The sequence below is a fragment of the Pogona vitticeps genome, chromosome 2, assembly GCF_051106095.1.
Source record: "Pogona vitticeps strain Pit_001003342236 chromosome 2, PviZW2.1, whole genome shotgun sequence".
Taxonomy (NCBI): domain Eukaryota; kingdom Metazoa; phylum Chordata; class Lepidosauria; order Squamata; family Agamidae; genus Pogona; species Pogona vitticeps.
In genome coordinates, this window is record NC_135784.1 from 274,894,707 (window position 1) to 275,010,335 (window position 115,629).

At 39.8% G+C, this 115,629-nt stretch overlaps 5 protein-coding genes across 16 annotated transcripts; 2 read left to right on the forward strand and 3 right to left on the reverse strand.

Moving 5' to 3' along the window:
- Positions 1-371: 371 nt before the first annotated feature.
- Positions 372-33,717, reverse strand: ZFYVE16 (zinc finger FYVE-type containing 16). 4 transcript variants are annotated; one of them, XM_020790243.3, is made up of 18 exons: positions 33,531-33,717; positions 31,615-31,723; positions 29,091-31,297; positions 25,578-25,674; positions 24,233-24,334; positions 22,083-22,204; positions 20,389-20,767; positions 19,437-19,553; positions 18,160-18,315; positions 15,797-16,021; positions 14,345-14,427; positions 13,689-13,793; positions 12,562-12,712; positions 11,122-11,202; positions 10,286-10,448; positions 8,279-8,384; positions 6,657-6,818; positions 372-2,175 (listed from the first exon to the last, which is right to left on the reverse strand). In XM_020790243.3, the coding sequence occupies exons 2-18, from the start codon at positions 31,682-31,684 to the stop codon at positions 2,011-2,013; spliced, it is 4,491 nt and encodes a 1,496-aa protein (XP_020645902.3). In that variant the 5' UTR covers positions 31,685-31,723; positions 33,531-33,717; the 3' UTR covers positions 372-2,010. The 4 variants fall into 4 exon arrangements, with proteins under 4 accessions (XP_020645902.3, XP_020645903.3, XP_020645904.3 ...); XM_020790244.3 differs by having other exon boundaries at positions 33,393-33,556; XM_020790245.3 differs by lacking the exon at positions 24,233-24,334 and having other exon boundaries at positions 33,531-33,681.
- A 5,051-nt stretch (positions 33,718-38,768) lies between these two features.
- CCDC125 (coiled-coil domain containing 125) lies at positions 38,769-62,890 on the reverse strand. Of its 5 annotated transcripts, XM_020790276.3 has the most exons (13): positions 62,753-62,890; positions 53,821-53,879; positions 52,952-53,343; positions 51,441-51,499; positions 50,604-50,690; positions 48,260-48,337; positions 46,671-46,756; positions 46,493-46,575; positions 44,650-44,765; positions 42,674-42,781; positions 41,463-41,637; positions 40,261-40,394; positions 38,769-40,145 (listed from the first exon to the last, which is right to left on the reverse strand). In XM_020790276.3, exons 3-13 carry the CDS (start codon positions 53,277-53,279, stop codon positions 39,804-39,806), a joined length of 1,596 nt encoding a protein of 531 aa, XP_020645935.3. In that variant the 5' UTR covers positions 53,280-53,343; positions 53,821-53,879; positions 62,753-62,890; the 3' UTR covers positions 38,769-39,803. The 5 variants fall into 5 exon arrangements, with proteins under 5 accessions (XP_020645935.3, XP_072848716.2, XP_072848712.2 ...); XM_072992615.2 differs by lacking the exon at positions 53,821-53,879 and having other exon boundaries at positions 41,520-41,637; XM_072992611.2 differs by lacking the exon at positions 53,821-53,879.
- Positions 62,891-64,875: 1,985 nt separating this feature from the next.
- Positions 64,876-70,346, reverse strand: AK6 (adenylate kinase 6). The gene is made up of 5 exons (XM_072992618.2): positions 70,071-70,346; positions 69,072-69,164; positions 67,050-67,108; positions 66,804-66,949; positions 64,876-65,686 (listed from the first exon to the last, which is right to left on the reverse strand). The coding sequence occupies exons 1-5, from the start codon at positions 70,096-70,098 to the stop codon at positions 65,497-65,499; spliced, it is 516 nt and encodes a 171-aa protein (XP_072848719.1). The 5' UTR covers positions 70,099-70,346; the 3' UTR covers positions 64,876-65,496.
- RAD17 (RAD17 checkpoint clamp loader component) lies at positions 70,229-93,414 on the forward strand. Of its 2 annotated transcripts, none has more exons than XM_072992616.2 (17): positions 70,229-70,445; positions 72,133-72,238; positions 73,615-73,869; positions 75,379-75,462; positions 75,998-76,154; positions 77,447-77,583; positions 80,868-80,920; positions 81,416-81,541; positions 81,630-81,699; positions 84,189-84,300; positions 86,536-86,727; positions 87,226-87,311; positions 87,449-87,595; positions 88,047-88,193; positions 88,529-88,649; positions 91,038-91,095; positions 92,643-93,414. In XM_072992616.2, the coding sequence occupies exons 2-17, from the start codon at positions 72,176-72,178 to the stop codon at positions 92,908-92,910; spliced, it is 2,076 nt and encodes a 691-aa protein (XP_072848717.2). In that variant the 5' UTR covers positions 70,229-70,445; positions 72,133-72,175; the 3' UTR covers positions 92,911-93,414. The 2 variants fall into 2 exon arrangements, with proteins under 2 accessions (XP_072848717.2, XP_078242533.1); XM_078386407.1 differs by lacking the exon at positions 70,229-70,445 and adding an exon at positions 71,001-71,019.
- Positions 93,415-95,937: 2,523 nt separating this feature from the next.
- Positions 95,938-109,587, forward strand: MARVELD2 (MARVEL domain containing 2). Of its 4 annotated transcripts, none has more exons than XM_078386409.1 (7): positions 95,938-96,034; positions 97,318-98,480; positions 100,007-100,039; positions 102,506-102,645; positions 103,309-103,480; positions 105,188-105,238; positions 107,158-109,587. In XM_078386409.1, the coding sequence occupies exons 2-7, from the start codon at positions 97,332-97,334 to the stop codon at positions 107,284-107,286; spliced, it is 1,674 nt and encodes a 557-aa protein (XP_078242535.1). In that variant the 5' UTR covers positions 95,938-96,034; positions 97,318-97,331; the 3' UTR covers positions 107,287-109,587. The 4 variants fall into 4 exon arrangements, with proteins under 4 accessions (XP_078242535.1, XP_020645973.3, XP_020645975.3 ...); XM_020790314.3 differs by lacking the exon at positions 95,938-96,034 and adding an exon at positions 96,455-96,610; XM_020790316.3 differs by lacking the exon at positions 95,938-96,034 and adding an exon at positions 96,714-96,834.
- The last annotated feature ends 6,042 nt before the right edge of the window (positions 109,588-115,629 follow it).

Below are 115,629 nucleotides of genomic sequence, written 5' to 3' on the forward strand. Positions count from 1 at the left end.
CTGGATTTTTCTATTCAACCCATGAAGTAGCACAACATGCATCAAAAAGCAGCTTGCCATGTAGAATGAAAGGACTTATCTTTGCATAACACAAGCACGAAGGTCCTTTTAAAGCATACACTACTAACTGTGAAACTGCTCAGATCCCATTAACTTTGCTTTCCAGAAGACCAACAATTAAATTATGTGTAGGTGGTTTATAAGTTGTATACTAAATGCATCCTGTACAACACTGTAAGACCACCCACAGTTTGAGTTGCTAAAATGTACCACTGCTGTGAATTAGCTTGATATGTTCTCTTTAAAAGAGGAGAAAGCTTAATGATTACTTGATAAATAAATGTTATTGTCTTATTGTTTCAGCAAACAAATTTGATTTCCATAGTTTTTAATTTTATTTATAAGTGTATAAATATGGGAATATTTATAACATTGTTAAAAAATAAGAGTCTAATGCAGTTACAAACTGAAAGCAAAAATCAATTTCCAAGAGAAACATAAAGCTATAATTACAGAGTGGGTTATAGTTGCTTCTACACAATAGTTACGTATCATGGATCAATATTTGAAACATTCAGCATTCTGTGTCACGGTTCCCCCTTCACTCATATCTTCCAGATAGTGTTTTAGATGAATGTTACTTTGATCTTTAGCTGATTCACAGAACTGTATTTCTTCATAAAAATGGAGTGTGTTACTTCATCTGGCAGCAGTTTCTTGGAGTTAGCTGCAATCCTGTGCCATTACAATATAGATCAGCAGATGTTTTCATTATAAGCTGTAGTTTTTATAAACTGTAAATACACCCAGTGAAGTCAAAGACATCCAGGTACAATTAGGATGTAGAAAATTCGCAGAGTTATATTACAACATTTCAATCAAACATAAATATAAGAACAAACAAACATACACACAGTTTGTTTCTGTGCATAACAAGGAACATCAGGAACATCACACAGCAGGCATTATCATACCTGATTTAGTTTACTAAGATACTAATTTCATTCACCATTCTCACAGATAAATGTTTATTTACTGAAAATATCCCATTATAAAAATAAGTACTGTATAAAGAGTTCAAGTATGTTATAGCGAACTGTTCATGAAAATTCACACTTAATACACTGTTCTCCCTGAAAACAAACAGGGATACCAAGAAGTCTCAAAATCAGAGAAGGAAGCACAGACAGGCTTCATGCCTGATTTACTGCTACAGGATGACTACTTTAAGGGTCATCTGGCTTCTTACTCAATCTTGGAAAATCCAAGAGACAACTGAGCACAGAAGGAAAAAAAAGATTAGGTATTTAATATAAAGACCATTAAATTTTATGTTCAATAAATTCATTATAAATGTATAACAAAGTCAGCAATTCAAAACATGATTCAGTGGGAACTCTCAGGTTTTGGAAGCATCATTTTACACTTCAAACATACCAATTTTAAAAATCAGTGTCTTACAAAATGATCACACTTGGCAGAATCTTGCTGTTTTTGTCACATGGGTAATATCAGTTTGTGCAAACACATTTCAGATATTTTAAGTATGTCAGTACTCTAGTAAAGCTTGTACAGTACACTTGAACCTCAACTATTCAACTAGAAACTGTTTGGCTCTATTTAAATATGCTTAGCTTTTTAAAAAATTGTTAAGCTTGTATCAAATGCAAACAACATTTAAAATATTTATTTCCAAAACAAAGTTGGCTAACTTCAGGATTTAATCCATATATTATAGTTTTAGTCCTTCCTTGCCTTTTAGTGGCTGTATTAAGTGTAAAGTTTCAGAACATCAGGGAATCTAGATATTTAAATTGAGCATTCATATTGAGGTTGAGGAAGAACACAGTCATTTTTTTCAAAAGGCAGAATCCTCTTGAAAGATGTATTACTAAAACACTGGCTTTTAAAAAAAATGAACCTGAATATTTCATCCATACAGTAATGTAACAGCTTTGGTACTGATCACTGCTAGCAATTCAATCTTCTACAGTATAAAATACATGCTAATTACACTACAAGAGATTCAGTAATGAAAAATATTAATTCAATTTTCAAGGGGAGATCTGTAGCATTTGATGGGCCTCCATGAATAACAGGAATCAAAGCACTGTCCAAATCATTTAGGTAACGCTGAGGAAGAAGCTGGCCTTCAGACCCAGCCTGATACTCCACCTAAAATAAAAGAGAAAAGCCCAATGTGTTAAAACATACTATACCAACATTCAGCAAGACAGTATTTACTTGGAGGTATATTTCCAGTGGTTGGTTGTTTGTTGTTGTGGTTGCTCCTTGTGATGAAACAGTAGCTAGCTATTGGAATGATCATTTAGCACTTTTTTAAAAAGTTGACATATATCAAATTATTGAAAGAAATTCCACCGCAAAAAAACCCCCACCTTTGCGGGTAACGGGTCACTCACACAACAGGTGTAGCTGTGACTGAAGTTTGTGCTATGAATGGGTTGGGGGTGGGGTGGGAACAAGCTGCAAGAGATTCAAAACAACCAGTGGATGGAGCCAGGCTGTGTCTCTCCCCACTGATTCATTCCAAGAGCAGCTACTTTCTCTGGTAGGTGGGATTTTGTTGACATGGCTGTCCTTTGTGATGGAACAGTAGAGAGTTAGAAAGTGGATGCAAGCTCCAGTAATAAATACTGGATTAACAGGAAGTCATTTCATTTGACGATGATTTGTCTACTTTGCAGTATGTTTTAAGTGAAAAATAGTTTTATACTGCAAAAATCACTGGGCAGTGCAAGAGACAGAGACCAATATTCTCCTGGGATTTCACAAGTAATGTTCTGCAACTAGCTCCATAGCCAGGCACAACAAAAGACACTGTATCACATAGAGCAACTACAGTGGATATGAAAAGTTTACACACCCCTGTTAAAATGTGAAGTGTCTGTGATGTAAAAAATGAGACAAAGATAAATCATTTCAGAACTTTTTCCACCTTTATATGAACTGTACAACTCAGTTGAGCACCAAACTGAAATCTTTTAGGTGAAGGGAAGTAAAAATAAAAAACTGAAATAATATGGTTAAATCTGTGTGCACATCCTTAAACTAATACTTTGTCGAAGCCTTTTGATTTTATTACAGCACTCAGCCTTTTTGAGTATGAGTCTATCAGTATGACACATCTTGACTTGGCAATATTTGCCCACTCTTCTTCGCAAAAACACTCCAAATCAGTCAGATTGCAAGGGTGTCTCCTGTGCACAGCCCTCTTCAGATCACCCCACAGATAGTCAATAATATTCAGGTCTTGGCTCTGGCTGGGCCATTCCAAAAAGAGAGGTTACTTATCGTAACTCTGGTTCTTTGAGTAGTCATCTGTGAATTCACACTAATGAATTTTATCTGCACCTGTACAGAGGTTTCCGGAATCTTTTAGAGCTTAACACTGTTCGATAGGACCGCCCCCCTAGTACACGTGGTCTGCCCATCCTGCCAAGTGCCTCAGGTCCCACAAAGTCCGCCACTGTATAAAAATTCTGACGTCACACACAGAGAATGGGCGGGAAGTGTGAATTCACAGATGACCACTCGAAGAACCAGAGTTACGGTAAGTAACCTCTTCTTCGTGGTCTCTGTGAATGCACACTAATGGGTGATTAGCAAGCTTACCTGTCCAGGGAAGTGACATCACGAAGAACAGCTGACAAAACCGCTCGTCCAAACATCGCGTCTGACTTTGCCCATAGATCCAAACGGTAATGCGAGGCAAGGGTGGACGGTGTGGACCATGTGGCAGCTCTGCAGATATCAGGGACAGAAACACCCCTGAGGAAAGCTGTAGAAGTGGCTACTGCCCTTTTAGAATGAGCCTTATTTCCAGCAGGAAGAGTTTTGTTTGCCAATTGATACGCAAGGCGTATAGTTGCCACTATCCATTTAGAGATAATTTGGGCAGAAACAAGAGATCCTCTATGCGGTGTGTAGAAACAAACAGTTTGGGCAGAAACAAGAGATCCTCTATGCGGTGTGTAGAAACAAACAGTCTCTTGGATTTGCAGAAAGACACAGATCTTGAGATGTAAAAAGCCAGTGCTCTCCTAACATCCAGAAGGTGGAGAGAGCGTTCCAGATTAGAGGTAGGCGACGGAAAAAAAGGAGGCAAGATAATGGGTTGATGAAGGTGAAAATCAGAGACAACCTTAGGGAGGAAAGACACATCTGGGTAAAGGATGACTTTATCTGGGTGAAATTGAAGGAAGGGAGGATCAATGTGAAGAGCAGCGATCTCTGAAGCTCTGCTTCCTTGGCCACAAGGAAGAGGGTCTTAAGTATAAAAAGGCATTCAGAGGTTGTAGCCATAGGTTCAAATGGTGGTAGCGTAAGGCGTTGGAGGACGGCATTCAAGGACCACTCCAGAGGGAGGTGAGGTCTAGTGGGTTGCATGTTGGAGATCCCCTAAGAAATTGCTTTACAGTGCGGTGGCAAAAGAGCACAGCAGCATCCGAGTCTTGTGGTTGGTGGGCTACTATGGCAGATAAGTAGACCTTGAGAGTAGAAAGAGATGAGTCAGAAATTGTAGGATGGCAGGAAGAATCATAGGCGTAGTAGGAAGATGACACTGAGTCGCAAACTTAAGAAAGGCGGACTACTTATAGGAATATAATTGAGTGGTCGCAGGTTTTCTGGCACTTGCTAGGATAGAAGCTGTAAGTTGGAGAGTGTAAAGGTCGGGTGAAAGGTTCAACCTTGGTTCTGGGTGAGTAGATGAGGTATGAGAGGGAGATGGATTAAATCTGTTGAGATTGAGCAGAGCAGTGTGAACCATAGTTGTCTGGGCCACCATGGGGTGATGAGGATCGCATTAGCCTGTTCCTAATGTAACTTGACAATAGTCCTGAGGAGAAGGGGGATAGGAGGGAAGAGATAAATTAGGCCTGATGTCCACGATGTCATGAGAGCATCGCCTAGGGAGCTGTGACCGATTCCCATTCTGGAATAATACAGAGGGCATTTTGCATTTTCTGTCGATGCAAAGATGTCTATCTGAGGGTGACCCCAGAGATAGGAAAGTTGATGGAAGATGGTGTTGTCAAGGGACCACTTGTGCATCGGGGTGATTCCTCTGCTCAAGGCATCTGCCAGTTGGTTTTGGCTTGTAGAGATATAGATTGCTATTGGGAATATATGGAATTTGAGACACCATTCCCAGATTTGAACTGTGAGGTAGAGAATGAGTGCCACCCTGTTTGTTGAGAGAGAAAAGAGCTGTGGTATTGTCTGTTGTTATCTGAATGGCACTAGCAGTGACGAGTGGTTTGAAGGCACAAAGAGCCTTGAAAACGGCTAGAAGTTCTAGGTTGTTTATATGCAGGTGTTTTTCTGAGGAAGAACAGAGGGCGTGAATGTGGAGACCGTTGCAATGAGCTCTCCAACCGGATGGGCTTGTGTCTGTGGTTATTTACATGGTGAGTTGAAGTGGTGTGAAAGGTCTGCCTATGAATAGATTGTGTGGTGTGTTCCACCATTCTAGCTGGGCTGCCAGTCGGGTGTGACTCTCAGTAACATTGTGAGAGAGTCTGATATTCGGCCGAAGAGGGAGAAATACCACGCCTGCAAAGAGTGCATGAGGCGTGCATGTTGAATCACTGATGTTGTCGATGCCATGAGCCTGAGTAGTCATCGGGCATAGTGTGCGGTGACCAAAGCATGGGGATGGAATTGTTGAATCACCTTGTTCAGTTGCATAGCCGTTCTTGTGGAAGAAAGGCTCTTGCTGATCAAGAATCTAGAACTGCCCCAACGTAGTTCACCCGTTGTGAAGGAATGAGTGTAGATTTGGTTCGATTAACCTTTAGACCCAGATTCTCTAGGAGGGAAAGAGTAAAGCCAATTTTCTTCTAGTCTTTTCATAAATTTTGCAGGGACGTCCAGTTCTTGGTAATGTCACTGTAGTGCCACATTATCTCCACTTGATGATGCCTGTCTTCACTGTGTTCCATGGTATATCTAATGCCTTGGAAATTCTTTTGTACCCTTCTCCTGACTGATACCTTTTAACAATGAGATCCCTCTGATGCTTTGGAAGCTCTCTGCGGACCATGGCTTCTGCTATAGGAAGAAAATGTCAGGAAAGACCTACTAGCACAGCTGATCTTTATTTGGGATGCCTCAGAAGCACTTTAAATGATGGCAGGGGTGTACTGACTCCTACTTAACATGAGTTTGAATGTGATTGTTTACTGCTGAACACAGCTACATCCCCAGTTAGAAGAGGGTATGCACACAGATGCAGCCATATTATTTTTATTTTTACTTCCCTCCACCTAAAAGATTTCAGTTTGTTGTTCAACTGAGTTGTACAGTTCATAGGTCTCATTAAAGGTGGGAAAAGTTTTAAAATGATTTATCTTTGTCTCATTTTTTTACAACAGACACTTGACATTTTAACAGGGCTGTGTAAACTTTTTATATCCACTGTACTTCTGTGACATGAATGGTGTGCCTGGAAATCCCCAACAGGATACTGGCCAAAGCCTAACTCACCAAGAATTTGAGAGATTAACAAATTTTTATTACTTTTCCTGAGCTTGAAATAAATCACAAAAAAGTTGGGAAAAATGTTAAGGTTCCTAATTGCCTTATTTTTGCACAACTTAATGAATGCATTGCTCTATAATTTTTAAGCTTACCATGTCAGTATCCATGGAGACTCTAAGGCCTATCTTGTTCATTCCATTACTTTTGAGTGTTTTGAGATGTGGACGAAAGGCAGTACATGAAGCCAGTGCAATTTCCTTAGCAAATTGATGAGCATGACTCGACAGCTCACTTGTCTTTAACAGGTAGAAGACCTGAAATGCAATTAAAGAAAAACTACTGATAGACTGCCACCCTAAAATTAACAAGTCATAAATTGCAGTAAGAACTAGGAAACAATGCCCAGTATAGCTAAGCTAAATAAATCGTATTGTCTAAGAATTGCAAGGGGCAAAAAATATGTGAGAAATATATACATGTAAATATAAATGTCATAAAATACACAAACATCAGAGAAAGGGGGGGGGGGAATACATGAAGCCTAACAATTCTGTTGAGATAATGATCTCTCCCCAAATATCACGTAATAACAGAGTTAGAAGGGGCCTATAAAGCCATCAAGTCCAGCCCTCCATTCAATACAGGAATCCGAAGCAAAGCATATCTGACCGATAGTTGTCTAATTTTTTCTTGAATGCTTCCTGTGTTGGAACATTCACCTCCTCCCATGGTAATAAATTCTACTGCCATACTGCTTTAACATTTAGGACATTTTTCCTTATTGTCAACAAAAAAACTGGCTTTCTGTAAGTTTAGCCCATTATTACATGTCCTGCACACTCTGGAACAATTGAGAACAGATCCTGACCCTACTCTGTATGGCAATGTTTCAAGTACAGGAAGAATCTTATCTTCCTTGAGTCTTCTTTTCTCAAAGCTATACATGCCCAGTTCTTTCTGTTTTCTGCCCTAGGGCTTGGTTTTCAGTCTCCTGTTCATTCTTGTTGTCCTCCTCTGAACTTATTCCAGTTTATCAGCATCCTTCTTAGTCTGATGTCCAGAAATGGACACAGAACACAAGATGAGTTTCAACCAGTGCCAAACAGAGGAGAAGTAGTACTTAATGGGATTCGGAAACTATACTCCTGTTAATGCAGCCTAAAATACAGTTTCCCTGAAAATAAGACCTAACCTGAAAATAAGCCCTAGTATAACTTTTCAGGATGCTCATAATATAAGCCCTACCCCCAAAATAAGCCCCAATTAAGTGAAACCCCGCCCTCCACCAGTGTGCAGCAACCAAAAGAAGATGACGTGACTTTATTTAAACAAATGTAGATTGCTGTACATGAACAAGATAAAACATCCCCTGAAAATAAGCCCTAATGAGTTTTTTGGAGCAAAAATTAATATAAGACCCTGTCTTATTTTCAGGGAAACACAGCAGCATTTGACTGTTGGCTCATATTCAGCTTGTGGCCTACAAGAATTCCAAGATCCTTCTTGCTCATAGTATTACTGAGCCAGGTATCCCCCCCCCCCGACTTGTAACTATGCATTTGGTTTTTACTAGATGTAGAATTTTAACTATGCCTGTTAAATTTCATTCTATTGTTTTCAGCTCAGTGCTTGAGCCTATCAAAATCTTTCTGTTTCTGTCTTCCAGGGTATTTGCTATTCCACCCAATTTTGTGTCACTGTAAATTTTATAAGCATTCCCTGTACCCCTTTATCTAAGTCATTAATAAAAATGTTGAAGAACATATTTACTTACTTCTGTACACCTTATACATTTTTCATCCATTTCAAAATATTCTTCCTGAACAATTTTTTCACTCTGAACTCCTTCCATGGATTTTCCATCAACTGGGCTGGTAACACTATGAAGAAAGGTTAACATTACATCAATTGCACTAAAGAGACTTCACTGGTTTCCTTTACAAGCAACCTTGTTCACTCACTATATAAAGTGTGCAATCCTGGTTTACTAATACTGCAGTCCTGTCATTTTGCCTCCGACTTTGGATGTGTGAAGAAATAAGCCGGATTCGGACCAGAAGGCAGCTTTAAACCAGTTTAACATTGGAAGAAATCCAGGATTTGTAAGAGAAAGAGAGTTATAGTTCCTTGTTCAAATGCATAAATACATTTACATTGAAGTCCTGACTTGTTTTGCTACATGTACAGAGAGGAGCCAAGCAAGGTGGATAGAAATCAATTATTTTTTTAAAATTAAATTTATTCAAATGATCAAAAAGTCTGATTTTCAAAATTTTAAAGCAATTTGATTTAAATCAATCCACCCTGGAACCAAATGGGACCTTTTGGGGAGAAAGGCAGGCTAGAAATGTTTTAAACACACAAATAAACAATTTGACTGCATGGGCCTATTTCTCACATATCCTGGTTATTTGGTACCACAATACCTAGAATTTTAGCTATTGGCTAATTTCACTGTCAGAAGGGCAGTGGTGTACGCTGCAGCTTCTTAAAATGCATATACAGTATTAGAACATAAGGAGCTCTTATATAATTAAACTGCAGTTTTAGTCACGCAAGTTGTTCTTTGCTCTTTTCAGTTAATTTCCCCATTCTCCTACAAGACCACTAAACCACATTTCACACCATTGTGAAAAAATGTCTGACATTAGAAACAGCTATTCAGACTAAAAGATCCTATAGTCCCCTTGCACAAACAGAATTATGAACGTAGATCTTTGAATCCAAGTCATCAATCATGAATTAGCAGAAAAAATAGATTGTTAAAATTAACATACCATAGCTCTAATACACACCATATTCAAACTGAACTTGGGAATAATGTCTCATCTATGATCATGTATCCAGCTGTATTTCTGTGTCTGCGTGTGTGCAATCTAGAATGCCAGAGTGTATTGTGGCAGCACCCAGATTTCCTACACAATGATTTTGCTAAATATTCAGTCTTGTTATATTGGCTGAGGCCATTTCAGAGAGTTATCTCTAACTTTGTTGTTGTTTAGTCGTTAAGTCATGTCCGACTCTTTGTGACCCCATGAACCAGAGCACACCAGGCCCTCCTGTCTTCCACTGCCTCCCGGAGTTGGGTCAAAGTCATGTTGGTAGCTTCGATGACACTGTCCAACCATCTTGTTCTCCGTCGTCCCCTTCTCCTCTTGCCCTCACGCTTTCCCAACATCAGGGGCTTTTCCGGGGAGTCTTCTCTTCTCATGAGATGGCCAGAGTACTGGAGCCTCAGCTTCAGGATCTTTCCTTTTCTAACTTATGTATGATTATTTGTGCAAAAAGGACCAGAAATAATAACAAAAATAATTTTAAGAGGTACTGATTCTTTTAAATGCAGAATGGTTTAAAACATATCTACGACACAGCTCCTTGCAGAGTAGATCAGTCTACATGCATTCAGATTAATTACAAATACTGTACATCGCAGAAGCTGTTATGGGCAAACATAGTGCTTCCAACATATAGAAGTTTTAATAGGGGTTTCAAGATATGTGAGATACTTAAGGAGTGGTTTTACTATTGCCATCTCTCAGCAAGTTTCCATAGCCAAGCAGGGATTTTTCATTGTATGGGTATACTGTGTATATACTTACAATGAAAATAAATAAATAAATAAATAAATAAATAAATAAATAAATAAATAAATAAATAAATAAATAAATAAATAAATAAATAAATAAATAAAATTGAACCCAAGTCTCATGAGTCTATCACAGTATCCACTATATCATGTTGGCTCTCAAGGATGATTTAAAGGTATTAGTAAAAGTCATACCTCACATTTGTTTTTTCTTCAATGTCTACCCAACAAATGTCTACATATTCTCTCAGCTCTTCTGAATCCACTTTGCCACATGTAATTCTAAAATCCTTTTTTTCTCTTAAAGCTTGGCGTAAGCCATCCATCATTTCTGGAGTAATTTGTACCATTATTCCATCTATGAAGAAAAACACTCATTTTACTAATACCAAAAAAAAAGTTATGGATATTTTATTAAAACAGTAATGAGACACTCCTTAAGATCTGTATCTGCCAGCTAAGGGGGGCAGGAGAGGGATAGGGTTTGGCAGAAGGGGATTCTGACACTCAAGTTATGCCAGCAGAAGGTATGCCCATTATGGCCAAAACAGGGGTGTGTGTGTGAGGTAGACATTTCAACCATATTCTTTAAACTACTAAAAGGTGGGACACAGCTTCCAATCAAAGCACACCATCCCCACCACATAAGCCCCAAATGAGAAAATAAGACAACAGGGTATTCAGCATGGAGTTCCTTCTCTAGCACAATTATGGCTCCCAAAGGAATTCTGGTGAAGGGAACTATGGAGAAAGAACACATCCCACAAATTAAGCAGCTTGCCCTCACCACCCACATAGCAGAACATGAGCACATTTCTAGTGTCTCTCTGCTCAAGAGTCTGAACAAGAACTAGAGGCTTAAACACCAATTTAAACCATTCAAAACTTCTCACTCAGGTATAGTATGTAACTGCCTGAGTGATGTGAGGGCATAAATATAAGACATTGGAATAGCACATTCTAAGATAAGGAGGCCCTTAATATTACCAACATCTAAATCAATTGTCACTAAAAAGCACGCAGATCCATACCTTCTACAATACTGGATTTAGCCAGGAAACCAGAAGATGTTTTTAGAGATCCATTAAACACAACAAAACTTGCACCTGTAACTGGAAAAAACATCACATGCTTCAATTATACAGACTTAATATATTGATTAATCCTCCAGAGTTTTTATACTGGCATAATGCACTTAGTGCAGATCTCACTGGCAACTTCCACAAGTTAAGGTAGTGCAGGTATCTGTGAGGGCACCCAGTCCATCCATAAGTAAGTCTTTAAAACCATCTCTGATGTCTCTATCTTCTCGTGTCAGGGCAGTGTGACCTTTGTACTTGGGATCTCACTGGGTACTGCTGGCAAGATCTCCTGATGACCCACAGCAGCCTCCTATCCTTTGGGTATCACCCTTGCTGCAGTGGGGAATGTTGAGTTTAGATGGGAAAGGCTTTTCAGTTAGGGACAGCCTGACAAAGTAGGTGCAGATTGCTGGATTGTTTGTACCACTTGTTCACCCAGGGGTGTCAGCCCGTTCCTTTGCTCCATTCCCCTCTTCTTCTGCCACCAATGAACTCTGAACCTCTATTTGCACAGGAATTTTCCCACCCTTCATCCTTGTGTTTTCCTGTGCCATTTGACTAAACAACTAGGGCAAATGACACTCCTTTAATTGTGGGGAAAGAAGTTATTCATAGCCTTCTCTCAATCTCCAGCTAGGACCATGGAGTCTCAGGTAAGATGCCAAAAGTGACCCCAGCTATGGGCGAGCGCCACTCATTCACATTTTATCAAGCTGCATATCTCAGTGTGCAACAGCAAATACCTACACTGACATCTTGACTTGTGACAATTTGCCAAAGGAATGTATGCCCACTCGTGTGTCGTGCTAGCGGGCACACCCAATAGGATTTTGGTCATTATAAGCAAAACTCTAATTGGTATGTGCATTCTGTCCTTTATTAGAAGTGCTCACAGCCCCCACAGTTTTAGAAAGCATAGTAGGCTCAGAGCATCCCTAATATCATCTGCTCAACTTGCAATAATTAGCATGCAATACCATGCCTGGGATCTCTAAAGGTAGCCACAACTCAGTGGAGAGGAGATTCTTGGAATGCAGATGGTACCAAATTCAATCCTTAACATATCTCCTTTTTAAAAGGGATGCAGACAGAAGGGCCTATTAGTGTCAGCATATAAGAAGAGGCAGAATTAATTATTTCACATTTATCACAGTTTTAAGACACCCACAATAGTAAGAGATCAAAATTTTAAAGCAGAAAGATGTTGCTTATGGGCAGTTTCTTCCTTAAGTTGAACACATTCCAATGCAGAACAAGAAACGATATGTATTAAGGTGATGAATGTCATTACAGTTATTTCTTTTTTCTGAGAGGGGAAATGGTCCTACATCCCAGAAACATAATTATGAGAATGTAAGTCAATGAATCCAATGTTGTTACAAAACTTACTTTTCCTGGGCTCTCCAGTAGCACTGTTTGCTTGTGTCTGATAGACCCCATCATCATTCTGTACACACACTAAGTGAGAATCTGCCTCAGAACTAAAACTTGCCCCAATGCTGATAACATGTTCATTTGAAGTATTCATTATTTTCATTACCTGCAATTATAAAAATGTTGTTAAATGTTTTTGGCTTTAATGTTTTATTTCTCACTTCTAAGAAAAAAGTGTTCAAGGATGTGATCCCAAATGCACTTACCTGGAAGTAAATCCCAGCGAACACAATGGAACTTACTTCTGAATAAATATGTAGAAGAGTGAGCTAGGATTAAGGCTTCCTTCCCACAACTTTGCTACTAGCACACCATTCTATTTAACAAAGCTGCTGCTTTAGTATAAAGAACACCAACATTTTGCACTATCAGTCCTATCCCCATACTGTAAGTGTGGCTACAGCATCATTTTGTTTAGTCTCATAAAGTCCCAGAGTACAATTCATGTCAGTTTTCTCTCTAACAGAACAGGGCCTCAACTTATCTCAACTCTCCAAATAAAGTTTGAGGCAAGGTAAAGGTAAAGGTAAAGGTTCCCCTTGACAATATTTGTCCAGTCGTGTTTGACTCTAGGGGGCGGTGCTCATCCCCATTTCCAAGCCATAGAGCCAGCGTTTTTGTCCGAAGACAATCTTCCATGGTCACATGGCCAGTGCGACTTAGACATGGAACGCTGTTACCTTCCCACCGAGGTGGTCCCTATTTATCTACTTGCATTTGCATGCTTTCGAACCGCTAGGTTGGCGGGAGCTGGGACAAGCGATGGGAGCTCACTCCATCGCGTGGATTCGATCTTACGACTGCTTGGTCTTCTGACCCTGCAGCACAGGCTTCTGTGGTTTAGCCCGCAGTGCCACCACGTCCCTCAAAGTTTGAGGCAAGGTAAGTCCAAAATGTCAGTAGACAACACTTCAGTTGGGGCTAATGTCAGAGAAGTGGCTGAAGTTCCTCAATGCCATCTAGCATGTGTGGGAGTCAGGGCAGGGAAATCAGCTTACTATTCCAAAGGTTTCCCCACTCCAGCTTCCATGGTCCCTTAACTATGATCCAAGTTTACATCCAGAACCAAAAATTATACTTACCTCATTGTATCTCTTTAGAGGTATTTTAACACAGCTTCTACCCATTTCCATATGAATAACTAAATTATCTATTGTAAGCAATGTATATTGATAGTTCCTAAGATCCTGCAATGCAATAAACAGAACATTACTCAAATAATTTAATTTTAAGCAACATGATTACCATATCTGTCCACAGTGTAAAAAAGGAATTATCACCCTGAATTTATTATAGCTAACTGGTCACAGGAATCTTCAGGCATTATTTAAGGAAGTGAAGCCCTCACACATAATTGAAAAAGGAAATGGCTGGCTGAGTAATTCAGCGATTTAGGTGTCTGGCTGCGGAGCCTGAGGTTAGGAGTTCAATTCCCCATTGTGCCTCCTAGGAGAAAAACCAGCCTGAGCGGCCGTGCGCAAGCTGCTCAGACCTAGGGTATCCCCAGAAGAAGAAAATTGTGAACCACTTCTGAGTATTCTCTACCTAGAAATCCCTGGAAAGGGTTGCCATAAATTGGAATCAACTTGACGGCATGTAATTATTATCATCACCATCATGCATATTTCAGCAATAATCATGCATTTAATACAGGGATCGGCATTTCTTTCATTTCTGACATTACATGTTAATACTAAAAACAGGACAAAGGCAAAATATAGCAAAAACAGATACTCACAACAAGCAAGTTCATGAGTGTGTGTCCTATCTCCCAAAACAGTGGTTTCCTATGCCTGATACTAGTTAAAGGAGTTGGGTACACTAGCAGAAAGAAAAGAAAAATGCAAAGTAGGCATCAATTTCTAAGTAACACAGGGTTTTTAAAGGAAATCTTAAGATTTCTGGAACTGGCATTTATATATGAAGTAAAATACACTGGCCAGAATCTACAGCAGTGCAAAATAGATCTACAGTCTCAACAGAGCTTTTGATTTATGCTGTCTGAAATGCAATCTCAATACCATACAGCAAATCACTTTGAAATTAGAGATAATTTCAAAGGCACTTTTCAATATAATATGAACAACTGCTATCCAAAGGGTTGTAGTAATAGGTGCTGATGGACAGGCCCAAGCCCTTAGGAGTATAAAATGCTGGAATAATTTGGGAGTGTCCATGATACTGCTGAAAGTAGGTGAGTATATGATTTGTCTCAGGTATGGAAACCAGTAGAAATCCCATGCAGAATATACAAGCAAAATAAGTATACTATTTTCTTTAAAATATAAGCTAAATATTTTGTCTATGACATCTATAGGAACTCTACACATATAATCAATGTGCTAAAAGTTTGGAGAAAAATAAATTATGTATATAAAAGCTCAAGCAAAAGATTGCTATCTTAATAGTGAATTTTCTTAATTTCCATTTGATCCATTATTTAAACCACCCCTTTTATACTCTTTCCTTAGTCCACTATGCAGGAAATGAACTAGTCTCTATTCAAGAACTTTTACTGGCCTAACCAAACAAACATACTTTATAGTCATAGCTCCAACTACATCTGAAGGGCCAGAGGTTCCCCATTCAGTAATGCTTAACTTTGAGTGTGTCATTTACAGCTACAGAAAAACGAGCTGACACTTTTCTGGGATGATCCTTTCCCTTTCTCTTTTTAAGGTATCTATGAATCTTAGAAAAATTGTTATATCACATTTCCTCTTAAAGTAATACCTGGTGGGAGGCTCTGTCCAGGGCTGTTTTAAATCCAAGTGTGTTTTATTTTTATCCCTACCTAAATGCTTGCTGACATCCTCAAAGACCTCTGAAAATATGTGAGACTAGAATATCAATTTTTTAAAAATCTTGCTGGAACAACCTCTCTAGATTCATCTGGAGAGGGAAGAATGGATGACAATGCTCACAGAAAATAAATTGATAGGCTATTGTTAATTTGTATGTTGAATACATTGACAATGAGTTCCAGTTCAATTACTTCCACTATCTGTAAGAAGGCAATCAGAGATGCTCAGAGAAAGCTGAAATATACTGTCAAAGGTTTCCACAGGAAGACGCATCAGTGAAATTGATTCTGGCAACTTGAATGATAGGTCACAGACCTCAGATCAATATACAATGGATAATCTTTCTCATAGGATGAGTAACTGAAATTATTGGAATTAAAACTCACCCCCATATTCTGCTCCCAATCGCAACATTAGGCGAATCGGAAACACTTTTGCCCAAGGTACCTCCTGTTTCTGAATTAGAACACCACATATAAAAGGTTTTTTTGGTAATTTGAGATCATCCAGTTTTTGAAAAGTTGGTGTAACGAAGAGGAATCCACCATGCTCCTTGCTTCCCAAGAACCCTTCAGTGAAGGTAATGTTTTCTAAATTTCTTATGAATCTACCTGGTTAAAAGAACAGTTCCAGTCAAACATAATGAATTCATTTTTGGCAGTTACAGCCATGGCAATAATAATCATAACTTCTAAAGGAGCAATTTTAGAAATCAATGCGCTACTACAGAAATTGTGTATTGCATCCAGAGAAGAATTATCAGATTTCTTGTCAGGCAGAGGGCTTTACTTGTCATTCTGGCACAATAAACCTTCATGTACACTTCTAAATATTTATTTGTTTATGTAACTGATGTCTCTCCTTTTTCCCATACTGGGATGAAAGAAAGCTCTCAACAAGATTACAACAGAAGTAAATAAAAAATATACCAATAAAAACATGCAAATAATTATCATATTATAATGCAATTAACATAACTATAATATATAAATACAGTGGTGCCTCGCAAGATGAAAGTAATTCGTTCCGCGAGTAGCGCTGTCTTGCGAAATTTTCATCTTGCGAAAAGCGGTTTCCCATAGGAATGCACTTCAATGCATTCCTATGGGAACCTCGCAAGATGAATGAATTATTTTCGTCTTGTGAGGCATCAATCTTGGGGGGGGGGTCATCTTGCGAAGCACAGCCATAAAAGAAGCCGTCTTGCGAGGCACCACAGCAATCGCAAAAATCATTTGTCTTGCGGGTTTTTCATCCTGCGAGGCGTTTGTCTTGCGAGGCACCACTGTACTATGGAAAATATATCGCTGGGTGAAACAGCCTCTGGAAAGAAAACCATTCAAGCATTTCCCCCTTTGGTAGGGTATCCCTCACACAATCAGTCACACACTGGTCATGAAACCAGTTGTACAGTTAGGCAAAGGGCACCACCAAAGGCGGAACCACTTGTGTGATTCCTGTTGCATGTGTGATTCCTCTCAACAGGATTCTTATTTACCAAAATAAAAACATTTAAATACATATCCAGCTTTTTTTTAAAAACGACACAGCATAAAACCACCACAGCCATTTCTTTAGACTGTCAGTCCATTGTCAAAATAATGCTGGAATAAGTTGCTGGAAAGTCTATGCTGGAAACTCCTGGTAGTCCAGCAGCTTTTGATTAGAGAAGGGAATGAACCTTGGTGTGGAGGTTTGTGCTGATTTCTACGCACAGCACCACAGGTACCATGTATTCCTTTCCCCCGCCTCCCTGGTCAATGAACCACTCACCTGCTCAATGACCTGCTCCTCTCCTCCTCCTCTTCAGCTGTTAAACCAGTCCACAGCAGGAGCATAGGTTTGCCTGTCCTGCCTCCTTATCTGAGGTGGGCGATTAGCCAAGGAGGTGGAGCAGGGAAGCCTGTGCTCCCGTCGGAGACTGGTCGAACAGCCCAAGAGGAGGAGGAGTGCGCATTGGCTGGTGAATGGGGAATCCAGCCCAGGAGGTGGATGATGGGAACACACAGCACCTGTGGTTCGTGCCCATTTCTACTTTTGATCTATTTTTCCAAGGAATCTAGGATTCCTCAGTATGAACTCAGTAGTAAGGCTAGACCGATACAGCTCCCTAAAAAATAGTTTGCACATCGTTACTGCAGTTCCCCTGCAAAAAGCAACTGCTAGCATACATTAGCTCAGTTCTTAGGGTTGGGTAATTTATAAAAGAAGATGAAGCCAACCAAGTAATGTATGTGAAATGAGCATGTGCGTTAAATGCCCTTCTTCTAAATAAAGTCTCTCCATCACACACACTGATCTGGTAATCTGAAAATCATTGTTCTCCCTGCACCACCCAATTTCTTCCAATATTGCAATAACATTTGGATGCATCTTTGGCATGCTTGAGTACAGAAGTTGCCCTGTCAGTCAAGAGAAATGGACTGGCATTCATCTCCTGGGTCTGTGATCAATTAAAGAGAATAGTTACTTTTATGAAACTGTATCTATCATGAACTACAATATCTTACATTTATTAAGAACTGTAATGAAAAGTGAATTTTAACAGGTAAACAAGACTGCTCAGAGAATGGAAAAACTAAGCAGATATACCTAAATATAAAGTTCTAGCCTATGCAAAAGATTTCACACAGGCTAACTTGTTTTAACAATATAGCAGGATTAATGTTTGCATGTAAACAATAGTACAGTGTATAAAATGCATGGCACTCCATATATTCTACTTTAAAAGTTTAATTAAGCTTCATACCTTTCATGGCATCCTTATATATGCTGATAAACAACTGGAAGATTTCTTTAGGAATGCCATCTTCATTTGGCAAAGAAAGTAATAGTATAATAATTTCTGCCTGTCCCAAACCATGCAGTCCATTGGTTGAGAAGTACCAGCACCTTTCTGAATGATCTTAATAAAAATGAAACACACAATTAAATAGTAAGCCTAACTTTTTTGCCTAAACGTAGAATGTTCACAAATGTAAATGTTTATACATCTGAAAATAATGTGCATTTTTGGAACAATCTGAATTGGAAATTTAATCAGAAAAAATTCCAGCACTCAAATTAGAGCACAATCTGATTTAGCATGTTTATTAAGACATCTCTTTATGAAAAACATCTTAAATGTTCCAACGTCTAAAATATCCAAATCTTTCAAAATTCCATTCCCGTAAATTCAAAAATTTATATGGAAACTACATCTAATGAGCTCTACATACTATGCTGAGGCTGTTTACTCATCTGTTTCTAAAAGAATTTAACTCTCTTCCACCAAACTCACTTGAGGCACCTCCAATTTCACTCACTGAAGGAGCTCTTGCACTCCTTTATTACGTTTCTGACTGAGGAATTTTATGAATTGAGTATTTTTCAAAAATGAATGTAACAGAAAAATTAAGCTCTTGAAAATTTCTATCCCATATTAATGCTTCTGCATAATAACTAACTGTGAGATTCACTGTAGAGTCAACAATGTCTCTTGAGTCCTCATAGAGCAAAAGTGGGCAAAGTGTATTGGGGGGCACTTAGTTTTGCCATATCTTAGTGACTGATCACCCCTCTCATCGCACCCCCCAATTTCAATTAAAGGAAAACTGCCTACATCAACCTGTTATGATACAGTATAATATAGGGCCTTTTCTCCAGGTGAGCCACGTTTAGGTATCTGTAGGCGCGAACCTGTCAGACAGAACTCCCAGAATATAGTAAAATGGAAATTGTAGTCAAAAAAATCCCCAAATCACATGCCTATTTATTTCTGTTAATGCATATTTTACATTACCAGTATGGGGCCTAACTGGGAAGTCTTCATAGCCTAGTGGCGGGGCAGCTTCTTTACTAAAGAAGAAGCAAGGGCAGAGTTAATCCATGAAGCCTTCCTAGTTAGGCCTTTACTCCAATTGAGCAACATTTAGGTGTCTACAGGTGTGGGTCTTCAGGTGGAACTGCTGGAATGGAGAATTACAGGACTTGTAGTCCAAAAAACCATGCCTACTCACAGAAAAGATAAAAATTAGTACTACTTACAAGATACTATCTTGACATTCACAAGAAGGTTTGCATTTAGGATGAATGTTAGCGGATTAGATTCTTCAAGTAGAAATGTAACTTCCTCGTGAGAAGGATGTTCTTCCACTAAGGATTCTACAGAATTTATAAATAATTATTTAAATAGTAGAAGTAATTTTCCTAATATTAATAGGAAGACAGAGTTAAGCCTGAACTGCAAGGTATTTTCTCCTGGTAACAGAAAACAAGTGCCTTCCCTGCTACCTAAAAACCCACTTGGAGGTGTTTCTCAGGCCTTTGGCAGCAGTTTTGAACAGTACGTATGAGGTGCTAAAGGAGAGGGAACCCTCTCTTTTGGTTCTACAGACAGAAGCAGTTTCTTCAACTGGAACCTGCTTACAGTAAGGTTACTCGTGTTTAGAACAAATCGTACATCTGTGAGCTAAGCCTACTATAGTATGCAATGGGTACAGAAAACAACATGAGGCTGAATTGGCTTTAACATTAATAGGAAAAGCTATGACTAACTTGCTCAGTAGGATCCATGTTTAACTAACTTGGTCTGAACTGAAGCCACAGAAATCATTTTTACATATTTTTCTCTACCCTGGATTTCCTGTTGTACAGATCCTTACTGGCTCCACTACTTCTAGTCAGAGTCAGTGCCTTCCTCCTCTGAGGTTCACTAACAGTTGATATCCTAATTTACTTCAGTTACAATCAACATAAATTTATAGGCTTGAAACTGTATAAACCATAGGATTCTTGTCACACACTGCTACAGTTATGCAAAATAACCTATCCACAATTTAGAATGTGACAGATACAAATCATGGACATAAAATATAGGAAATTTTCAGTTCAATGCCCATTTTTAAACACCAAGTCCTGACTTCTATAGGAAGGGAAAACTGTCCAGCAGTAAGATGCGAGTATATTTGGACACAACATCTTGCTAGAAGAAACATACCTTTGTCTTTTTCTCCTCTTGCAAGCAGAAGAGGTGGCAAACCATCCTCAGGAATAAGGCTGATGTTCTTGCTGACATGGTTTTCAATTCCACACAACACCTGGTAATCTAATGGACTAACAGGTAAATCATTATTTTCATTATTTGTGACAGCAGCAGGATGCTTTGTTGGTTCAACAACAGTGGGGATTTCAGCAACAGCAGTAATCACACAGTCAGAACGACATGACAGTTGAGATTCATCTTTAGGAGGCTGTGTATCTTCTTCTGGAAGGACAGAAGTGGGACAACATAAGATCTCAGTTCGTCCAGTAGCACATGTTTCCTCTTTTGGCATTTTCTCAGCTGTACAGGTTGTACCATTTGTTGCACTTTCAACCTAAGACAGAAGTTTTTCAGTTAGATCAGACATTCACTTGCATTCAGTGTGAAGTCTCTAAAAGCATTTCTAATATGATTTTGCCTTGAGCATTTTTGCCACTGAAAGGCAAAAAATGATAACAATATTTTAAATAAACAAAAAGGGATGAAGAGAAACAGGCAGGTTTATGCACGATTCTACAGCCACACGCTGATGTGCAGATTATTGTTCTCCAAATTAAAGGGCCTCTGTTGCCTATCTTGACTGGTACAGGCTCTTACATTCATCTAGCTTTAAATTAGTCTTTCCCCTACCTACAGTGCTATGTGGAAAGTAAAATTTTGGACTTGGACTGGTGAGACATGTGTTCAGTTCCCACTAACCTACCTCATGATGCCTGCCAACTCATTTCAAATGGATTACGCAATAATGGAAAATGATGAGGATTTACTCTCAGATAGAATCACTGAATCATAGAATAATGGAGTTGGAAGTGGCATACAAAGCCATCAAGTTTAATTCTCTGCTCGGTGCAGGCATCCAAATCAAAGTATATCTGACAGTGGCTGTCAGAAACCTGGGGTAATGGAGAGATACTAAGGAATTACTTACATATTACTGAGCTACAACTCTGGCTGCAAACCCGCAGCATTTTAACAATCCAAGAGAATAAAAATAACAAAATTACAAAAATTAAAAAGTGATACATAGAATATCCAGGGTATGCAATCCTGCTAACAGAGAAAATTAGCAGATTGTATTTGAAGCCACAGAATAGGACATCCAGACAAGAGGTATTTTTTTTGCCTGCACTACACTAAAAGCCCAGTACTTAAAATGCTTACACAGTAGTACAAGCACAGACACACTGACTGTGTCTATGTCAGCTATTTGCACTAGCATATAATTCTGTTTTCTCTCATCTGTGTTGATATTGCAGAGACGCCCCCCAAACAAATTTTATCCCCTCACCCCAAAATACTAAATTTTAAAGCAAACTGAATATTAAAGACTAATGGCAACACACTGAGGAAGCAAAGTACTAATCACTGCAGTGGTTTTTCCAGCCTTTTGTCCTGAAATCAATTCAAGGGAACAACTACATGCAAGACAAGTTTGTTCCAATAGTCTAAGCTGATTTTACAATGAAATAATTTTCTAGTCCTCTGTGCAGTGGCAGACTGTATAGTAATATACAGGGTCAGGTTCCAGCAACTAATTTAAAGAAAATCCAACTCACTTTTTACTCTATATTCAAAAAACAAAATAATATGTATGGTCCAATGTTTTTCTGAGAACATAAATTGCAAACTTCTAACAAATTAAGGCTTACAGGATATGGTTCCTGTTGGGATCTTCTGACTCCAGATGACAATTTTGTTGTGTCTGCAACTTCCCCATTAGGCAAAATGCCATCTGCAAACCAAACTCTTCTCTGTTCTTTAGGGTGAAGTCCTAAAGGAGAAAGATGAAAAGTAATTACTCAAAAGCGAAGAGAAAAGCAAAATATTGTTCCAGGTGCCCAAGCTGCTGCCCCTCTGTGCACAAACAGAAGACAGCTTACTAAGAACAATACAAAAGCCATGTTCGATTGGAGCAAAGATCTGTCTAGTCCAGGATTTTTGTTCCCACAACTGCCAACCAATATGGGAAGCTCACCAACAGGAAATAAGTAAAAACAGTGTACCTTCTATCTTGCACTCCCCAGCAACTGGTAAGACAGAACCACACTGCTTCTGATATTGGCAATAATATACAACCATCCTAATAGCCTCCAATAGAACTGCTTTTAATACATCAAATTTACCATCTGAGCTCCAAGCTGGCAACCATCTCTACATCTTGTGATAAAGAATTCCACAGATTTCCCATGTGGTGCATTAACAAGTAATTACCGGACAGTCTCTAATATCCCATTCTTGGACTAGGTGCTGAAGCGGGTTGTGGCTTCTCAGCTCCAGGGGTTCCTGGATGAGATGGATCATCTAGATCCATTCCAATCTGGCTTTAGGCCTGGTTATGGGACAGAGACTGCTTTGGTGGATGACCTAAGCTAGGAACTGGACAGGGGGAGTGAGTCCCTGTTGGTTCTGCTGGACCCCTCAACAGCTTTCGATACCATCAACCATGGTATCCTTCTGGGCTGTCTCTCTGGGACTTGGAGGCATTGTTCCACAGTGGCACCAGTCCTTCCTGGAGAAAGAAAAAACTCAGAAAGCAGCACTTCGGGACTCTTGTTTGACTCCCAGGCTGTCAGTTTGTGGTGTTCCTTGGGGTTGTGTCTGGGGTGGGACATGTAGGCATTGTTTTACAGTGGCTCTGGTCCTTCCTGGAGGGGAGCACTCAGCAGGTGGTGCTGGGGGACTCCTGTTCAACACCGTGGCCTTTAGCCTGTGATGTCCCCTCAGGAATCTGTTTGTCCCCTATGCTATTAATGGTTGTCCTCTATTGTTTTAAATGTGTTTTAGTATTGATTTTATTACTGTTTTAATATAATACTAGTTTAATTTTTTAATATTTTTATACCTACTGTTTTTAGCTTCTACACATTGTCTTTTTAATGATGTAAGCTGCCTTGGGTTCTTTTCAAGGAGAAAAGTGGGAAAATATTTTAAACAAATCTGTTAGTTGTCCTGAATCTCCCACCATTCAGCTTCTGTAGAAGACCGACATTTTACTGCTATGAAAAAAAGTGAAATGCTTCTTTCTGTCCAATTTCTCACCATGCATAACTGTACGGCACTTTTATAATACCTGTCACTATCATACGGCAGACCTTAGTGAGCAAAAAAATTCTAAAATAAGTATACAAGATATAAAAAACCACAGAATTTCTGCCTAACTGAACTGCTGCAATAGAACACTAAAAAACCAGGTTTGTAAAGGTCTCAAATGCATGCAGGGACTTGCTAAGGGGCCACAAGTAACTAGCCTCAGGACATTTCCTTTTCACCCGCTCTATCTACAGTTTGGATCCTTGTCCTAGAAATGCTGAATAGACCACAAGGGAATTCTTCACAATTTACTTGAAGACAAAGTTTCTTCCTCATGCAGGTTCCCCATATTTAGGCTGAACGTGGTAGCATGCCACAGATATAGAGAAGCAGTTATGTTACTTTTCAACTGTGATGTCAACTGAGCTTCTGCCCAATAACTGGAACTAGTCAATAACTGTAATATGTATGTAAATCTACTACAAATAACACACCTAACCACAACAACCCAGCTGGGGGGGAAACATTCTTGACCTCTCACCTTATACACGGGGGAAAATAAATATACACCAAAACAGAGGCAATTGATGTGCTATCCCGCATTAAAAAACATATTTATTACAACTTTGTTGTGCATCAATGTACAGAAAGGTCTTGGTAATAAATTTATTTCTGGTTAAATCTTGTAACACATTCTTCAGCTTACTACTACCATTTGGGTGTTTAAACACAGAGGTAAATAATGAACCAGAAGGAGATTTAGGTGTACCAGATGCCTGAGCTTCTTGCAAAACTGGAATAGTCGGACTTTCAGAAATAGCAGAATGAGGCACAGGACCAGTAGGGCTCATCATCCTTTCCAGTGCCTGTGCTAACAAACAAACATTAAAACGTTTAAGTGCCATAACTATATAGTATACATCCTGATTATTTCCTGTCTCCCTCCATTCCTTGAAAAGGGCCACAAGCTATTTATATCTCCAAGACCTCTCAAGATAAATTTTGGATAAATCAAACCTGGTCCCAATGTAACTAGCACTACAATATTTAATTGGGGTCATATGGGGTTCTGGGTTTTTTATTTGTAAATCATCCAGAATAGTGTGTCTGTCCAATAGGGGGAAGTACAAATCAACCAATCAAATAAATAAATAAATAAATAACTTTGATTAATCAAAGTGGTTTTTATTTAAAAAATGTCAAACAACTGTTATAAAAATCTAAGTTGGTACTGATCATCTTAGAAAACCCATTTTCTCTGTATAAGATGGAGAAATTCTTATTTCACGATACCATCTCACAACAAGAATATGCAGTCTGAAAACAAGGACAGTGTGTTTCTTACTTCAGAACATTAAATGTAGTCATTTGCCTAAATGAATTAATAAATAAAACGATCTTTATATCCTGCTTTTCTTCAAAATTCAAAATGTCACATGTAACATTTCTAGGCCATTTACTATCCTGATACTTAACAGATCTACCTAACTTTTAGTTAAGTGGCTGCATTACTACTGCTCAGTCTTGTTTTTCTTTGTATAAGTTATGCCTGAGTAAGTTTGCCATGCGCCATGTCTAGGCAACAAGGATTTCACAATTTGATTGTGCAGTCAAATGGTTCTCATCGTGACCGCTGTATGGCACACATGCAGAAGTGCTTCATCATGCTGTAATTTTCACTACCATTATTGCAGCCTGGCACTGTGCACGTGGGGCTGCACAACAGGATTCCAGCCACTAGACTATTATGTGCCATCAAGTTACTTCTGACTCAATGAAGAAGTGACCTCCAAAATGTCCTATCCGAAGCAGCCCCCCTAAACTCTTGCAAAGTAGACAGGATACTACAATTAATTAACTGATTAAAACTTACAGTCAAAATCCTACTGCAACATATCATGCAAGTAAGGGCAATTATGGACTTGTTTTTCAAAATGTTGTTGGCTCCTCAGCACGCAATGGAGGACAAGATAGACAGCTGGCAAGACTGTGCATAACATTAACACAATTGCTGATTTATGCTGTGCAATTCCAAAAGAATTCTGGCCACATATCTAACAGTTATTCTAGTTATTTTTTCTGTTTCTTCTAATTCTCTCCAATAATCTTTTTACCTTTGTTTATGAACTCATAACATCCTACGCAAACTCTTGCTTCTTTGTCCAGATATTGAAGTTTGCATTTTCGATTGCAACAGGAAGTACAAAAAACCTAGATTAATACAGAAGTTAAATTAAGACCTCATAGAGACTGTACACTGCCAATAAGAAAAGGCATAAAGAAGTGGATGAACTGGCATAACATAACTTAGTCATTTGAGTACCAGATTTGCTTAATACATTTATAAATCAACATTATAGAATAACACTGATACCTCATGAAGAGTGAAGATCAACTAACCTCATATTGGCATGTTACAACTATTAGTATTAGTATTAATAAGAATTATTTGCTCCATGCCTTGCTTTGATCTAGGAACCATTCTCAATCACTGGTATATTGAACAGGCTGAATAATGGATTCTGGTTCATATCCTCTCAGTTAGCCATGAGAACCCATTGGGTGATCTTGGGCCAGGCACAATTTCTAGTCTAGAAACAGCAAATTGCAAAAATAGAGAGCCGCCTAGAGTGGTCTTAACCAACTAGATAGGTGGGATATAAATAAATAAATAAATAAATAAATAAATAAATAAATAAATAAATAAATAAATAAATAAATAAATATGTGCCAATATGAGCTGTCTGGAAATGGAAAACGGAGGTCAAGAGAGTATGTTTTAAAATTTCCTTTCCTTGAACTTGGCAAATAGAAAACATCAAGATCAGGCTATCCAGCCAACTCTTCTGGGACAGAATACAGTGGTGCCTCGCATAACGTTTGCTTCGTTTAACATTTTTTTCACTTAACGTTTATTTTTTCAGAGTCAGATTGTGCTTCGTATAACGTTTTTCCCTATGGGCGATTTTCACATAGCGATTTTGGGACCATGCTTCGCTTAACGTTTTTGGTTTTAGGTCCCCTGCTTCACTTAACGATGTTCATTTTTTCAATTACAAAAGTGTCTTAACATGTTGAAAAATGGTTTTAAATGCTTGGAATTGTTAGTGCACCTTCTAAAACGTGTGCATACTTAATTTGGCGTTGATCTGACTTTTCGTTAATTTTTTGTGAATTTTTTTCTCCCCCATAGGAAACAATGGAGCTGTCAGATTTTGACAGCTGTCAAAAGTTGGGGGGGAAAAATTCACCATAAATTAATGAAAAGTCAGATCAAAGCCAAATTAACTTTTGCATCCGTTTTAGAGGGTGCAGAAGCTAATCCAAGCATTTAAAACCATTTTTGACCCTTTTATGACACACTTAAATTTGCAAAAATTGACTTCGCAAAGCCATTGAAATGTATTGAGTCGGCTTCAATACATTCCAATGGAGGAAACATTGTATCGTTTAACAATGTTTCCTATGGCTTTTTCGCTTAAGGACGCCAATCCGTGCCTATTGGAACGGATTAACCAGTTTCCAATGCATTCCTATGGGAAATGGTGTTTCGCATAAAGTTTTTTTCGCATAAGGTTTTTTTTTTGGAACCAATTAAAAACGTTATGCGAGGCACCACTGTATATGTAATTGCTGGTTGTAGCATGTTCTTAAGGGATGTGGTGGCGCTACGGATTAAACCGCAGAAGCCTCTGTGCTGCAAGGTCAGAAGACCTGCAATCATAAGATCAAATCAATGCTCTCGTTGCTTGTCCCAGCTCCTGCCAACCTAGCAGTTTGAAAGCATACAAATGCAAGCAAATAGGTACCACCACAGTGGGAAGGTAATGGCATTCCATGTCTAGTCATGCCGACCACAGGACCACGGAAACTATCTATGGACAAACACTGACTCTACGGCTCGGAAATGGGGATGAGCACTGCCCCCTCGAGTCAGACATGACTGGACTAAATGTCAAGTGGAACCATTACCTTTATCTTTAGCATGTTCTTATCTAGCCAGCAGCCACTCCTTCAAGTCTGCTTTTCCTCAGTGCACACACCCCTCACCTTTTCTCTTAAAGTTTCAGCAAGCTGTTAGATCAGCAATAAAGAAACCAGCCTATTATTGCTCAGGCAGCTTGCTTGGTGTTTATGCTGGACAAAGGAAAAATGCTTCAGCTTCATAACAATCAATAAAGAATTCAAATAAATTAGCTGGGAAGAAAGCAACACTGTAATGGGTAAAGAAGAATAGGGTGTGATTATTTTATTAAGAACCTTCTCATATAACTCCCCTCCCTCTATTTCTTTCTAGAAAGAGGAAGAGAGTCTGTAAGAGGTGGGTTTCTTCAGGCTGCTGATGTCAAACCCCAGTCTCTCACAAAATGTAGTCCTTGGTTGAGAAAAGGAAGGCAAATTAATACAATTCTGACTCCCTTACCATTTGGCTTTTCATACATGCATATGTGACACAGTAAAAAATGACATCAGGCTGTTTGTAGAGAAGGCAGCTCTTTCATACACCATACAAGCAGGCCTACAGGACTAACTTTAAAGCCTCCAGTGGGTACAGGCACCAAGATTTTTGCATCCCAGTTTAATCATTTGCTTCTCTGCCTTGCTCTATTTAGATTTTATGCAAACCTCAATGATTACCATGTACACAGATTAAGGATACCTTTCTTTCTACAAATGTAATTACAGTGGTACCTCAACTTACGAACTCATCAGTTTTGGAACGGCGTTTGTACGTCGAAAAGTTCGTAAGTCAAAGTACCATTTTCCACTGAAATGCATGGGAATGGCATTAATCCGTTCTAGCATTTCAAAAAATACCTTCGGAGGTCTCAAAGGGCTTCCCCCCCCCCCCCCGACATTGGAGCAAGCTGTTAGAGACCTCTGAAGACAAAAAGGCAGGGAGAAAGGGCTGGAAATTCGAATTTCCCACCCTTTCTCCCTGCCTTTTTGCCTTCAGAGCTCTCAAAGGGTGGAATGCAGTTTCCAATGTCGGGTGGAAAGCCCTTTGAGAGCTCCAAACGCGCTGATCACGGTGGCAGGGACCCCCAGGGAGGTCTCCCATGGTGGTGGGCAAGCCCTGGGAGAGTTCCCTGGGAGTCCCCGCCACCGCGATCGGCACCTTCAAAAGTCTCAAAGGGCTTTCCTCCCAACATTGGAGGAAGCTGTTTGAGACCTCCGAAGGGAAAAAGGTAGGAAGAAATGGCGGGAAATGCCCTTTGAGAGCTCAGAAGGCGACAAACAGCTCCGCTCGCAAAAAATTGCATTGTCTTGCGAATGAAGCCTTGACCTCATTCATAGGTTGAAGCTCCGTTCGCAAGTTGATGCCAATTTTTGCAAACTGAGCCATTCGTAAATCGAAAAGTTCGTATGTAGGGACATTTGTAAGTTGAGGGTTGACTGTAGAGCACTTTGTCCCTACTGCTGCATTTTTCATTAAGTAAAATTTCAGGCTGAGGACAACTGACATTTAATATTGGTTGTTTATTCTCTAACTAAAGCCAATTCCTGAGAAGGTGGCAGGAATGTTAACAAAAGTAGTTCAACCTCAAAGAAAAAAATTCTTTCCCAACCATATCAGATGCCCCACCCACACATACAGATGAGTTGGAGGAGGTTGTATTACTTACTTTCCCACAAGCACGACAATGGTGTCTTCTTTTTGTAAATGTAAATTTGACTTGACAATTCATGCAATTTGGTGCTTCTGAATCAGGAACCCAAGATGGCTGCTTCTGTCCCAGGGTGATGACTTGTTCCACTCCTGTGGTAGGTTCTGTGATCACAGGTGAAACACTGTCCTCTTTGTCTTTGAAGCAGCTTTGTGTATCAACATCATTACATTTAACAACTGAATCAGGAGAACTTTTAGCATCCGAGAGAGACGTATTTGAGACTGTGGAGCTTGCCACCTGGGATTCACTCACAATTACATGTGGACTACTAAACTCAGTACAGATGGCTGGGGGTGGAAGATTTAACAACCGTTTTGGCCTTGCACCTCCGCTGTGTGTCATCTGTTGACTTTTTGTAAGATCTGAGGCTTTACTTTCACAAACATGATCTGCAGTTTCTTCAGATTTTTCCACTGTGTCCTGGTTTTGAGTCTTCAAATCTTTCCACTGTGAAGTTTTTTCCACTGGAATCCCTAAGCTAGATTCAAGATTGGATAATATACAATTGTTATTAATGGAAGTGTCTACATTCTCAAATTCTATTTCTGCTGGCAGATGTTCACTTTCAACATTCAGTTTGTTACTATCTCTTACACTGTCATTAATCACATCAGACTCCAATAGTCCATCATCAGTATCTTCCTTCAGAGGCTTTGAATGCTTTTCTTCACAACAGTGTTCAGACAAAAAGGCATCAAGCTCAGCATCACTAATTAGGATATCACTTCCAATAATGTCTTCTTCTAAAGCAAGATCAATTAAACCTCTCTCCCCAATGTCACTGAGCAAATAACTGCTGCACCTTTCTATATCTTCAGCTGAAGAACCAGAGACAGCAGCATTTTCTCTGGGTTGGACAGGCCCACATTCAATAGCAATGTTGTCAAAACCCACCTTTTCGCTGTCTGTGAAGGAAGGTTTTGCTAAACTGGACTGGCTTGTACTGTTTAGATTTTCATCTTGTTCAGAAGGTTCTTGTATTCCAAACAATTCCTCTTTAGAAAGGTCATTCTTACATTTTTCTGTGTCCACAGTTATGCCACTAATGACATCTGCTGCTTGACCCACAGGAGTCTTTCCATTCCTGTCATCAGTCATAACCAGTTTTCCACATATAGAAACAGCAAGTGGAAGACAGGACAATGAACTCTGTATGTCTTCAGAGGCCTCTGGTGCTGAAACTACACTGAAAGGTGTACTGCTGGATTCTGGATTACAAAGTTCCTCCTCAGTGCTGTATATTTTATCTAACACCAGTACATTCTTTGTCTGAAGTGAAGAGCTTGATGAATTCTTTTCTTTAGGTAAGGTTGCGCTGTTTTCATTCAGTGGGCAGATCTTTGGTATGCTAGAGACTAAAGATTCAATTTTCTCTTCATTTGAAATAGCTTGATGGTTTTCCTGACTCTCTACACTATTTTCATTCCTTACTGGTTCACAAGGGAGTTCTTCATATTTTCTCTCATCTTTGGAACTGGGTACTGTTGAAGTCACGTGAGTGATTAAAGCTGATATCCTCTCAAGGCCTATAACTTCTTCAAATACTTCATTGTTACTCAGTGCTTCTGTCTTTTCTTGACTTGCCCCTGAGTCGATTACACTCGCTTCCAGACTGCCTGTCTCTAGTGTCACTTTATTCTGTTCTTCTACTGCATTATATGTTATACTGTAGAGCAGTGTGTCTTCATCACTTCGTTGCTGTGAACCCAAGTCAGCTGATGAACTACTAGCGACATTTGGTACTGATGCTAAATCAAAGCCAATAAGAGAGGGGCTACTTTGGGAATCGGATAGTTGCAACTTCTGTATGAACTCTGAATTATTTTTTGGATGGCTCAAATTACCTGTGTCACTGATGAGATCACAGACAGGTACAATGCATCGCCCCAGGCAAGAAGACGGACTTTTATCTGAAGAACCATCCACCATTGATAGAAGATCTAACCCAGTGACATTTTTTTCATTCTGTTCAGAGTTCAGTTGTTCAAAGTTTGCTATGTTTGCAGTCTGAGTAGATAATGAAAGTTCATCTGACACCGTATATCTAATATTTCCTTGTACATTTGGTCCCAAAAAAACTGGCTGCTGGTAATCTAACTCTGAAGAAAGTAAATGATGTTTAGGATCGTGTGTATTTACAGTTTTGCTGTTTTCAAGTTCATCTAAATGAAAGATCAAAATCAAATTGATTAGAACTTCACTGTACTCCCCATCACACACAGAATTCTTCAAAAGCACAAATAATGGCAGTAAATAAAAATTTTCCCCATATTCTTCCCCACTTTCCATTTATCCCCCCTGTATTTCTGTTGTCTACTTTGAACTGCAGCCTCCTTCAAAGCAGGGGCAGGTTGCTGTGGCGTAGTGAACTGTGGAAAGCACCCTATATATCAATGGTCTGGTATACATTAATAGATTTTATCCCCTTTTATGTAGGCTATTCACAAACAAAAAATGGAGGCACAAAGAATGAACTAACCAGTATTCTCTTCAAATTCATCAAGTAGTTTGTCCAAGTCAGAGACTGCTGCTTTAAAGTAACTGTCCATTCTAACGCCTGATCTGTTGTATGTTTTCTCCTCTTGTGCCTGTGCAAAACAATCCAATGAGTTAGGCAGGGCAAGATGATGGCTGCTCAAGATCTACTGGTAGATGTTACAATATTATTTTGATTATTATTTTTACTTTTCTCTTAAGAGAAACACAAACAAAAAAGCCCTTTTTTGCTTTCTCCTGTGTCTCCCTGCTTCTAGGAGGAAGTTTTCCATTTTTATTTTTAATGATGTAGCATATATACACTTTAAAACCTTTTTCACTTCCTCAGCCCCTTCATAGAGCTGAACAAGTGTTTAATTTGACAAAATCCTGAAAGGCTGTGTTGTCCTTAGAATTACACAAGTGCAAGAGTAGAGTGGTATCTTTATTGAAAAACTGAAAATCAAATTGCAAGCTTTCATAATGAAAATTCCAGTTCATCAGGATGCACACCCTTCACAGTTAGTGCCCAAAACCAAAAAAGTAAATAGAAGTCTCAAAAATTGAGTTAAACTTTAGGTTGCAAACACCAGCTGGAGGATGCAGTCTTGAGCACAATCCCTGGCAGCATAACTGGAATATTCAATTTCAAATTTCAGGAAAAGGTTTGATAATTACTCAAAGACTGCCCCCCATCAACACATTGCTCCCTTCCAAAACATAAAGTTTCTTTTGTGCTGTGAGGAAAAAGCAGCACAGACGCACAGCAACCTCTGTTAGAAGGTTGGGTTTATAATTTAGTTTATTCACCAAAATTCTGAAGTCACTCTCTTCTTAAGCCACTTCACAATACTGTCAAACTGACAGTGAAAGACTCATTTTTTATTTGTTTCCCGGAAATGAACCAGACCAGACTGATCCTATGTGCCCCGAAAAAGTAGAATCCCCTGACAGTGGTCAGAAAGGGGTGGATAGGACCACTCTGAGAGCAGGTGTTTCACTTTCCTTTCACATTGTAGTAAAAACATATGTGGTCACTTGTCAAAACACTATACTCTCTTTATCTTACCCTTGCAGAGGATCAGAGCGCAATGCCTTTCAAGCCACAGACTCTCTGCCCTAGTTATTCCCTGCAAAGATTAATAGCTTGGCTGCAGAATGACAGAAGCAGGCAGAGACCAAACCTCTGAGGACTTTTGAAATATTTCAACCAAAACCGGGAAGCAGCTGGTGACTGGAGGTGGGATGGGGGGGGGGAAATACAGTATGTTTAAATTTCCGTTTTCTCAAGGAGCCAGACGATGACTATTCACAGGGAAGAAACTAAAACTCAGAAATCTTTAGGAAAAGAAAAAGACTCAAGGTCGGGAGAGAAAAATCAGACGAAGGAAGAGATGAGGGGAATGAATCCGTTCGCCACCACTGCTTTCTCGGAGGAAAGCTGAGAAAAAAATACTACTACCCGGGACATAAATCTTTCCTCCACAACGGAGTCTCGACAGCTTCTTGCTGTTTTCTCCGATCCATCATCCGCTCCCCTTCGCTTCAGCAGCCAGCCACCCACCCGCCGTCTCCCCCAGGGGCAGCTTCGCTCTTGCCCCAGGACGACCCCCCACCACCCCGGCAGGGAAAGGAGCAGGATGGGACTCAGAAGCTGTGGAGTCTCCCCGTTCTTTCTTGCCCGGTCCCACCGGCATCCAAGCGGTGCCCTTCCACCCCCACCCCCACGCCGCCGAGACCCACAAGGCCGCTCCCTCCCCCCACATTCCTCGGACAACTCACGAGTAGAAGCGGGACTGAGGGGAGGAAAGAGACCGGACCCTCTTGGAAGGCCTACGGCGGCCACGCCCCCTGCCTCCTCCGACAACAGGAAGCAACGCCTCCTCACAAGAAACCCACGCCCGAACCGGACGACCTCACCTCATGGGCTCCGGCTCGGCAGAATTAACTCTCGCGGACGGCCGCTCGGAGCGCGGAAACCTCCACCGCACTTTTCCGCCCCCCTCCCTGCCTTTCCACAGAAGGGTCTCTCCTCCTCCTTCGCCAGTTCTTCGTACGCATGCGCCGTCTCTCCCTCCGTCTTCTCGCTGCTACCAATGCCTGGGATGGACGCGTCTGCGCCTGCGCAGTTGCTATGCTGGTTTCGGCTTCTTGCTTGTTTAGCCTCTCACAGCTGGAGAGGTTACGAGCTGGAGCTTCTTGGGTCAAAGTCTTGGTTGGTTCTTGAAAAGGGGGAGGGCGGACGTGCAAGAAAAGCTTTAACTTCCAGCTGTACTTGGCTTTCTTATTATATAGGCGTGCACGGGAATTTGCCCCCCCCTCCCAGTTTATCCACACTTTGGGATAACCGGGATGCCATGAGTTGCAGGGGAGGAAATCGGGCGTCATTTCGTTTATCCGTCGTAGCCTCGCCGGCGGTAAAATGATATACCGGAATTTAAAAATGGGTTTGGGCTCGAGGAGATGGAAAATAAGGACACGCGGCTTCTTTTGCTTTGGAGCCTGTTTGCTTTTAGGTGATGTGCTTTTTAAAGAGGACTCTTGTCTTTAACTGGGGAAAATATTTAGATCATCACTCAGAAAACATGTTCACCAAGAGCAATCGAGGAAGATCTGCTTCTGATGCAAGAAGTATCGTGTTTTAGCCTCATTCTTACTTTCTGGTTGCTAGAAAAAGGCATGTGTGTACGCATTGTGTTATGCTCCCTATATGAATTTATTTTTCACATCTGCATTGAGCTGAATATAACATATGGGGACTTTTCAGAGATTTGTAAACCATAATATATCATATATGGAGTAAGAAATGCCTGATGTTCAAGCTGGATTCAGAAAAGAGGCACTCAACGTCATATTGTAAATATCTGCTGGTTACTAGAGCCCACCAAAGAATTTCAGAAGGTATCAGTCTGTGCTTTATAGCCTGCAGAAAAGCCTTAGACTGTGTGAATAATGAGAAACTATGGCTTGTTCAGAGAGAAATGGGCATGCTTCACTTGATTGTCCTGATGTGTAACTTCTATTCTGGACAAGAGGCTACTGCTAGGATAGAATATGGAGAAACAGAATGGTTTCCTATAAGCAAAGGTGTCAGACAAGGATGCATTTAATTCCTATTTATTCAGTCTGTACACAGAACATATCAAACGTAAAGCCAGACTAGATTCAGAGGAGGAGAACACTGGTGGAAGAAATAACACTAATTTAGGATTTGTAGATGAAACCATTTTACTGGCAGAAAGTAGGAATGACTTGAAATGTCATTTAATGGAAGTGAAAGAAGGGCCAAAGCAGGACTGCAAGTTGAACATTAAGAATCCAGAAATCGGAACTACAGAAGAACTTTATCAATGAAGAAATTGAAATAGTTAAAGAGATTTTATATACCTTGAGTGAACAATCAATACAAATGGAGAGTGCAGCCAAGAAATCGGACGACAGACTTGGAAAGGCAGCAATGAAGGAACTTAAAAAAATCAAGTGTAAGGCTGTGTCACTGGAGACCCACACTTGTATTTCCAGTCACTATGTATGACTGCCAAAACCAGACAATAAAGCTGAAAGGAAAAAATTATTTGCTTGAAATGTGTTGGAGGAGATAGAGATAGGAAGGCCTGGGGTGGGGAGGGGGGAGTTCTTTTTTCCAAAAAGCTGGTTTTGGAGTTGTGGGAAGGTTTTTCTGGAAATATTGAAAAAATATGGAGTGTGGAATATGTTCTTTTACAATGATGAATAATATGTCTGTGACATGGTATTCAAACCATATAACATGAGGACTTCTGAGACTTTATGTACTGTATTTAAGTTGTCTCAGAGAACTTAAATACACAAAGTCTGAGGAGAGCTTTGCGGACATCCTGTGATATAAAACTGTTGTTCATAAAGTTCTAAGTTCACAATAATAAAGAGTTATGAAGGATGATTCTACAACATGGAGTAATTTACAAAATGGAGTATAGGCAGTCTAGACTATTAAGGTCGTGTTGGTGTCGCATGATAGGCAGAATGTGAGCCCTCTGCCATGACCAGATTGTCAGAGGGATAGAGAGGGAAAATATGCATGGGGTATAAAAGTTGTTGTTTGTGTGTTGTAACGGCAGAGACCATATCCCGGAGGTGTACTCTCCATGCCTGCAGACATGAAAATAAACCACTTACTACTATCCTGGTGTGAATATTTTCATAACACCTGGAGTACAAGTGGGCTCTTGATCAAATTAAGCCTGAACTATCTCTGAAGGCAAAAATGTTGAACCTGATGCTGCCCTACTTTGGGCACATCATGAGAAGACATGATTCTCTGGAAAAGACAACAATGCTAGGAAAGGTTGAAGTCAAGAGGAAAACCAAATACAAAATGAATTGACTGCCTAAAACAGGGGTCCCCAATCTTTTACCCTGCAGACTGGCTGGGGAAGGGAGGCACCATGTGCGCATCTGCATGTACATGCATGCATGCATGCGCAAGCGGTGGTGCGGTGCTTGTGCAGGGCCGTGTGTTTGTGCGCAGCGCAACTGGGTGCTGGTGCGCATGTGCAAATGGCGTGCTTATAGGCATGCTGGAGCGCGCATGCGTGTGCAAATCAGCTGTGTGTGGGTGAGTGCATGCAGGGGGCGGGAGATCTGTCTCCACGGCCCGGTCCGAGGGCTGGAGGTTGGGGACCTCTGGCCTAAAGGAAGCCATAGGCTTGTGTTTGCAAGAACTATGCAGGGCTGTTGAGGAATAAAAAACCCTTTGTCAATACAGTACTAGGAGTTTGGGAGTAAAAGTGGATACCTTGGTCATGGTCTTCTGCATGATGGAGAGTTGCACTGTATTCCTATTTAAATTCCAGTGACGGATTATTATATATTAGCTTAAATTAGCATGTGCAAAGTCTATGCCATCATAAACATTTTGGAGTGCAATGGCCAACTTTTGGTGATACAGCTTATAGCCACTGTATGCCTCAGTCAAAATGTTTCATTACATTTAAGCCAAACTTGTGCTTGGGCACTATTGATTACTCAGAAGAGTTAGTTTTTTGTAGTTTCAGCATTATGAAACTTTAAAGAGTGGCCAAAATCCTCTTGTGTAATTGCACTGACAGAAGGGAATGGTGCACAGCAAGGAATTAAAGCCGAGACTCGTTAGCAGCAGTTTGTCACAGCAACTTAATGCCATTTCCCTTCTGTCTATAAATGCAAGTGCACAGGATTTTGGCCAGTGCTGAAAGATTACATTGCACATAATTAAACCATAGTTCTCAAATAGTTATTTTCCCCTGCAGAAGAAACTGCAACATAAACTTTCTAGCATGATAATATTTTTCAGCAATTAGACTGAATTATGTCAAAGCACATGAACAGATTTTCTTGCCTTTAATGGCCTTTGGTAGGAATAATAATTACACAGTAAGAGAACCATCTGTTTGCTACCTACATTCCTCTGCAATAGACAATCTAATTTCAGATTTTCTTAACCCACTACAATACTTGAAAGTCACTGCTTGTTTTTATTAGCAGCAAACATTTGCTAACATTTTTACTTTATCCTTACACAAATTTGTCCTTTAATTTGTCCTTCTGTTTAATTTATGTCAATCCAATGCATTAATCCAATGCAATGTATGCATTAATCCAATGCAAGGATTAGAATTTAATTTAAGAAGGTGCTGAGCTCTGGAACTTTTTAGCATTGCATGCATTAAAAAATAATAAAGTAGAATGCTTGTGAGTAAAAACATGTTTACACATTACTACGCATCAACCATTCCCAGCCCCCAAAATCTAGAGCAGACAACCCCCTTGTTTTAACTCATTAGTGTTTCTGGTTTTTTAACAGCTTTGTTGAGATACTTTTCTTATGAGTTTTCCTTTAAAGAAAAATAAAATATTCTTAAGAATTATCAGGAATATGTCCCCTTATGATTTAACTTACCCTAATAACAACACAAATATATAAGGTTTAATTTTAATAAAACACAAACTAGATTTGGAAAACCAACTGAAGAGAGAAAAGAACATAATATGAAAGTAAGCAGGGAACATTGACTTTCTACCTCTGCATTTTGCATGTACTGCAACAGTTGTGTATCGGGATTGGATTGCAACATCAAATTCTGTACAGTATTACTCTGCATTGCATAGGGCCCAAATACTGAAATGACACAACCTCTTTCCAGTGGTTCAATCTGTTAATTCCAACTAAAGCAGACTTCGTGAATCAGTAGGATGTAACATCAGTGTGTACTTACCGAAGTCTTGTTCATTTAAACAGGTCTACTATTTCGTTCAAATGTGTCTACTATCATAGTTGGGACTAACAGTTGAATTTAGGTCATGGTGATCAGCAGATAAGACAAAACCCAGTGGGGAAGGACAATAAAGCTAAGAGAAAACAGTAGTGAGAAAAGTGGAAACGCTAACATGAGATAGTGATTCAATAAAGGAAGCCATGGCCTTTAATTTGCAGGACCTGAGCGGGGTTGTTAATGGTAGGATATTTTGCAAGATATTAATTGATAAGGTTCCTATATGTTGGAAACAATCTGGCAGAATATAGTAACGACAACACATGAATCACATGCTTATGATTGAAGTAGCAAATAGGTTTTGATCAGTTGTAGTGTACATGCTGTAATAATAAAAGATCAAGACAATCAAAAGTGTGTACTGCAGGTTTTTACACTGAAAACAAGCTTCAAAATAGGAAATTAAATCTGATTCATACAACTGTATGTATCTTCTTAGGTGATAAGAGTTCAGCCACAGTCACTAGAATAAAATGTACTATATTTACAGCCCAGTTGAGTGCTTGACTTCCACAAGTGCGGAATTTCTTTTAAAAAATTATTTTTTATGAAACTATAGCATAGCAGAATAGGTACCCATCATTTCTATATGCAGTATTTGTCCTTGCATTTAAAGAAATGGCTGCCACTCTCAGTTTTGATAGTGATCATTACACTAACACATATCTAGGTTCTATCCTCTGATCTCCAAAGTACAGCACCAATTTAGTCCTCCGTATATACCTGCAATTAAGAACCAAGCTGCAGCTTCCCTGATGTGGAAATCTATTGTAGGAACAACATACACAATACTTGTACCTATGTGCAGTTATTAATCTTGTATGCTTATAGATTATTTATTATCCATTAATGAAAGCTTTCAGCATTTTCATAGGATAAAGATTCTTTTATTCCATCCTGAAGCAATGCTTCAAAAAATATATCTGCATATGTCATAGCATAAAAATCACACAGATTTACAAACAAAAGGTATAAATCTTTTACAGACATCGGACAGGGCCCAACCGTGGCCTTCCATTCAATTTTTATCCACTGGATGCTTCCACTTCTAAAAGAGGATGGGGGGGGGAATTTTGCTGATTCCACCCTTTCTGCCTGATTCTGCACTGCAACATCTGTTCCACAAGAAAAGCAAATCTTTCCACAGGAGTCTATCCAAATGCAAAACACTTTGGCAATCATCAGGTACTTTGTAAGCTGTTCTACCTCTGTGGGGAAGCTAATGGATGAAAGATTTATTAATCCCTTACTTGGGCTCTCTTGCGGTGGATGAGAAGCCAAGGATAGTTCTTTCATTTTCACAAGGCCAGAGCAAGCAATTTCACCTGTAGGCCTGGAACAGAGAGCTGTGACCCTTCAGTTGTTCGTGCAGTAGAACTCACATCACTCCAGCTACTAGCTACATAACTGCTGGAGCTGATGGTAGCTGTACTGTAGATCAAGACTACCTAAAAGGCCACAGGTTCCTCTCTTGCTGTAGAATAATAGTGGAAGCAACAGAATTCCTAGAAAAATAATTGCAGAAAAGAACTACTGGATAAAACCATCTGCAGTAAGTGTATACAACACGGCATTACATTATTTTCTGCTTTGAATTTAACTTAAATGTTGGAATATGCTTAACATTATTTGTATTAGAGAGGTTTCTTGAACTGTGATGACAGAATTATAAGCCATTCCACAGTTTCCATATGCTGTCCTACTGAATTCCATGTAATGGGCAGTTTTTCACTTGCTTTATTGTGCTCATAGATCCTCCCCTGATGTAGATCTTGCTCAAAAGAGTTCTGTATCTGCACTGGAGACCACATGAAGCTTAATAACTAAGGCTTAAAATATTACAGAGAGTGTAAAGGCACTTCCTTATTCCTTGCTTGAGCTCTACACCTAGTTTGCATCTTCAGTTTGCATTGGCTGTTTCTTCTGATTTCTGAATATGATATTCTTCAGATGTTGTGGAACATGAATGTTTAGCCGTAGAATCTAGTGTTCTGTTTGAAAACGTGTTAGGAGCAGAATAGGAGTCATCTTCAACAGCATATGTCTGGCGGCAAAAAGATTCAGGGGTAGCCAATTCTTGGGGTTTTGAATCCTTTTCGCATTGATTGCTCTTAAGAGTAAACTCTTCTTCTGAACATTTGTTTTCCGGATTCTTGTGCAAACCATCTTCTTTCTCTAATGTACGAGCAAGCATGTAACTAACTTTCCTTTGATGGGCCAAGGCCTCCTCCTTATCATTCAGCTACGGATCAGAACAGAAAATGAAATTAAGGGAAAAGCAATTCCAGAGTGTAAATGATGAAAAAAAATTGCATACATACTTGTCCAGAGATGTAATGTTGTTAGCAGATACCCACCAAATCTATTAGCGTCCTGATGACTTCTTGGGGGCTAGCCAGTTCTTCCACTTTCTTACGATCAGTATCAGAAGTGAGTATGCCAGTCAACTTTTGCCCTAAGTTTTTCCGATTCCCTTGAAACATGAAAACACCTAAAGGGGGGAAAACAAATACAGTATTTAAGACGTGGTTCTATGGAATCTGACAACCACCAGGGTGGCACCACATTTTAAAAATCCAAACTGATACAAAATACCCTGCTGGAAAACAAAGACCATTAACCTAATTCATGGCAAACAAAACTAAATGATATACAGCTGATGACTATTTTAATATTCAAAATCAATATAGAGACTTGTACTAAGAGTTCTGAGGTTAAAGGTGTCAATCATAACACTGTAAATTTGTGAACTGATTATCAGTTCTCAGAAAAAGTATTGAGTTTGCTCTTAATATAACTATTCATAGGCTGAAATCTTGTTGCACAGTTACAGAAATGGTATAACATTTAGAGGCAAGTTGACATTAAATTAAGAAATCTCTGCACACCTCACCTGTTGCATGTTAAACTGCACAATTTAGTTTGCAACAAATAATGGGAGATTTATTAACTTATAACAATTTGCCTCTAAAAGGTAGGCTGTTTGTATAAGTGCATAAGAGGATTTTGGCCATCATTTATTATATACAGTACCTCTATTCTATATTTGAGAGCAGGCAGAATCAAAAAGGTTTTAAACTGTTAGGGAGAGGAGAAATGGAGGAAGGGGTTGGAGGAGGGAGGACAAACTACTATAGACCAGGGGCAAAGATTATATAATCAGAAAATGAGATACAATCTACTGGCTTGTTATGATGCCTCAACCAATTGACTGTAATTGGTGATATATTACAACCTTCATCTGTGGTATTCTGTGATTGCTGATTGACATATTAGTCATTATTAGATACTGTAATCATATTAGACACTGCATTATTAGACACTGCAAGCAGTTAACCTGCATGTATAAACCAGTCCTGTGTCTTCTTGGTAGTGCCCCCATCACTATTTTGTTTGCATCTACCATGGTTACCATTATATCACTATTAAGAATTAGTTCAATTAATACCTCAGGTCAGGAAGTGAAAAGTATTAAACAGCAGATTTTATTCAAAACAATGCTGTAAAGTCTAGCTTATTTCAGTGCCACCGGTGAATCATGTAGAATAGAGAATATTACCATCTTCTTTTAAGCTTTTCCAGTTTAATGGTTTCTTTTCTTTTCTGCAGATCTTACTCATCTGTGCAAGCCTCAGAGCCTGGTCCTTCCTCCGCATCAGCTGCTGTTCAAAAGCAATTCTGAAGGCGTCTGCCATGATATAAGCTTCTTCTTTACTTTTCTTCAGAAGTTCAAACTGTTTTTTAATTAAATAAGATTCAGACTTTTTTTAGAAGGATGGAATTCACATTATTTTTTTGCAGTTGTTTAAGTACAGTAAATTAGCATGATGACTGCTTCCTCATATCAAGCAGAGATTCACTAAAACAAAAAATTCTATTAACACACAAGGAAAATCTCTACCATCTTTTTCATCAAAATTGCCACCTTTTTGTTTTCTTGCTACTAGCAGTACATGGGGGTGAATGCGTCTTGCTCAGTCAGTCCCATTTGCAACAGAAGTGGCAAACTAGAGTACACCAACTAGAACTTTACTCCACAGTTGGCTTGTCCTGTTGACCGGCAGTAGGCAGCTTCTTGACTTTTTTCTCCCGTGTGTTAAGTTGAAATGAACCACCGAAGAGATAACACAATGAAATGACAACGCAGCAAAGCTGCTGAAAAGCCTCCTTTCCACTTAGCTGCAGAGGGATAGGAAGTTTTCCATTTCTTTTTACTTGTTGCTAATACATTAGTGAAACTTTGAATGTGTGTGTGTGAGTGAAAGCCCTTTTAAAGCATTGCTGATGAACTGTGTAAGTTAGCAGCAATTAAAAAGAAAGTGAAAGTTTTGTCTCCTTTCTTCCTGTTTCTCAAGATTATAAAATGGCTTTAGTAAAGGGACAGGCAGCCATCTGTGTCAGTTTGATCTCAGCAATCACATGCGCTACAACCAAACTAAAACAGAGTAATCCTACCCGTACCAAAAAAAAGAGCCCATGACAAGGAATCAAAAAGGTGCAAGTAAGCATTGATCAGGGTTGGGCTGGTTTCAAATGGCAAGTATGTCATGTGATCAGGGAAAAGAAAATAAGTCCTGGAGACTGACTCTATCTGCTGCATCGTGCTGGCTGTCCACTATTTATGTACATCTAGTGAGACAAGTTTTACGTTAATAAGAAAAGGCAAAAATGTGGACATATTGGCTAACTGCTATATTTAAAAAACTGTGACATTTAAAACGTAATAGGTGCACACCAAAACAATGTTGCTTTCAATCCAAGCCTAAATACCTCTTGCTTGAGTTGAAGAAGTTGTTTCCGAGTTGCTGCTGACATCTTGGCGCAAGAGCATGGCTCTCCATTTGGACCACTGCAAGTGCAGGCTCCTAGTACAGCCAGCTTCAAATTCAAATGTATTCTGTCAATTCTTTTAAAATGAGGTTTTTGACAATAAATAAATTACACAAATTATTATGCAAGTTGATGGATGTACCGTATTTTCACACAAATTACCTCAGTAGCATCTAGAATACTCCTTCAGAGAACAGGATTCAGTTGTGTATGTTTTACAGACCTAAATAATTTTCAAAATCACTATAAAGGATGTGGCTGCAGTATTCTTGCTTTGCATATACAAGTCCTTAGTCAACTCACTATGTCTCAACGTCTTATGCTCAGTTACATCAGCCAACACTGCCTTTTCTTCTAGTGAATCATGGAAGGAAAGACAAAGTTTTCTATTTCTTCATCCCTGCTCATCCTTGATTTTGTAATTACATGGATAAAGTAGTAGTAATAGTAGATGACCAAGACAAGCAAGTACACACAGGTGTCCCCTGGACAAGTCGGCCAATCTCTCACTTCCAGAAGCACTGCACTGTAAATTTGCTGATGAGCAAAATGACTGTAAATTTGCTGATGAACAAAATGACTGTAAATTTGCTGATGAGCAAAATGACTATAAATTTGCTGATGAGCAAAATGACTAAATTTGCTGATGAGCAAAATGACCCAGTGGTTCTTTTTAGGACCACAAAAGACAGTAATTTATATTAATATATAGGGCAACATTTTAATTTGTTTTTAATTTTACCTATATTTCATATACATTCATAATTATAAATTGTGGAATACTCTGATATGAATAAAGAAAGATTTGTTTCATTTATTAATCAATCTTTATCCTGACCTTTAAATATTTTTCTTCAGATTTGAGGTTAGTTTTCTTTCTAGTTTTCTCTCTAACACACTTATGTACAGTATATGTATCATCAGGAAAAAGCGGGACTGTCAGTTCTCAGCTCCTTACTCATGGCAACAAATCAGGAACTGAAAAATAATTAGACTATTGTTTATGTAACACCTTTCTGTATAAGGCAATTTGCAAGTTATGTACAAGGTTAACATAAATTCTTAAAACTAATGATCAAGGTGTGTCTGTACAAAAAGTATAATCTCTAATTGCATACACGTGTTAGACTGCTGTTTATGGGTTCAAATCCCTGTATAGTCCTGAAGCTCACACAGAACCAATCACTATTTCTCTGCCTCATCCAGCACACAAAAGTTGTTGTAAAGATTAAAAATTGGAACATAAGCCATATATGCTGCCTTTAGCTCCTTGGAGGAGAGGGAGGTTATAAATGTAACAAATAAATACAGTGAAGTAAGTTGCTGTTCGGTGCAATATGAGCACATGGGAGTGAGCCACAGCAATACGCTGGTGCACTTCTCCTAAATTCCTCTTGCCTAGCTGAGGAGAGTTATTCATAAGCTGTTTGTTCTTTCAGTTAACCACAATTTACCACATCCAGATCTGGAACTGTGGCTATTTCCAAATATTAGTTTAAATAAAGTCAGTTTCAATATAGTTGCTTTGCTTGTAACAAACTATAGCTAGCATTAACCATAGTTCCAAGCCAAGCCACATTAAATTAATTCGAAAGGGAAGCAAAAGCTTCTGGGGCCCTCCTCCTGGCTACACAAGGAGGAGGAGATAAGGCACACAACCTCAAGGTCCACCATGACTCACTACTGCTCATTTATGTTGCACTAATCTATGATACTGTGCTATAGACACTAGCTTCTCTGTTCATTACATACTTGAGATGCATTGAATTATTATGAAGATTCATCCCACAATAAATCAGTGTGTCTAGAAGATAGAGTGCAGTTTAACTATAGTTTTCCAAACACCTTTTCTTGTGGAATTTCTCACAAAATCATGAACTGAAGAAATAAAAAAAATACAATTTTATGATACATACTTCAAGTCCTGTAATCTCTGTAATACCATTCTTGCTAAGAGACATGTTCTCTTGAATAATCTTTTGCTGTTTCACATCAAGCATTGCAAGAATCTCCAAGCGCTGTTGATCTAAAACTGCAAGATTCAATACTGTATTGAGAAAGCGTTACGTTTGTGAATCTTCTCATCAGCTTCTCCTGCACATGGTCCCGTTATTCCTGCTATTTACACGTGGGTGATTCTCATATTTATGCAGTATATATTCAAAACAAAGGTCTTAATTGTTAGAAGAGCTGCTGTGACTGAAGTCTGCCTAGAAGTTGCATTCTCCACCTTGGAAGCTTCCTGAGACTCAAACTTTGTGGGGATGTTTGCAGTTACACATTCAGGAAGAAAAGGAATATGGTCTCCCCCCCCCCCATTTCATATATCACGAGTATTTACAGAAGGTTCCAATACTAAGTTCTTCCCAGGAACTGCAAAAAGACACAGTATTTCTACATGCACACATTAAAAGCCAGTGTGATATAGTGGTAGAGTATAGGACTGGGGAAACACAGTTTTAAATTCGCTCTCAGTAATGTTATTCACTGGGTGACCCTGGGACACTTGCTTTCTGTCAGCTCCATATATGTAGCAAGATTTCTTTTAAGGGTGAAGCACAGAGAGGGAAACAGGGAAAATACCTTGGAGGAAAGCCCAGACATGTATGTAACAAGCAAAGAAAACAAAACAGAAATGAGACTTCTGAAGCTTCCTGTCACATTTTTCTCTAGTATTCTTGACATGCTTTGCTACTGTGATCAATGACTGGAGTGGAAACTATCCAGAAGTCTGCTAATATGAAAAAAACACAAACACAACAACCAGGCTCACAACCTGGTCACAACCATTAAAATGTTTGCCGAAACTAATTCAGATAATCATTTAATGAAAGATTTGTAGCTACAGTATAGAGTTTTCTGTCTTCCAACCAAACTCTTGTCTTCATGTGAACCATATTAATGCAACTTACAAAATACTGCCCAAACATACAATTTGTGTCCTGCAAATGCCATTTGGTAGCACTCCCAAGCAACTGCCCATGAAATGTCAACCTTAAGCTAAAGTATCCAAATGAAGTTGTGATTTTTCAGTCATGACTAGGTGCAAACTGTTGTCGTCTTGTTTTTTTCAAAGAAGGGAATCTCTGTATTGTCTCCTTCCTTGTGAACTTTGCCAGATGCTATGTGATACCTACAAGGTTCATTAAATTCCACTTGGGACACCTACTTAGATATTTGGATTTACATACCCTTCCTCCTCTTCCCAGTTTCCTACTACAAAGCTTGATGAAGACTTCTAAGAAACTCAAAAGCTTGCGTGTTTTGTACGTTTACAGTGGATGTTTGTCTGTGCACCTTTATCTTATAATACCAGAAGTTGTTGTTAGAAATCTATCAAAGTTTGAATATCATATTTTATTTAGTTAGTTAGTTAGTTATTCCCCCCCATCTTGAACTATTGTTGTTTTTTACTTTATTATATTGTTTTTATTTTATTTTTTATTGTTAGCTGCCCAGAGTAGACTTCGGTCTAGATGGGCAGGGTATAAATTTAATAAATAGATAAATAAACAAACAAACAAAATTTAAGAAACAGCTCCAATTCAAAAACAAGACAACTATGTTATATTGTAAGCACTAATATATAAGTGGTATACCAGAATCTCCCTCCCAGTTTAGGAACGGAAGCAATATCATTCAAATATACAACCCTGCAAAAATGTAATTGGGTGCAGAACAATGCCCACTATCTCTATGCTCTTGCATAAAAAAAATCAAGGCAGCAGAGAAACAACTGAGAAAGTAAAGCTTACTTACGTTCCTTTTCAGACTTCAGTGTTTTAATTTCATCAGTTTTCAATTTAAGTGTCTCTTTGAGTGCTGCATTTTCACAATATATGCTGTTGACATTGATGAATAGCATGTTTTAATTATACCTTAAACATGGCTTCCATTTAGTATACAATTGGGCAAATGCTTTAGTAAATGTAAATACCTGTCATATTTTTCGGCCCAAGCCTCCTCTATATTTTTAAATTTCTCCTGATTAATTTTGATTTCCCACTGCAGAGCATTTATCTCCTACAAATAATAAGATATAAATTGGGGGGGGGGAACAGAATAGTTATGTTCTAAACATTATGTAAAGCTATTTCGAATTTCCTCCAGCATCCAAGGACTGGATGATCTCTAGGATTACAATTTTGCTTAACTTTGCATGGGTAAAAGCAAGTTCGATTTCATTTTTATTGCAGGGAATTACCCGGGTTCAGATGCAGGGAAGAACAAAATAGATCTTCTGGAATAGAAATTTGGCACCTTAATTCAACCAAGGTCAGAGTCAAAGAAAGACAATGTGGAAAATTAGCATCCAGGCTTTAATTGGAAAAATCGAAAGCTGAAGGAAAAAGAATCTGTAGAAGTGTCTGAAGAAATAGATTGCAATTCATCAAAGCTCACACTAAAATATATCAGCTAATCTTAAAGATGCCTCTTTCATGCGTGAATTCTGCAACTGCTGAATAGTTGTGCATTTTACTAAAGAAACAGTTGTTTAAAATCACTCTTTGGATGTAGACAATTAGCCCTACTTGCTTCATAGAAGGCTAGCAACTTACGATGTTTGCATTCTGTAAGAAAAAGACTTGGATCAGAAACAAAAGGGAACTCTATACATCATAAGGAGACAATATGAAGTCCACGCATTGCAGAATGTCCCTGTCAGGTTTTGCTGCCCCCACTATCCATCCCCACCAACAAATCTGCTGCTACATTGCTGACTTTCAGTGATGCAACATTAAAAACATACAATTTTCTTTAAAAAATGCAAAGGATGTGCACCCTGATTTAAAGCAGAATTACACTACCACAGGGTTTCCCATTGTGGTGTAGTGGATAGTGTGATGGACTAGGACTCTGGAGAGCAGGTTTCAGATCCCTGCTCAGCCATGGTAACTCGCTGGGGGAGTAGAACTGGTAAAACCACTCCTTAAATATCTCCCTTACCTTGAAAGCCCTCTTAGGGGTGCCATAAGTTGGTTCTGACTTGGCAGCACACAACAGAACACTTCTATGATCTACTGGAAATACAATTCTACTTTTAAAATGTGTGTGGCCCTCATATACACAGTTTTGAAAGGAAGTGCGTGATAGCTCAGTGGTTTAGGTATCTGGCTGGAAGTTCGATTCTCCACGGTGCCTCCTTGTCAGGGCCTGGATTGATGATCCATGGGGTCACTTCCAGTTCTGCAGTTCTAAGATTATTATTATTTTATTATCTTTGATGATGGTATGGGAGCAAATTCAGCCACACTGCAGCATGGTATAGTGCTCAGTGGTTTGGAGTGAAAGGATCCAATATATGTCACTAGGATGTCACTTATCCTTTGCTATACGTGTTTATATCCTGGTATGTCACAGTGCTCAAGATGATTTACCGCCTAGGACTGCAGCCTATGGCATGGTTTAGTGCATTAAGATCAGTGGACTGAAGCATACATTACTTATGTTGGATCACTTTTTAGGGATGCAATAGCTGTCAGTTGTTCTTGGCCTCTTAAGAGAAAGATGACAAGATAACCTCACCTTTTCTAGAGCTCTTTTTTGCTGCTCGTTTTTTTTCAATGCTGCTTTTGTATGACTAGTAGCTTTATCCAACACAGCCTGAGAAACAATTAAGACAAAAAAAAGTCTGTCTCACGAATCACATTAAAAATTAAATCAGTAAAAGCATCAATTCAGACAATAACAAACTGCAGATCTGTGCTTTGTTGGTATCGGAATTATAGCCTCCACAAATGTAAGAATTATAAAGGATACTTGGCTCAGAGGTTCAAACAGAAGCTGAGGCAGAACCTGGAGTACCAAATTCAAATTCCAGGAAGGAAAGTGCTGGACCACCAAAGATGATAGCAGCCCCCTGCCCCCCGGCCCCACAATAGCTTTCCATGTGGGAGGCAGGCAACTAGTCCAAAGAGAGTGGTCAGAACCACTGACTTTTTCCAGACTCACCTGCAGGAAATGGAATCACAAGTGAGGAAACTCCCTTCTATCTACATCAACACCCAGGCTTGTCCAACCTGCGGCCCGAGGGCCGCATGCAGCCCAGGTCAGCTCGTAATGCGGCCCAGTGCAATTTTTTATTTTTAAAGAAATTCCAAAGTTTCAAGTTACACTGCCGGCGCTTGCGGCCGGAATGCAGCCGGGTCACATCACAACAGTAGAGGGGGAGAGAGGGAAGGAAGGAGTGGGAGGGGAGGGGAGGGGACAGGGGGGCTGCGTGACTGCATTGTGCCGTCCCCGTCAATAGGTGGACCCCCTCCCGGCCCCACAAAGCTGCCGGAGTCAAAGCTGGCAGCCTCTGCTGTCTGAGATCGCAGCTGCTGGTAAGCGCGCTTGGAGCGGGGCTGCGGAGGACGGCTAGGGCTGCCCCCCCATGCGGCCCAAACCAAATGTATGTGCAGCCCAAACCAAATTTTCATCTTCTAATGTGGCCCAGGGAAGGTGAAAGGTTGGACACTCCTGCTGTAAATTAAACCTCCATGGTCTCATAGATCCTGTTGATGGAGCCCTACCAAGATCCTAAAATGATATCCCTGTTGTTTGGAAGCCTGCTCTCTAGAAGCCACTGCTACTCTGTCTCCAGGTAGACAGGCAGAGTTGCTCCAACTTTCAATAACACAGGAGACATTCCAACAACAGATCCTTCCTGACCAGAAGGTACTAGGTTAGAACCACAGTAAGGCCTGTCAGATTGAAAAACAAGGCCTCCACAGCCACCAGGAAGCTACCACTATCACCTCCACCCTGATGCACTCAAATTCGGATAAGCATGCTGAAGAGGAAAGAGATGAGAAAGAAGGCATTCCACAGCTCAAGAGGTTACTCTGATGCCAGGGCATCCATGTTCTCTCCATCCCAATCCACACATCTTGAGAAAATCTACATAACTTAACAATCAACCTTTCATGGTGAACAGCTAGCTGATCAGTGGGCACATACCCTGTTTCCCCCAAAACAAGACTTAACCTTAAAATAAGCCCTAGTATGATTTTTCAGGATGCTCGTAATATAAGCCCTATCCCAAAAATAAGCCCCAGTTAACTGAAAACCCTGAAAATAAGCCCTAATGCATTTTTGGAGCAAAAATTAATATAAAACCCTGTCTTATTTTCAGGGAAACAAAGTAGAAAGACAGTGCAAGCCTGGCTGGATGCCAAGAAGGAAGCCCCCCCCCACGTCTTTGCAAACAGCAGCTGGCTTTCCCTTCCAGCAGCCTAGTCTTCCCATTCTACCTATGCCCCCAAGAAACAGTTGAGCCATGGGGGCATAGGCAGAGAGCAAATTCCTTACCAATGGACATATATTAGTTATATTGGTCCCTTCGTATTCATCGGGGTCTCTGGAACTAATATGAAGCGACGAATATCCAACGAATCAGCAATATTCAACAAATATCATGATTTGTTTTTATATTCTTCCCCATGTCTAATAATGATTTATTAAATCCCCATTGATTTATTAGGCCTACTGTTCCTTTAATTAATCAGTTAATGCCTTGCTTGCTGGGCTGGTAGCAGCTTGACTCCCCAGTCTCTGTAAAACCTGTGCTGATCTAAAGAATTGGCAGAGGAGGAGGATGTAGAAGAAAAGGAAAGGTTCCCTTTAAGCTGAAAAGACATGACACTTTTCTTCTTTGCCTTTGGATCATCATGTTTGGGTGACTAAGGCTGCTTCTTGCCTTTGGACTCTATCAGATGAGGCATGAAACCCCCCCCCAAAAAAAAACTTGCTGCAAGGAAAGTAGCCAAATTAGTCTTGTAACAATTGTCTCACTTGCATAACATCATATGCACAACTTGAAAAATGCTATATTATATGCTTTACGTACATTCAATTGTCTTAATAAAAATTAAGTCAATATTTATACCATGCTCTGCAGAATTTTTAACGCTTGCTCTTTGCCTTCAAGTTGTCTTTGAGATGCTTCCAACTCAACTCTTAAAATTTCGACTTCCTAGGGACAAAGAAATTCAGTAAATAAAACCACTAAGAAATTCAGTAAATAAAACCAATGTATAGAGAGGCCCTTATATTTGTAGAAGGCATTCCTCTTAAGGAATGGAAGGGGGTCTCTGATTTCCCCAATTCCCCTAAGAAGTAACACACACACCCCTTCTTAAGCTTGTACCACCTGGTACATTATTCAGAGAGTTTCCTGAACCTTGGAAGTGGCTTACGGGGGGGGGGGGGGGAACCAAGCAAGCAAGCTGGCTAACTATATTGGATGAATATTGTACCATTTATAATTCTCGTTGTCCTGCACATTAAAAATTCAAATTACTGAAGTGCTCTAGCCTTTGTATCAAGTATGCAAAATTTAATATTGCTTTAACATTTCCCCATGAAAGATAAGAAGCAATTATATTCTGAGCCGCCACTAAATGCTTTCACACAACATGCACTTCCTCCATGGGAAAATGACTGGGGTACAAAGGGCATGTGTACTGGGTTATTTTCTCTGCATAGCACAGAGAAGGAGGAAGAGCTTGAAGGTAGTGGAAGAAAAGGAAGCAGCCCCAACATCCTATCCTGGTAGACATGTTGGTTCAACTACTATATACTTCAACTCACCTAGGAGACAAACTATCAAAGTTAACGAAAACACTGCATTCTTAATATTTTTCCCATTACTGTACTTGCTTAGACTTTTTTTTACTGAGGAAAAATAGATGTCAAGTTAAGACTTAGTAAGACAAGCACTTACCTCAACAACTTCTTGTAGATGTTGCTTTAATTCTTCATTTGATGCTTCAGAACTGGACTCTGGAAATTCATAACAGAAAACAAGAACTTAACAAAGTCCTCTTTCTGTCTTCATTTGCAACAGGGAAAAGACTCTTATTTAAGTTATTTAAATATCAGAAGACTTGTTTCTCAAAATTATACATGGAGATTCCCACCACCACCCTGCCCCTGGCACTTTCCTGATGCCACTATTCAATGTATTTCTCAATTTAATTTTAAATAACAAGTAATTAGGAGGAGGATATATGGTACAGACCCTTATGGATGGCAGAAGAAAAAGATGCAAAAGTGCAAACTGTAAAGTTACAGTAATATTATACAGTTGTTAACCACACTTTTGTTTCTGTCACAGATATGGGAGCTGTAACTGTACTGAAAATATTGCTTTCCTTTGCCTGGTTAGGAAACAAAAGACATGCTCACTCTAACCCTGGAGGTGAAGATCCCAAAACTTTTTTTAAAGAAAAGCAACTGCTTCACCATTTGATAAATACAACTTACGTAATATCAAAGCAAGAGAAGTGGCATAACAGGTAGTGCTCAGTGTCTTATTTTCAAAAGGGAAGATAAAATATGTAATCCTTAAAATATACATATTTCAAACAACTTCCTGTGACATTTGCACAACCACAACCTGTGCAGAACTTCTGTTTGCACAGACCAAACAGCAGGCAAAATGCTCATATAGTTAGCCTATGAGTAACAAGAAGACTATGCCCGTTTGATCAATTTGAAAATACACAGGAGTTTACTCACTGATTCAATGGGCCTACTTCAGTTGCAACTTACTATGGTAAGCAATAGGATTTCAGCCACTGTACATATAACTTTATGCAAGGCCAAATGCTTGTTATTCATTTATCATAACTTCTGTTTGAGCCAAAGTGCTCTTTTAAAAAGGCATATAGAACTGGGTCAACACACAGTCAACCAAATTGTAAACCTTAAATACCTACCTTTTGTTCTGAGTAACTTTATGTGAGGAACACAGTATAACTTGAGGAGGGGGTTATTTTTGACAGCTCCTATTGGGAACAGCTAATGAGTAGTGGCCAGGGATGATAAGAATTGCTGTTTAACATGGTCTTGTGGGCCACAAATTGCCTACCCATGGGATATCTGAAATTTTTTTACATCTAGCATTTTCTAATGCAGTTATCCTAGCACAAAACCCAATCACCTAAATTACTCAGTGTTTATAGCAGTGCATCCCAACCTTGGGTCTCCAGATGTTCTTGGATTAAAACTCCCAGACGCCTTCACCACTAAGCTGTGTTGGCCAAGATTTCTGGCAGTTGTAGTCCAAGAACATCTGGGAATCCAAGATTGGGAACCACTACCCTACAGAATCAAAATAACTCTGTTCTTAGAAATGTTTGTGACTTTTACTACTAATAGCTCTTACGATACTGTTTACCATTTTATGAAGAATACTGAAAGGTATCAGCATGGATTGAACTACAGCCTTACCAAAGCTGTTTTGTCGGCTACAAGAAGCAAACCCGCTCATTCCAAATTTTTTGATGGGCATGTCAATCAAACTGTTACACCGTGTGCAACGAAAAACGGAGGCATCATATTCTCCTTTGTTTGGCAACATATATGGGCTGGCACTTTTCCTTGTTGAACCTTTTCTAGGCCAGCTTTCGTGTAAACTGAAGCCTTCCAGTTCACAAACATCACCATGTCTCCTAACAAGTCCATTTCCCAAGTCTCCACATGCCATGTCCTCATCTTCACTTTCCTGGGCCTTCCCCGGTTTGTTCTGCAATATGATTGCTTCACACATTGGCAACATAAATGGATTCCTTTTCCAAACCTGACGTTTCCCCTTGGACACTCAACAATCCAGAAAAGCTGCTCTGGAAATGAATAACAATTAAGAATCATATTAATTAAGAAATTTAAAAGTTTAAATTGCTTTAATATTTTTCCCCAGCACTACTTTCTAGGAAAATTACTTTGATATGTGAAACATTTGCCAGTAAATTAAACGTATCTTGTTACTGAATTCAAGGCAAAAGGGGTTTCAAAATAAGAATCCAAGAACATGAGAATGTATCAGAGTAACCTTGTTCCTTGCTAACAGAAACAAACACACCCAGGTACTTTGTTTGTTTTAAAATGAAGTAAAAAGAAAGCACTGTTTAATTTACAATTCACCTACGGAAAATCTAGTTGTAGCACAAACCGTTCATATTTCACCATATTTGTACTGAGCAATTTTTTTTTACTGAAACTATTAATTATTAATTACTCATTAGTTACATGGAAGGAACTCTAAATACTTATGATCAGACAACAAACAGCATTAAGAACTTTTTATTTAACTCTCTTACCATAGAACTGTTCTTTCGTTGCTGCTTCCCCACAGAGAAGCTTTAACATCAGCAATAAGCTAAAAGTGCAAAATGTATCAATAGCAGCTGTTTGTGTAAATGCCACTGATATACATTCTAAACTACTGTATTTGACTTTACTGTACAATTAAAAAGAGCAATTAAAATGTGTTAATTACAGACAAAAGTAGAATGCTGACTATAAGTCTTCATACAGTTTTCTCATCTACTGTACTGTAGAAAACTGCGGAGACAATTAAGCCAAAATTAGACTCTTCATAATTCCATTGATTCTGGCAGCAGATAAATATCTCTTCCACTAAAATATCAGCCTCAAGCTATGATCCAATATATACTTCCTATTGCACTTAATGGGATTTTTTTTTCCTAAGAATACACTGGGTTCCATTTTTAAAGTGCTTAACTTTGGTTAAATCAAGTCCCATGCTGGGTGCAGAACTTTAGCCCACCAGATGTGGCTCCCTCTAATTCCCACCACCACTTGTCAGTGGCTATGCTGGTCATGGCAAATGGGACCTGAAGGTCAACATCTTGAAAACCACTGTTTTTCCACTTCTGCTGTCCATTTTAAGCTTAGTTAAGCACATGGATGCCAGATAATTGGCTCAATATTTTGTAGATTGTTTTTCTCAAGATGTTTTATTAATGGTAACCACCAAAGTACCAACAAAATAAATTGACTTTATGCCAGCATTAAATATATTTGATTTTCTGCAGCAATGATAAAATTGGTAATTTACATGCACCTATGAGCTGCCCAGTAATTGAACTGAAAAATGACAGTTATATTGTTTTCTATTTTATTTTACTTAATTTCTTTCTTATCACTTAGTAATATACGACCATCAGTGTACACAGCTCTGTAAAAATACAATGAAATAGGTACGTTCTGCCTGGAGGAGTGTACAGTTGTGAGCAAAGGAAGGAAAGTGAGCCGTCCTCACAGGCGTCAAAAGAAGAAGGAGGCGGAGAATGTGCTGTGGGAGAATTAATAAAACTAGACGAGGAAGAAGGGGGCGCTAATAAAGCTATAGAGGTGTTCCTAGCGGAAAGGACCAGAGACTGGGGGGAGGAGTCGGGAGATTGGAGATGGGATGAGGTTATAAAGGAGGAGAGAAGAGGGAGGGGGGTAGATGGAGAAAAGGAGGAGAAAGGCACTCAAACGAGAGAGACAGGAGCGGAGAGAGAAAGAATTGCGACTCTGATTAAGAACTTCCCAAATTTGATGAGAGAAGACGGCTTGCTACCTCTGCCAAAAGAGTTGAGACAAACGGGAGTTCGTGAGTCCAAAGAGGGATGGAAACCGGGAGGGGGTATGGCTTCTCGCCCTACGATGGACAAGGCAACCCCTGGTGGTGTCAGCCCTTTCCTCCCCAGACTGGAGGGGTCGACAGTGGTCCATCCCTGTTGCAGGACTACCTGCTCAGTTCTGACTGCGTCGGTCGCGAGCCCGAACGCAATCACTCGTTTTGGGGTGAGGAAACAGTGAAAAGTAAAGATGTTATGCCTGGGACAAAGCCCAAGAAGTACAATTTGTTAACTGATGAAGAGTTGCCGGACCCATTCGGTCCAGAGTTATCTGATGTTAAAGTTAATAAAACTAATCCGTTTTTGACTGTTACATCGACTCCTGCCATTATTCCCGCCAAATCCCTTGGTCCGCCCTCTTCAGGAAAAGAACCCAATCACAGTGGCGCCCAACGTGGGGCGGACCAATGGGGAGGCAGGGAAGAGATGACGAGGATGCTGAAGACCATAGAGAGGCAGGAGAAGATGATCGAAAATTTGACGGAACAGCAAATGTTGGTTACCAGACATATGATGAGGCTGGGAATAGACGATGAAAGAATCCCCAAGAATAATGTGTTTATAAAGAATGGTCTAGTGGCCGGCCCTGCCCCCATCAGAATACAAAAGATGAGCGCTAGTGATGACCCGGAGGCGTATCTCCATACATTTGAGCGAGTAGCGGTGGCTGCAGGGTGGCCTAAAGAACAATGGACTCTGATATTGGTACCTTGCTTGACAGGACTATTACAAGAGGTGGTAGACACCCTGAGCCCCCAAGAAGCTGCGCAGTATGAATCCGTAAAAACAGCGATTTTGAGAACTCTCAATTTGACGGAGGAAGCGTATAAGAAAAGATTCAGGGAACTTAAGTGGAAACCTGGGGTACATCCACGAACTTTGGTGCAGAGAATGAAAGCCAACATGACTAGATGGATTAAACCTGAGGACAAATCTAAAGAACAAGTCATGGAAGCGTTTGTGTTAGAACACTTGGTGACGACTTTGAGCGGGAATCTGAAAGGGTGGGTGCAGAAGAATAACCCGAAGCAGTTGGAAGAAGCCATCAAGCTGATCGAAGACTATTGCGCCTCAGAAGAAGCAATCAAAGAAGGACCCGCCTTCTCAGGGGAACGTGGGAGACCTCGTGAGAAGGCGGGGACGCAGACACAAGGCGGTGGAGTAAAGAGAGGGATGGACGTGCCAGGAGGAGCTCGCCCCCGCGGACGCCCCTTCGAACCTATGGGGCCGAAGCCGGTGCGCCCGGTTACAGTGGATGACCGCGTGTTTGGGGGGCTCGTGTGTTTCGGCTGCGGGACCCCAGGCCACGTGCGTCGGGATTGCCCTGGAACAGACTGCTCCTGGGTAGGAGGATCGAATAACACCCAAGAGAAACCCGGGAAACAAGCAGGTTGGGAGGTGGTTGCATGGGTGAATGGGGAGAAGAAACAGGCGTTAATTGATACAGGATGTGGCAGAACCTTAGTGCGGGACATAAAATTAGAAGGGGTGGAAGAAGGGTTTACGGTGAAATGCATACACGGAGACTCTAAGACCTATAAGACGACATGGGCCGAAGTCAAAGTTGGAGATGAGAAACGGAAAATGAAAGTGGGGATTGTTCCGGGACTTTCGAGAGAAATGTTATTGGGAAGAGACTGGGTGGGAGATAGAACGTTAGCAGAATGTAAAGAAGTAATGCAAGGAGACTGCGTTAAAATTGAAGTGGGAGATGATTTCTTACAGGAGACAACACGCGACCACATGCGTATGTTACAACAAGATGACGCCACGCTGCAAGAACACCTGTGAGCCGCGCGTGAGGTGGGCGAAGTAGTAGGGGGAGAAAAGGGGATGATTTTGGACAATGGGTTGTTGTATAACGTGACAGAGAAGGGGGAAAGGCGGTTGGTTGTCCCCCAGAAATGGCGTATGACGATCTTACATTTGGCCCATGATATCCCTATGGCGGGACATTTAGCATATGATAAGATGAGACCCAGGATTGAACAACGGTTTTGGTGGCCCGGAATGGAGAAAGAAATAGAAAGTTATTGTCAGACATGCCCAGAGTGCCAAAAAACTCAAGCCAAACCCAGACCAGGAGCTCCCTTAATACCCATGCCCCTAGTGGATCAGCCCTTCCAGAGGATAGGGGTTGACATCGTGGGGCCCCTCCTCAAATCGGCGGGGGGTCACACCCATATTTTGGTTATTATAGACTATGCTACCAGGTACCCAGAAGCGGTGCCATTGCGGTCCACGACATCTAAAGTGTTAGCTCGGGAGTTGTTGCAAGTGTTTACCAGGCTAGGTTTTCCGAAAGAAATCTTGACGGATCAGGGAACCAACTTCATGGGACAAACATTGAAGGAAATGTGGGGGTTATTAGGGGTAAAACCCCTCCATACAGCAGTCTATCATCCTCAGACTAACGGGTTAGTAGAGAGATTTAATAAAACCCTTAAAGGGATGCTAAGGAAATTAGTGATGGAAAAACCGAAAAGGTGGCACCTACTAGTGGCGCCATTGATGTTTGCAGTGAGGGAAGTTCCACAAGCTTCCACGGGATTTACACCTTTTGAGATGATGTATGGATGGAACCCCAGAGGTATATTAGACCTGGTCAAAGAAAAATGGGAGAGTGGGAAAGATGAGGTGCAAACGAACGTTAAACATGTCATAGAAATGAGAGAACATTTGAAGTTAGTGGCCTCTTTGGCAAGAGAGAATTTAGCGAAGGCCCAAGAAGGACAGAAACGGAGATACGACGCCAAAGTTAAGACGAGACAATTCGAACCCGGGCAGAGAGTTCTGCTATTGATGCCAGCGGCGTCATCGAAATTATTCGCCACTTGGCAAGGACCCTATAAGGTGTTGCGGAAAATAGGAGAAGTAGATTATGAGATTTGGATGCCTGACAAAGTTAAAAAGAAAGGCATCTTTCATGTAAATTTGTTAAAGGAGTGGAAAGAGAGAGAAGCATTATGGGGAGAAGTAAAAGACGAAGAATTTGGACCTGAAACAAAGGACTTTTTGCGTCAAGGGGTAGAATTAGATTTGGGAGAGGAGTTAACCACAGAGCAAGAGAGGCAGATGAGAGAGATAGAACACCGATACAAGGAGGTTTTCTCAGGGAAACCTGGTAACACCACATTAGTCGAACATGCAATTAACACACAACCACAAGTCATAGTCAGATCTGGAAGTAGGAGTTGGCCTAGACACCTGAGAGAGACTATCAATAAAGAGATAGAAGAGATGCTTCAACTGGGAGTAATTGAGCCATCTTATAGCCCCTGGAGGAGTTATCCGGTTGTGGTGCCTAAACCAGATGGGAGTGTTAGGCTATGCATCGATTATCGCAGATTAAATGAGGTGTCCAAGTTCGATGCCTATCCGATGCCAAGAATTGACGACCTGCTAGAACGATTGGGAGGGGCGGAGTACCTCACATCATTAGACCTAACCAAAGGATATTGGCAAATACCCTTGAGGCTAGAAGATAAAGAAAAAACAGCATTCGTGACCCCTAAGGGTCTTTTCCAATTCTCACGTATGCCCTTTGGTTTGCATGGGGCAGCGGCGACGTTTCAACGACTAATGGATAAAGTGTTAGCCCCTGTTAAGGATTTTGCCGGAGCTTATATTGATGACATACTTATATATAGTAAGAGCTGGGAGGAGCATTTAGTGCACCTAGAGAAGGTGTTACAGGTGTTGCAAGAAGCTCAATTGAAAGTCAATCCAGCCAAGTGCAAAGTGGCACGTAAGGGGGTGAAGTTCTTGGGGTTTCAAGTGAAACAAGGTAGAATACAGCCCGTGTCAGACAAAATTGACCAGGTGACCGCATGGCCCGTACCCCGGACAAAAAAGGAAGTACAGAGATTTTTGGGGTTAGCAGGTTATTACAGGCAATTCGTTCCCAATTTTGCCCATATTGCGGCTCCTCTAAGTGATTTGACTAGAAAGAAGAAAGCAAAAATGGTTTTTTGGGGGGAAGAAGAGACCAAAGCTTTTGAGGAGTTGAAACAGATACTATCAGAATTACCCAGTAGGTATGCCCCAGATTTTTCCAGGCCTTTCATAGTCCAAACTGATGCCTCAGACCGCGGAGTGGGGGCCGTGTTATCACAAGAGAAGGATGATATAGAATTTCCGGTAATGTATTTAAGCAAGAAGCTAACTCCTAGGGAGCAGAAGTATTCGACTATAGAAAAAGAGGCTTTTGCAGTTAAATGGGCTATACAAGCTTTAAGGTATTACCTGTTAGGGGCACCCTTTACGCTCATCACAGATCACGCCCCACTGCAGTGGCTGAACAGGATGAAGGATGTGAATCCAAGGTTGACCAGGTGGTACCTGAGTTTGCAGCCATTTACCTTCACAGTGAAATATCGCAAGGGAAGTGCCCATGCTAATGCGGATTACTTTTCCCGACAGGGAGAGATGCTACCACAACCCGAAGAGAGGACGGCCCACTCCTCAGGGGGGGCGTGTGAGCAAAGGAAGGAAAGTGAGCCGTCCTCACAGGCGTCAAAAGAAGAAGGAGGCGGAGAATGTGCTGTGGGAGAATTAATAAAACTAGACGAGGAAGAAGGGGGCGCTAATAAAGCTATAGAGGTGTTCCTAGCGGAAAGGACCAGAGACTGGGGGGAGGAGTCGGGAGATTGGAGATGGGATGAGGTTATAAAGGAGGAGAGAAGAGGGAGGGGGTAGATGGAGAAAAGGAGGAGAAAGGCACTCAAACGAGAGAGACAGGAGCGGCGAGAGAAAGAATTGCGACTCTGATTAAGAACTTCCCAAATTTGATGAGAGAAGATGGCTTGCTACCTCTGCCAAAAGAGTTGAGACAAACGGGAGTTCGTGAGTCCAAAGAGGGATGGAAACCGGGAGGGGGTATGGCTTCTCGCCCTACGATGGACAAGGCAACCCCTGGTGGTGTCAGCCCTTTCCTCCCCAGACTGGAGGGGTCGACAGTGGTCCATCCCTGTTGCAGGACTACCTGCTCAGTTCTGACTGCGTCGGTCGCGAGCCCGAACGCAATCACTCGTTTTGGGGTGAGGAAACAGTGAAAAGTAAAGATGTTATGCCTGGGACAAAGCCCAAGAAGTACAATTTGTTAACTGATGAAGAGTTGCCGGACCCATTCGGTCCAGAGTTATCTGATGTTAAAGTTAATAAAACTAATCCGTTTTTGACTGTTACATCGACTCCTGCCATTATTCCCGCCGAATCCCTTGGTCCGCCCTCTTCAGGAAAAGAACCCAATCACAACAGTCTAAAACGGAACAGCAAGTAAGACAAGACAAATAATAATGCATTATAGTACAAATGAAATTAATAATTTAAGGTGCACATTTCAAATAAAAAGGAAAGCAGTTCATGTTATACTAAAACTAAACAGAATCAAAGCCTCGGAAAAGGGATGATTTAAAAAAGAGATTAAAACGCACTGGCTAGAATCCTATCACATTTTTATGGTGGTGTAGTGCAATAGGCACAAATCTCAGTGGTGAATTGCCACAAGTTACCCAGTCAGCAGGGGCATCTGCATTTCAGCATTCAGTCGCACAAGGTGCACAACAGCACAGTCCTATATTGGCTTCTGAACTTCCAGTAATTCACCACAAACATTTACACCAACTAAGTAGAGATGGGGATATTCGTATACAATTATGAATATCCTCCTCTCTACGCTGAGTTGTGCCAAAAGGTGTAATGAGTAGGATTCTGACCACTAAGTGAAAGGGCAGCCCACAAATATTTGGGAAGATAGTTCCAAGCATATGGAGAAGCAAGAGAGAAAGGCCAAGGGTGGGTTAAATATAGGGAGACTCTCAAACCAGTAAAAAAAAAATACTGAACTAAAAACAAGGAGGGAGTGGTTGAGCCTACAATGAAAAACATATTTAAACAAGAGGTCAAGAATGCAGAATTCTGAATGTATGCAAGAGGATTAATAACATTTTGTGGAAGTCCAACAAAGGAAGCATACAAAAATCTAAACAATAAGAAAACCTCTGTAAAAGAAGAAAGTCCAAAGTCTTTGCAAAAAAAAAAAAAAGAAATAAAAGGGCAAATTCTGGTAATGTTATAAAGAAATAAACATCCAGTTTTAATAATAGCCTGAATATGTGGAACAAAGGAAATACTGTAAACTAATTGAAGATAGAATCAAGACAGCATGTGTGGACAGCAATATTATCAACAGCTACAGAAAACCTGTGTGAAAAGAAGCCTTTTTAAGAGAGAAAAGGAGCCGCTTAGCCAAAAGATAACAAAGGAGCATCCAATCTGAAATATCAGAATAAGAATTTGAAATATTGGTTCTCTCAGAGAACTTAAATACATAAGTCTCAGAAGTCTTTCATTAAAGTCTTCCAGTTATATACAGTAGTTTGAATGCCATATCATAGACATAGTATTTATCTTTGTAAAAGAACATATTCCACTCTCTTTCCCCCCCCCCCAAATTTTTCTGAAGAAAAAAAAACAGCTTTGGAAAAACTGCTTCCCCCCACAACTTTTTCGGGTTTCTTCCCATCTCTAGTTGGAACATGAGAAGAAAATAAGGGTTAGTTATTACTGGGTCTAGAGTACAAGGAAGAAAATCCTTGCTACAAATGGGGAAAAAAAGAGTAAATGTTCCTTCTCAATCCCCCTTGTCTTTTGACAGCTGTAATCTTTTATCTGCAGCCCAATTATCATCTACCCCCATACCATGGGAAGTTAACATTTTAGGTGCAAAATGCAGCGAGGAGAAGAGGCTCCTTTTACAACATTACTACTGTACTACTGTATGTGAATCAATGGCATGGATAACCTCATCTAATCATATCCTCGTCATTCTCCCTCAAGCCTGGACCTAACTCACACAATCACACCAGAATCCCCTTCCCGCAGACTTATGTCCACCTAAATCTCTGCATTAAGACTGGTCTGCAAGAGTTGAGAGCTGTTTAGCAAACATTACACTGAGCACCAACTATTGCACACTGCTCATCAGAATACCAAATTCAGTTAAACTGTATAAGGCGCAAAATAATCACATCTTTCCCTTACAACTAGACGTGGGTGCCAGAAACTTGTCCTAACTGATCCCAAAGTACTAGGAAATCTCTTTCCTCTGCGTAAAGAGATGACAGATACCCTCGTTTCCCACAACGAATGCCCCGGAAAACTGCACAAACGTCAAGACAGGTAGGTGTTACATCGAGTTACACTTAAGAAAGTAGGGCTGCTGAGAGACTGAGTACAGTATGTCAGACAGGTGCTCCTCAGGTACAGCGTTAGCAGCAGTCATGATCAACCGTGTGTCGGATCAGTATCTGCCTATTGAATATCCCCGGAAAAGTCAGCAAGTAAATCATCCCCCCCCCACCGTCCCAGTTTCAAGACCCACAGTAAGGCAGCTCAGAAGACCCTACGACGCCCCCCTCCCCGCAAACCTGAATCCTTCCGGCCCTCCTCGTTTGAACGCGGAAAGCAAATACTTTCGCCGCCCGGCCAACCCACCCAGAGGCCGGCCTCTCTCTCTCTCCTACAACTTCCACGTGTAGGGTCCCCTTTCCACCGAGCTCAAACTCCCGTACATCGGCCGCCCCCCTTCCTCTCGACTCACCCGGGGCTACAGCGCGGAGCGACCCGTCTCCCTCCGCTCACGAGCCCAGCCCACCCACAGGCTACGATCCGAGGGCGAGAGGCCTCGTCCCGCGGGTTGCCGCCGCTTCCTCCTTTCCCGGGCCAGCTCTCGTTTACGTCGCCTAGCTTGGCCTGGCCTGGCCTCCGGTGCCGCTCCCTCAGGGGCAGGGCCTCGCCACCTTTCCACCGGGCGCTCTGCTGGCCTGAAGACCGCCTTTTCCGCAGCTGGACGGGGGAACACACCGGCGAGCGGGGCTCACACCGGCGGCGCTCTCCCTTGCGGCAAGCGGGAGCGAAAGCGGGGACAAATCTACCGGGGTTTGAGGTGCGGAGCACAAAAAAGCAGAGAAGGAGCCGTTCTCGATGAGTGTTTTGAGACGCCAGTTCAGATTAACCTCTCTCGAAAAAATAAAATACTGTAAATCGTCAGGAGCTTCCGTTTTTAATACTCATTCAACACCGGGAAGGGAAAGTTCTCTCCCTAAAAGACTTTTCTCTGACCTATTTCTAAACAGGAAATTTGTACCAACTGTATTAAAATCAACAATTATGTCGTGTCTGTTTCCTGGTTCCCCTCCTACGAAAAGGTGGGAGGTCAAGTTGACGGTGTTAACTTTGGAAACCGCAAGGCTGGACGACGTCTTTTATCCAAACCAGTCTCCTTGGGTTTTTATAACAAATGTATTGAAATTTTCTCCATCTTGATTCATCTGCTGTAATAATTTTTCCTGAATCACTTGCTCAATCCCAGATGTTCTCAGCATCCCTCAATAGTCTACTTTCCACATTCTTTTATACAGCAGTAGCTTGGATGAAGTCCATCATTCCATGCCATACAGCAGAATGAAGAGAATACACATCACTATACAATGCACATTCTCTCAGCCACTTACGTTTTTACTGCATCTTACATTCTTCATAATAAGGAAGCTGCCCTATTTTATCACACTGATGAGTGTACTGATCATTATACTAAATCACTGAGTAGTTTGTAAAAACTGGTGAAAAACAGGCCATAGTTCTGAAATATTATTTCAGATCGGACATTTGATACCATATGTAATCTTGTACCATCACGCCATCTGCTTCAAAATTTATAACAGCTTACCAGTATCTGACAGAGAACTTTTCCATCCCTACTACCAATAGTTGTATCAGATATCAAACTTCTGTTGTTAAAAATATGCAATGCATGTGTTTCACAACTTAATAGTCTTCCATTAAGCTAGTGCATATTGAGGTGGTCATGTTTCAGGGTGGATAAAAGTCAATTTTTTTAAAAAAAAATTGATTTAAATCACATTTTAAATTTAAAAAATATTTTAAAAACATTTTTAGTAAATAAATCTAATTTTTTAAAAATTAAATCCATTGTGGATGAAACTCATTTCCATGTTAGGTTTGCTAGACTTTCTCCCTCCACGCCTTTCACAAGCTAGTGAAGAACTTTTTAAAAAAGATTTTAATAATATTCTACCCTTTCACTAGTTTCCTGTTGAACCTCATGTGTACCATCTATCTCCATTGTTGCCACATAAATTTGTCACTATCCTTTATTTTTCTTACCATATTCAAGTCTAATTTTGCTATTTATCAGCTGGGATGTTGACTAGGTTTTTAACTTTGTTAAACTGCCTTTCACTGAATGGGCAATATAAAAATTGAATAAATAACTAGGGCTTCCTCTCATGTGAAAGTGAGCTATGGGTTCTTCATATTACAATGACGGGTTTATAAAGAGCATGTGATTTGTACTCAGGCTCAGAAAATGTTCCCTTTAAACTACATGTGCAGAGTTCCATTGGGGCTGAGCACCAGAAGCCAGTGTTGCCACCCATTTAGTTCCAGTTTGGGCTGGATCCCCATGTGTACATGTGGTGTGATTCCTGCACAGCGTGGCCAAAAATTAGAGGGAATGGTGGGTTTGGATTATACTACTGTATATGTAAACCAATGTATTAAACAAGGACAAACCAATGTTGCAATAGCAGTGCAAATAATTTCACTTGAGAAAATATTTAAACTCATGTCTAATAACATTATTAACTAGAAAAATGCATGGAAGAATGAAAAGGCCTGGTACAAACAACCGTATTAGACAACTTCACATCACAAAATTTTATATAATTAACAAAAAGTGTTATCTGAAAATATATTAACAAAACTTTCGTGAACACAATTCTAAATGAAGCAAGAGCTATGCTTCCAACAATTTTTGCTCACAACAGTTGCCTAGAGTTGCTTTTAACTAGAAAATACATGTGCAAATCAGTAATTTGGTATGTCAGTAATTTAATCTGGATTATCTTCACATATTAATGCCTTTGGCTCCTCTGTTTAGAACTAGTTCTTAAAACAATCCAGAACATTTAAAAAATGTTAGACAGGAAGTGAAGTCTTGGCATCCACAGCAGCCAGATCATTCATTTGAAAGGCTGAAGAACATCCCCCTTAGAAGAACAAACAGAATTTCCAAACAAAATTTCAGGTTCTTATTTCCTGAGTCTGTAACTAATATCTGATTTCTGCACTTACATTAGTCCACCCGAAATGAGCACTGCAAAGTTTGCTGAACCTTCAACACCTTTTCAGTTTTCTTATTTTCTCAGAAAGGAAACGACTGTTGTTTCTCAGTCTGAAATAGCAAGTGCAGTTTACTATACAAAAACCCATCAACCTCCTTGAATAATTTTTTTAACTGTTCTGCTTTTGTATATCAGAAATTTAGTTGTTGTCTTTTATCCACTGTTCAATCCACTGTATGATTTGATCTAAATTTCGTTCCATGTCCTCTGGTGTGTTGCTGGACAACTGATGTACTATTTCTTCCTTATAAGATGACATGGCCTCTTCATAAGCAGTCTGGAAAATTTCACACTGAATATTGTCTTGAAGCTTTTTTCCTTTGTAACCTCTAGGCCAAAACAAGAGAGAAAAAAGCACTTAGATCAATTTGGAGCACTTTTTACATATAAATAAAAAGAGCTTGAGATTAAATTGTTAAAAATAATGTAGTTGCCTGTAGATACTTTATTTTTTGTCAACAAACACAAGTAAAATTTACAAAGTTACTTCTTATGTATAAAAAGATATTTAGGTACGTTACATAAGTGAAACAAGAATGTTTCCAGTTTGATGCCATTTTCTTATTAAGTCTGAGAAGAAAGGTAAGTATTTGACAGGTTTGGCCCCATTATTACTTACCTGGTTCTTTACAATATGCTAGAAGAGGAGAAACTGGCTCCTCCCTGCTCAACCACCACTCTAGGGCCTAGTTCCAAGTAAGCAAAATGTTAAGTGTCCCTGGACAGAAACTCCCAGAATTCTGCCTGGGGAATTATTCAAAAAATCAAGGGATATGGAAGTCCACCCCAACCCCAAAGGTGCATTCCTAAAACAGATCAGAACAAGCTAGTAATGTACAGTGGTACCTCGCTAAACGATGACCCCACTGAATGATGAATCCGCATGACGATGACTTTTTGCTATCGCTGTAGCAATTTGCAAAACAGTAATTCCTATGGGGGATTTTTGCTGGACGTCGATTAGGTCCATGCTTCGCGAACCTTTTGTTCGCAAGACGAAAATTTTTTTGGCTTTGCAAAATGGCTGCCCTGTTTTCGGAACCCATGCTTAGCAGGGCAGCCATTTTTACAGCTGATCGGCGCTCGCAAAATGGCTTCCCTATGGGCAATCTTCGCTGGACAAGGAGGTATTTTCTCAATTGGAACACATTAAACTGGGTTTCAATGCATTCCAATGGGGAAAGGGTTTTCGCATGACAACGATTTCGCTAAACAGCTATTTTCCTGGGACAGATTATCGTCATCATGCAGGGCACCACTGTACAACTTTTCAAAGCAACTGTACCAATAATAGCAACCTGATGATGGAGAGATAATGAACAATGCAACAGATTCCTTTTAAATTATAACATTCTAAAGTCTAAATAAAATCAGAAGTTGTGTATCTAGGAGAGGTTTTGTCTGAATTTGAATCTTGGTGGTATTTAATTTGCAGCACTGATTTACCTGCTTTCCAGTCTGTCATAAAGGAATGAATTTTCAGTGCGAAGCACAAATACGATGTCAAACCAGCGTTCAGGAAAGAAGTCACAGCTGTGATAATCAACTATAACACCACCATTACTCATCTTATCTTCAATTTCATCAATTACCTAGAGGAGAAATTAAACAAAGGAAATAGTGGTTATTGGCAATGGTCATTGGCAACAAAACAAAACTCACAACTGTGTTAAACTTTAAACTTAAACTCACTCTATCTTCATCCAAAATTGGGCATTCATATTCTTCATCAAAGCCTTCATACAGTGTTCCTGCATAATTTGGAAGAAATTGAAAATTAATGCTATAGGATCACACTCATATTCTTCATCAAAGCCTTCATACAGTGTTCCTGCATAATTTGGAAGAAACTGAAAATTAATGCTGTAGGATCACACTCAAATATGTCATGGCCAAGCATATAGATTAATTCATTCTGGTTGTTGGTACATATGTAACAGAAAATATAAGAAATGAACAATTTTAATTAAATCAGTCTTTAGCCTTGTTAAATATATTTCTTTTGGAGAATGCTAAAATTTACATAACACTCTTGTCACATTTCTTTCTGTACATCAAGAAACAGCAAAGCACTGGAAAGATACAATAGATCTTCCCTTGAATTGATGATGCAAAAGAGTATAGGGTCTTGTTTTACTTGAAAGATTAACAAAAGAAGCAAGGAATGGAAACAGCAATACAGATTTTAATATTTTTATCTCACTTTGGCTTCCATTTATTATTTATTTCCAGTCATATGGGAATAATACAATGAATGCATGAAATATGCATGGGGATATTTGGAATAATATACTGGAAGTCTCTTGAACCTCTGTGTAAACCATATGACATGCTGAACCCTAAAATGTATCTTTTTAACTGATGTGTATTTAAAATGTTGTTCAGCAGTTGGTAATAAGAACTTAAGAGAAAAAGAATACAGTACAGTAAAAATAATCAATTGGAAAAGGAGATATGTGGCTTCTCCAATTATACTTTTTAAGTACTGAAAACCAACATATTGCACGTAATCAATCTGATTTTTTTAAAACAATATATTTCCACACAAATAAAATTTGCCTACAATTACCTAAAAAAAAAGAGAGAAAATTATCAAACCACTGAAAACAGATTTATATCAACTGCCTCTTCAAACAGCTCACCAAACCTCCATGGTCCTCAGTGTACCTGAAACGTGCCTTAAGTGGTCAACAAACATGCACTTGAACACCTTAAGGCAGGCAAGAAACTGCTTTTGCTCAGGCTCATATGAATGGCTGTAGCCCTGCTTTTAGTAGTAGTTGTTGTTTACTGAAGGTGCAGGGCAGGAAAGTGGATTGTTGGATGTCCTTAAAATAAATAAGCACCTGCATGTTAAGCAGGGGTGGGCAACCGTGGCCAATGCTCTGTCTGATTTTCCTCTAGTGTTGGGTGGGGATCCCACCCCACGCATGCAGGGTTCCAGCTGCAACCGGAACCAAATGAGCAGCAACACTGGCTCCCGTCAGTTCTAACAAGCACATCAAACGGTGAACAACTGTGGTAGGTACAAACTAAAAAAAAATCTGGAGGACCAGAAGTTGCCCATGCTTGGGTCACAACAATGGACCTGCACTCAACAAACTTCCCCCAAGTTGGTTATTAATATAGAACAGCCTCTTTCCAAAGACACACAAGCTACCATACTTATATAGGCTAGGGCAGCAGGCCTAAACAAAGTGACTACCTGTTAATTCTCACTGAAATTAGTGTATTAGTTTACTATAAAATAAATATGTTTAGGATCGCTCTGTACCTAGTGTTTACATGGCTTCATTTCACGAAGGAGGTGATTGATACATATTTCCATTTGACAGAACAGAAAAATTTCATCCTATTTGGTTTTTGTCAAATGCTATTTCGTACAATATATTTTGTATGAAGATCATATCAGCATCTTTAGTTTGTTTTCAATTGTAATAATGTGTTGACTTTCAAATGATCACTACAAAGGAATTAATCTTAGAACATTGCTCAAAATGTTATTTTGTAATTTCAACAAAAGCAGCAGACAGAATACACCTTTCATTAAACTTCAAAGCAGCTATAAACAAGCATATACTTCAGTCAGGTGAAATAACTACCAATATTGTACTGTATAATGTTGTTTACCATATAGGAAGACCACATTGTCTGTTCATTTTTTTGAATATAAATTGCACACCAAACTGAATATGCTATGAAACAAAAACTTGCCTGCTTTAGCCAAATCACCCACGTTGATGTAAGTCAAATCTGTTCTTGCAGCAATTTCTTTGCCTAGTGTAGTTTTCCCAACACCTGGAGTACCTACAAAGACACATATACCAAGAACAGCAATAATACTACAGTTTGGAAAAGTTATTTCTTTGGAATAAAGCTGCCTAAATTCTCCATAGCTAATCATTACACCGACTGAGGAATTCTGGAAACATTAGTCCAAAGTATAATTCTTTAGACTCTGAAAGGATCATACAACATGGCTAATTCAAGAAGAGGAAATGAAGACTAACCATTTAAAATACATACCTTTTGCCCCTTAAAAGCTGTATCACTCTAGCCTCATTGTGTTGAAAAAGAACCACACATATTGCAGAAGAGAAATTGAAGAGTGTTGTGGAGTGGGCTGCACCACTTCCAAATGCAAACTGATGTATCCCTTTTAAAATCACTAGTTGTATTAAAATCTCCTGCATATTCAAACATATTACACAGATAAAGGGTCAGCTAGTTTATTGTTTGCACTGTATTCAAAATTATCATGGAGAAACATTCAAAACTGGATTCTGCACCCCATCAGGTCCAATCTATTCTATCATGTGCCTTTTTTTGGGGTACAGATTAGACCTTAATTATGATGCTTCCAATGAAATGACACCGACTAGAATAGAGTCGTGTGAAACGTATAAAACAATCATCCATTATGCCATGCCCCTGATTTATCTAGCACAAGACTAGGCACTTTGGGGTTAAACAGAAGGATCTTTTCCAGAGTTATACATAAGAGATTAGAAACCGAAAAGATGAAAGAGTGAACCGAATAACTTCTGCTTGCGGGATGCTGCTCTTTCACAGAGCTAATGCCTTTTTCAAATTCCGTGCTAGTTACTTAACTTCCCGGTAACAGCGTCTGCTACAACCGATCACAGCTCTTACTCACTAGTACTTAACGCCGTCTCTCCTGTCGTGATGCCACAATCTGGGTTTTGCTCTTACCTGTGATCAAAAGATTGGGTCTTCTCATATTGGCTCTGCGGCGTCTTTCAGCGTTTCACCAGCTCCCTGGAAGACCACATGGATCAATCCTGGCCGGGGACCTTTACCAGCCCTCCCCTGGTAGGCGCACACTGATAGCGTCACAATCGCTTTTCCCCCTTTCTTGCTCTTCCGAACTAGACGGGCAGAGTGTGGGGAGGTGAATAAAAATAATAACCTCAAGCTTCTTGTCGCTTTGTCCCACCTTCGTAGGCAAGGCTGGTGTTTGGCTACGTGAGTTAAAGGCGAGTGGGCGCAGGCAGGGAGACGGGCGCTCCGGGACAGCTAAGCGCCAAGGCGTGTGAGAGGCCCCCGGTCCGAATGGAGGTGGCCGAAGTAAGGGAAGGGAAGGGAGGGGAGAGGGAAGGAGTGCCCGGGATTGGGATACGGGGCGAAAGTAGTGAGGCCGGGCCAGGTCCCCGGTGATGGGCGCAGTGCGAGGGAGAGCCTGGCTGGGCTAGGCAAGGAGTTAGGCTGGATAAAGCTGCTCTTTCTCGCGGTCTCGTACCGTTCCATGCCGGCCAGGCAGACTTCGCTTTAGCCGCAATGTAATTCTATGAATGTCCTTTTCCAGTGAGGTCCCGTTTGGCTCACTCGGGTCCCTCCCTGTAAACTACGCTTAAGGTGACAGGTAGAGGCTGCGCTTTCCTTCACCTCGTCCCTCGGCTCCACCGCTTCTCTATCTCATAGGAGCATTCGGCTGCTCTTCCACACACACCCACCTCGTGGTTTGCAGAGAGGAGTTGATACTGTGTCACAGGAAAGAGAAGCCTGAAGGAGCATGAACTTTCCTCGTGCTTTCCATCATCCTCATACCTCACACCAATTTAGGGGTGGATGTTAACCAATATTTATCTTTGAAGACATCAAGTAGTACCATGCCTATACTTGAGGGCAATTGGACAAACTTGTATGTGCTTTTTATATTGTGCAATTTGGTGGGACAGGATAATAATTTTTGAACATGGTGGTTTTTGCTGTATTTTTGGAAAACATCTCTCTTTTCCAATGAGGTCCCGTTTGCTCTTCTTATAGTAGCTCCTGCTACTCTATCTTGTCTGTATCTCCCAGAGACCGTTATTTTTCAATATACTTGATTAGTGGCCCTAAAGTGTCTGCACATACTGACTCTATAACTGCATAGTGATCCATTCTAAAGGTTTTGGGTAAAAACTTATCATTGTCTACTCTATTGTCATACTCCTAAATATTGCCACAGTATTTAAGGTTAGCATTGTGTCCAACTGCATCAACTCTTCTCTCATGTAACTGGTATCCTACCTTTAAATATTTGTTGAGTCAAATATTAATTGATGAATCACTGCCACAATCATACTGTCTCAGTGCACTTCTGAGTTCATTGTTGTTTTATTCGTAAACATAAAACCTATAGGGGTAATTAGCTGCAGAAAGGTCTTTTCATTCTCCAGGAAACTGACATAGGTTCTGAATCAAGGCCTATACAAGGGCAAAAATGGAAAGTTTGAGCACACTTTAAAAATTATGTATACCATGATGTGTAGCTTGGGCCACAATAAGAGTATATATACAGATGCAATCTGAAGTTTGGTTGACCAAGCTACACAGTTTCCATTAGCTTATGGCAGTTGCCTCCAAATGTGTGGAGAACTACATTGACTGAAACATGGATCTTTGAAAGATCTCACATACAGGCACCATCAAGCTGCATTGCATTGCAAATCAACACTCTAATAATTGCACAACCCTTTCTAGTAATTAGAAAACAGCAACAGCAGAATAATTAAGAGATGTTCCTGCAGCTCAGACAAACTGAACCATGGCAGTGCTATGAACTCTTTGTAAATGTTATTCTTGGTCCCCCCACCTTTAAAGTCTGATGGGAGAGAGTTAGAATTGCAGCATTATGGACAAGAGGGAAACAACAGTGCAACCCAGTGGACCAGATACTCTTTAGTAATTATTAATTGGCTTGTTGGCTTATATGTGCTAAAACTCTTACCCTGAAAACATTCTTTAAGTGCATATTTTCACACTTTTTCAGGTGACATACAGTAATTTAGAGGACTGCCAGTCATCTGCTTCGAATGGAAACTACAGAGGTTGATGATGTCAAAAAGTCTTCCAAAAGAAATATAGCTCCAGCTAAAGTGGGTGTTTGCAACTTTAAATTATTAACAAAGATTCTCTCATTCTTTTGCAGGAGTTATGCCTGTGCAGTGAAGTACTGTTGTTCTTGTTTTCATTAAACTTGAGACCAGCCTACTATAGCTTAGACATTACTGTTAATTTTTTAAGGCAAAGGCTGCAATTTATACTCACTTTTTAAGTCTCACAGACCTCAGTGGAACTTTTGAGTAGACTTCAGTAGGCATGTACTGTAAGCAGCATTAATGGAAAAATTATTCTTGAATATAGGATGTCTACTTTCCCAATAAATGAGTAAAAAAGGAACATGTTGAATGAATGAATGAATTCATGTACTCATTCTAAACAAATATATTTCACTATATGCACCTTCTCAAATTTTAACTGGGAGGCTGTCCTACTAACACTCTCATGAGGACACCAGTGATGTTTTCTTCATTGCTACACCCAGACTATGCAAATCCTTTTCATGGGAGGACTCTTCTCTGCTGGTCTGCCCTTTACAGGCAGAGACCTTTCTCTTCTGGCTTTTGGTCAATGAAGAGGCTGTGGAGAAAAGACCTTTTAATGGGGGATGCTGCATATTGAGCTCTTGAAATGTTTTAATGTAAGTTAGTAGTTGCAATTACACATGTAACAATGATAGCATTAATTGCACAATCTGAGCAACCTTTTTCAAAAAATAAATTTTGTAAGCTGTATTTGATCTCTGCACTGGGAGCAAGGCAAGATACAAGTAAATGGCCATAAATAATTTCATTCATGTCTGTTTTGTGTATACTTTCCATGTTTCTAATTTTTTGTGTTCATTAATAGATAATGGTTGAAATCCAGTAATAAGTTGCAACTAGAGTAGGCCCATTTAATGAGTAGAAGTTGACTCACCAAATCCCCATAAATTTGCTGAGCTTATTCTGGTTGCAAGATACTATTGGATACAAGTGGACCCTCTGCTTACGGAATTAATCCATATTGGAACAGTGACTGCAGGTCGAAAAGTCTGTAGGTTGAGTCTCCATTGATCTACAATGCATTGAAAACCAATTAATCCTGTAACCGGCCATTTTTGTTCCGTTTTAGTTTTTTTCTGGTCTGTAGGTCGATTCTCAGGCTGCAAGTCGAACCTAAATTTTGTGGCCAGAGAAGTCTGTAACTCGAAAAGTCTGTCAGTCGAGCTGTCTGTAAGTCGAGGGTCCACTGTATCAGTCTTTGTATTCCAACGTGATCGAACTAATATAAGCACTCTATTATCATTGCAAAGGAATATTAACGTTTCACACTAGTCTACTGTAAAGACAAATGGTGGTAAAATATTTATTAGTTTTAGAATTAAAAATTAGTACCATTAAGTAACTTTTCCATACTTACATTTTGTCAGGTGTCTGACTGGGTGAAGCCATCATTTACTGATTTCTCTAAGAGTACAAGTGCATCATCTAGCATTCTTCATACGAAGTCAACTACAGATACCTACCACTGTCAGAAGAGGAAAGAACATTCCCTTCCCGTAGAAACTTGCAAGAGTAAGAGGAAGAAAAATAAACCACTTCCTATAGATGAGAGTTATAAGCCCTCCAAACAAAATCATAACCCGACTGAACCATGGGTCGATAATTACAAACCCAAAACTCAGGTAAAAAGTAATTTTGGAATGTATTAATTAAACAAGAAAAACAAAGAATTGCCGTACTATTCTAAAGAAAGTTAATACTGTCTGATTTCCAAAGGTTCTTATGGTTGGACTGGGTTAGCCCTCAGTTGGAAACCATTCATGATCTGCAGAGAGGTTCAGAAAACAATCTTACTTGAAATGTGAGGGACCTGTTAACAATAATGGTCTTGCTTAGTATAAAGCAGCTTTTAGGTTTCTATATCTTTTTTGAAAATACCACCTTATCATCCTAAAGCTGGCTGGATAGCTCAGTGGTTTAGCTATCTGACTGTGGAGCCAGAGGTGGGGAATTTAATTCCTCACTGTGCCTCTTGGGAGCACAGCCAACTTGTGTAGTCATGGGCAAGCTACATAGGATACCACCAGAAGAAGAGAACAAACAACTTTTGTGTATCCTCTCCTTCAATCCCTCCCCAAAAAGTGTTACCATAAGTTGGAATCAATGTTATGGCACACAGTACATAATGTTGTGCAATTTGGAAAGCTAAGCAGGACCTGTTCTGCCAAGGAGGCCACAATTTGAAGATAATTTCATATTTTTAACTCAATAGGTGCAATATGTAATGGGCTTAATTATTTTATATATTGTACTTTATTGTAGATTTTATTGTCTTAATACTTGTCTTATAAATATTTTGGAAAGCTTTGTATGCCTGTACTGGAGGGAAAAGACAGGGTTTATATAAAATAAATGAATGGGTGTACAGGAAGGATTAGGAACAAATCCTGCCTGAGATCTGGAGAGCCACTACCAACTCAGAACTGACCATACCAAGCTAGATTGACATGGTCTGACTTGATATAAGGCTGATCCTTACATTCCTTCTTGAAATGACAAAGGAAAAGGGAAAGAAACAGATAATTTAGGAAGACCAGTATTCTGCTTCCATATCCACGTACACAGTTGTAATCACATAGCACTTTGCAGCATTTGATGGGGTGCTAGACACTGCCAAATGCTCCAAACCGCATGCATAACTGTTTAAAAAGTGGAGACATTTCAACAGAATACTGGCCTGAAAAATTTTACATAGTGATATTCATAAAGCAAAACTGTGTGAGGTGCATGTTAAGGCTTCTAAGTGGATTTGGAACCTTGTTCATTTCAAATCCATGGGGCCCTGTGAGAAATGTTTTTCAAGGGTGGGCTACAAAGAGACCTTGGATTGGATCTGAAGGAACCTAATCTGGATCAATTTCCAATTAATGGCCCAGAAGTCTGGGTGGTAGGCTAGGGTTCAGTGTAAAATAGCTCAAAGCATGACAGGCTTTCTGGCACAAATTACATACTAAAAACAAAGGAAAATACAGCTGGTTATTTTGCTTACTAGTATGTCTTTAACTTCTACCACAAACACTAAGAACTTGCTGAATGAATACTCTCAGTAGAATTTCATGTTACATTTTAGTATACAAATATTTTGCTATATGTGTCTTATATGTACATTTCTAAATCTCTTTGTTTACCAGAATGAGCTTGCGACCCACAGAAAGAAAATTGAAGAAGTTGAAGCATGGTTAAAAGGGCACATGTTTCAAAAGCATCCTAAACAGGTAGAATTCATTTACCAGATTACTTGATAGTAACTTCAAGTGTAACTTAAAGTCAATAGATTCTTACTTATTAAAGTTGCAACAGCTATTATTTTGGTAGCTCTTTGTCAGAAATGGGGAGGAGCAAATTTTTCACATTATATTTAATTTTGCTGCAGTATTTTTTTTAAAAAAAAACTTACTGTGCTAAATCTTACCAGCAGACCAGTGCAGTAACCTGCACAGAAGAAAATTGAGTCTATCCATGATTCTGCTTGGATATTTGCTGAGGCATTTGCAAAACACCACTGCTACCTGTTTTCTTTTCCCACATGCATTGTTGATTTTATTCAATCCAACTTTTCCTTTTTTTTTCTCTCATTTTCTTAATAATGATAGAACTTACCGGTAATAAGCTTTTTATTTCTGCTTTGTCCTATACTTCCCTTCAGTGTTTGTCATTATCCAGTAGACAACTGATCATATGTTTATTTAACTGTAGTGACATTTTGAATCATTGGCAATGTATTTCTGATTATGCCATGTCTTCTTGTAGGGAGGCTCTATTTTATTATTAACTGGTCCTCCAGGATGTGGGAAATCTGCAACTTTGGACATAGTAGCCAAGGACCTTGGCATTCAAGTGCAAGAATGGATAAATCCTGTTCCTCTAGACTTCAAGAAGGATGGTGATCAAGATGCTTTCCACCATGGTAAAATTAACAGAAAAAATTCAATAACTTCCAAAAAACCCTGAGTAGTTTGAATGTTTTTGATTGTGATCTGAAGCCCATCAGAGAAAGTTCTATTGAAGTTAATAGGACTCACTTCTACTTAACCAATTCTAACGCAGCCTGCTCCTTTAGATGTGCTGGATAATCTTCTACAACAGACTCCTTTTTGTAACCTGTACTGTATCAGCAGTTCAAAGTTGATATATGAAGCAACAACGAGAAGGGACAGTTAGGCAGCTACTTGAAACACAAGCCTCAAATACTTCAAAACATGTAGACCTAACTGGACAGATTTCATTATTGCAGTTACTGGTCCAGTTTGTATATTGTGCTAAGTGGTTTCAGCATTACAGGAACAAGCTGCAACAAGTCTCCTATTTGTATTTTCTCTTTCCTCCTGTGCTTCAGGAAAAGCCAAATCCATGAACTATGAGTTGGCATTGCCTTGTTTCTACCAACCAGGAACAAATGCTAACAAACACAGTGTATTTAGGATCGAATTGTCATCTCTTTATATTAATTGGCAGATAATGGATTGATGCTTTCCATGATTGGTGGTTTCAACTGTGTTACAAAGGCGAGTGTTCTGCCAAAAGGCCAGAATTCTGTTCATAGTGGCATAATTGCATAGTGTAAATTACAGTGTTGAATGGCCACTAGTTAATGACTCATCACTTGTATTCCTAATTACATGCCTTGCTGACACACTTTGAGGAATATCAGCAGCAACTCCTTAACCGGTAGCAATTCACTATTGCGATTTATGAAGGTGCTAAATAATAGAATTCTTGCTATTGTTTGTTTTTTTAATTTTAAAAAAGATGTATTTAATTAGCTCCTGTGTCCCATAGTTCTTAGGCTTGGAAGCAAAATGTAAGCCTCTTTTTCTGTACTGGTTACTGCCTTGCACAATGATTAAGCACTTGAATGCTGAGTAGAAACACAGTTAAGGATAATCTGATCTTTCAGACAAGCTGTAGCTTGTATTCTGTAATGGATTTTTTCTTGCTGCTGATGGAGAAATATAGAACATAAGGATCAATTCTGCCTGCTTAGAGATAAGACATACTTTTGCAGCCTATCTAGTAGTGTAATCTACATGTCTAGCAGATTTTGGCCTTGCTATCTTGCTGTCTAGTTAGCAAACAGTGATAATGAAAATTGCTCTAAAGCATAGAATTCAAAACGGAAAGCTTCTAGAAAACTGAACTTTCACATTCATATATATAAGGTTATATAGTATATATTGCAAAATGAGCTCTTCTGTTTAGAACCCCATTTTCAGATGCTTCCTTATCAGAGCCAGCCAGCTGTCTTCCAAGAGTTTTTGTTAAGAGCAAGCAAATATGCCGGTCTTCAGATGGTTGGAGAATGCATGGGAAATGACAAAAGACTTATTCTTGTGGAAGTAAGTGGAAGATCGTTTAAGATTTTGGTCACATATTTAATGGATTAATTAAATTGATATTCCCACCTCCTTATTTCTGATATTTATTTTTTAAAAAGCCAGTTTCTCAGAAATAGGCTGTTGACTAAGAAACATGCCCTTATAATCATGTAGGCACCAATAGCTCAGTGCAGAACAAAACAGTGTTCCTGCACCTTCATGAATTAGTAATGAAGGACATTAATTCATAAATGACCACTACTTGAAATATGCATTCTGCTTAAACATGATTTTTTAAAAATTGCTTTCAGCGCTGAAATTTGTAGGCACTACAGGCCCAATTTAACAGCCTTTATCTGATGTTCCATTGTGATATCTAGGGGGAGGATTTCTGTGACAGATCATATTTTTTTCTTCAATTTATATTTGAGTTTATGGGTACGTTTGAATATATTTATGAGTAATGTGGTGAGAAAGGACAGATTACTCAAACATGTTTTAATTTGCTTATGGGTTATATGTAGGTTGCAGAATGTTGATAGGGTTCATTAACAGCATCTGACAGTTCCTTAGTTTTGGAGGAAAATGATAGGAGAGGCGTTTCTTTAACAGCAAACTCCTTATTAACAGAACTCTTAGGTGTCTCAACAATAACTTCTATAGGGTCAACGTGACCAAAGTCTACAGGAAAATCTGTCCATGGTAAAGGTAAACTTCCTCCATAGCTTTCTTTCCTCAACAGGGAGAGTGCCCGAATCTTTCCTGATCGGTCATTTTTCACAAACATCCACTCCTCACTGTGCATATAGTCCCGCAACAGGGGTGATGAGACCAGTCTCCCTCAGGTGGCTTCTGATTCGGCTGGAGAGGTCCCAGACGGATTACCTTCCTCCAAGGACCCCGGCCTCGAGGGTACACCAACACAGTCCATTCTTCTGGCCCTATACCTTCTATAGGTATTTTTACATCGCCCTCTTTTCACTAGGCTCTCATGCCTCCCATCTCTTATCTCTTTCTTCTGTGATATTTTAAATACTCTCAGATGCCACTCATCTTCCAAAACTTACCACCTTTTTCGTCTCCCCTGATTTGTCTCCCTCCTCCATCGTCAGGAACACATCTACCCCCTTCTTCTTTTCCAACTCCTCCCCTTTTTCTCCCGCTTTCAGCCCCTTCACCTCTTCCGTAACCACCTCCTCTATCCTCCTCTATAGATTTGTGAGGGGACGTCTCTCTCTGTCTCTCTCTTTCTTCCACGCTTTTATTCTCCAGCTCACAAAATGTGAAATGTCATAGAAATCCTTCTCCTACAACCATTATTGGTTGTCGAGCCCTTTTCAGAGGGGTTGTAGCCCAGGGGCAGAGAATGCATGTAGAAAGTCCTTAGTTCAATCTCCAACATTTCCAGGTAGTGTTTGGGGAATATCCTTTCCCTGTTCCCTGCATAATCATTACATTTCTGCACTGAGTTAGATGGATGTTCTGTCTCTGTATAAGGCAGTTTCTGATGCAATGCTTAAATAATGGCATTCAAAGTGTGTCTGAAACACTTCTTCACTACAGAGCTATTTGTCATGGTCAGCCTGGCCAAGATCCTGGAAATCACACAGCTATGAAATCATGCGCTCTATGTGGGCCTGCTGATGGAAAGTGTCAGGAAGCTTCAACAGACCCAAAGTGTAGCAACCAAATTGCTGATTGGGGCTGGTTACAGAGATCACGTGACCCCCCTGTTACAGCAGTTCCACTGGTTGCTGATCAGTTACCGGGCACAATTTAAAGTGCTGTTTTTAACTTGTAAAGCCTAAATGGCCTGCGTTCAAGGTGTCTCAAAGACCACAGTGGAGCCTTGACTGACAACCATAATCTGTCCCAGAAGATGGGCATAACTCAAAAAGGTTGTAAATCAAAGCACCATTTCCCGTAGGAATGCGTGGGAACTGGATTAATCCGTTCCACCATTTTAAAAAAATACCAAAAAAAACCCCAAAACACCGCAAGCCCCATCGGAACATGATGGGGCTGCAAAAAACAACAACAAACAAAGCCAGTCCCATCGGAACACGTTGGGGCTGCAAAAAAAATCATCCAAAAAAAAACAGAACAACAACACAGCACAGAAACATAACCCCTCCCCCTGCCCAAGCCCTCCCTGCAAAACCCTGTAAATGTACTCACCCAGGAGCAGAAAGCAGCACCAGGCAGTCTGAAGCCTCCTCAGATGCACACACTCTTAATTGCTGGGGCGAAAGAGCTACACAGTAACTCTTTCTCCCCAACGGTTATTTGAATTCCCTGCCTTTTCCCCTGCTCTTTTATGGTTGCAACTCAAAGCTCTGGCCGCAAGTCGAAGCAAAATTTTGCAGCCGGAGCTGGTCGCAACTTGAAATGGTCGCATGTTGGGACATTCGTAAGTCGAGGCACCATTGTGTCTCCCATTATAAGCCAGCTTGGATGTTAAGATCATCAGGAGAGGCCTTTCTCTTGGTCCCATCACCTTCACAGGTGAGTCTGATGGGGACACAGGAGAGGGCCTTCTAATTTGCTGCATCCATACTCTGGAACTCCTTCAGCCTGGCGCCATCTTTGAAATCCTTCCACAAGCAGGCAAAGACCTTTCTGTTAAGGCAAGCCTTCCCTCAGTAACCAAATCATGGTATGTGATTTTTAGATAGATTGTTCTACATTATTGTTTTGACTGTATTTTTAGTGCTAGTGTTTTCAATTTTTATATTTTCCATTTCTCAGAGTGACATTTACTTTGTATACTTATTGATCTTTGCCTTAGTATTGCCTGTTAATGTTGTAAGATGCCTCCTTATTCATTGTTTGCATTTTTAAATATTGCCTTTTAATGATATTAACCACCATTGTATAGTCATTGTTTTCAAATTTAAATATAGTTTTTCATTGTTTTGTAAGCTGCCTTGGGTCCTTTTCAAGGAGAAAGATGGGGTAAAAATATTTCAAGTAAATAAATAAAATAAATATTCCTTTGTTTCCAAATGGCATCTGGACCAGAATCCCATCCCCAGTGCTGTATGGCAAACCAAGGTTCTTGAAAATTTAGCTAGTCTCCAAAGTAATTTATAATGCAACATGACGAGTCCATTGGGAACACAGATACATTTTGAGTCATCTTAATCCGTTTCTGGACTCATCATGTTTATGGCGTTGCAAATCCCAAGTAAAATAAATCCACAGCTGTATTTGCATTAATTAGTGGTTCTAAAAGAGTTAAGATCAGTTACAATACTAGTCAGCAGATACAACAGAATAACCACATTGCATCTGCTTTTTAACAGGATATGCCAAACCATTTTTATTATGACCCTAGCAGTTTACATGAAATATTGAGGTGAGTATAAAGTTCTGTTCAAAATTACATTTTCAAAAGTAACATAATGTGTTGGAATGGAGCTAGTTTCCAAGTGTTGACAAGTAAAATTTCAAGTTAAAAAAAATAGTTTTTAGAGCCTTTTGACAAGAATCTTTAAATTTTTATAACATTGAATTTGAAATGCATAAAGTTAATAGAAAGTAACAAAAAAGCAGCACAACAAGCAGCATATCAAGTTACTTCAGTGAGTAACAGCAATAGGTTACTTTTTCATATGCCCAAAGAATAATAGAAATGAATTACTTTCAAAAAGTAACTTTCTGTGCTTTGCACACTATTATCCATATCCCTCTTTGCCTTTCTGTTAAGAATTGGAAGGAGAGAGTAGGTAGCATTCCAAAGTAGGGGGCAGAAGTGGCTGGGGGCTTCACATTGCTATCATAAACTTTTATTGATTGGTGGTCACCACTAATGTTTTTAATGTTAAGATTGTGACTTCATTTTCCATTCTAGGCGGTTTGTACGGACAGGCAGATGCCCTCTTGTATTTATAATATCAGATAGCTTCAGTGGAGCCAGCAACCAAAGGTCTCTCTTCCCAAAGGAGATTCATGAAGAGCTTTGCATAACTAATATTAGGTAAAGAGATCACAAATTGCATTCAACTCAACTGTGGAGTTCCTATATAATAATTTATTTTGACCATGTTTTTCATCAATTTTCTTAGTTTTAACCCAGTGGCTCCAACAATAATGATGAAGGTTCTAAATCGAATAACTGCAATAGAGGCAAATAAGGTAGGAAAAACTGAAACAGATTTGGGACAGTCAGTGTGATAATATTGTAAAGGATGTAATGGGTAACTTTGGGGTTCCATTCTGAAATAATTAGGGATTGTCCAACAGCCAAGAGGTTTCTGAAGTTTGGCATTTCGGTTTGGGTCTTGAAACAGGGCACAGAGCATGTATCTTGTTTACACGCTGATTAACACTACAAGAAGTGCTAATGGCCTCTTAAAGGAACTATCTGCTACCCAATCCCATTATCACTCATCCACATTCTTCTTTGCCTCTGGCCTCCAGAAGCATTGAATATCGTATTCCTTGTTTCATGGGCACACAGTAGCCCTGTACTTTGCCTTTAAAACAAAACATGTAGTATTTGTGCTGTCAAATTTCAGTTGTGAGACCATCCAGGAAGCAGAAAGAGGAGGAGGAGGGGGATGTGCAGCCCTGGGCTGTGTGTTGCCAACCCCTTTTGTGAAGGGTGAGGGAAGTACATGTTAGCCAGAACCCTTTTAGTGATACTACCTCACATAACTCCTTCAGTCTAACTTTCAGGGGCAAATGGCTGCAAGTTAAGAAATCAAGGTAGATATTTTCTGCCACACACCAATCTCATTCTTTAATGTGTGTCTGCTGCCTTCTCAACTTGCAGCATTTGATAATTGAAAGTTATGCTGATGATGTTGTTGTTGTTGTTTAGTCACTTAGTTGTGCCCGACTCTTCGTGACCCCATGGACCAGAGCACGCCAGGCCCTCCTGTCTTCCACTGCCTCCCGGAGTTGGGTCAAATTCATGTTGGTAGCTTCAGTGACAATTTCCAACCATTTCGTCCTCTGTCGTCCCCTTCTCCTCTTGCCTTCACACTTTCCCAACATCAGGGTCTTTTCCAGGGAGTCTTCTCTTCTCATGAGATGGCCAGAGTATTGGAGCCTCAGCTTCAGGATCTGTCCTTCCAGTGAGCCCTCAGGGTTGATTTCCTTCAGAATGGATAGGTTTGATCTCTTTGCAGTCCAGGGGACTCTCAAGAGCCTCTCCCAGCACCACAATTCAAAAGCATCAATTCTTCGGCAGTCAGCCTTCTTTATGGTCCATCTCTCACTTCCATACATCGCTACTGGAAAAAAACCATAGCTTTGACTATGTGGACCTTTGTTGGCAAGGTGATGTCTCTGCTTTTTAAGATGCTGTCTTTATATTGATTTGGTTTTAATGGTCTTTGACTGTAATAAAGTATACTACTAAGATGCTGTCTAGGTTTGTCATCGCTTTCCTCCCAAGAAGCAGGTGTCTTTTATTTTCGTGGCCGCTGTCACCATCTGCAGTGATCACGGAGCCCAATAAAGTAAAATCTGTCACTGCCTCCATTTCTTCACCTTCTATTTGCCAGGAGGTGATGGGACCAGTAGCCATGATCTTAGTTTTTTTATGTTGAGCTTCGGACCATTTTTTGCAGTCTCCTTGGTGCAAATATAAAGCAGTGAAACCAGGGCAGAGGAGTTAATATTGCAGTCCTTCCAAAAACAGAGGTTAAACTTTATTAAAGTGTGTCAGATTTGGGAAATAGTGCTTGTAACGGCCTCCTTCTACCTCACAAAGGAAGGTCGCTACGTCACTCCACTGTTACTCTTCTGGTAGTCTGCCACCAACCATTCCCTCAGGCCGGAATGGATTTCAAACAAAATAACTAAAGTGTATTGATTGGTACATTAAGATTGGTATAACAAATAAATCAGGTAATCACATAAAGAAAGGCTCTAGCTCACACAGACTCGTATCTCCACACAATCTGATCACTATCTCATCTCAACACTCACAGATCCTCATCTCACCCTCACACACATACACACCCCTATATATCCCAGCTCCTCCCCCTGATGTCCCGCCTTCCGACCACCATTGGATGTTAACACTCCAGCCTAAACCTTGAAGGACAGGTGACATCATAGCTGTTTGTGACAGTGCTGTGTTAATCTTAAAAATACTCACTGAACCACAAAGATTGCTAATAAAACTGATCAAGGCCACCAACCTGCCCAACCGTACAGATTTTGTGTGAAAATAAGTGAAATCCATGTACAGTGCTCCAAGCTCCTTTTGAGGAATGGAGTTAATAAACCAAATAATAAATGGATGCTTTGATCTGGAAAGCTGTGGATACCTATAAAGTTTTCACATACACAGTTGTATGGAATTTTATGATTATGGTATTTCCTCATTTCACTAGGGGACATGTATGTGTTTTTGCAATACTTTTCCACTACAGAATATTGCTGACTTTCTGAATCAATTTTTGTGCAGGTTGAGACTCACTGGCAACATCAGCAACTGATGTGGTGTTTAAAAAAAAAAAAAAAACAGCTGGAAGTCTGATCTATGTGCTTCTGATATTGCAAAATCCAGGGTTAACAAAAATTGTATGAAGGCCTAACGTCAGTCTTATGCTGGTTGTCAATACTTTACAATTGTGCAAATTAAAACTTTAGATGTTTCTGTTTTGTAGAATGGAGAAAAATTTGATGCTCCTGACAAAGCCTCATTAGAATTGATTTGCAAAGGATGCTCAGGTGATATCAGGAGTGCGATAAACAGTCTCCAGTTCTTTTCCTTGAAAGGTAAATATTTACAATTAAAAGGATATCTGCTATTTGTAGAGTTGTTGTTTTTAATATTTTTTTACTTAACTGGAACATCACTAGGGTAATTTAGAAGATTCCCTGGATCTGGAAAGACAAGAACTGAATGTCTTTATTAAATAAATTTAACAAACTTTGGTACTTAACAATGACAAGTTCATGAGGAGGATGCTTGCCTACTGTAGCAGTCTCAGAAAACGAGAGATGTAATTAACGATATTGGCATTCTTAAAAAATGAGATACGTAATTAGCAGTGTTTGCACCTGAACATGAAACATGCTGACAAAAGAGTAACTGTACTTTGTGGCTCAGATATGTAAAACAGGGCTGCCTCCCCATCCTGTGACGAAGGTGAAGAAGTAGGTTACTTGGAGAAACATTGCACTGTAGTGTCAACAGTGAAACATAAGGGCAGGAGTTGCCCCCTGTGAGGGTTCGAATTTTAATTCAGGAGTCTTTTTTTTTAACTTTGAACCAGGGGAAAGGTTTATTGGAGTATTCAACAAGAAATCAGTGTCCAAACAATTGTTCCATAACTTGTCCATGGGTCAGACAGGGGTACCCAAGCGTCATTGGTGGCAGAGATGCTTCCATCTTCCTTTTTCATGCCTTGGGAAAAATACTTTACTGCAAAAGTAAGAGAATCTTAAATCTGTGTTTCATTATTTTTTGTGTGTAGCAAGGAATCTCACATACTCCTTCTTGACAACTTACATATTTGCCAGCAGCAGATGTAATGTGCAGACTGTTCTAAGGCAGTGGCAAGAATGCTGGTACTTATGCCTGATAGTTCTTTGGCATAAATCTGAGTGGCAAATTGCTGATAGTTAATGAGTCTGCGTAAGCACTTGGTGTTGCAAACCAGTCAGTGGGCAAAAAAATGTTCCAAATAATCTGTTAAAAATTCACTAAGTCCCCCATAGGGACTTTGTGGTTGGAAGCCAGAGGGGAAGCACAGGGGAGCCACAGTATCCTCTCAAGTTGGTATCCTAGGGCCAAATCCAAGTTGACCCACTCTGGTTTATGCCCTGCAAAAATCTCTCGCCTCCCACAAAACAGATTCTTAACACTGTCACAGCTGGCAATGCAGGTATCTGCCAGTTCCCATCAAGGAGACATCAGGGTTGCCAGGAAAAATGGTCTGGAAATTCTCTTTAGCAGTACATGCACCAGTCTGATGCATGCGTGAGTGCCAGATGCCAAGAACTTGTTTTTTACTCTCATGGATCTTGCAGTGGGCCTGGGGTGTTTATGATGTCAACGTTAGTGCATTTTCAGTAAATTTTCTAAATGTTAATTAGGCAAATAAGATGTCACAGTATGGCTTTGGCAAAAAAAAAAATCAAAATCAAAGCAGAGAACAGTGTAACTCTCTTTTTTTCAACTGCTGCGGCTGACCTTTCTTAGTAACATATTGAAAAGGCTTTCTTGAGCACCAAGAAACAAATAAATTTGGTTCTTTCACTTAAAATATTGCCATTAAACACCTTGCTTTTTATTAGTTGTAGGAGTTCAGTGTTTCCTCAGTATAATATTGCTTAACATCTGGCAGTTGTTACTTGGTAAAAATGTGCCATAGACTGAAACAGTTTGCTGTAGATTTGTTCTGAACATGAAATATGCTTTGGGAGGACATGGGCCAGACGCTTGATGATAGCAAATAATTAAAGAGTAATATTCATTCATTTAAATTGCACCCCCAATCTAGTGGACAACTCAGTTCTCTGGGTGGTTTCCAGTAAAATAACATATGCAAACAACATTGCAATAATAAACATACAAAAACAGAAACCCCTCCTAAAATATAACTACTAGTGCCAGGTCTATTTTGTTTTTCCTTGTTGTAACATTTATATTCTACCAAAAGCACCAGGCAGCTAACAACAGTAGCACCTAATTACAGTGGAAAGTACAAATACATTTTTAAAATCAGTCAAATGTCAAGAATAGCAACATACTACTCCAACAGTTATTTTTAAAGCTCCTAATAAATGTGAAAATGTATCCATCATAAATACTTAACATTATTCACCAGCTTCTGATTCATTTGTCTTTATTGTCTCAAGATTTATTTTTATTTCCCCTCATATTTTAGAACAGAAGAAATAAGAAATCAACAGATCCATGTATTTCATAGATCAATCTTTGGATTAATAAGCCTGTCATATTTTTCATCTGCTTGGCTGATGTTCTTGTTGCTTTTTGATTACTAGACTATTCATCAGAGGAAAAGTTCTGGTCACGGAGAAAAGGGAATTCTACATTAAAATGTGATACATTATGTAAAGTAAAGAAGAAAACGAAATCTCACAGCCCTCTAGAAAATGAGAAAGTTCAACCTATTGGTGGCAGAGATGCTTCCATCTTCCTTTTTCATGCTTTGGGAAAAATACTTTACTGCAAAAGTAAGAGAATCTTAAATCTGTGTTTCATTATTTTTTGTGTGTAGCAAGGAATCTCACATTATTCCTTCTTGACAACTTACATATTTGCCAGCAGCTAATGTAATGTGCAGACTGTTCTAAGGCAGTGGCAAGAATGCTGGTACTCATGCCTGATATTTCTTTAGCATAAATCTGAGTGGCAAATTGCTGATAGTTAATGAATCTGCATAGGCACTTGGTATTGCAACCAGTCACTGGGCAAAAAATGTTCCAAATAATCTGTTAAAACTATATGTATCTAGAAACTGTTTTTTTTTAATTCAAGTCGTCCCACTGTTGGGTGGACACCAGAGAAGTTAGGTGCAAGGATTACAGTCTATATGAACCAGTACTAGCCACGCTTGAATTGTAAATAATCCCATTGTCCTGGCCAATTATCTGTTCCCAGAGTCCAGAATCCATTTTAGCTATTTAATTTTCAATAAAACTAGTTATAAAAATATGTAAATTTCTTTATAGGAGAACCTACAACAGAATCAGATTTTCCTCAGTTGCCTGTTCATTTATCAGAATATAAAAGAGCTCCTTTGCTTGTTCAACCTGAGGTAAAGTGTTTACTTTTTAATTAAGATTTGCGACTCATGATGTCTGCAAGTAGTGAACTCCTGTTTCAATTTATAGGAATGCTTGGAAGTGCTTCCATGATGTACAATATTAATTACGTGTATTTTCTTTTATTTAGGATGTCGTTGAAAAATCGCACATGCCTGGAGATTTGTTTAATTTATACCTTCACCAAAACTATATAGACTTTTTCTCTGATATAGACGATCTTGTGAGAGCCAGTGAATATCTGAGTATTGCTGACTTCATTTGCAATAACTGGGATGTAAGTTTAAAATATCTATTCATATCTTGATGTGAGAAACCCTTCATCTTTTATTTTTTCGTACCTTAATTTCTCAAATCTTAGTGTATATGTCACAAAGGGCAGATAGAAAGTTTGAGGCAAATATTGCAGCATGTTAATAGGTACAACACTTCCAGTGTGCGTGTTTAATAGTTAGACTTTAAGTTTAACAAATATTTCTTACAAGTTTGTTGAACACAGTGGTTTATATTTTTATTTTTACAGAAGAATATAATTATTTCCTTCCAGGAGGTTTTCTAGATGTATCAGAGTTTTTTTTAAAATTGCTGTTGTCAAACATGTACATGAATCCACCATGCCTTTCACTGCTCTGTATGATATTGACCTTGATAATTAATAAGTCTCCTTTACCTTTCATCTGCTTTTCGGTTCCACATACAGTTGTCTTCAGTGCTATTATATCTTACAGACACGACCTGTACTCCGGACATATAGCGCATCTGTGGCAACACGGGGTGTGATGCATTCAAACAGAGCCAGAGCCTTTGCCCAGAGCAAAGGAAGAATGGGCTTTCGACCCCTTCATAAACCACAGTGGTTCTTTATTAATCAAAAGGTAATTATTTTTAAATCAACAAGCTGACTGTTCATCACTTTCTCAATAATCTTAAGAAAGTGTACTTTGGTAATGTAGCTTACTTTATGAGAAATAATAATCTAACATAGCATCAATTTAAATGAAACTAAGCTCTGATTTTTAATCTCATTTATAGTGTGTACTAACTATGCTTTACATTTGCCTAAGATCATCTCATTTACAAATTTCTTGGGTTATTGATAAAATTTAGGTTTCAGCTAGACACCTAGGCTATTAAATGAAAATATTCTAAGACCAAACTGATAACAACTAATTTTGTGATTATACCTGTTTATTCTGACTTCTTTATGTAGTTTCAAGAAAACTGCATTGCTGCAAAATCCCTCTTTTCAAGTTTCTGTTTGCCACCGCTGTGCCTTCAGACTGAGCTGTTGCCTTATCTTGCAATGCTGACAAATCCCATGAGAAATCAAGGTATGTTAAAATCAAATTTATTTCCACAATTATAGGGCGGCCAGCCAGTTAGAACAGCATACACTTAAATTAATACAGATATATTATTCCAGTCTTTGGAGTAGTACTGAGAACAATGAAGCTCTGAAAAATCACTTGTCCAAAACATATGTACTAGCACAACTATGTCTCAGGTTTTTACTACTGCTGTAAAGCTGTCATGGCGTTGGGTTTTGCTGTTAGTGCCCTGTTATATTGTTGGCATATTCTGGTCCATAGGCTATACAGAAGTTCATTTTTGGGAGAACTGCTACCATCCCACCTATCCTAGTCCTAAAGCCGTGCAGCAATTTGAAAGTGGTTGTACAGTAAGAAAAAACTATATCAAGATGTTAAGCTGTCTTAGAAAATAATTCTGTAGCACAGTTTTATGCATGTTTACTCAGACATAAGCCCCATTTACTTCACTTGACTTATGCTGAAGTGGGAGTATATAAATTGCAGTCTTGGATGTTAAAAAATGTTTTTAAGATACATCAAGAGCTTATATTTAACAGGCCTCTGTACTTTTGTCAGTAATTTCAAAAAGCTAAGTCTATCATGTCTTGTGCAAACATGTACAACAAAATAATACAAAAAATAAAAAGAACTATTGTGGCACTTTAAAGAATAACAGATTTATTTCAGTATGGCCTTTCATTGTGAACGCTCACACAGAAATAAATCAGGCAAAAAACAATAGAAAAATAGAAAATAAAGAAGACAAAAATGTTGTGACATCTTAAAGACAAGCCGCTATATTTTGAGATGACCTTTCACTGACAAGTCCACTTCTTGGGCCTTAGTCCTGTACACACTTTGGTGGGAGGAAGTGCTATTGAACTCCCTAGGTGCTTAACTTCTTAGCACACATGTAAATACTGTTTTAAAATTTTACAGGTGTAAAATTTATGAATGCCTCAGTTAACATAATTTTCGCGTTACAAACCACAATCCATTGAAAACAATGTCTCTGTTTACGTTTTTTTTCTGGGTTTTTTTTTGTTTGCAAAGAAAGTTTCCCCAGGATGCATTGTGCCTGGAGATTTGTACCATCGCCCCCCGTTCCTATGGCAATCCGCTTTTTGGTTTATGAAATTTTCTCATTACATAATTTTCCAGAGAATGCATTAATTTCGTAAACTCTGTTACGCCTGTATGTGAAATAAATACAGTGGTGCCTCGCATAGCGGTCGCTCCATTTTACGGTGAAATCGCTTAGCGACGCATTTTTTGCGATCGCAAAAGCAATCACTTTGCGATGGTCCCTATGGGGGAATTTCGCTTTGCGATAATCACAGGGAAGCAATCATCACAAAGCCCCTATTTTCGATCAGCTGATTGACGGTTTCAAAATGGCTGCCGGGTAAACAAAATGGCCGCCCGCTGTTTTCAGGCACAGATTCCTCACTTAAGAGGCACCGAAAATGGCGGCGCTATGGAGGATCTTCGCTTAAAGGTGAGTTTTAAGCCCATAGGAACGCATTAATCGCGTTTTAATGTGTTTCTATGGGCTTTTTTATTTTGCTTAGCAATGTTTTATTTTAGCAGTGATTTTTTGGAACGAATTAACATTGCTAAGCGAGGCACCACTGTACAGAATTGTTAGGTAGATTCAGATCACTAATATAGCAGCCTTACATGTTGCATAAAACAACAACTATTGTTTCAACTGATACTTTAATATTGCTTTCGTAACATTATATACAGTGGTGCCTTGCAAGACGAGCACTCCGTTTTACGACGAAATCGCATTACGACAAAGTTTTTGCGATCGCAAAAGTGATTGCAAAACGATGTTTCCTATGGGGGAATTTCGCTTTGCGATGATCGGTTCCCTGCTTTGGGAACCGATTCTCGCAAAACGACGATTTTCCTATAGCTGATTGGCGGTTTCAAAATGGCCGCCGGGTAAAAAAAATGGCTCCCCGCTCTTTTCTGGGACGGATTCCTCGCTGCACGGGCAGCGAAAATGGCAGCGCTATGGAGGATCTTCACTGGATGGTGAGTTTCAAGCCCATAGGAATGCATTAATCGGGTTTTAATGCGTTTCTATGGGCTTTTTAATTTCGCTTTACGATGTTTTTGTTCTGCAGCGATTTCGCTGGAACGAATTAACATCGTAATGCGAGGCACCACTGTACTGTAGTTGTGCTCTTCTAAGAATGATTTCAAGATTGAATTTTACATTTTAAATTCTAAAACAATTTGATTAGTCACATAGTTGTTTTGCAGTTGACTTCATATGTTTGTATGCCTGGAAGTGGAAGTATGGTAAACTGTTCCAATTTGACACGGATATTACATGCATTCTTATCACAAAAAGTACAAAATCATTCTACAAAATTAGTTTTGGTTTTTTTTTCTCAGCTCAGATTACTTTCATTCAGGATGTTGGAAGGCTTCCATTAACGAAACGCTTTGGAAGGTAATTGTCTTGATAATATATTTGAAGAAGCATTTAGGGAAGGAAAGCACCTGCTATAATTTTTCTCATGAAGTGTGAGATTTTATTTTTTTAATGTACATTTAGAAACTGATACTTGTAGAAGGTATAGGCATCTTAAGAAGCCCTTAAATGAAATATATCCCATTGTATCAACCTGCAATACAACATAAGAAAATTGTAATCCTTCCTTCAGTTTTTTTACAATGGTTTGCTCCTACACATACTATATGTACTTGCATGTGTCTTTTTCCACAAGGATCTAGAGGGACATGTGCCCACCTCCTATACTGTGAACAAAATTCTGTTGCTTGGCATAGTGAATTGCACCAGAGTAGGCTCATTGAATCAATGGGGATTTGGTGAGTCAGCTCCTTTGTAAATTTCATTGCTTCAAATGGGCCTACTCTAATTGTGATTTACTTTAACATAGTAAGTCACAACCAGAGTGGGTCTAGTTGAATCAATAGAACCTATGGAGGAGCTGACTTAGTAAAGATCTCCATTGATTCCATGGTGCTACAGACTTAAATGTAAACAAAAATAAAATGTTCTGAAGGCCTGGGAAGATTAAAAGGCATTCACCTGGGCCCTAAAGAAAATCACTGAGTAGGCACTATGTGAGACCATCTGAGGAGAGCATGCTGTGTAGCCATGTCCCTCTGCCCATAAACCCCTTCCCAGTCATCAGCCACCATACCTTACATGGCAGAAACTTCTGAGGATGAATCAAATGAGCCTCTGAGAACAATCTTGGGATTTAGGTAACTACTTATGTATGAAGAACTAAACAATCAGGTGAGCATAGCCCAAGCCCTTGGAAACATGTGAGCTTTGGTTCTTTCAAGCCTCTTTAAAATGTAAACTTATTAAAAGTAATCACAAGTTTCTTCTCCCCATAGTAACCCCCATTCTCAGAAACATGGGCTAAAATCCTGTTGTCATGTCAGTGTTAAATGTAATGGTGTAAATCACAGCAGCAAATCAACACGAGAAAGTTATTGCATGTATTCCTAGTCACAAATGAAGTGGCATTGAACAAGGAATGCAAGTGGCAACTTATTAATTAGCAGTAATTCACTTTTGTGATTTAAACCATGATACTTGATACAGGTATAAATCTACAGTAGGAATCTGGGCAAGGCATATCAGTTGAACTCCAGAAGTAAATGTGAAAAAAAGCAAAAATGAAGTTGACATTTTTATTTTAGTTTATTTATCTTGATGGGAAGGGATAGACATTAAGGCAGAGTATTGAAGGTGTTTTTTTCTAACATTGCTTCTTAACTTCTAAATAAGATTAGAATATTTCCTTGTGTCGGTTTCTGGAACCCTAGTGACATGAGTTGTCTGAGCGCTCCAGTAATTTAACAGAGTGTTGCATTTTTGTATGTTTTGAGTATCAGTGCAAATAAGATGGTTCTCATACCTCAGTGACATGTCTTTCCATCACATCAGTAACTGGTAATTGTGTGAAAAAGAGATTGAAAGCAGAATGCTTTTGAAGCTTTGCTGCCCTTGATTCACAGGTTAAAGCTTGAAACTCTTACTGATGATGCTACCATACAAGTCCTGGACAGTGATGACGAAGGTACTTTTGCAGAAATCCAGTCCACAAAGGTGCTTCTGCAAACAGAGAAAACAAAAATCAATGAGGAAAATGAACCAGATGAATTGCGTCTTACATCCAGTCAGTCCAGTGGACATGAATTACCAGGCAGTCAACCTCAGCCCATTGCAGCACAAGTCATCATGGCGGAAGATGATTTCAACATAGAAGAATATGATAGTGACTGAAAATTATAAAATTCCAATCCCAAAGCTGTGGTACAAAATTTTAGTTGTGGTATTTTATGACTTTATATATAAATGAACAAAGAGTGCTACTGACAACCTAAGCTCCTATTTCTGCAGGCTACCATGTATTTTGAGTTCACAGTGGATAAAAACTAGTATAGAGGATGTTAGGGTATTGGGGTTCCCCACTTCTACCAGTCCCAAATACAAAGTTTAAACTATGCATACATTAGTTCCAAGATTATTTTCCCTGCTCATGAGATGATGTAGGAATTATTATTATACAGAAATTCACTTATTTTGACTTTATTTATCTCCATTGTCTCTTACAGCTATTTAGGGGACACCGTCAGCCTTTTTTTGCTAGCATTTCATACATTTTGATCTTGTATGTGGTAACAGAAACATTGTACAAAGCATTTAAGGCCTGGTTTGTATGTTATTTAAAATGTAAATAAACCTCTGAATGCTTTGCTCATTAATAAATATACTGTTGCAATTTTAGATATTTTACAGACATATATTTTTATATATACTATATTTTGTATAAACCTGCCTTCTATTTTGCTTTTTTATCTAAAGGACATACTGTACAGTACAATCCTTATATCCTGGGGTCAAGGACATGATGTGTTCAGGAGGTAACATGAAGGAGACTGGTTGACTGTAAAGGAGGTTTGAGGACAGTGTATTGTTCATATGTGCTGTCAAATTGCGTCTTGAGTTGTATTTCCTTGTGGTCTGTTGCCAGTGAGTAGGGTTTTTGAAGGAGGAGGGAAATTGTGCAAGAAGGCCTTTCTACCTAGGGCCAGTAATGATTCATTCCTGGGAAAAAATTTAGCTGAAGAATTTGAGGTGAACTTTTTAAATAATGACTGAATGTTCATGTTGAAGAGGTCTTAACATTGTTGTATCCCACAGAATATATGCTTGCAATTCTCTACACAGGTATCTGGGAGTAAGTTCACATGAACTTGATGGGATTTTATTCTGAGTATACATTTCCAGAACTGGGACTAAGGAGACCTTGGTTCAAGCCCCTTCTTGGCCACGTAAAATCACTGGAGTTTGACATTGTTAAGAGTTGCTGTAAGTTGCATATGTCTGATGGCACATGATAACAATAGCAAACAGCGAAGTTAGTCTCTTGCAGCAAAAATAGAAAAGAATCTTGGTTTTCTGAACTTGAATATACTCAAATTTGACTGATCACAATCTACCACCCTATTACGTGAGATGTTTAAGTAGTGGTTTTACCAGTGCTGTCCCCCAGTGAGCTTGCCCTGATGAGCAGGGATTTTAAGCAAGGTCTCCTGGGTCCTAGCCTGACACTCTATCTACTACACCACACTGGAATTGCATCATTGATTTATACCTGTTGCATTTCAGTTCTCTCTAACACCAGTGGTCACATCTTCCATCCACAAAATGCCAGGAGACTTTGTTGATTCCTGAAAAAACATAGAAGGCTTCCATAGCAAAGATTTCATACCATAATGTGTCTTCTACATTGGTCTGACCTACTGTCCCACCTAATTCAGGTCCACGTATTGCCTTTGTTCCATGCAGATCACTGCTACACTATACATATACTCTGGAAACATTGTTATTTTTGTTCCTTGGATATTCTTATTGCTAATATTATTTGCCATAAAATAAACATTTTGAATAACCCTACAAATGTAACATCTAGCAAGCTAGAGATTTAGCAGGACAGTAGGACCTCTTATCCATGGGATCATTTATTCACTTTCTGAAAATGTTAAAAAATATTAGAAAAAAATCCTAAATGTATTTGTAAAAGTGAAGTTACCAGAACTGGCCATTAGAGGGAGCTAGAGGCCATGATATGAGTAGCCTTTGCTATAATCTGTAATTTCTTTAGAGTGGGCATGGAAGTGATCCCGGAACCGATCCCCTGTGGATCCTTTCCCACTGTAGACACAAAGAAAACACAATGTACTTTTTAAAACCACACAACAAATTTGTGGTTGTCATGCTTAGAATTTTCTTTGAACTTGTAGCCATATTAGTCTATTTAAGCATTTCAACAAGAAAAACAAAACAAAAGCCAAAAAAAGACATTGTAGCACCTTGTTTATTACCTCCCATATTTTCATGATCACTGCAGATGATGACAGCAACCACAAAATTAAAAGATGTCTGCTTCTTGGGAGGAAAGTGATGACAAACCTAGACAGCATCCTAAAAAGCAGAGACATCACCTTGCCAACATAGGTCTGCATAGTCAAAACTATGGTTTTTCCAGTAGCGATGTATGGAAGTGAGAGCTGGACCATAAAGAAGGCTGACTGCCGAAGAATTGATGCTTTTGAATTGTGGTGCCGGAGGAGACTTGAGAGTCCCCTGGACTGCAAGGAGAACCTACCTATCCATTCTGAAGGAAATCAAGCCTGAGTGCTCACTGGAAGGACAAATCCTGAAGCTGAGGCTCCAATACTTTGGCCATCTGATGAGAAGAGAGGACTCCCTGGAAAAGACCCTGATGTTGGGAAAGTGTGAAGGCAAGAAGAGAAGGGGACGTCAGAGGACGAGATGGTTGGAAATTGTCACTGAAGCTACCAACATGAATTTGACCCAACTCCGGGAGGCAGTGGAAGACAGGAGGGCCTGGCGTGCTCTGGTCCATGGGGTCACGAAGAGTCGGGCACAACTAAACAACAAATATTTTAATATAAACTTTTGTTCTGAAGCAGGACGGAGCTTCGGCGAGGGCGCAAAAACATTAATCTTTAAGGTGTCACAACGTCGTCGTCTTCTTTCGTTTTGTGTTTTTTCCCTGACAGACTTTATAAAGTTTCTGGCTCGGGGCTTTGTTTTTCTTTCAGAACTATTGTTTAACTCTCTCACAGGCGCCATACAATTGCGAACTGCACCTCATACAACAAGAGTTTTTCAGTCGGGAATCGCCCTCCCCAGCATCTCTTCTACAGCAAGACCCAAAAGCTTGGGCGGCGAGCAAGGAAGGAAGGAAGGGGCAGTCACGGACGGCCCTGTTCACCGAGGCCTCGCCCCAGCGGAAGCGGCCGACCTTTCCGCCGCCAGGGGCGGCCTGCTTAACCTGAGCGCCGCTCTACCTGGAGAGGGCGGGGCAGGCGGGCAGGTAGGTCAGCCCCGCGAGCCAGCTGCACTTCCTTCCAAGGGCTCGGCGGCGGATGACTGGGTGGGCGGGGAAGGTGTCTCCGGCCCAGCCGCGGAGGGAAGACGAGCCCGCCGGGAAGGGGAGACGGAAGCGGGAGTAAAGGGCCGGGCCGCCTTCCAGCCGCCTTGCCCGGCATCCGTGCCCTTGTGCTCAAAGGAGCGGCGGGGGCGGCGGCGGCGAGTCTCGTTGAGGGCAGGAAGGCTCAGCCCAGAAACCGAGCGCGGGAGAGCTTGGGCTGGCCGAGGAAGGCGCCGCGTTCTCGCTCAGGGCGCGACTCCTCAGAAGCCGGAGCGGAGCGGGCGCAAGGTGGTGGTGGTGGTTTTGTGAGGGCTGCGCGGCGCCGGTAAGGTGGGAGGCGGCGGGAGAGACCGCCGCCAAGGGGAGAGGAAGTCAGTCGGGATTTCAGTGAACTTTTCCACGTCCAAGACGCTTTTCGATGCAGCCCTGACGACGTCTCCTCAGAAGCAAGCGCCACTGAGTTTTACAGTACTTGGTCCCGCGTAAGCGCATGTAGGACTGACGTTTCTGGGCTAATAGGTGTGTTCCCTCCCCCCTCCTCCCCAATCTTGGCGGTAGGCAGGAAGGTTCGTGCCAAAACCGCTTTGTGGGAAGGGAATACAAGGGGGGGGAGGGGAAGAACGGCGGCGTTAGCTGGCCTCGTTTCCTCCAGCGCCCGAAAAAACTTCTGAACTGTTGCTGCGCACGTACTGTTGTTTCCGCTGGAAGAACATCATTGTGACTGTGATCGCTCCGGGGTTTAGGTATGCCGAGGTTGGCCTTTTTGGGTCCCTTACTGTACCTCCTTTGAGAAGAGCCATCCTGTGTGGCCTTGGGCAAACTGCACCGGCCCAGGGAGCCCCCGGAAGAAAGGAAGGGTAAATCACTTCTCAGTATTCTCTACCCGGAAAACCCTAAAAAGGTCGCCATAAGTCAGAATTGCCTTGAGGGCAGGGCACCTTTCCTAACAATTTAACTCCTGAGGTTAGCACTGTTCACTGCCTTTTTGTTACAGCTTCCCTGAGGTGCGTTATTTCAGGAGCTGAGTTTTGGCAAATTCATTCTGAAACCCAGTTTAATTATTGATTGGCTGATTTTAAAGGTTGCGTTTTAGACCTTTCAGGCTCTCTGGGCAGTCCTTTATTTGTTTTTCTTTCTCTTAAATACACTCCTGTAACCATTCCTTTAAAGAGGAGAAGACAAAGAGAATGTAATTTTTTTCACTCTTTTTACAATTTCTGAAACAGGACAGAAGTAACAAATGTCTTCGAAGCCTGTGTCATCGGAACGCAAATCAGGGCCACATGGTCGCTCTGTCCATTATGATGAAGTGTATGTGGATTACCCTTCCGAGGAAGATACCGAAAGGGATTTTCAACATGCTGAACAGATACTAAATTCAGACCCCTTGCCGCCGCCGCCGCCTCTTCCCCTGCAGCCCCCCTTTGGACCTGAATTTTATCCAAGTGAAAGCGAAGAACCAGCTGGGACCTCTGAGATCAAGCCAGTGAGGAAATTCATTCCAGACTCATGGAAAAACTTCTTCAAGGGGAAAGGAGATGATCCTGAGTGGAGTAAGCCAGTATGTGCAATTTCTGGTGGAGTTGAGTGCTCTCCACCATCCTCTCCAACACTTACTCCTGTGAAAACAGTCCATACTTCAGCTCCAAGCTCATATCAGGATCCATATGGAGGCTCAGGGGGCACCTACAATTCACGCAAAGAAGGTGAAGCCATGCTCCCGTCAGATCCCTATGGCTCCCTGGAAAGGCATACCCAAACAGTTCTAACTTACAGTGAGAAAGTAGAAGCTTTTAATCTCAGATACTCCTACATGAAATCGTGGGCAGGTTTGCTCAGGATCCTTGGTGTGGTTCAATTGCTCCTTGGTGCAGCAGTGTTTGCCTGTGTCACCGCTTACATTCACAAGGACAATGAATGGTACAATATGTATGGCTACTCGCAGCCCTATGGTTATGGGGCAAGCAGCACATATGGAGGCTATTACTACAGTGGGCCTAAAACTCCCTTTGTCCTGGTTGTAGCAGCACTCGTTTGGATAGTGACTATTATCCTGCTAGTACTTGGCATGTCCATGTATTACAGAACTATTCTTCTAGATTCCAACTGGTGGCCTTTGACTGAATTTGGAATCAACGTGGCTTTGTTCATTTTGTATATGGCAGCTGCTATAGTCTATGTAAATGATGCTAACAAAGGAGGACTTTGCTACTACAGCTTATTTAACACACCAATGAATGCATCATTTTGCCGTATAGAAGGGGGACAAACAGCTGCAATTATCTTCTTGTTTGTGACAATGATTATTTACCTTATTAGTGCCGTAGTTTGCCTAAAGCTGTGGAGGCATGAAAGTGCGCGGAAGCACAGAGAGTTTATGGCAGAACAGGTAAGTCTGGGAGAGAAAACAGTTGCTATTTTATTGCCTTTTATTTCCTGGCCTGATTAAAACATACGCAGCTCAGCCCAGGTATGCACAGTTCTTCTGTTTGCATAAGTTGTCCTTGCACTTCTTATTCCCTTCTCCCTTCCCTTGCACTGGAAGTTCAACATAAAACTCAAAGCAGGAAACTGTTAACCAGGATTGGGGGGAAATATTATACTCCTGAAGCTGTCTTGAGACCCTGATTTGACCCAAACAGACAATCCAGTAGGACTGAACGAGAAATCATAACACTGTTGTCCTTAGGTTTGTTGTTTTCAGGTGCTCTCAAGTCAGAACCAACTTAGAATAGTCCTAATAGGCCTTTGAAGGTAAATGAAATATTGAAGGAGTAGTTTTACCAGTTCCAGTCCCCCAGTGAGCTTCCATGGTTGAAGAGGGATTTGAACCCTGGTTTCCAGAGTCCTCATCCATCACTGTATCCACTACATCACACACTGAATTGTCATTGACTAGAGGAAGAAAACACACACGTTTTCTGACCCAGAATGGATGACTGTAGAGACCAGTTTATTCAAATTTCTAACACTAATATCTCTTCTGACTTTGTATGAGTTCTTAAGAGTTTCTAACAGAAATCTAGCCTTCCAATACAGACACTGAGTGAAGAGGTAATAGGTGAAGATTCAGGACATTTTATATTTCAGAATGTCTAAACAGGAAATATTTAATGTTTGTGGTAGCACTCATTTTGAATTTTGGTGTTCCTGAGTATTTGCTACCAATGCAAATAGATGAACTTATTCTGTGTTTAGTAACATTTTAATAGGGTTTTCCCTCTTTATACCTCCTCACCTAAAATAGCTCCTCCATTCAGCTAGATGATGCACAAAATGATTTATTGCAATTACAAGTGGTGTTTAGCAAGTAAACCCATTTTGCCTTAATTGCAACTGAAGAAAAGAGATTAGTGTTAAATATCAAGGATATGTGATTAAGCTATTTATCTTGTAAACAAACTGGGCTTATAAATGTGTCATTTCCTACCTGTTCCATCTCATGGTTTTGCTTTCTGCAGCTTTGTTGCTACATATCTAACAGTAATAATTTATTAGTGGAGTGTCACTGGTTTGTATTACATCAGCATGACATCAGGGTCAGCTTAAGCTGTGATACCACACCGGTCAGCTGCTGATGTTTTCTACCTGAAATATTTCTGTAATAGTATAAGTAGTTGTTGTGATGATGGAACAATACATTTGTTGTTTTGTCTAATAGCTGAAATATTACTATAAAATATAATAAAAGCTGACATTTTCATGATTTTGAAGGATGATTCCTTCTAATATCAAATTGCATGCTTGTGAGGTATGACTCCCCCAACACTGCGTACATGCAGCTGTGATTTGTATCTTGTCATTCACAAACACTAATCATGAATTCAGTGTTGTTGCTTTGCAAAATGCTGCATTTAAGGCTTTTGCAATCTAGGTCTGAACACTAAATTTTGTTATTTTTATCTTTTTATTTAGATGAAGGCACCATCTTTTGAACCAAAAAGAATGGTAAGAACAAAATGCATTTTATACTTCTTGTCACAAACTATAGTAGTGCTTACAGAACTACCTTTGTTTGTTTATTTATTTATTTATTTATTTATTTATTTATTTATTTATTTATTTATTTATTTATTTGATTTCTATCCCGCCCATTTAGACGTCTACTCTGGGCAGCTTACAGTAAAATATCATAATAACAATTAAAACAACAATTTAAATCAATAATATTAGCATTATTCAAGGTGGAAAGGTGTAAACAGAAAGTTAAATAAAAAGTAAAATCAAGTATTGGCAGGAGGGAAGGCCTGCCTAAAGAGCCAAGTTTTTAATTGGCTCTTAAAAACACCCAGCAAGGGAGCCAGGCAAATCTCTGATGGAGGGCTGTTCCAGAGTCGAGGGGACACTGCCGAGAAGGCCCGGTTTCTTGTTCTTTCTTTCCTGGCCTCCCTCAGCTTTAGGCCCCTCAGCTGTCTTTCCTGGCTATAGCGAGTGATTCAAGTAGATCTAGGTGGGAGAAGGTGTTCTGCCAGATATTGAGGTCCTAAATCGTTTAGGGCTTTGTATGTCATCGTTAACACTTTGAAATCAATGCGGAAACGAATGGGCAGCCAATGCAAGGCAGCCAGAGTGGGAGAGATATGCTGATGTTTTCTCACCCCACTCAGAAGTCTGGCCACCGCATTCTGCACCATTTGAAGCTTCCGCATCAATCTCAAAGGTAGCCCCACGTAGAGCGCAGTGGTCTAAGCTCGAGACTAAAAGCACATGGACCAGAATGGTGAGGGCCCCGCCATCAAGATAGGGACGCAGCTGGTCAATCTGCCACAGATGGAAATAAGTGGAGAGGACCACAGATGCAACCTGGGTTTCCATGGTAAGCGCTGGGTCCAGATGTATCCCCAAGCTGCGAACTTCATCTTTGCTGTGAGAGTCACACACACCCCAAAAAAACAGAGGGACATGTAAGATTACTTATGTGCAGTTTTATTTTCCTTTCTTTTTTCATGTTAGGCTTTTATAGGAGGCCCCAGAAATATTGTGTTCTTATTTCCTTCTGCAAAACTTGATTAGGGAGGGGTATTTTCATGCTATGTCTGGGTAGGGTGGAAAAGGATGACTATTGCTAACAAGTGACTGTTTTGGATTCTTCCTCATAATTTATTTATGGATTAATTGACTGTTAAAAGGAGAGCATCATTAACTGATGATAATTCCACTACCACCCCCAAAATTTATTATAGCCCACACATAACGTATAAGCGTGATGGGCAGTGTTTGTTGTGCCAGTATTAGTGTTGCTTCCAGATTGATGGGCATTTCTGTTGAAATGTCCACTTTGTTACATTGGAAAGACCTGCTTTGTTCTGTTCTCTGAGAGGGAGTGTCACTTTCCATTTTAGCTACATGCATTGGACTTTGTCATTTTTGAAGCAGTTAAAAACTCATCTGTAGCATTACAAACATTATTTAGAATGTGGCTGTCACTTGGTTCTCGCAAAATTGCATGGGTGAAGGTACCAGGGGAATCTAGCAGTAGAAGTCGTTTGGTTTGCATCATCTAGGAATTCCCTTTGGTATTTCTGTTTAGTGTCTTAATAATACCTCTTTCCTGTTCATTGTGTCTTCCTTAGCTGATAACCTCCTGTATATAGAACCTCCTCTGTATCATTTGTACTACGCTCAACTGAATGTTAAATGTACTGTACAATTAAGACCCTCATTATCTCCCTTTGCTTTGTCAAAGCCTTTATCTCTATGTAATTGTGGAACCTAGGCTGAAATAAGGAACTGCTCATATGTGTGTAGCATAAAAAAATGAAAACCATCAAGGCTGTTTTAAGCATACTCTTATGAGATACAATTTGAAATTCTTGTCTTCGTGATACTTTCACTGTAGCTTCTGGGACTCGGTGGGTTTTAATATTTTGTTTATAAGGTGCTTGAATTTGGAGAGACAGAGGAACAATCTGAAGAGCTGTGGGGCACAGTGGATTGATCTCTGTGTCTCAAGCCCAGCAAACCTGCATCTACCAGGGTTGTTCTTTTGTTTCTTTGTTTTTGCTACACCAGTTTCAGGCTGGCAGAGCTGAGGGGCCTGAGGATTAGGTCTCTCAGGAATCCATAGAACTGTGGACACAATGGATCCAAAGCTGCCAGTGCTTCATCCCCATGAAACCCCTGTTTGGGCACTTCCCCCCACCCCCCAGTACTGCAAGTTGGAATTCTGCAAGTGCTAGTTCCCTAGTGGCAATTTTTTTTTTTCTGTACGTGGAATAGGGCTGCTGAGGTGAACAGACCCATCCCCTTCTGTGAGCTGAGGGGTTTCTGCTCTAGCCTGAGTCCCTCTAGTGAGCCGGCTTCAAGCTTTGAAACGCACATGTTCTGCAAATTGAAAGAGCTTTATTTTTAATCATACCACTCAGTGTTGTGCCACGCTGCATTAAGAATGTTTTGCTTCTTTGTTTTGCATAGTATGAAGATGAAAAGCACAGTCCCAATGCAGCAGTAACCTTAAGGAAGTCGAAGCCTTTGGAAATAAAACCTGAACTGCTCAATGGCCATATACCAGCAGGGCATATTCCTAAACCTATAGTGATGCCAGACTACTTAGCGTGAGTCTATCTCTGCAATGTTTATTGTGGATTTGAAAGAAGATACTCTGTCAACTTTGTGTATTTATAAATGTAAAAAGGCATGAATGTCTTTCACTTCAGAGTTTCCATTGAGTGGTCACTGACTTTGGCTGACACACTGTCTTAATGATACTAATTTTACATATTGAATAAGTTATCTTAGCAAATTCAGTATACTTCATCAAGTTTTGTATTTAGTTGCATCTGTAAGATATAATTTTGCATCCTGCAAGGACAAAATTTTGGTGGATGCTTTTGAATCAAGAAAGCATACTACTCTTTAGTATTTGAGTTTGAATGCCCTACTATCAAGTATGTGGGGCAATAACCATCGTAATGTTGAAATATTACAAAGCATGATCCATCCCTCTAAGGCAGGGTCCTGTATGCATTAGTCCTCCATCCTGATTATGCCTGGGTGTACCATGAAATTGCTTGGACGACCATCCAAATGATTTAAGTAAATCAGCCAAGTTATGCTGTACAGGTGGTGAAAAAAATTAGTCCAGGACTGTTTCTAGTGCAATCAGTTCTAATCGGTATATTGTTCCATGTAGTGCTATATTTTCAAGCGTTACATTTGTGTAAGACTCTGAACAGCTGATACAATAATATTCTTAGGAGTAATATTCTTTCTTGCAGTAAGTACCCAGCAATTCGGACAAATGAAGAAAGAGACCGCTATAAAGCTGTGTTTAATGATCAGTTTTCTGAATATAAAGAGCTCTCTGCTGAGGTCCAAGCAGTCTTGAAGAAATTTGATGAGCTAGATGCACTGATGAGGAAGTTACCTCAGCATCCTGGAAACACTCTTGTAAGTAACTAATTAAATATGATTTGTGTTTATCTATATAAAAAATGGCTGTAGACACAGGCACCAGACTACAAAGGATCCTGCCACTTCTGACTCACAATCCCTTTAGAAGTCAGAAACATGTATGGAGCTAAATTCCACAGTGAAATATTTTTAAATCATCCAAATAAAATATGTACTATATTTGTTAATGGCTTTAACATGTGGTTTACGTGGCTTTAACATTTATTAACAGCTGCATGTCATGGCTCTCTTCGAAGTAGATTATGGCCTGACATTCTGTAGTACTTGCTGAACTGAACACTATCTCTGTGTTAGTTGTTGTTGTTGTCAAGTCGGAACTGACTTACAGTGATCCTAACAGGGTTTTCAAGGTAAGTAAGATATTTAAGGTGTGGTTTTACTGGTTCCTCTCCCCCAGTCAGTTTCCATAGTCAAGCAGAGATTTGAACCCTGTTCTCCAGAGTCCTAGTTCATCACTCTATCCACTACACCACACTGGGAACCAGTGTCTTAATACAGTGGTGCCTTGCTTAACGAGTGCACCGTTTAACGATGAATCCGCATAGTGACACGTTTTTTGCGATACCTAACACGATCGCATTGCAATGGTTTAGGTGGCAAAACATCGCATTGCGATGATCGGTAAGCGTTTTGCTTACTGATCTTCGCATTGCGATGTTTAGAAAACAGCTGATCGGCGGTTCCAAAATGGCCGCTGGGTGCAGAAAATGGCCGCCTGCAGCGTTTTCGGGCCCTACCCTCGCTTACCGAGGTGGCGAAAATGGCGGCTGGATTGGGAATCTTCGCTTACCGGTGAGTTTAATGCATTCCTATGGTGTTTTATGTTCCGTATAGCGATGTTTCCGGATAGCAACATTAATCCTGGAACGGATTAATGTCGCTATGCGGGGCACCACTGTACTTGCACTAAAATGCGTGATACGAGGACAGAAAGTTATTTTAGTTCTATACGCTATGTTCTGTCTACTTGATCTTTATGAGGTTCACATGCCCATTCCTGTACATAATCAAGGTGTTATGATAGTAAAGGAATGTGAAACATTAATATAATAATAATGTGCCATCAAGTCAAATGTGACTTATGGTGACCCTTTTCACAGTTTTCCAGGTAGAGAGTAGTCAGAAGTAGTTTACCATTTCCTCCTTGAAAGAGCACCCTGGCAACTTGTGCAAGGCCACATAGGCTGGCATTTTCCCCAGGAGGCACAATGCGGAATCGAACTCCCAACCTCTGGCTCCACAGCCAGATAACAAAAACCACATTAAATAAATAAAATAACGTAAAATAAATGTCAGAAGCATGTTATGTCTTTTGTTACATGCCACTGCTTGTAGGGGAAGGGACCCAAAAGCCCTTGTTAGCGCTGGAGCAAAAACTGGATGGATTGCTAATTCTTGCTGAAGTAGCAATATTGGGGTGTTGGTATGACCCGGTTGTAATGGGGCTCTGTTGCCTTATAATCTCTGCAAAGTGATTTCTTTCTCGCAAATCGCTAGATAACTCAGTTGTTTAGGTATCTAGCCCCACTGTGCCTCCTTGACTCGGTGACCCATAGGGTTCCCTTCCAGCTTTTTAGTTGTAAGATTTACTGTAAGATTTAAGAAATTAAGTTAAATAAAATCAGAACATATAATAGATGTTTGATTTTGAAGATGATTTATTTATTTCTCTCTTCTTTGCAGGAACGAGAAAGGATTGCCAATGTTTTGCAGCAATATAAAAAGAAAAAGAACGTGAGTGCCCGATCTGTTTATTAATGTAGTGCTGGTAACATGTATGCATTTTTATGGAGCAATAACAGAAAGGTCCTGTTTTGTCATTCCAACAGCATCAATTTTCTGTAACTAGAGATTTCTTGCTCCTGTCCCAGCTTCCATACACTGAAGGGCATTACGCAGGAGCTGTGTGAGCCAGAGAATAGAAGTACTGGAAATACTGAATTTCTGAAAAACCAAAACAAAAAGCAAAGTGTGCTGCCTGTATACCACCCCCTAGTGCTTAAAGCACTCTCTGGATGGTTTACAATTCAAATTATGCAGGGTACACATTTCCCCTCCCCCCCCAAGTGAGCTGGGTACTTGGGTTACAGACCTTAGAAGGGATGGAAGGCTGAGTCAGCCATGATCTGGCTACCTGAGCCGGGGATTGAACACAGGTCTTATACGTAGCCTTCACTGCAGTACTGCAGTTTAACCACTGCAACAGTTTTTGATTGTCATCTATAAAATAACGAAAAATACTGCTTTTTAAAAAATAGATAAATAAAAAGTTCAGTTACAGGTGAAAGCAAAATATAAGAACATTGTTTAAACCAGGGGTCCCCAACTCCTGGTCCGTGGCCTGAGCTGGACCAGGTCGCTGAGACAGACCTCCCGCCCCACCCCTGCACACACACACCCCACACAGCCTGTGAGTGCGCTCCAGCAAACCCGTGTGAGACCTGCGCTGCCGTTTGCGCATGCACATGAGTGTGCATGCCTGTGAAAGCACCGCCCTGCTGTTTGTGCATGCACACAAGCACTTGCTGACTCACATGCGCAGATGGGGGGCGGCACTCACATGGGCACGCTTGTGTGTGTGTGAGAGAACACTTGTTTGCACATGCCCACAGGTGTGGGGGGTGCCCCACCTTCCCCAGCCGGTCTGTGGACCAAAAAAGGTTGGTGACCGCTGGTTTAAACTATAGTTTCTGCAGTCATAAGACTTTACTTTTCTTCTTTATAATTTTAAACCCTTCTTGTTCCTTATATATAGAAAGACATACTTGGTTTGGCACAAGTACTATCAATATTACACTTTTATTCTCCACCTTTTCACAAATCAGACTACAGTAGTGCCTCGCATAACGAGCGCACCGTTTAATGACGAATCCGCATAGCGATCTATTTTTTGCGATCGCTAATGCAATCGCATTGCAATATTTAGATAGGGCAAACATTGCATTGCGATGATCGGTAAGCGTTTCGCTTACCGATCTTCGCATTGCGATGTTTTTAGAACAGCTGATCGGCGGTTCCAAAATGGCCACCGCATCAACAAAATGGTTGCCGCAAGCATTTTTGCGCGCTGCTCTCGCTTACCGAGGCGGCGAAAATGGCGACGCTATGGAGGATCTTCAGATAACGGTGAGTTTTCCCCCCATAGGAATGCATTAAACGAAGTTTAATGTGTTCCTATGGGGTTTCCCCCCCCGAATAGTGATGTTTCCGGATAGCGATGATTAATCCGGAACGGATTAACGTCGCTATGCGGGGCACCACTGTACACAGATTTTAACACCAAACTTTAACTGACAGCATTGTCTAATGCCTCACAGTTCTAACTAGCTCTTCTATGCACACCCTTTTACATACAAAACAGAACCTCTCTAACCAGAAACCATATAGACAACTCTGGTTGCAACTCCATTCATGAACATTCTTCTTCTTAACTGTTCTAATTGCAAGCCCTGTCAAATATCCCCCTCATACAGCTGTCAAACAGCTCCAGTCACCTACCATGCGAGCCATTGCAAACCTATACACAATATACATACAATGTAAAACCACCACACTCTCACATTTATTTTAAATTTTCTTACCTTTCTTGACTTAACCTATCTATCTACAAAGCTCTGCACAGAATAACTTTTATATACTATATTGAATTTCAGGATCCCACATTTCTGGAGAAAAGAGAACGATGCGAGTACCTGAAAAACAAACTTTCTCACATAAAACAACGAATTCAGGAATACGATAAAGTTATGAACTGGAATGCTCAAGACATCCATAACTTTTAACCAATTAGGTTTTTATTCAGTTTGTATATGTTTATTTATTGTATAAACATAGTGCTGTAAAGTAAACTCAAATCATTTCCAGCTACAATTTGTAAATTTATGAAAAACCTTTCAAGTCTTTTTCAGATATTTCATTTCATCAATGTACATTTTATCATTTTTGTTTATTATGAACCTATATTATCATAGAGACAATTTAATTTGCCTTTTTCTATTCTTTTGGTGCCTCAGAGTATTTTATTATTTTCATTAAACTGCTTCTTCTAAATATTACTTGTCTAAGTGAGCAAGTATGATTGTCATAATTACCTTTATATGGGAACTCTTTTTTTTCATGGAAACCTCAGTCTGGATTGTCCTCTGCAGGCTCTCCAGACAATTGCTTGACTTCCAACATTTCTCACCATCGGCTACACTGACTCTGATGGGCAGTGCAATTCAACACTATCTCTGGAGGGGTAAATTTTGCCCACCTCTAAAATAACCCATCATTTCAGAGCTGACAGTTGAGTTCTAGGAACATGGTTCCTAATGAAATATTGAAAATTCTGTAGTCTGATCCAAGTGCTGGATACAGAGATTTTCACATTGTGGAGCTTTAAAGAAAAAAAAAGTTCACAGATAGGAGCCTATCTATACAAAGATTTGTTTTAATACTTGACCAGTTCAGAAGTGTTGTTGTTGTTCCTTGTCTAGCTCTTTTCTGTTGTTCTGATCTTTGGATCAGTGTAACCTCAATTCTGACAAACCACTAAATATTTTTCCTTAGATTTTTAAATGCTAAATTTATCATCTAAATTTCTTACTGGCCAGAATGAAAAATGACCCATGTGCCTTAATGAAGGAGCTGATAGATAGCTCAAACTCCATCTAATAGTGTTAACAATCTTCAAACATTTTTGAATGCTGTGAATGTCATTTTTTTTTACTTAGAAAACCTTACCTCCATATCATCCAACATTTGTTAGTGGTAACTTGCAGGTTTTCTGAATTTAGCATAGAATTGGTGGAGAAACAAGTTTCTTGACAATGGCTGCCCCTCTGGAAGTAATCATATATGCATTAAAAGCAAATTGAGGCAGGAACCTGCGTCCTACCAAGAAACAGACTTACCCTTTAAATAGTGCTAAATATAATGGTTTTCTTTTCAGAATTCCTCCAGTGTTATGCTGTTGCTCATGTTTTCTCCGTATTGAGTCCTGTTGGGGTTCCTTTACTACTGGAGAGGCAAGTGACTACTCACATGAGCTAGGTGTCATGATGTTTGAGTGCTACTGCAAATCAAACAAACAAATAAATGCTGGCACCTTTTGAAGTTCAGCTCTTAGAATTTTTATGTACAATCTATTGTCCCCCCCCCCAGTTCTTGCTGACCTGCATCCTTATTATGTGTGTACTACTGAACTACTCATAGACATTGTCATCTCTCAGGTGCGATGGAGTGTGTGTCTGGGACTAAATTCAAGTTTTCTTAAAGGTCTCAGTGTTTTGCTTACAATTACTGGAAAGTTGATAATTATAAATTATGTTCCACCTAAAATATGTTTCTCTTTTAGGTAAGGAACTGATTAGTAAGCAATATATACTTGTCTATATTGTGCCTTAAGATCAATACTTGCATTTATTCTGCCATATCCTGATTTTTACTGGAGCATTTCAATGAATTTTACTTTTATACTGCCTTTGACATATATTTCTAAAAAGTTGCACTGGAACTATTAGTTATTTTAGTTTGTTTAGTTTTTCAATAGTCAGTATCATGAGACACATTCTGAAACAACTGGGCTGCATCCAGCTATTAATCCCAGTTAGAAGAGACCTACTGAATGAACAGGACTTGTTAAATCAACACTTAGTAATAATGTGCTGTCAAGTCACGTCTGATTTAGAGACCCTTTTCAGGGCATTCTAGGTAGAGAATACTCAGAAGTGGTTAACCACCACCCCTCTTTCTGGGGGTGCCTTGGGACTGTGCAGCTTGCCCAAGGCCACACAGACTGGCTCTACTCACAGGAACACTTATGGAACTGTTTTTTGTTTGATTTTGTTATTGTTCACACTGGACTCTAGTTAGGACAGAATTGTAAAAAAATTATAATATGCTTCAGAGCTTGTGCTGCTGTTAGCAAATCCTTTGTCAGAGACTTAACATCTCTAAACTGAGATTTATAAAAATTGGGGTTATAGAACCAAGCATTCAGAACTGTCAGTTCACTTAATATCATTTGATCTTTATTAGTATCATATTTATTTTTTGTAAGTGTTGAAAATGTAAACAAATAAAATAAATAAACTGGAAAATGTTTTGTGATATATTTGAAGGTTTAACATTTCCATTTTGTTTGCAATTAAGTATAATAATTGTTGATTTTTGCATTGATAAACAAGGAAGATAAAATGTGGTGGGAATACAGTTTTAGCAAAATACACAGCAAATTCATGTGATACTTGAATCAGTCCCATGTCTTTTAGGACAACTATAGCTTAGGCTGACAAAATTAATTTTAATTTGTTGACAGTCAGTTTCCTAATCTCTTTTCTAAGTAAGTAATACTGGATTTAGTCTTTTTGGCCATTTTTACAGTTCATGTCAACGCCAGAATAGTGCACTTAGACTTTTACATCATTGGCTCTCCTGTTCCTCTAAACCAGTAGTTGCCAACCTTGGGTCCTCATATGTTCTCTAATGAAAGAAGCCTTCACCAATAGCTGTGCTGGCCAGGATTTCTGGGAGTTGTAGTCCAATAACATTTGGGGACACAAGGTTGGGAAGCACTGCTCTAAACCAAAGTGTCAGATGGGGAAGAGGTAAAACTTGTTTACTGCTCTTCATTGCAGTTCTTGGAAGTGGGAGGGATTATAGTAGAAGAAAAGTTTGGAGACCTGATGTTGAAGCAGGTCCCATCCACACTCCTAGTTTAACCCAAGGGAGAAAAAACATAACAGCATCAGCATGTTCCATCTGACATATTGGTGTATAAAACAAATATTATTAATAGAATTAGTTATCTTTCACTTGTAATCCTCTGCCCCATGTGTGCTTCAGATGGCTGGAGGATACTTTTAACAGATTTGGGGGAATACTATTCACGGGGGAGAAAGAGGAAAAAACATGTTCTACAAGTATCTGTCTACTCTTCTGATGTTGAAGCTCTAAACTAATTACGAAATCAAACATTTAAACATAAGTAGAAAAATAGTTTTGAGCAAGAACCTCCATACTTACTATGAATAACTAGGTATCTTAATGGACCTTATTTGTTGTCAACAGCCTTGGTAATTTGGACGAGTAAAGAAGACTTTGGCTTGACCAAAACACTCTTGCTTTTTGAAAGTTCCCTTGAACACAATGAAACAGGCAAATGTTAACGTTTATCCATCTTGTAAGAAACTGCAACAGTTTGTGTGTATGTTGTACAATTTTGATTCAATTTTAACCAGAATATATTGGCAAAAATCCTGTTGCTTGGCATGAATCACACTAGAATAGGTCCATTGAACCAATGGAGATGTTGTGAATTAACTCCTCCATAAGTTCCATTGATTGAAATGGGCCTGTTCTATGACTTATTTTAGCATAATAACAGTTAGGGTAGGCTTCTTTAAATTCATGGAATTTATGGAGGAAATAATTTACTAAATCAGTAGTTCAATGGCCCTAGTCAAGTATGATTTACTATGCTAAGGAACAGAATTTGTATACATTGTATACATATGTTCTGTCCAGAATTTGTTGCATCCTTCTCTTTTAGAGCCTACCATGGCACCCTATAATATGTTCAAGAGCGCAGCCATTTTCAATTTTTATATATGTTTATGGCCACAGCCATAAACACAATATGAAAGAAATATAGGCCAAATCAGGATTGTATAAATTGCATTATGAACCTTATAAGGTGATATACAGTATCTGTGAAAATTCTCAGTCATCCAGTTGAAGTTATTTGGAAGTTGAGTCATGGCAACTGGACTTCTTTTTTTATTAGGTTGAAACATTTTGCTACTCATCCAAGCAGCTTCTACAGTCTGAGGAGAGTTGGTAGGAGATCCCTGGTATATTTTCCACACTGGTTTCACTTCCCCCTGGTCTGAATAGGCTTGTTAAAAGGACAAAGGACTGTGGGGGTAAGGAATAATCCCACTTCTGTAGTCCTTCCCCACCCATTGTCATGGGTTGTTAATAGTCATTAGCAGTGGTCTTTCCGGTGTGTCTGGTCCTGATCCTTCTGGGGAGTATGAAAGGGCAGCATGATAAATAGGAGACAGATTGCGTCTCAGGCCTCCACCCCTGTTGAGTGAGGAATTTTCTGTATGCACATGTATGGCCACACTGACCCCTCTCTCAAACCACCTATCTTCTCTGTCCAAAATGAGTACATCTTGGTGATCAAATGAGTGACCTTTGTCCTTCAAATGAACAAACACTGCTACTGTGGTACTGAGCCGTTGCCCTTCCTGTGCTAAGCCATTCTCCTGTTTAGTGGCTACAGTGGACCCTCTACTTATGGAATTAATCCGTATTGGAATGGTGGCTGCAGGTCGAAAAGTCTGTAGGTCGAGTCTTCATTGACCTACAATGCATTGAAAACCGAGTAATCCCGTAACCAGCCGTTTTTGTTCCATTTTTGTTTTTTTCTGGTCTGTAGGTCGATTCTCCGGCTGCAAGTCAAACCTAAATTTTGTGGCCAGAGAAGTCTGTAACTCGAGCCATCTGTAAGACGAGGGTCCACTGTATTTGGTTTCTCCAATGTAGAGCTCCAAATGCTCCTCTTTTCAGGACCACATGTATGAATAATTGTTTCCAGTCTGTGGCTCTCTTCAAATAGCTGTTCTAGAGCATTCTCTATCCACTATAGGCCCACAGAGAGCTGCTGTGGGAAAATAAAAAATAAACTAGTCCTAATTCTGCTGACATTGGATATGGAAGCATACTTTTGATTCCAAAAATACACCAGTTGATCTTGGCCTTAGAATTCAAATAGCTGAACTAAGCAATTTCAAACTGCTGTCCTACAAATATACTTAACAAAAGTACCAGTAATATGTGTAATCTAGGTCACAGAAATCTGACAGGAACAATGCTTAAGAAAGGTTTGTCTCACCATGGTGTTAATTAGTTGCAGTTGCATTCTCAACATACTTTAGGATGTTAGGGATTTAAATTTATGCTGATAAAACAGGTCTAACTGCAAAATTAGAATGCTGTATATACAGGTAAAATGGCAGTAATGGTCAATTAGAAAACTGAGAGTCATTAAGAAAGGTTTTCCTCCTCAATGCTTCAATGTATAAGGGATTTGCTTCAGTCTTTAGTGTGCAGATAATTTTCAAAGATGGATAAAGTCCAACAGTGTCCTTATTTAAATATTTGTATAATATAGAGTTTTAAATGAGAATAAATTAGGGTAAAGAATCTGCATTATACAGTGAAGATACATTTCAATCTTTTGTGGAATTTGCAAACATTCATTGTCTTAGCATTTCATTTTTTCAGTATCTGCAAAAAATGTTTCTGAATACAATCCTAAACAAAATTACTAGGATGAAAACTCCATGGAACACTGAGGGAATTTTCTTCTGCATTGTGTTTTAAATTGCACTGTATAAGTCAAGAAAAATAAACACACATTTTATATTCTGAAACTCATTTTAAGATGCCTATGATTACTATGCAGAATTCTGAAATACCACTTTAGGCATTAGGAATGTATAATCAAAATGAAATTAATTTATATTCAGGCACAATAACATATTTAAAATGCTATATGAAACTATATACTGTACTAAAAAACCATTAAACATTTTTCAGAATCAAAAGCAATTTTGAAAACATTTAAAATATATAAATTTTTAAAAATATAGCATTCCCTATGAAGTTTAGCTTCTCCAAAGGGCTCCTGGAGGATTACAGCTTCAGGCCAACTCCTTCCACCTGTGCCTTCCACAGCCAAAGGATGGAGAACCCTGTGGAAGAAACAAGGTTCAGGCAAGGAGCAGGAATCAGAAAGAGGAAGGAGGGAGATCCCAGGGTGTAAAATCCAGAAAGGAGGATGGAGATCCCAGGGTATAAAAGGGAAGGGAGGGAGCAGTAAGGGGACGGACGGACTTGTGGCAGAGCACAGTGGAGGAGGAGGAGGAGGAAGAAGAAGAAGAGGAGGCCAATGAAAGGGAAACCTGGGTGGAACCACCAATGTGGCCCTAGTTCAGACCACCCAAACCTCAAAACTTCAGTTGGCTGTGGGATGGCATAGCTCAGAGGAGGCTCCAGCAGCCACCAGTTGATCTCACCATGATAGCTCCCACTCCAACAAAGTTAATGACAGGGCAGGAGGCAGAGACTCTGACAATTAGAAGTTGAAATGCAGACCATCCATGACCTCTGCTTCCCATGGTAGACATCAAGGCAGTTTTAGGTTTGCAGAAACTAGTGTAGGGAGGGTTAAGTAACCACTTCCCATCCTTGGAAGTTGGTAGGCTAATTTATACATGTCAATTACGCAACATACCGGGATGTTTGTGATATGGTCAACATTGCATGTGAAAGGTCAATGTAATTGTTTACTGTAATTATCAACCTTTATTTTTGCCTTCCACTTCCCTTTGACCCCATTACTTTTCCTGCTAAATCTCTATGAGATATATATGCCTGTCCGGGTAGGATAATCATGCATGCGTATGGTGAAGTTTGCTCTATGAAATATTAACTCGGGGAGAAAAATCCCCTTGCAAATATATTTCCATAAATGTTCATATTCTTTTTACCCTTTAAATTTGTTAATATGAAGACGTAGCTGCATATAATAAGTTATGTGTAGCTAGTGTTTTGTGAACAGAAGGATCACCATGCAAGCCGTATGGCAAAGTGTTATTGAAACAGGAAAAAAATGGCAAGCAGTTTGTGAGATGGAATGGTGAGGTCTGCTAGTCAAAGAGGAGAACAGCACATCATCTCCTGGGCACATGAAACCCTTAAGTATTCTTAGTGTAACTTCCCAGATTTAGGTCAATTTTTGGAAAATAACTTTAAAATGTCAATTCTTCATTCTACTAGGAAGGATTCAATGCATTGCCTTTTGTTCACAGGATGTTAGTAATATCTTGCTCTGTGATTTGAAAAGTTTAAATCTGCAGGTGTTTTAAAATGTTTGTACTTTTCCATACTCTAAATTAAGCACTGATGCCCATTCTTGATTCCAAAGCTTGTCACACATATTTGAGTTTTGAATCTTGGGGCAGCAAGCAGCTTCGCTTTGGGTTCTGATTCCTGCAAAATATTTATCAATGTTTTAGGGATGCAAATCTTATTATACCTGAATTTCTCTATGTATAATTATTAGGATGTGATCAACTTCTTTAATTTTTTTTAACATATGAAACAAGGGTGGGATGAGTGATTTAATTGTTAAGTGTATATAGCATTAATATATACTATATATGTATACATGTTTGCAGTAAACATTTATCATTATAAAGTAGCACAAGGGTAGTACATGGCTGCTCCCTATGGGGAACCCCAAATCCAAAATGAGCTGAATGATCCCCAGAAATTTTTTCCCTATCAGTCCATCTGAATAGGTTTACATTTCCTCTGTTTTAACCCTTCCTCTCTCTGCAAGAAAAGAGGAGGGTGTGCATGTTCACATGTAGCCTCTAGCTCCCCAGCTGAACATAGATGTGGCTCTTAGGGCTGGGAATGTTGTGCAGTCCTGGGGAAGAGGAAGCTCTTTAAACTACAGCATATTTTAGCATATAGTTAGTTCTAACACAAAAGGGAAATGCTTTAAAAATGTGTAAGTATAGCAAAGGAGCTGCATGCTGTCTGTCAGCCAGCATAGTATGATTTATTGCAATATTGTTTTGTTTCCTGCAGAACCACTGCCTGAGTTTGTTTGCTGATGGAATCCTGCCCTACACCTCTAAAGCCAAGAACACCCATAATTCTATTTCTTGGTGGGGTTCCTTTAAAAAGGCCATGGTGGTTCTGAAAGAAGAAATGGGTGGGGAATAAGAGCCTAGGGGAATAAACGAAAGCTGCCAAAGGTTTGTTTAGTCACAACGTATCTTCTCATATTGATTAAAATATTATTATTTATTACACTGCTTTCCAGCCCTGGACAACCCAAGTGTTCTTGGACTCCAATTTTTCAGAAGCCTTCATCACCAGCTGTGCTGGTTAGGATTTCTGGGGGTTGTAGCCCAAGAACACCTGGGTTACCCAATGTTGAAAGTCACTGCTTTATGACATTAAGTTATGGTAGTTACTCTTGCCTCTTTGGTTAAAGGATTATACTGGCTGAAATCTTATTGTTCAATTACACAAAAAGCATGACTTTTGGAAGCAAA

Coding starts and splice junctions, on each gene's coding strand:
- CCDC125 (XM_072992611.2), bottom strand. CDS start 53,279: ATGTTGCCAATGTGTGAAGCAATCATATTGCAGAACAAACCGGGGAAG. Junction 51,500..52,951: donor TAGCCGACAAAACAGCTTTG/GTAAGGCTGTAG, acceptor ATGAATTTCCAG/AGTCCAGTTCTGAAGCATCA. Junction 46,576..46,670: donor TGGGCCGAAAAATATGACAG/GTATTTACATTT, acceptor CAATGTCAACAG/CATATATTGTGAAAATGCAG.
- ZFYVE16 (XM_020790243.3), bottom strand. CDS start 31,684: ATGGACAGTTACTTTAAAGCAGCAGTCTCTGACTTGGACAAACTACTT. Junction 25,675..29,090: donor ATTGTCGTGCTTGTGGGAAA/GTAAGTAATACA, acceptor GTATTAATCTAG/GTTTTTTGTACTTCCTGTTG. Junction 10,449..11,121: donor TAAATCCAGTATTGTAGAAG/GTATGGATCTGC, acceptor TTTTCTTCATAG/ATGGAATAATGGTACAAATT.
- RAD17 (XM_072992616.2), top strand. CDS start 72,176: ATGGAAACTACAGAGGTTGATGATGTCAAAAAGTCTTCCAAAAGAAAT. Junction 72,239..73,614: donor GAAATATAGCTCCAGCTAAA/GTGGGTGTTTGC, acceptor ACATTTTGTCAG/GTGTCTGACTGGGTGAAGCC. Junction 88,194..88,528: donor GGTTCTTTATTAATCAAAAG/GTAATTATTTTT, acceptor TTCTTTATGTAG/TTTCAAGAAAACTGCATTGC.
- MARVELD2 (XM_078386409.1), top strand. CDS start 97,332: ATGTCTTCGAAGCCTGTGTCATCGGAACGCAAATCAGGGCCACATGGT. Junction 100,040..102,505: donor CTTTTGAACCAAAAAGAATG/GTAAGAACAAAA, acceptor TGTTTTGCATAG/TATGAAGATGAAAAGCACAG. Junction 103,481..105,187: donor AGCATCCTGGAAACACTCTT/GTAAGTAACTAA, acceptor TCTTCTTTGCAG/GAACGAGAAAGGATTGCCAA.
- AK6 (XM_072992618.2), bottom strand. CDS start 70,098: ATGAGAAGACCCAATCTTTTGATCACAG. Junction 69,165..70,070: donor ACCCAATCTTTTGATCACAG/GTAAGAGCAAAA, acceptor GTGTCTTTGTAG/GTACTCCAGGTGTTGGGAAA. Junction 66,950..67,049: donor CAATTTTGGATGAAGATAGA/GTGAGTTTAAGT, acceptor TTTCTCCTCTAG/GTAATTGATGAAATTGAAGA.